The sequence below is a fragment of the Primulina eburnea genome, chromosome 6 (assembly GCF_022965805.1).
Source record: "Primulina eburnea isolate SZY01 chromosome 6, ASM2296580v1, whole genome shotgun sequence".
In the NCBI taxonomy this organism is placed as follows: Eukaryota; Viridiplantae; Streptophyta; class Magnoliopsida; order Lamiales; family Gesneriaceae; genus Primulina; species Primulina eburnea.
Window position 1 is genome coordinate 27,573,148 of NC_133106.1, and position 131,591 is coordinate 27,704,738.

The 131,591-nt window shown below is 36.7% G+C and overlaps 4 protein-coding genes across 12 annotated transcripts; 3 read left to right on the forward strand and 1 right to left on the reverse strand.

The window, feature by feature from the left end:
• Positions 1-4,443: 4,443 nt before the first annotated feature.
• On the reverse strand, positions 4,444-11,655 carry LOC140834036 (ABC transporter G family member 3-like). Of its 2 annotated transcripts, XM_073198623.1 has the most exons (12): positions 11,497-11,655; positions 10,333-10,951; positions 10,165-10,244; positions 9,231-9,511; positions 8,366-8,537; positions 7,952-8,065; positions 7,592-7,720; positions 6,740-6,931; positions 6,152-6,238; positions 5,466-5,738; positions 5,196-5,303; positions 4,444-4,847 (listed from the first exon to the last, which is right to left on the reverse strand). In XM_073198623.1, exons 2-12 carry the CDS (start codon positions 10,805-10,807, stop codon positions 4,590-4,592), a joined length of 2,169 nt encoding a protein of 722 aa, XP_073054724.1. In that variant the 5' UTR covers positions 10,808-10,951; positions 11,497-11,655; the 3' UTR covers positions 4,444-4,589. The 2 variants fall into 2 exon arrangements, with proteins under 2 accessions (XP_073054724.1, XP_073054725.1); XM_073198624.1 differs by lacking the exon at positions 4,444-4,847 and having other exon boundaries at positions 5,196-5,299.
• Positions 11,656-48,410: 36,755 nt separating this feature from the next.
• LOC140834037 (uncharacterized) lies at positions 48,411-95,818 on the forward strand. 7 transcript variants are annotated; one of them, XM_073198630.1, is made up of 21 exons: positions 48,412-49,126; positions 49,313-49,795; positions 49,862-49,946; positions 55,255-55,339; positions 69,189-69,319; positions 69,534-69,727; positions 69,836-69,966; positions 70,073-70,324; positions 70,823-70,963; positions 79,666-79,914; positions 80,952-81,092; positions 81,167-81,478; positions 81,831-82,007; positions 82,167-83,106; positions 83,253-83,473; positions 86,277-86,381; positions 87,529-88,791; positions 89,484-90,140; positions 90,217-90,442; positions 94,521-94,622; positions 94,722-95,816. In XM_073198630.1, exons 1-21 carry the CDS (start codon positions 48,625-48,627, stop codon positions 95,048-95,050), a joined length of 6,726 nt encoding a protein of 2,241 aa, XP_073054731.1. In that variant the 5' UTR covers positions 48,412-48,624; the 3' UTR covers positions 95,051-95,816. The 7 variants fall into 7 exon arrangements, with proteins under 7 accessions (XP_073054727.1, XP_073054729.1, XP_073054731.1 ...); XM_073198626.1 differs by having other exon boundaries at positions 48,411-49,126; positions 89,484-90,137; positions 94,521-95,818; XM_073198628.1 differs by having other exon boundaries at positions 48,411-49,126; positions 49,868-49,946; positions 94,521-95,817.
• A 19,980-nt stretch (positions 95,819-115,798) lies between these two features.
• On the forward strand, positions 115,799-116,439 carry LOC140834040 (ubiquitin-ribosomal protein eS31 fusion protein). The gene has a single exon (XM_073198635.1). It carries the CDS (start codon positions 115,833-115,835, stop codon positions 116,301-116,303), a length of 471 nt encoding a protein of 156 aa, XP_073054736.1. The 5' UTR covers positions 115,799-115,832; the 3' UTR covers positions 116,304-116,439.
• Positions 116,440-125,207: 8,768 nt separating this feature from the next.
• On the forward strand, positions 125,208-126,752 carry LOC140834039 (dirigent protein 10-like). 2 transcript variants are annotated; one of them, XM_073198634.1, is made up of 2 exons: positions 125,208-126,069; positions 126,168-126,752. In XM_073198634.1, exons 1-2 carry the CDS (start codon positions 125,506-125,508, stop codon positions 126,609-126,611), a joined length of 1,008 nt encoding a protein of 335 aa, XP_073054735.1. In that variant the 5' UTR covers positions 125,208-125,505; the 3' UTR covers positions 126,612-126,752. The 2 variants fall into 2 exon arrangements, with proteins under 2 accessions (XP_073054735.1, XP_073054734.1); XM_073198633.1 differs by having other exon boundaries at positions 125,216-126,069; positions 126,165-126,752.
• Positions 126,753-131,591: the final 4,839 nt, after the last annotated feature.

Sequence of the window (131,591 nt, forward strand, 5' to 3'; positions counted from 1 at the left end):
GAGGCATATACTCAGCTATGGTCTGTAATGCAAAGGCCTATCCTCCAAGGGACTGAGAAGCCATTGGTTTCCCAAATTCAGAGTTTTCGAGTACAGGACTCTACACCTGGAGCAGGGTATTCAAATACCCCTAGCACAAGTGTTAAGTCGGGATCATCTCCAGATGAGTCGGCTAAAACAAAAATTGAGACTCCTGATCTTTATCTTGAGTCCTCAAGTCAACCCTTCAACTCGGGGATTGAAGAAGGAGAGATCAACCTTAGGTCTCGTACTGACAAAGACAAAACTAAGGTTGGTACTAATGAAGTTACAATTTCTCTATTTCAGGTTTACCAACAGAATTGGGAGAAAATAAAAACAAGAGTAGCCATTAACCCAGCTACCAATAGGGTTGATGTTTCAGGAAAATATCCTAGGGTATGGATGAAACCTAATTCATATCCCAAAGAGGTCAAGGCTTGGTATGAATTTTGAGATCTTGCTTCAGTTTATACTATATCACCCAGCTTTCTGGAAATTTCAGGTTTACCAAAATGGATCCAGGAAGCTGTTCACGAGAATTGGGCGAATAATGATTATTTGTCCAGAGGAGATGTTTTGGAGCTATACTTTTTCAGTGCAACACCAGAACCAGCAGGGAAAGGCTCACACGAAGCCTTTCATTTCATCAAGTTAAGGAGGCCAGATACAAATATTCAGAAATTTATCAAGGACCCTCCGACAGAAGAAATACCCCTGGTTGCTTCAATAAATGAAGATGATATTTCAACCAGAAGAGCATGGGGTTTATGGGTCTGTCTCACTGAGATGGACAAAGTTAAGTTTCCATTTAAGTTTTATCAAAATTCTTTAAATGAATCCTTCTTGTTAAACACCATGACAGGAAAAACAACAAGTTTTGCAGAAGAAATATTCGAGAAGAAAAGAAATCTTCTGTGGAACAGCAAGATACCGGCAAGTAAAGAGACTCGCCGAAAGTTCTGCAATATGGCATATGTAGGAAGATGGTCTGAAAACATCTATCCAAAATGCCAAAGCCAGAAGGAACCTGAATTCGATAAAGGATTCAAACCAAGATCTGATCGAAAATACTTTACCGACACAAGCACAAGTGGGGATGGACCACAATCACATTTTCCTCGAGGACACAGAAAGCCAAAGATTCCTTGACAAAGTTAATTGTGGACATGTGACTAGCCCACTAACCAAAAGAAAACTCACCATGTGAGTGGTAGGACAGGACCACCAATAATCGGTGGAAAAAGGACACAAGAACCACTAATAAGGAGTGGTAAAAGACGAAAGAAAATTGGATACTTTATTTAAAAGGAATCCAATAAAGAAAACAAGAAAACTGGACCCAAACTTTACACTATAAATAAGAGTAAATGGAACCAGTTAAACACACCAAAATCAAAACTTGAAGATGTACCGTGTATATCTAAAAGTCTTGAAAAGAAGAATCAAGTATAAGAGAAGTGAGGTTGCAGCTCTTAGATCGATAATTCAAATGTACAAAGAAAAAGGAAATGAGATTATAGCTGATATCTTCCAGACTCATCTATACTGGTATCTCGGAGAAATAAAAGAATATGAGAAGTTAATTTCTAGATTAATAATCTAGAAAAAGATAGGACAAGAAGGGACCACTCAACCACTACATGGTCCATATGCAAGCTGTAAAGGCTTATCAAGATTTGAAGTCCGAGTTTCAAATCTGAAGAAGCCTTCTATAAATAAAGAGGCAGAAGGAAGATGAAGGCATCGATCAACCTCTTCATTTTTCTTCAAATCATTTGTAATATTTTCCTTTCAAGTTTATGTGTGTAGTGAGTTCAGCTACTAACAGTTTCTCTTCCTCTACAGGAGGTTATTATGTATTAATAAATATTTGTGTTTGAATAAAGAGATCTTTGCTCTTAGCCCCTCTCATGTATTATTTTCAAAATTTTATCTTTTACTGTACACTCTAAGGTAGGAAACAAATTAGAGTTGTGCCAAGTGCTACTGAAAGAATCTGTGTCGGTAACCATCGGTTGCGATCGTGTGGTTGGACTGTGAGGAACAGTTCATAAAATACGGTAGTTAAAACCCGGTGGCACTCTGGTCAAAAAGGTATAAGATTTAATTTATTTTACGGAAACATGATGGGCCATTAATTTAAAAGAAAAATCAATTAATAAAACAATGGTATAAGTGTATTATTGGAAATTTTAAAATATTAGGGAGCTAAAACAAAGAATTGAAGGGATAGGGAGTAAAGATAAAGTTGAGAAGGGATGTAGGGAGTTATTGAAAGTTTGCCCTTAAAACAAAGTGGGTCGGCCAGGATTTCATCGATCTTGACCATGCCGTACATAGGAGATATGACAATATTTCTGCAATCTTTCTCATTGGTATCTTGAGATACCTCACCGATCAAATTCAAGTGGTCGTGCTTTCTCTGCGTGGGATGACCAAGTGCTCCGTTTTAATTGCTTTCTGTTCTACTTGGACTTCTTCATTGTAGAACTTTCGAGCTACTTTCTGATCACCCTCAACTTCTCCGAATACTCTTCCCACATGAAATTTCATCTTTTGTTGAAGGCCAGAAGTTACTTATATGAAGTTGGTCATAGAGGAATAACTAACTCAATTTCTTGGGTCAAATGCACTCATAAGTACCTATCAAAAAGAAGTCTTTGAGGTCCTTTGTCACTTCCACGAGGCCTCTGAATAAGATGCATTTGCTACCAAATTTCAAGGGACTGAGACTAATTCATTTTCAGTGGAGTATACGTAGCGAACTGTCTTAGCTGAGCATTTGGATTCCCGAGCCAAAATATTTTCCAGCCTAGCCTCCCTTGGTACTCGGGGAGGCTCACTTGAGCTTCTCGACCCGAGTTGTCTGTGTTTCTTCCAAATTAATGTACTTTTCCATTTTCTATAAACTAGAAGGGAGGGATTGATAAATAATCCTCTTTATCCCATGTTTGGTACATTTTTAAAAAGCTCATGATAATATCATGGGCCCTAGATAAATAATTTTTTAGAAGGATAAATTATCTCTTCTATTAGGTGTGATAATTTTAGTCTAATGATAAAATACACTACAAATGACTTAATTACCCTCAATTTATAAATGATTTTTATAAATCTATGCTAGTAGGTATAAATTAAAATCAAATAAATATTTTATTTATTTTTATATATTATATAATATGATAATTATATAAATGAATTCGAGATAATTATATAAATAATTTTTATAAATCTCTATAAAATTATTAGTATCACTCGATTAACCTTAAAAATTGATATTTGACTTGACTCACAAAATCAAGAGCTCAATTATCATATTATATAATATATAAAATTAGGTAAAAATAAATAAATCATGCAAGCACTATCGACGCATGAACATATAAAAAATATGAACTCAAGCAACAACTTTGAAATTATAAAATTTATTATGATAAGGTTAATTTTGTCATTACAATCTAATATATAAATTTAATCACTCTTATTAAAATCATACCATACATTAAATATAATATCATACATCTTATTTATCCTTAACTTATCCTTATATTATGAGTGTGTTTGGTTGGTGTGATTAACCAATGATAAATAAATAATCACACTTTTATCTAATGTTTGGTTCAACTTTTAAGACATATTAATAATCATTTTGACTTGGTTTAAAATCTAATTTTATGATTAATTGTTTGATTATTAATCTAATAAATTAGGTGGGATAAATTATCATCACACCACAAATTACCTTTTTCTCCTTCTCTTATTTCAAAACCCTACTCACACCATAAATTAATTTTAATAAATGTAAATTATAATTATAAATATTTAATTATCTATCAAATTATTTTAAAAATATTTATAATTATTTTAAAAAAACAATAATATTATAATTATTACTAAACTTTATTTAACATTAACATTCAAAATATTATTACTATTTTAATTATTAAAGTAATTGCATATTCACATATTTATTTCTAATAAATATATTTAAATTAATTTTAATAAATGTAAATTATAATTACAAATATTTAATTAGCTATCCAATTATTTTAAGAATATATATTTAATTAGTATTTGAGACATTTTGGTCATTGCAATAAAATTTACAAAATTAATCTATCATTTTAAAAATCATACCAAACACCATATTATTTATCCCACATACTATTAATCTATATATCTCATTTTTTAATCACTCTAATTATTAATCATTCACTTATCCTACCACACCAACCAAACAAGAGGATTATTAGGAATACATAGGGATTCTCATTTATTTATCATTCCGGCCTTGGAACCAAAATGGGTAAACAGTTTCTTTTTGGTTTTTGAAATACGATTCTGATTTCAGTTTATAATCGTTTGCGAGAGGACCGTAATCGGATCAATATATATACACAGATTTGAAACAACACATACAAATGCATGAACATAGTCCATATACATAAATCTCCAGATAACTCATCGCAAAGATGCATATTCAACTCCGGAAATAACTTATCATAACCTCAATTTTATACGCTTTGCATAACTCGAAATCATACAGAAACACACTGTGATGTTGTCACTTATCTTGGATTGTTTCTCCTTTGATCACACCGGAACAAACACCGTAGAGACAGTTTCTTTACAAAAAAAAGTTTCAGCAAGACAAAGAGAACAACACGATAACCAACGGCCATTAGAAACAGTACTAACAGATTTCCCCACTTGGCGTTGCTGTTAGCAGATATATCGTATATGTTCCGAAGAGCCTGGTAGCCTGATAGAGTCCTTACCTGCCCAACAGCATACGAAGTCCCAAGATACTCATTTTCCAACATCCCCTGAAGCAAAAGTCATCATAAGCAGAGATGGAGTCAGTTCTTGTAGTATAGAAGTGTTGGTTAGAACGTGAAGGTTACAGTTCTTTATATTCAACTTACAAATGTGTATAGATGAAAATTGGTATTTGTATGGGCATTTGCAAATGTCCAAAACGTATAAAAAGGCACAAATCAATATGTTTAAAAGTGAAGAAAACTATTTTTAACTATGCCATAAAAATATAAATCTATTTCCGCTTGTAAATTATTTTAAAAAATCATTTTAGATAAATTACATTTTAAGCTAATTGTGAGCAAACTTCAGAAAAGGTAGATGCAATCAACCATTATGAGATGAAATGAACTTGCCTGGATGGAGTAAGTGTGGAAAGAAACGTAAGATACTGGATACAGCCAAATCGGTTTTGGTAAAGCACCACGAAATCTAAAATACCCGGCAGACAACATCAGTACTACCTGAAAGAAAAGAACTTTTATTGTTCGAATTGATCAAAAGTACACATTTAAGGAGCAAAAGATTTTGAGAAGGGCAATAAACAAGCCACTGATAAATGTGAAAAACCATCTTATTCAAGATTTAAGACATTGTCAGTTCACCGAGTAGGGGATGGAACTTACATGCATCGGTACCAGTATTAGAATACTCGAGAATACATTTTGACAGATGAAAGCAACAAGAAGCACAAGTCCTTCATTTACTAGAAGGCACGTGAAGAAATTCAAAATGAAGTACATCAACAAGCTGAACTCGTCTCGCAGTCCGACTAGGAAATAGAAGATAAGACTTGACGAGATGGATATGAGAAACAAAAATGGGATACTGGAGAGAAGTTGCCCAACTAAAAAGCATAATGTGCCCGAATGCTGATTTGCTTCTTCACATGCATATATCTGCAAATGAAAAAGTGTTTGACTGAGCTGTTATAAAATTACATGGAGAAGCGAGGGCGTCAGAAGTTTATAACAAAAAAATTATATCACTGGATTGACCATCGATGATAATTTGCCACGTGAACTCTTTTTTAAAACAAATATTAGCTCCTTCGTTGTATAGGGGCGCACCATAACCTTGATCATATTATTTAAAGTAAAACGAAGTACTGCATACAGTCCTCAAAAATATTGTAAAATATTTCAGGTATACAACTTCCTATCACAGGAAACACCACTCTCATCAAATTCAGCCATGATTTGGCCCTGTTTCCGTGGACACCAGTAGTAAAACACAGTCGTCTCCGACAATGAACATTGTAAAATTACCTGCAAACAAAAGTTCACAGGAGCAAAATGCACAATCACATTACCTCAATTTCTTTTATCTGTGCAGGAACACCAGCTATGCTTAGAAGTGAAGCAAAAGAGACAAATGCAAATACTGCACCAACTCTTGTCTGCAGTATAAGAGAAGCAGAGAAAAAAGGGTTTAAATGGGAAAAATATTAGGTATAAGAAAGGGAGGTAAAATTGACCTATAAAGACGAGAGCAAAATAATTAACAAAAAGTTGAATTATCGTAAGAAATTAATTTAGCATGTGTTTCAATCTATTTACTATATCTTTTTTTGTGAAGAGAAATTTGGTAATATCTGAATTTATTAAGGACTGCTTTTGAGTCTTGGGCGTCAAGGACAAGTGGTTTCAGCGAATTGTCCCTCTTGAACCATTTGTTCATAATCTCCTTGGCTAATCCGAGGCATTTGATAAAAACTTTAAACTAACACTGTTACTGCAAGCAGAGAGAAGGCTTAGAGAATTGGTCAAGTGGAAACTATTGCGGATCCTGTTCCGAATTTTGAAATAGAAGGTTCTTAAGTATTCTAGTTTAGAAAGTTTAAACACTGAGACTGTGGTTTATCTCATTATACAACACTAAAAAAACGAAAGAAACTCACCGCAATTGATGATAAAGAATGTCCCAGCCCAGAAAATAAAGTACCAATACATAGTGCCAGGAACATGCAAAGAATCAGCCGAAGCCAATAATATTTCCATTCCCTCAACATAATCAATAGAGATCGCCAAGTCAAAACTGCAATTTTTGTGACAACACCAGCCCTGCCTTTGCTTTTGAGAGTTGAGCCTTCCTGTATTGTTATTGCAACAGTAATCAAGAAAAATTTTGAAAGAATCAAATGTTGATGTTAATATCATTTTGCTCCTAAGGGACCATTAAACTAAATGGTGTTATATCATAAAAATGAAACCTTCCCAGTGTCGAGGAATATAATAAATATAAGTCATCTAAATCACAGGAAAAACATACTCGATGTATGTGATGCCATGGTGAAATTTTCAGATATTTTAATTACACACTGTCAACCTCCAAACTTTAAGGAATTTTGTTACATTAGTATGTAACACAAGGAACGTTATAGTATAAAGTGGAACCTAACTGCTAAAAAATAGAAACAGTATTTGATCTTCAGGACGTAGGATCTGGTCATACTTTTATATTTGTTCGCATTAATTCAACTATATGTGAGGTAGAAATTTAAATTACACAAATTCTATAGAAGGGCGGACATAAAACAGAAAATCGATAGCAGTGTTGCTGCTAAAAGTTACAGAGGTCCCTCCATTCAGATTTTCTGTAGATGTCAGAGAGGGAAATATCAACAAGATTATGAACACATATTAGTTTCAGTGAAGTGACAGCAACACAAGTGGAAAAAAGTACAGAAATAAGGCATAAAGCACAACACCAACTGTCAAAAGAGAAATTTAAGTATTAACAATGACTAGACCTTCTCGGTAAGCTTTGAAATCATAGTTTCAACAGCAGCAGCATCAGTGGATGATTTGTACGTTGATTCAAGAGTGCGTATTGCAATGGCAGTGTCCATATTAACTGACGAAAGTTCCCCATGGTCATCCTGCAAATAATACAATTGAGTATTAATAAACAATCAGAAACAATGGTTATATGATTTTAGGATAAATTTAGTAAACATGTAAGCATTAGAATACACTGGATGTTAATATAATGCGGAATGCAGAAAGTTAAAGAAGTTGGACATTATGTAATCTTTTGACTACCAATATTATACAGTTTCATGAGAGTTTATCGAGCTATAAGTTAAAGTTGTTCAGTTTTGGGAATGCACCTGCCAGTTTCTGCACATTGCAATAATTCTATCGAAATCTGTGTTAATTGCTCTCAGAAAATGATCAGAAGGGCTTTGCATGATCGGACAAGGAAAACCAGCATTTGAGAAATGCTGCAAAAATAAAGTAAAAACGAGTTAGTTTTAAAATGGTAAAAGGAGACGAAAAAACTTGAGAACTTCAGTAAAGCTAAATTGAAGAGATTAAAAAAATAATTAAAGAGATCTCAACTTCACTAAGATCTCTAAAAGTGATGCACAATAAATGAATCCCTTTGAGCACAATTTTCTATGCAGGTACATGAGAATTTTTTTTAACGAAAATGGCTATCAAATACTGATCTCATAGGTGCACTACAGAAATCTTTTGCTTAGATTCATGTTAAGGCGAATCACAATTCTCAAATACATCACCTGCAAACACGCCAATGTTTCCCCAAAGAACAATGTGTTTCCATTTGAAAGGAGACAAATGCGATCGAAAAGGCCAAATACTTCTGTGCTGCTCTGGTTGATGGTGAAAACTATAGTGCACCCTGTGCTTGCAAGCTTCTTCAGGTTCACCATCATCAAGAGTGCAGATACACTGCATATGATAACAAATTTTTCACAATTTGAAAAGCAAAGTGGAAAAATTTTGAGATGAAAGAAATTAATGAAATCTAGTGTGGGGAACAACTGAGGGATTTGAACCGATAAGTTATTACACTGCTGACCACTACGAATAGCTTGTTTAACTTCCGAAAGGGAAGAAAGGGAATTAATTCCGATCCGGTTAACTAATAACCCACTTTAAAGACTATTTCCTAACATGAAACCAAAATCGGAAGGATACCTAAGGCGTCAATCAAATGGATCACACCAACAAATATTAATATTAAAATATATCTCCAGAATGTTTGACAGTCAGCCACGTCTAAAATCAGTTTTAAAAACCATGGTTTTGGCATCTTTCTCACAATATACTAGAACAAAATTTGAACCTCTTGAAGAACAAAACAAATCTTCTCCACACATCCAAGTTATCATGAAAAGGCGGTGTAGCTCATCCACTTGAAACTTCATTGAGAAAAACTAAAAGAAGAAGATGATCGTGGACAATGTTCTAATTCATAATACGATAAATACAGGCATCACCAGGTAAATAATATCAGAAAAGCGTGATACTTAACAACAGGCTTTCTACTTCGCACCGGACTATGCATTTTAGCACAAGATCATATGCTTATGCAGCAAATTCATGGAACATAAAAACATTCTGAAGTTCTTAAAAAGAAACCTGTCAAGATGATAAAGAGGCTCATCAATAAATAAGATATGTGGTCTCATCAAGAGCTCCCTGGCAATGCTGATCCGTCTTCTCTCCCCACTACAAAGACCTTTTGTGTAACAGTGGCCGCCTATAAGCTTGTCTGCATAATCCCCCAATGACATGGCAAGGATCGTATCATCCACCACTCCACTCTTTTGGAACCCTGAAAGCTGTAGTAATGCCGAGTAGTAAAGGTACTCACGTACGGTCAAAGATCCAATGAGTAAGGTTTCCCTTTCGACAAAACCCTGCATAATGGAAGCATATGCTCAAATATCTGGAGTTTTAGACAAAACAAATAAACAGATTAGGTTGTATCCAGCGGCATAGAAGCTATTGCTCAAGCTAAACACCATCTGCTTCGTTATCATGATTATTTTTGACCAAGTAATTGTTGCCCATAAAACTCAAATTCAAATGGCAAATAACTTTTGGCACCAATTCATTCTAGCTTGAATTAGATACAAAAGCATGTGTTTATACCACTAGTGTGTTTGTGTACCATGTCAAATTCAAGAATCGAAGAATTACAGTGACATAATGTATCATGACATTGGATATGATAAAACCTATCCCGTGAACTATTAAATCATCTTTCCATGTCTAACTAAATTAATCGTGTCAATTCTTATCCGGTACAAGTAGTCAAGAAGTTTCCATTTAGTTTCTAATTCTAGTAATCCACTTATACGGGTGAAATTGTCTGAGAACTATATGCAGAGGATGATGCTTCATGGACGACCAATCATAATTTTGTAACAATATTTAGAAATCTTAAGATCTTTTGAAGAAACATTTGAAGTCACTTTTCAAACCAAATTCACAATTAATACTGCTGATATACAAAGAACGAGCATCATTTGTGAAGTTTAAGGAAAAGTGGAACCAAAAATGAACTTACATAAGCTCCATATGGCAATCTTGATTTTACACCATTTACAAACACCTCGCCATAAGTTCTGGCCGTGTCAGACAACCTCCCTAAAGCACAGGAAGAAAAATAAAATATTGCATTAGAGACAAAATAAATCAACACATGCATCAAAATGGCACAAAATAAAAGAAAAACCTGCAAGAGCTCTAAGAAGCGTTGATTTCCCTGACTTGGCAGGACCCATAATCACTGTCATTGTGCCTGGCAATGCATAGCCATTGGAACTCTTAACCACCTTGTCTGAGTACTTTCTCTTACCCTTTACAGTGATTGTCAAATCCTTCCACACAATTGAGGCCCCTGCAATCTTTCTTGTTATAACTGCACCTTCAGGCAATGGCGGAGAAGGCAATGAGCCACTATTGAGCTTTGAGAGAGGCGGGGATCCCGGAGTCGTGGCAGCATTTATGGAGTCAGCTCCTCCTTGCTCAACCTTAACTTCCAAATCCGTATCGTCCCAGTCAGGAGAATCCTCGAACGAAATAGGCTGCCTGACTGTACCCGGTTTTCTTAAATAGAAAAAATTGCTTGACGGCACCCTACTTGGGGGACTACTAGCGGAAGAAGATGAAGACCTATAATGATCTGATTGAGACTGTATTTCTTCCATCTTGGAAATTCAAATTCTTGGGTTTTTACCACCCAAGTCAAGTGAAAGTAAAATGCACTCAGTACCCTCTCAAGTTCCAATTCTATCTCAATAAAATGTCTCCAACCTATCATATGACCTGGAACCAAGGCCGGCCAGTTGAATCTGCAGCAAGAACTACCAGAATAAGAAAATTCATAGAAAGCAATATTTGTCTTCTAAGCAGCATATGGCATTAAGAAAATCCCAGTTTCAGAATATAACATCTAATGTATCAACCACAAACCACAATGTGACATTTTATAATTGCAATATTCATGTTACTTTGCTTGCCAAAATGTCCAATCATTTGTCCCTAAGCATTTCAAGAAACTTTAATACACAAAAACCCAGAAATCCAAAGTTATAAGAAACTTCTCTCCAAACATGTCTTACATACAATGCAACCAATAAAGCTCCACATTTTTTCTTTTCCATGTAAGTGATCCTAGTACTGAAACCACTCGAAGCCTCAGTAATTTTTAGCAATTTCAGCTTTTCCACATTCTATACACAGTTACCAAGAAACCAAATCTTGATTGTGTGTAATTCATTCAGTCAAAATAAGATAAACCCACGAATTAAGCTTTCAATACAATCGACAACCAAAAAATTTAACAAAGAGCATTAGCTAAGCAAGAAAAGTTCAAATCTTTTTATCATAAATAAACCTTGAGAAAGATAGTAAAGTCGGAGAGAAGAACTGGCAAAAATGAAGAAATGATAGGAAAAAACAAGAAAATAACAAAAGCTGGATCTGGCTCTGGGGTTTTTTGCAGAGGAGTGAGACTGTGACTCTATGAGAGGTTTAGTTAGCGAGGGGAAAAGGGAAAAAAGACAAGAAATGGAAAAGGACAACCAACTATTACACACTAATTAATCACCGTTAATTATTACTGGTGCATCATACTAGAAAATTTAGAGTATTAAATATATTATTTTTTTAGAAATGAAATACATTAGTTTTTTAAAAATGAAATTGTAGGACATAAAATAAATCCAATGTTAGAAAAATATTGTTTATATAATTGTATGGTTAGAGGATCTTTTAGAAATTATAAAAAAAATTACCAAATTTAGTCCGTAAAAGAAGTTTATTTTTAATAAATAATAGATTTTGTAATTATACAAAATTTAGGATAATACAAGTGCACCAACTTCAATTTGTTATAAACAGCAGTTATTTTTGTGTTTGTTGGATTTTAACGATCAGTTTTCATTAAAAATGTTTAAAATATAAATGGATAAAATTGTAATTTTAGTATTGTATATTGACTTATTTTGGATTTTAGTCTTAATTTTGAATTTCATCAAATGATTTAGAATTTAACGAAAAAATTTAGACTCAAAGTGAATATAAACTCGTCAAATACTTCTTATTTGGCACGGATTCTTTTCTACGTCACTCACGTAATGATAATAAAACATATATTACGCACATTAAAATTTATGTGAACAAAAATGTAAAAAAAGACTAGATGTTTCACCCCCATTTCGAGAAATTGGATGACTTTTTCTTTATTTTTTATTGTATAGATTTTAATATGCATAACATGTGTTTTATTTTTGTCAGATAGCATACAGGACAAATAAGCAATATTTGATAGGTAAATGACTTTCGGTTAAAAAAAAACCAAAACGACAAAAAAATCGAATTATTGGATGAAGATAAATGTTAACAAGTTACGTGACTAAAACACAAAATATGTCGACTTACTTCGATAGAAACAAAAAACTATGTAGCCTCTGCTGTTACACTGAACTTGTTCTCGTTTTGGCTCCTCCATCATGAAATTCCAAGACAAAAAAAACTGTCTTTTAAAGTAGTTGCTAAATTGATATAGCGATCCCTTGACTCGAATGCATCCTGGAACCGATCGCAGATTATGGAGCCATTGAAGGAGCTAAACATTCTTCTACAAGGAAAGTAGAACGCATGACAGTAGTGCATTGAATAGTGATATTTTTATACCATCTGTTGCCTGTTGGCACACTTACTTGTTTTCTTCATAGTCTAGTACTACACATACTTGATGAGTAGTTCTATACTCCAGTTTACAGAGGACTAGTGGTCGGCTTCTTTGTCAAGTCGCAACTTTCAAACTTAGCCTAGCTTTGTAATTTTCTCAATATAAATGAAACCAGTATACTTATAACTTGAAAATCTAGGGTTTTAATATTGATTTTTTTAGGAGATCTAGTATTTTTTCCCTTTACTTTCCACATAAATAAAAAATTTATCTAAATATTATTTAAAAAAAATATGTAGATATCAACGGACTTTTTTAAAAAATATATAAAATTAAAAAAATCATTATCAAAAATGTTGCAAGGTGGGAACATTTATAAAACTAGTACAATCCGGAACTTTCTGCTCTTGATCAAATTTTATTTTATTTTGAAAAAGTCACAAAAAAATATAGGGATTCAAAGATGAATCTATGACATTCACACTTTCAAACTTGAGCCCTATAAAAAAATGCAAATTTTTTCATTTGCGAATCCGCTTCCGTTCTTTCGAAGTTTTGAAGGTGTGTGTGTTGCTTCAATTTTTTTGTTATCAAGCAGCAGCAGTTTGTTTTTTAGGTATTTCATATGTAATATTATATTTTTATTATTATAGAAATAATTTTGTGTTCTAATGTTATTTTATGAAAATAATTTTTAATATTGTTATTTAGTAATATTGTTTGTTGATTTTGTCATCAATTTCATAATAACGAGTTTTAAAATATAATATTATTATTTTTGTTTATAATATTTAAATTATTTTTATATATATTTAGTGTTGTTATTATTATAAGAACTCCAAAATATATTATTTACAGAATTTTTAGTTATATGAGATAAATTAGTATTTTCTAAAAAATAAATAATTAATTATAAATCATTCTTTTTTTCTTTTCTTTTTTTGCAGTATGAGTTAGATAGTTCATAGTTACGAATTTTGTTTTTTTTTATTTGAATCACCATAATTAACATTTGTGTTGGGGATCGATAAAGAGTTTAGAGGAGGATGAATAAACTTGTTCCTGTGTTTGACGATTTTGCAAAGGTGCTAGAATCATGTTAGAGATTATAGCTTATCTTGTTCGAATATATTTCCAGCAGATCACAATAACTTGTGCGGAAACGATCTGATGGTATAAAGTGAAAACAATAAAACAGTAGGCAGTAGACAGTAGTTGTTTCTGGAACTTCGATGATAAAATCTTCTACGTCTCCCCTTCTTCTGTTTCCAGAAGGTATCACTAAAAGACTTTGATTTTTACAGTACAACTCTTGTACCTACCCACTTCAGTAGGACTTACCCTTCGCCTACTGAAACACTTAGTTTCACAACACAAAATAATGAATACAACAAGGTTCTGGAAAAGACTCTTTTCCAGATAACAAACTTTTCTCAATAAGATGTAGTAAAGTGAATATCTTGTGAAGAGATAACGAAACAGCAGCACAAGATGATCTCAGAAGATCAGATATCTGCTATAAAGAGTGTGCTGCTTTTCTGTATATTCGAACTTGAAGATAAAGAGTAGTTCTTGATTGCTCAAAACAACGTTGTATAGAGAATGTGTTTCTTGATCATGATAAATGTTGTTTTATATATTGGATTGATCATTTAATATATAGAAACCTTGAATCGAACGTCTATAAACAAAACAGCTTCTTTGACTTCTGAGTAAATCAGTTCTGTCACTGAAAAAGGGTTATGCAAAAAGCTTCAGAATAATCAATCTTAGTTTTTTACCAAAACTAGTAAGATGGTTTAAATGTCCTCGTACAACATTAAATGGTGTAATTAATACTAGTACTAGGTAAAGTAACGGTAACATTTAAGACTTGAACTATCAAATTAAAGTCGTTAAGTTCTGCTTTTTGCTTAAGCTATTTTCTGCTTCTGCTTTTCCAAGCCGTTCGTTACTCGATAATTATTGCTTTTGTTTTTACTATCACGGCCTACTGGTTTTGACTCTCATCATTACAATTAAATTAAGTCTAACAATTTCGATCTTTGTGGTGATGCCAAAATCTAGATGGTAGTGAAGATAAAGATCACCAGTTATAACGAAAAACATATAGAGGAGTTTATAACAAGATAATCAATAAGCAATTTAAATCAAATTGCTGCTATAAACATATAGAGTTTATAAAAAGATAATCAATAAGCAATTTTAATCACCAGTTATAACGAAAAACATATAGAGTTCATTCTGAGGATCTTCATTTTTTAAACACGACTCTGCATTATGTCTGCCATCTCCAGTTCTGTCTTATAAAGGTATGCCATCTCCAGTTCTATCTTCTGATTCCCTTTTTTTTGGCATCACTGGCCAGAAATCGAGTGATTAAGTCATCCACCGGCCAGTAAGAGTATGAATTCCATTATTCAGAATCTCCAGATATGGTGTTTGATTGTAAACTCGTTCATTAAGAGCATGAAGATATTGAGATTGAGACTCAATCTTGACATCAATAAGTTCGAGTTTCGAATCTATAGCTGCAACGTTGTTGGAGATTGATCGAATAGATGAATCATGATCAGATACAGTTTTAGATAACTCAGCATGACCGAGCAAGATGTTACTTTGATTTGTGAAAAGAGATTGCCTGAAGATACTGGTTTCAACATTTAGCTTGACCAAAGATTCTGCCGTGCGAGTGACTTCTTTAGAGATGCGGTCACAGAAGAATTTGGTAGAACTTACTTCACCAGCATGTTCATGAGACAACTTTTTTACTATCTCCCAGAGATTGTCAAGATTTCTTTTCAGAACATCTATCTCAAATTCAAGGTCAAAATCTTCTTGTAGGGATGGAGATCTTTCTTGAAGACGCTTCATGATATCTGCAATATGAGCAATGTGTGCAGCTGACCCAGAAAGAGGGACAATCAGTGCAGTAGAAGGGACATCTTCTGGTTGAGCAGTAGATAGAGCTGTTGTAGGTGCTGCAGAAGTGCCTTCTGGAACAGTAGATTGTGCAGGTGCTGCACTGTTTTTTGGTTTGGCTGTTTAGGTGGTTTCCATGGGCTCAACAGCTGGATTTGATTCAGATGGAACATCTAATAGAGCTTTTATTTCTGCTTGATGTTCAGCATAAAATTTATCCAAATCTAGCAGTGAAGATGTTGGAGCAGCATCTGATTTCTTCAAAGATTGTACTGCTGGTTGAGCTTCTTGGTTTCCTTCTAGAACCACATAAACAACCTGAGATGCTTCTGGTGCAGTAGCAGTATGAACAATCGATTGAATTACTTCATCAACAGATGCCTAGTCATGAACAGAAATAAGTGATGAAGATTCAGTAGGCAATATCGGAGATGCAGGAGTACCAGAGACTTTAGCTTCAGAAGGGGCTGTAGCATGTTCCTCAACTGGCTTTAACTTGAGAATGTCTGGGACAAGACCTAATCTGTACTACAGAGGCTGTGCAAAAACTTGTTCCTGAACAAGAAGTTGCTCATTCAGTACTCTCAATCGATCAATCAAAAGTTTGATTAAATCTTGATCCAGAGCAGTAGTAGGATTCGTGGAGTCAAAATTTGACTTAAGAGTCTTCAAAACAGAATCCAGCTTTTGACGCTTGAGCTGATCAAGAATGAAAGCTTCTTCTGTTTATAGCTTCCATCACATGAAATTAAATGCTACAATAACTTTATATTCAAATAGTATATGTAATTCATTAATCACTTATTCAAAAAATATATATTTTTTAATACTTTAAATTATTATTATTTTATATACAAAAAAAAATCTATAATTTTTTAAAAAACTTATGTAAATAATATAGGAATCTTTTTTCTAATAATTAAAAACATAGTCATTATCAATAAATTAAATCAAAACACCTAATATCCAAACAAATTTAAAATAATACTTAATCAATAAAATAAGTCAAAACACTTGATATTCAAACAAATTTAAAACAATACAACACTTAATCTCACAAGAAAATAAAATTTATTTCATACTTCTATTAAAATGTGACATGGGCATTATGAACATATGTAATTGCCATCATGTTAGGATCGAGAAAGAGTTTAGATAGAGGATGAATAAACTCTTTGAAAATATTTGCTTTTAAAATTTATTTTCAACCGTTTTTTGGCAATTGAAAGTTTTTGTCAAATAGTTAGAAGTGTGAACTACTTGAAAAGTGTGGGAAACAGTTCAATATTTTTAATGATAGTTTCAACCGATTGGCAGTCTAATCAACAAGATATGGTTTGAAATGTAAAAGCTTGCGAAAAGTAAAGAAACGAGATTTTTCAGGATGTTCGGAGATAAGATTCCTACGTCACCCATTCTTCCTTTGTATGAAGGATTCCATTAAAAAACTTTAGCTTTACAAAACTCTTTGGAACATCCCACTCCAATCAAGACTTATCACACTGCCTGTTTTGGAACTCTTAGTGATCACTTTACACTTTTGGATTTTAAGAATCTTCGATTCAACAGAAACCACTATTAATCAAATAACTAACAGTTACTGATGTAAGTAAAACAATCTGTTTTAGTATCATGAATAAGATTTTTGAATGATTGGATATCTTTCTGTTGAGTGTGTTCTCGATGAGCGATGAGGTATATGATATTTGATTGCACTCAGCTTCTTTAAGTATGCAGGCTTGTAGTAATCGCACTGTTGAAAGCTTGACGATTGTATGTCTCTTGCATACTTCCAGTTTGTCTTATATAAGTTGTCATTCCAATTGTCGGAAAGAGATGAGTAATATTAACCTGTAACCTTAGAATGATAAGTCAATATCAGCTGCAAATACATTAAATGTTCTTGTTTGGAAACTGAATTCGGATGTTTGACAAACTAAGCGTCTAACTGATCTAAAAAAAATGAATAAACATGTTGCCATTAACTGAAGAAAAACACGCAAACTTTCGAAAGAAACTAAACTACGCAACAACTGACTGATCAGTTACTACAAACAGTTGTGAGCTTCTCAAACAACATTCTATCAGCTGATCCCTCAATTATACACGTCATCAGTTAAGACATTCAACCGACAAAAGCTAACTGCAATAAGTATTGGGATCTCCGCATTACAGAAAAACTGCAGTGTACGACTGTCAGAAGAATGTTGACATGGCATGTAACGGATACAAATGTTCAAATTGTATTTAATATTACCGTTGGAGGGAAGCATATAAATAGCAGAGAAAAGCCGTGAAAGAAATTCTCAAGAAAAGCTAACACTCGAACTACTGAATCATTGAACATCTGAATTCTTGAGCACTCGAAATCTATTCAGTTACTCTACTGAAATTTTTGTAAACGGAAAATCTCACGCTTATTGTATACATTCATAGCTGCTAGGCTATAATTCGAGCTTTCAACATAAACTATATTACTCGATCTAGAAGAGATTGGTTGTGTTAGATTTATTCAGTTCTATTGAGTTTTGAAACAACTTTGTAACTAAGAGTTTCAGTTTGGCATTGTTAACTCCAAACTGAAGTGGGTTTGTACAAGTATCTGTATCGATCAAAGTCTTTTAATGTATATCATATGCTTGAGATAGAAGGGGTGACATAGAAGTGTTTGAAATCTCTGAACATCTATAAAATCTTGTGTCTTATTATTTCAGTTTTTATTCTATCTATCAGTCAGTTTATTTCCGCACAACTATTTGTTAACTGATTGATATTGATTTACAAGATTCCCGAATACCAGTTTATCACTAAACTGACTCATCAGTCGAAAAAGTTTTGAAAATTGTGAGTGTTTATTCAACCCACCCTTTCTAAATACTCTTTCACCCTTAACCGATCCTATCAGTTCTTCACCAAATCATTTAATGTTCTCTTTGCTAGCATAGCTTTGAATCTCATTCCTTGATGAGTTGTTGCTGAGTATTCTTTTATGACAACTGTTTTTACCATCAGAACTTGTAGGATATAAGCAACTTTATTTTTTGGGATAGTGACATAAATGCAAATCAATATCGGGACTGATGTAGGACATGGTTGACTTGTAGCGGCGCAAAACCACTCCTGAATCGGTCAGAGAATGTCTTTCATTAAGTGAGAAATAAATATCTCTTTAATGACTCGATTGAAAGTCTTAAAACAGCCGGTTGGGAAGTTCTTTAATAAGTTTGAAATTCTTCTACTTCAAACACTTGAATGGTAGGCGGTCTGAAATTCAAGCGGTTGAAGACTAGGCAGTTGTGAAATTAGGCGGTTGAACTGGTTCATGTTATACACAGAAGATTGCAGCTGTTTCCTGAAGCAATTAAGTGTTGTTTTGATTTTGTCGACTACAAAAACTCTTAAGTAATAGTAATTTTGAAAAAAATTATAATAAAATTAATCTTTTCAAATTTTATCAAGTAAAAAAATTGTACAATACGTCATTGTAGATATTTTACCTCCCACGTTGTATCTCCCTTGATGATGCTTTGTCCATCTCATTTCTTATGTGTGTCATGTGATCTCTACCAGCTTGCCTCCTTTCTTGACGAACGGTTTTGTGTTGTAATTGGAATGTAGGTTCATCACAATATTGTTCATCATGAATAGGGTAGAATCTTCCATAATATGTGTTCACATAATTGCTCAGTATAAACCATGGTTGTACAAGCTGTGTAGGATCTAATCCAAACCATTTATCTACACATATAACATGTGAACAAGGAATTCTAAATATTGTCAATTTGCCACATGTACAATCATGTGTAGAAATGTTAACAGTTTGTATGTGATGTTGAAAACTTGGTCTTGCTACTGTCACAACGGATGTTTTTTGATCCCTTTGGTCCAATTTTACTACTCGATGTTCGGGTTGAATTTTTTGATCATGTATCAAATTTTGAGTGAGCATAATCAGTCCGTGATTGATTTTTTTACATCATTTTTTTAATTCTTGTTCGACGTTGAATGAAATAGTGCAAGCATCGATGTAAGGTCAACTCCATTGTTGCAGTTATAGGGAGATTCGAGCCCCCTTCAACACACCATTAATAGACTGAGACATGTTCATCGTCATTATCCCTCGTCCACCATCATGAGCCAATGACCATTTTTTTTTTTGGATGTTTGACCAATGAATGAAACTTGTTGCATTTTTTTTATTGCTTCCATTGTGGCATTAAATTTTCCAATTTGGTATTGCGTTCCTGTTTCCCAGCATAAGTCATTTGAATGAATGTTTTTGAACTTATCATTGAAATTAGAGCAAACATGCCTCAAACAAAAACGATACACCGCGAGGATGTTTGAAGTCAGGGAGATCTTGCACTGCACTTGTTATTCCTGTATTTCTATCAGATATAAGGCGCACACCTCTACAATATCTTGTAACATGTCGTGCAACATCACTTAGGAACCAATGTCAATACTCATAATTTTATTCATCAACAAACGCAAAAGCTAGAGGCAAAACCTTGTTATTGACATCCAAAAATACTGCTATGAGTAGTTTGTGCTTATACGTGGTGTAAATATAGGTACCATCTGCACTGATTATGTTGCGGCAATGTTGAAAACCATCTATACATGGTTTGAAGGCCCAAAATACAAAGGTCAAAATTTTAAGTCGATGGTCGTACAGTCGAATGTGCTTCCATTCTATAATAGTTCATCGATTGTACTTCGAAAAAGTACCCATATATTTAGGAAAAAAAGATACAAAGCTTTCCATGTGCCATAGACGATCTCCACCGCATGCTTCAAACTCTACCATGCCTAGCATATGGTATACCATACACATATTTTGATTTAATGCTATCTTGCACATACTTGATCTCGTATGCGTGATCACAACAAACGATCCCAAAAGTGTGTTGGGTATCATGTTGACGCCAAGGTTGTGGTAATCTATATCCATTTATCTAGCTATGCATGAGTCATCATCACCATACTTTGTGATCATGAAATAGCCTAATTTTTGTTTCAATGATGCTCAAAGTCCCCACCCACAATTGCCAACTTCGGACCAGTTTTTGCATTTGACCTTCCAAATTTTCAGGGAACTTTGGACAATGATATATTTACGTCTCAAAAGTCGAACAAAAAATTCCTTAATGGAAGCTATTAAATCATTCATCTTTGTTACTCATGACATGACGAGTGCTATCCCCAAACAAATCATCTTTCTAAATCATGTGTTCTGTAATTGTGTAAGAAATATTTGCAGCCCTAGTAAGACTATCGAAATGTTTAACATTTGTGGTATTTTCTTCATGACCCCATGAATTTAAATCTAATTGTTGTGTTCTATTCGACCCTCATGCAACATCAACTTATGAGGGAACCGTGATAAGATGATCCTAATCTCTTGAAGTAAAATCCTATCATGTCATGTTCTATTTGTCCCACACGCATATTCTTCTTCATTGGGAGACGTGAAGGATACGACAAGTCAAGCCGCTTATGATAAAGTATGATGACACTGTATCCTACCAACTCCGAATGAAAAATGTTTCTAAATATGTCCTAAGTCAATCATCTTTTCAAAGGATACTAGACATAAAGACAGAAAAAGCAAAGGACATTAAATGACATTTATTGGCTTGGTGATATGAATGATTCCTGGAAAAAATGTGTTTTGTTTCTGTGTTTGATTCCACCAAATTTTTGTTTTATTTTAAAATATAAGAATCATTCAAAACAGTGTAAAGATCCTTGAGTTCTGAAAAAACACAATACCCTCTCACCAAACTAAAAACTATACTAATTATACATATTTTTATTCTCTCTCTCTGGTCAATAAAAAATATATGATTCATTTAAAATTTAATTAAATAGAAAGGAGTTTGATTTTTTTTTTTTTTAAATCGAAAAAAGAAGGTTTACTTTGTTAGGTATGTGAGATTAGCCTCATTAATTAGTTAGGCTTAACTTTTGAATTTTTTAAAAAATATTTTTTAATTGCTCTCGTTCGCACTTTCAGTTCAGTTGTTTCTCTCTTTTCATACTAGCTACTTTTTGCCCATTCTCGTTATTTTTGCGTTCCCTCAAAAGATACCAAACAAAGTATAATCAAATACCATTTGAAGATTTGTAAGAGAAGTAAGTACTATAAAATTTGTGTAGTAATAATATTGTAACAATTTTACAGCAATAAGTTTGTTTCGAGATTGTGATTCGTTTATTGTATAGAAGTGTGAGTGGGTTGAGCAATGGGTTGAGTGGGTCGAGCAGTGGGTTTAATGGGTCGAGCAGGGTTGAGTGAGTCGAGCAATGGGTTGAGTGGGTCGAGCAGTGGGTTTAATGGGTCGAGCAAGAGTAGGTCGAGCCCATGGGTTGAGTGGGTCGAGCATGTTGCATATGTTAGTATTGCCCCCTGTGATCAAGATAATACATGGAAGAAAAAACAAAACAGATTTCTTTCTATTGGAGAATTTGATAGAAGATCCGGTTGAATGATATGTAATTTGTTTGAATTTAAAGACAATCAATTTGTTGGAACTTTTCAAGTTCGCAATCTTGATTTTGATGTTAACAAAACTTGTTATTGTGTTTCTAACATATTTACTCAAGTGTGAAGTTGCAAACACAAGAAGCTAGCTGAAACTGAATTTTGCACAAACTGAATTTCTGGCGAGCTTCGGTATTTTGATGATATCTCTCAACTGGATTATCCAAATGACAATCCGCCAACTAGACTGATTAGAAAACGCAATTTGGAACAAATCGTATTTCACGTCAGTTAGGCAAAATCGGATGTTATCATGGTCTAACTGATCGCTCAATTACCGAACTGATCACACGAAAACAGCAATCAGTTGGGTTTGAGCAGCTGTGGTATTTTGGTCATATCTCTCAGCTCGGTTATCGAAATGAAGCGATTCAGTATGCGTTGGAAAGATAAGACAAAGATATACAAATCATTATGAGAAGTCAAAGTCTGAATCGAAGCTTAAGATGCTGATAAATGGCGATGAAGCTACTGGTTCTGCACCAACTGAAATCAGTTAGGCTGATTTCAGCAAACCAGTTGAAAACTCAACTGAACCAGACCTGCTGAACTGAACCAGCTGCTGACCTGCTGAACTGAACCAGCTGCTGACCTGCTGACCAGTTGAACTGAACGATCAGTTGAGTTGACCAGAGTTGACCAGTTGACCAGAGTTGACCAGTCGGGAAAATGTCCAGCAAGCTGAATTTGACCGTTGCAATCTCGGAAACAGTACAGAAACTTTCCAACGGTCATATTCTTGTGTCTAACGTATATATCATTGTTGGAGCCTATAAATACAACATCTTGAAGATCAAACAAGAGCTTTTGAAGTGGATTCAAAGCATGGGCACTTAGCATGAATATATCAGCTAGTTGAGAGCACAAGCCCTTGTGTGAGGAAACATTTGAGATGTACACTGTAACTGATAAATTCCTCACACACAATCACTCACACATATACAGAGAGTTTGAGCTGAAAAGTTTAGTTGAGTGAGTCTTTACACAAAGACGTAAAACATTGTGTTTGTAGTCTTTGCATATGAGACATTAAACAATATGCTGATTGTGAGGTGCTGCCTACAATCTTGAGTGCTAGGAGTTCAGTTTTAGGCAGTGGGTAAGTCCTAGCTGAATGGGTTTGTACAATGAGTTGTATAAATCAAAGTCTTCTAGTGGATCCTTCCCAAGGGGAAGAAGGGGTGACGTAGGAGTATTTGAAATCTCCGAACATCCATAAACAAATTCGTGTCTATTTTCTTTATTGCATTTACTTATCATTTCATAGTTTTAAAGATGCATTGTTGAAGCATTTTATGTGTTCTTCAAATACCAAAATATTGTACACCAAGTGTTTGATAAAATGCTTCAACTGAATATTTTAACTCATTCAACGTGCATATATTTTAAATGGTTTACAAAATATTTATTCGGTTTCTACGAAGGATTATTTCGAGTATTTTCCGCTTGGTTTGAACATCAAACTCGATTTAATTCATCGGTGTTCAATATTTCAAGAACCGAGCTATTTTAGCTCAACGATTACCCCCCTAATCGATCCTATCAATTGGTATCAGAGCGGGTTGTTCTTGAAAGAACATTAAAACTGATTTTGATGTTTAAAATTCAAAATTTCAGAGTTTTTACACATATATATGCAAAACTGAATTTTCGCGCAGCTTGCAGCGACCGTGGGAAAAATGGCATATCTCCTTGCTCGAGTGTCCAAATGACGAACCGCTTTTTGCGTTGCAAACTAGACTCATAGAGGTTTACAGCGGTATAAAATTTGCAGCCTAATTATGCACGAGAAAATACAGTTTATTCGTGGAAGACAGAGCATATGTGCTGCAGCAGAAAATGAGCCATGGAGAAAATTGGTTAGTTACCCCTCTTCTTTTAAATTTTTCAAAATTTCAAAAATATAGGGGGAGAACTCATTATAATTTTAATGATTAGATTATTTATTGAGGGGGAGAAAATTTGTTTAATTTTTTTTTGAAAATATGACTTTTTGATTCACACAAAAAGGGGGAGAAATATGTTAGTTGAGTTGATTGTTTATCCAAGTTTTGTGATCATCAAAAAGGGGGAGATTGTTGGAACTTTTCAAGTTCGCAATCTTGATTTTGATGTTAACAAAACTTGTTATTGTGTTTCTAACATATTTACTCAAGTGTGAAGTTGCAAACACAAGAAGCTAGCTGAAACTGAATTTTGCACAAACTGAATTTCTGGCGAGCTTCGGTATTTTGATGATATCTCTCAACTGGATTATCCAAATGACAATCCGCCAACTGGACTGATTAGAAAACGCAATTTGGAACAAATCGTACTTCACGTCAGTTAGGCAAAATCGGATGTTATCATGGTCTAACTGATCGCTCAATTACCGAACTGATCACACGAAAACAGCAATCAGTTGGGTTTGAGCAGCTGTGGTATTTTGGTCATATCTCTCAGCTCGGTTATCGAAATGAAGCGATTCAGTAAGCGTTGGAAAGATAAGACAAAGATATACAAATCATTATGAGAAGTCAAAGTCTGAATCGAAGCTTAAGATGCTGATAAAATGAACACCAAACTCGATTTAATTCATCGGTGTTCAATATTTCAAGAACCAAGCTATTTTAGCTCAACGATTACCCCCCTAATCGATCCTATCACAATTTTATTAATGTTTTTTGTGTTTTTCTTGACAGAGATTGCAATATGTTTGAAATGGAGTGGGTGGAGTTTGAGTGGAGTTTGGGTGGAAAGAATTATTGTGATGTGTTTGTGGTGGAGTTTGGGTGAAGTGAGTTATTGTAATGTGTTTGTGGTAGAGTGTGGGTGGAGTGGTTTAAGTTTGGGTGGAGTAAGTTATTGTAATGTGTTTGTGGTGGAATTGGTAGAGTTTAGGTGGAGTGAGTTTTATGTTTTTTTTGATAGAGATTGTAATGTATTTGTGTTGAGTTTTAGTGTTTAGGTCGAGTGGGTACATTTTGGGTGGAATGGGTGGTGGATTGGATAGAGTGGGTGGAATTTGGGGTTTAAGGTTTAGGGTTTGTGATGGATCGATTCGGGCACCTTTGAAGTTGCTTCAAACACAATATTCTCAATAAGCTGCAATAGCTTGTGTTCTAAAAATTTAAAAAACGATGAATTATATCGAGTTTGGTTTTAAACCAAGCGAAAAATACTCGAAATTATCCTTCGTTAAGAAAGTTAATCAGTTTAAAGCTTCTAACTTGTGTAAAATGATATAATGGGGATCAGTTCTTGTATATATCAATTCAGTTATGGTGAGAACTGAACTGATAATTGCTCGAACTGATCAAATCGGTTTTAAAATAATAGTTAACCAGTTAATAACACAAGATATGTTTATGGATGTTTGTAGACTTCAACTGCTCGTACGTCACCCCTTCTACCACCTCGGGTATGTTCCACTAGAAGACTTTGATTTATACAACACTTTGTACAAACCCACTCAGCTTAGGACTTAACCTACTGCCTAACTGAACTCCTCGCATAGACTGGAGGAAGCATCTTCCAGCCAACACTTGTTTGACGTCTATATGTTAAAGACTACATAGACAAGTTTTACGTCTTTGTGCAAAACTCACTCAGCTAGTTAATAAGCTCAACTCTCTGTATATGTGAGTGATTATGTGTGTGCGTGTGTGAGAACTAAACTATGAATACAACACGAAAGTGTTCTCACACACTGAGAATTTTGCTTCTATACTAAGCAGTTGACATGCTCTTTTTCTCTTCTATCTTCACACAGTTGTATATTGATGATCTTAGTCTGGTATTTATAGAGACAATGAGACCGTACACCAAGACTTATCAAATATGAACGTTGCAGTTTGAATCCGTTCCTCGATATTTGTCTTGTACTTTCCAACGGTCATTCTGGAACGTTTTGGCTTTAAGCACTGCTGCAATATCTATTATTGTCCTTTGACCAGACAAAAGCTTTCCCTTAGTGCGCGTAGCTGGATTCCATTGAATAATCTTATCGTGTTATACAAACTGATTGATTAATAACTGATGTTCTAAACTTTTCAGTTGAACTGATCTTGAATTGGTTCGGTGAAATCAGCTGACTTATCAGTTGAACAGATTTCGCTGCTTCAGTTGAACTGGTCAGCTGGACTCTTCATCAGTTGAGCTCTTCATCAGCTGGCCGGGCTTCTGAAGTTCTTCTATTGAACTGCCTATCAGCTGGACAATCAGTTGAACCGGTCTTTTGATATTTCAGTGGAACTGTTTCGATTTGGGCAGTCAGTTGGTGCTTTCAGTTTGCGTCTTGATAGCTTTAGTTTTGGCTCGATAACTGATCAGTTCGAATCCTGATCAATTTTAGTTTCTCTGCACTTAGGTAAAATTATTAGAAACAAAGCAACAAGTTTTGTGAACATCAAAATCAAGATTGTGAACATGAAATGTTCCAATAATTTCTCTCTTTTTGATGATCACAAAACTTGAGCAATTAAAACAATTTAAAAATTTAACTGATTCTCCCCTTTTGTGAGAATCAAAAACATTTAAACGATTAAAATGAATTTTTTCAGTTCGAGGGATAAGAAAGCTCCCCCTCAAGAACTAAATTTAAAAACGATTTTAAAACATTTTTCAGTTCGAGGGATAATTTTAAAGAAAACTCCCCCTCAAGAATTGAATTAAAAACTCCCCCATAAAAATATAATTATTTACGCGTTTAAATGAAGTTTTAGCATCTGTTAACATTTAAGCAGTTTAGGCAACACTTTAACTGAAAATATCAATTCAGTTACATTCAAACCAACTGGATAAACATAAAATTTAGTTAATCAAATAAGCTTCCCTTGTATTATATATTAAATATACCATCAAGTATAAGGGAAATGCTGCTACACTTAGCCAATACTAAACAACATCAAATATTAGTTAGTTTATACATAGTAGAACTGAAACCAATAACTGGTTGCCTTGAATGCTTTGAAATTCTGCATCGATTTTGAGTCTCTTTTTTTCCAGAAGAGCAGCTAATTTACCTTGGACTTGATCTTAGTGCTTGCTAACTGGTCGAGCTGACTTAAACTGGACTCAAGTTATGCTGAACCGCTTTGATCATCTACTTTGATCTAATATGGTAGTTAAGCGGCGGTATACTGCTGATGATTAAGCTCTACTTTAATCATCCAGCATTCTAGCTTAGTTGGGTTTCGTCTGTTGATCAGCTGAACTGGAAGGCTGGCAACTGAAATCTTGTCCACCGATCAATTTAGTTGTTCTACTGTTAGTTGAACTCAAAACCCTGGAAGTTTCTAAAACAACAAAATCCAGAGTCGAGAGAAGTTGCTACAATGTTAGTTGCAGATCCAACAATCTTCTCTCTTTCCACAGTAAGCTCATATAAAATTTTGAAAAGGATTTTGAAATCCATTTTAAATGATATTTTGAAACATATTTTAAAATATTAGCTTTCAGTGAGAACCTGAAATTCCAGCAAGTAGCAGCAGATAGCATAATATCAGCAGCAACTCATATTTCAGAAGATGGCATTTTCCAGCAGACCAGAATCCAGCAGATTAGAATCCAGCAGACAGAATCCAGCAGCAGAAGAGCGAATTCCAGCAGACAGTTACTGATTCAGCTTAAACTTGTAACTGAAGCATTTAACACGAAATAAAGATTGTTAATGTCAGATTATGGCCTTAATTGGGAGGCCAACAGTCAGAATTTCAACTATAAATAGCACCCTCAAACAGCTGAATTGGTTTACCAAAATCTTGAGTTATCACTTGAAATTAGAGCTAAGAGAGTGCATTTTCGAAGCTGTAAAATCCAGTAGCAAGGCAAGCAGATTTCCAGACCTCAACCGAAATTCTTTGAGCAAATTACGGTAAGTGGGCTTATGTATAAATATCTTGAAAACCGTTTGATGATTTCTGTTTTAAAGCAAAGTATATTCTTGAATCCTGATATCTGATTTCGGAGCACTGAAACTTAGTGAACTAATGGTAGGAATATATATTCTGAACATTACTGATTACTGATTACTGATTACTGGCCTCACCCCTTAGAGGAGAGAGCATATAAGGGACTGATATCAGTTTAGCCATGAAATTCACGAACGTGCTCAGTGCTTATTTGATAAACTTCTGCTTTCCGATTACTGAATACTGATTACTGATTTCTGAACACTGAACACTGATTTCTGTTATAAAAATAAGAATTTCTGTATATTTTCGTATTATTGTTCTGTATGGAAATGATTTCGAAAACTGGGAGTTATTCCCGCCCCCGCTTACTGAGTGCAACCATATCACTCACCCACCAAAACATCTCAGATAAGAACGAGGAAGAAAGGCTAGAAGAAGAGGAGCAGATCCAGTTCTAGGGCTGGTGAAGAAGATCGTTAATTCTCAGTTTTATTTATGTTGTTTTCCGCTGCGTCTGTAAGACATTGTGATGTCTGGTTTGTTTTACATTTCCGTTGTAAAACATTAATTATTCGAGTTTGTATCAGACATTGAAATATTCAGTATTTATGAATAAAAGACTGATTTCTGAATTTCGTACTTCTGAGGCTTGTTGTTTTCGAATATAAATTTGAGAGCAACGACGGTGTCAACCAACCCCCGTCTCGGGGCGTGACATTGAAGTGGTATCAGAGCATAACCGGGTTTCATAATCTGGGAGGAGGAACTAGAAATAATGAGTTCTTATAGACTTCTGAAAATAGGTTCTGAAAGTTACTGAAAATAAATCTCGGGAATAGACTACTGAAAATAATAAGCTACTGTAATAGACTACTGAAATGATAGACTGAATACGTACAGTTAGGAAAATCAGTTGGGAAACAAACCAGTAAACCAGTATATCTAAAACCAGAACCAGTAGATGGAAACCAGAACCAGTAGATGGAAATCAGTAAACCCAAAACCAGTAGCCCGAAACCAGAACCAGTAGACGAATCAGTATATCTGAATGCAGAAGACTGAGTCAGTAGACTCGGAATGCAGCAGACAATGCTGGAAAAGCAGCAGACTGATTGCAGTAGCATCAGAGTGGCAGTAGATAAAGAATTCCAGCAGGCTAATGCAGTAGACATTGCAAATGGCATGGAAGTTGAGGTGTTTTTCGCGCAAACTTCAAACGGCCATAACTTTTGATCCAGGAGGAATTTTTACTATTAAAAGTAGGCGTTGGAAAGCTCTCAACGAGGATAACCGAACCTAGCACTGCCGACGAACCCCAAAATCCATCGTTTAGATAGTGATATCATCATTTCCGTGAAATTTTCCAAAATTTTTAAACATTGAGGAATTTTCATTTCCAATTGGCTTAGTATTTTTGCACCAAACTTGGCACCATTCATGTTCTTGATGTCAAGGATTTTAGTAAAATTGTCGCGCAATTCTGACCCAGAAAAATTTTGAGCTACGTTTTGGCTATTGAATGTTATAGGCTTACTGATTCTATTCATTCCAGTACTTGTCTATAACTTGACCCATACTCTTGTGATCACTTCTGAACCTTTACTCTCATTGTTTTTGGATGTAGGATATGGCTGACCAGAGTAGCTACATTAAGAGCTTAGAAAGGAAGCTAGAGAAACTCAAGGAACATAACTATTGTCTAGAGCTGGACAAAGATGAATTAGAGCGGAGAATAGAACACTTGAGAAGTGATGTTCAACGTTATGCTCATTATCTGCATGAAGCAGAAGAGAGGAATAAGAAGGCTCAAGAAGAGTTTGAAACCTCCCAAGAGACTGTCGCAGAATTCATCGAGTTACGTGATACACTCGTTGAGAAGATCCAAGTGCTCAAGGATCAAAATCACCAACTCGTGCACCAGCATAATCAGTATAGTGAACAAACTGATGCACAGATTCATGAGTTGCAGAATACTGTTGAAGTTTTTAGCGACCAGAATGCAGTTCTACATGGGCATATTGAACATCTAGAAGCAGTAATAGCCAACCATGAAGATGAACCCGAGGAAGATCCCGAAGAAGAAGAGGAAGTCGAAGAGGATCATATGGATTTGGGATTAGGAGAAGTGATAGATTAGAACATCAGTATTGGTTTTCTTTGTAACACCACGTGTTCCATTTGCATTTATGTTCTCATTTCCGATGTTTCGTTGTAATTGCACTGTCTTGAGGAATCAATAAAATTTATTTCAATCCATTGGTTTCATATTTAAACTTTGAGCAATTACTCTGTCATCGTGCTTCAATTATTTAGTCTCTATTCTGCCATCAACCTTAGAACTTTATTAATTGTAGGAAATGGACGGACACCCAGTTAGAAACAATCGCAATCCTCGCTACGGCAACCGCAACAATAACCGCAACGATGAGGATGCACAACAGCAACAGCCACCACAACCACCACCAGCAATTGGCCTCAGTCGTGTAGACTTGATGGCTATAGCCACAATCGTGGCAATAACGCTACAAGGGTTGGTGAACCCTAATGTTAATCAGCCACCACCACCACCTCCAGCTCAGAATGGGACTAAGCAGCACTATGAGGCTCTCCGAAGAGCAAGAGTCCCTAACTTCGATGGAAGCACCGATCCAGAGGTCGGACATAATTGGATGAAAGAAGTGGAAAATCATCTTCGACTACTTGAGGTTCCCCAAAGAATCAGAGTAGAGGTGATTACACATTTTCTTGTCGATAAAGCTACCAAATGGTGGGAAGGAGTCTCACCAGCTATATTAGAGGCGGGACCTATCACTTGGCAAAGGTTCCGAGAGGCGTTTCTGAGGCAGTACTTTTCGACAGCAGTTCGAGTGCAGAAGCTGTCAGAATTCGAAAGCTTTGTGCAAGAACCAAATATGACAGTGGTGGAGTACTCATCCAAGTTCCACTCATTGGGAACTTACTCCCCAACCATCATGGGAGACGAAACTTTGAAGATGCATCGCTTCAAGAAGGGATTGAACAGCCGTATTCAATCTGCCCTTGTCGTTATCGAGCCCAACAGTTTTGATGAATTGATGGGAGCCGCCATCAGGGCTGAGAATGACATTAAGAGGCGTGAAGGTGAGAACAAACTCAAACGTCCTCAGTCAAGCCAGTACCAACAAGGCCAACAATTCAAAAGGCCTAGGTTTTCAAGCAACCAATTCACTAGTGATCCAGCCAAAGGAACCACTTCTTCCCCATCAAGCAAAGAGGGAGTCAAGTGCCAAAATTGTGGATTCACTCACACTGGTGAATGCCGCAAGAATTCTGGAGCTTGTTTTCGTTGTGGAAAGATGGGCCACCGCATTGCTCAATGCCCTTTTCCGGATCCAAGGAATGGACCAGCAGGAGGAACAACTCCAAATAAGCCTAAGGAGAACAAGCCAAATGCTAGAGTCTATGCTATAACTCAAGAAGAGGCTGACAACTCCAATGATGTCGTAGTCGGTACCATTCTAATCAATAATATACCTGCTTGTGTGTTATTTTGATTGTGTTGCTTGATATGTGTCGTTTTTACGTGTTTTATTGCATTAGTCTGTGTGTGTTTTGCATTGTGCATACGTTTATTTCAATCACATTCTGTGCATTTTAGAGTAAATATTTGCATTTTATCATATCTCACTCGGGCATGATGAATTTTCAGGAAAAGTGGCCGAAAAACAAAAAATGGAGCAAAGTGTACAAAAGAGAGGGCAACGAACAGAATGATCGGCGCCCGAGCGGTAATTTTCTACCGCCCGGGCGCGAAAGGTGACCAAGTCGACAGAAAGGTCGGCGCTCGAGCGGTAGTTTTCTACCACCCGAGCGCGAATGCCACTCATCCCAAGAGATTTTACAGAAGGTGTGGCGCTCGTGCGGTACTTTTCTACCGCCCGAGCGCCACCTATTTTTAGAAAGATATTGTGTGTGATGCGTCTTCACGAGATATTCTGTGAAAAGTGTGGAGGGGAACACTATGCGAAGGACTGTCAAGATGACAATCCATTCTGTGGGCAAAATGAGGCAGCAGTGAACCAAGTGGGAGTCCAAAACCGCCCAAGGCATGAACCTTATTCGAACACATACAATCCTGGGTGGAGGCAACATCCCAACTTCTCATGGGGCGGTCAAAACAATCAGAATAGACCGCAAGGAGGACAAAAATATGGGAAACAACCGATGTACAGATCCGATCCTCCTAGAGAAGAAAAGTCCAACTTGAAGCAAATGATGTCTAAGTTTATTTCATCCACTGAAACTAGACTTCAAAATCAGGATGCGTCGATAAAGGGGCTTGAAAATCAGATTGGTCAGTTAGCGAAGATGATAGCAAGTAGAGAGACGGGCACCTTGCCAAGTAATACCGAGACTAATCCAAAAGAGCAAGTGAAGGCCATCGAGTTGAAGAGTGGGAAAATTTTGGAGTCGAAGGGAAAGGAAAAAATTCAAATATCGGATGAACCGACTGAGACATCAAAAGGTAAGTCTTCTACCTCTACACTAGCACCCACTACACAACCTAAAATTGTTATTCCTCCACCTTTCCCTGCAGCATTGAAAAAATCTAAACTAGATGCACAATTCGGTAAGTTTCTTGAGGTGTTTAAAAAATTGCATATCAATATTCCCTTCGCCGATGCTTTAATGCAAATGCCTAGTTATGCTAAATTTTTGAAGGATATTTTAGCAAATAAGAGGAAATTGGAGGGTCACATGACAGTGAACTTAACCGAAAATTGCTCCGCTTTGGTGCAAAACAAAATCCCTCCGAAACTAAAAGACCCAGGGAGTTTCTCTATTCCTTGCATGATTGGTGATGTTGTTTTTCATAAGGCATTATGTGATCTTGGTGCAAGTATTAATCTTATGCCATTGTCTGTGTTTAGGAAACTTGGGTTGGGAGAACCTAAGCCGACGAGGATGTCCTTGCAACTGGCTGACAGATCTGTCAAGTAACCCCAAGAAGTGATTAAGGATGTGCTAGTGAAAGTGGACAAATTCATTTTTCCGGCGGATTTCGTGGTTCTCGACATGGAGGAGGATACAGAGATGCCTCTAATTTTGAGGAGACCGTTCCTTGCAACTGGCAAGGCACTGATTAATGTGCAAGAAGGGAAGTTGAGATTGAGAGTGGGCGAGGAAGAGATTACTTTTGATGTTTTTAATGCACTTAAGCACACACTGCATTCTGATAGTTGTTATAGAATTGATGCTTTTGATGCCTTTGTGTCTAACTATGTGCAGGATGCTTTGAGAGATCCTTTGGAGGCTGCTATCACTACTGAATTGGCAGAAGATGATTTGGACGACGAAAAAGCTGAAATAGTGGCATACTTGAATGCCAACCATCCGTAGAGAAAGCCAATGAAGATGAGGTTGGAAGATTTGGGAGATCGAAAAGACTTGATCCCACAGAAATCAATCCTGGAGGAGCCACCGACGCTCTAGCTGAAGCCACTGCCTCCACACCTAAAGTACGTATACCTAGGTGAGCATAACACCTTACCTGTCATTATTTCTGCTGCTTTGACAGATGTGATGGAGGACAAACTAATAAAAGTCTTAAAAGCGCACAAGGGTGCATTTGCGTGGAAGGTGGCGGATATCAAAGGGATCAATCCATCAGTCTGTATGCACAAAATCTTGATGGAAGACAAGTACTCACCTCTTGTGCAACCTCAGAGAAGATTAAATCCAAATATGCAAGATGTAGTGAAAGCTGAAATGATTAAGCTTCTCGATGCAGGTATTATCTATCCTATATCTGATAGTGCATGGGTAAGTCCGGTTCAGTGTGTGCCAAAGAAGGGTGGGATTACTGTGATTCCGAATGACAATAATGAACTAATACCCACCAGAACTGTTACGGGATGGCGTGTGTGCATTAATTATAGAAAATTGAATGATGCCACCCGAAAAGACCACTTTTCCCTTCCCTTTATTGACCAAATGCTTGAGAGGTTAGCGGGTCATGAGTTTTATTGTTTTCTAGATGGGTATTCGGGGTATAATCAAATCACCATTGCACCTGAGGACCAAGAGAAAACCACTTTCACTTGTCCTTATGGAACTTTCGCTTTTCGCCGCATGCCGTTTGGTCTTTGTAATGCTCCTGCCACATTTCAACGTTGCATGACCGCTATATTCCATGATATGATAGAAACTTTTCTTGAAATTTTTATGGATGACTTCTCTATCTTCGGCCCTTCTTTTGATGAATGTTTGCAGAACTTGAGGGTGGTGTTAGTGAGATGTGAGGAGACGAATTTGTTGCTGAATTGGGAAAAGTGCCACTTCATGGTACAAGAGGGAATTGTCCTAGGGCACAAGATTTCGGAGCACAGAATAGAGGTGGATAAGGCGAAAGTTGAAGTCATCAAGAACTTGCCACCTCCGGCGTCCATAAAGGGAGTTAAAAGTTTTCTAGGCCACACCGGTTTTTATCGGCGTTTTATAAAAGATTTTTCAAAAATTTCCAAACCTCTATTTTCCTTACTTATGAAAGATGTGCCATTTGATTTCAATTCTGACTGTTTACAGGCATACAAGAATCTGAAGGAGCGCTTGGTGACGACTCCTGTCTTGGTAGCACCGGATTGGGATCTACCTTTCGAGATCGTGTGCGGCGCCAGCGACACCGCGGTGGGGGCCGTACTTGGCCAGCGGCGAAACAAGGTATTTCACACAATTTACTATGCAAGTAAGACCTTAGATGAGGCTCAATTGAATTATGCAACAACTGAAAAGGAATTACTTGCAGTAGTATTCGCACTTGACAAATTTCATTCATACCTTGTTTTGTCCAAATTAATTGTATTCACTGATCATTCTGCCCTTAAATACCTACTTGCTAAAAAAGATGCAAAGCCACGCTTACTTCGGTGGATCTTACTGTTACAAGAGTTTGATTTGGAAATAAGAGATAAGAAAGGTGTTGAGAATGTGGTGGCGGATCAATTATCTAGACTAGAGCTTGTTAGTAATGACTGTGTAGATCAAGCTATTAATGATTGGTTTCCTGACGAGCAACTGTTTAAGATAAAACATTGTCCATGGTATGCAAATTTCGCTAACTTTCTTGTCACAGGCATACCTCCACCAAACCTATCGTTTCACCAACGAAAGAAATTCTTTTCTGACGTGAAATACTATTTGTGGGAGGAACCGTTTTTGTTTAAAATTTGTGCAGATTCCATGATAAGACGGTGTGTCGCGGAGGAAGAGTTTGATCAAATTCTCAACCATTGCCATGACCGTGAGGTAGGTGGTCACTTCGGACCAACAAGCACGGCATCCAAGGTACTTGAATGTGGCTTTTATTGGCCAACTCTCTTTAAAGATGCTCGTTCTTATGTGCTACATTGTGATAAATGCCAGCGGTCAGGTAACATCTCTAACCGTCATGAAATGCCTTTAAATAATATCATTGAGTGTGATGTTTTTGATGTGTGGGGGATAGACTTTATGGGACCGTTTCACAGTTCTTTCACAAAAAAATACATCTTGGTTGCGGTGGATTATGTGTCTAAGTGGGTAGAGGCGGAAGCGTACGCCACTAATGATGCTCAAGTGGTCTTAAAATTTTTGAAGAAAAACATTTTTAACCGATTTGGAACACCCCGAGCAATCATTAGTGATGGTGGCACTCATTTTTGCAACAAATTTTTTGAAAAACTTTTGAGGAAATACGGTGTCACACATAAGATATCTACCCCTTATCACCCCCAGACGAGTGGTCAAGTGGAAGTGTCTAACCGAGAGATTAAGCGGATTTTGGAAAAAGTGGTAGGTGTCAATAGGAAAGATTGGTCGGTGAGGTTAGACGATGCTCTTTGGGGATATAGGACTGCTTTTAAAACACCTATAGGCACTACACCGTATAGGCTTTTGTTTGGTAAAGCATGTCATCTACTTGTAGAGTTAGAGCATCGGGCATATTGGGCAACAAAAGCACTAAACTTTAACTTTGCTGATGCCGGTGAACGACGTTTGCTTCAACTAGATCAGTTGGAGGAGTTCCGGAATCTGGCCTATGATCTAGCACTGTCATACAAAGAAAAGACAAAGAAGGCTCATGATAGCCGGATCATCGAAAGAGAAATCAAAGAAGGTGAAAGTGTCCTACTCTACAACTCCCGGTTGCGACTATTTCCCGGAAAATTGAAGTTGCAATGGTCTGGTCCATTCGTGATCTCGAAAGTTTATCCATCGGGAACTGTAGAATTGAAAGATGGGAAGGATGAGACATTTATGGTCAATGCCCAGCGCCTGAAGCACTTCATGGGTGGCACAATTGAGCCACAACTTGGAATCACCCGGTCCCAAGACATGCCGAATTGAGACAGACCGACAGTCAAGCTCTCGACTATAAATTGAGAACTATTTTCTTCCCCTCCTTTCGCATTTGATTTAGATTTTCTTTCGTGTCAATTTAGTTATTTTCTCTTGTTTTTTGTTTTATTTTATTCTTGTTTTTTTTTTAAAAAATAATAATATTAGTTTTGAAATAGGCAGAGAGGTTCGCGCTCGAGCGGTAATTCTTTACCGCCCGAGCGCGAACGTCTACCTCGTGAAAAAATTTCCCGAGAGGTTGGCGCTCGAGCGGTATTTTTGTACCGCCCGAGCGCACGCGCGTACCTATGGAAAATAAATTCCAGTGAAGTTCGCGCTCGAGCGGTAGTTTTCTACCGCTCGAGCGCGACAGCTTTTAAAACGCGGAATCCCTTCCCCCTTTCTTCATTCTGCACGAAATCAACCCAAATATCCTCCCCAAATCCCTAACTCTCCCCCACCCCCTTTTCGATTTTCTTGTGCAGGCACCACCATCTCCACTCATTTTTCCGGCGGCAACGCACACTCTCCTTCAGGAAGCAAGAACACCCTTCTGCAATTCAAGGCATCATCTTCCACTCTTCCAACACAATGGCTCCCAAGAAGCAAAGAGGTAATCCCAGTTCCTCCTCTTCATCCTCATTTGATAGAACACGTTTCGTGAGTGCGGAAGCTCGTGCTAGATAGGACCATGCTAAAATCCACCGAAACCCCATTCCTGAAAGGGGATTTCGTCGCCAATTTGAGGATAAATATTTAGAGCCCCTTGTGGACTTGGGTCGAAGGGGATGGGACAAATTTAGTGAGCACCCTCAAGCTGCAGTGGTGTCGGTAGTTAGGGAGTTTTATGCAAATGCTTGTGAGCGAACTGATGGGAGAGCTTTTGTTAGAGGCAAGCTTGTGCCGTTTGATTCGGCGACGATTAACGCCCTCCTAGAAACAGCGGAGGTTGACGACTCCAACTACCAGGCATTGATTGCGGAGCCCAACTACACTGAGATTATCGAGACTTTGTGTCTTCCTGGGGCGACATGGAAACCACTAGGGGGACCCCTGAGTTGTTTCGACGAGAAGTATTTGCGCACCACTGCTGCCATGTGGTATTTATTTGTGGCCCGGCGGATGATGCCAGTCTCGCATAAGAGCGAGGTTCAAAATGAAAGAGCGATGCTGCTGTTTGCGTTGACCCGAGGGTACAACATCAATGTGGGCAGGCTTATAACCTCTCAGATCATGTTGAGTGCCCACAACAGCCACATTGGGCTTTTCTTTCCGACGATCATATCCGAACTGTGTGCACGGGCTGGGGTACTGTTTCGGGACGACGAGGAGTGGCTTCAACCGATGAAGCCGATTTGTCAGGAGGATGAACAAAGAAAAAGAGCGAAACGACGGGCGGACTTCCTTACTCAGGAGGGGGACGCCGGTGGATCTAGCACTGCCGTCCCACAACGTCGCCCACCACAACCCCGCAGGCGAACTCAGAATGATAAGATGGATGAAAATCTTGCCTTCCAAGCGCATCAAAGTCAGTTCAACTCTTACGTCGCGGACCATTTATCACACCTTGACTCCATGATGCGCATTTTGTTTGTGCACGGGGGCGTTGACCCGGGGACCATCCCATCGACTCCGCTACCTCCCCCCCCCCCATTCCAGTTCCATTATGATTATTTTTAGCATGGGGATGCCGCAGGAGTGCCACCGCCGGAGCATGATGAGGATGACACTTGATCAGGGGAGTTTACTGTTTCCCCTCCTTTGCACATTTATTTTTTTTTTCTTTCGTTGTTTTCTGTTTTTCCTTTCTTATCTTTGTTTCAGTCTAGCATGTGTTTAGCTTCATGTTTATTCGTCTGCATTTGTGTTTAGCTTCATGTTTATTCGTTGTGCAATGGGGACATTGCACACTTCTAGTATGAGGGGGTCGTCTTGCATATTCATATTTGTTGTCGTGCATGAGTGTCTGTAGATGGTGAAACTAGTGAATTGGTAGCCGATGATGATTGTGGGGTGAATGAACTGCATGTTACTTAGTTTTATCACACGTCATGAATACCCCAGTAAAATGAAATGTTTATTGTATATGCGTACATTGTGGGTATTATTAGTAGTGTACACGATAGTCGAGTTTAAGATTCTGTGGGAGGAACTGGAATAACATGAGATGCAAGTCGAACTTGAATTAATTTTGTTGACAGTCGCGACCGACCAGTGACATGAAATAGCGTAGATCATTTGAACCCTCCGGAATCACTTTCGTCCCAATTGTGCATAATACCTCAAGAGTTATCCCTAAGCCAACTAAACAAACAGACCATATACTCAAAAATTAGGGAGTACACTAGAGAAAATTATGCACTAAAAAAAACGAAAAAAAAGAAGTATTACAACAAGAGTGTTGTAAATGAAAAAATGGGATGTAAGGTGTGGGGGAGCCAAAAAGGGATGAAGTACTATCCCAAAGCTAAATAGATGGAGAAGTAAGGCGTTGAGAAATGTCAGATAAAAATTCTGACAAGTGCATAATGAAAATGATCGGTGTACGTCCCATCTTCTTTAGCCGTTCGAAACCTCATGATATTGACTCCCTAATTCCTGGTGTACAACCTTGAAAATTAGCCGCTTTGTGTTCACTTGTTGGTCACGACTAGAAACAGAACTCAGGATAGGGAAGCTTGCATTGAACTGTTGATTTGGTGACTCGCATGATTTGCAAATGAAACTATCTGAAGCACGAGCTAGTGAGACCCACAGCAAACACACGACAACACTTTCTAGTCAAAATCAAAATGTTATAAGGTGCTTTAAAAAGGAGTATTGGTGAATGTTGTGATTTGACTAATTGGATGTGGTTCAAACACCCGCTGAGGCAGGAGATACCGGTTTGCTACTTCACCATCAGTTTCGTTAGTTTAATTATTTCATTTTGTGTTTATTTCGTATTTTGGTTGTGGGTTGTAACCTATTTTGCTTGAGGGCAAGCAAAAGGTTAGTATGAGGGGGTTGATATTTGTCGTTTTTACGTGTTTTATTGCATTAGTCTGTGTGTGTTTTGCATTGTGCATACGTTTATTTCAATCACATTCTGTGCATTTTAGAGTAAATATTTGCATTTGATCATATCTCACTCGGGCATGATGAATTTGCAGGAAAAGTGGCCGGAAAACCAAAAATGGAGCAAATTGTACAAAAGAGAGGGCAACAGACAGAATGAGCGGAGCCCGAGCGGTAATTTTCTACCGCCCGAGCGCGAAAGGTGTCCAAGTCGACAGAAAGGTCGGCGCTCGAGCGGTAGTTTTCTACCGCCCAAGCGCGAATGCCACTCATCCCAAGAGATTTTACAGAAGGTGTGGCGCTCGAGCGGTACTTTTCTACCGCCCGAGCGCCACCTATTTTTAGAAAGATATTGTGTGCGATTCCTTACCTTATTTTGGAAGAAGAATGCTATGGAATGTGATTGGGTCGACTTTCAGACGGATGTAGACTGGATTTTGCAGCCGCCACAAGCTTTTGGAGAGAACTTTGCGCTTGGATTGAAGATTTGAAGTTTTCCGAGCATCGTTCTTCGCAGATTTCGTCTCGCCTAGTATTTCTAATCTAGTTTCTTTCATTTTAAACATTGTTGCGTTTATTTTTACTATGAATTCTAGTAGCTAACTTTATTATTTGTTGGGATTAAAGGGGATCCTACCCCGAACTTGATTTGAATTAATTTATATTTCGATTGTGCGTTATTCTTGATTTTACTACGGTTTTATCGTGTTATTAAAGCGTAGCTAACTTTAACGACGTTTTCATATCACGAGTGAGTTCGAGAGAATAACGAGTGATAGGATCGAGTAGTATAATCCGCGGATCTACAATTTACATAGATATATGAAATTGGATACGTGCCGATAGTCATAGTCCTTAGGGTCGAAAATTAGGGGATTTCATAGATCGAAATGCGATTTGCTCTTGATAAATAATTAGAGACATTTAATTACTTCATTGAGTAGAATTAGTTTGGCATAGCTCGAGAGAGAATGTTCAATAGATTAGGAAATCCTGTCGGAAGCGTAGATCACGATCAAACGAATTAATTAAGTAACGAGGGGTAGGTGAACCGAGATTCCCAACAAATCCATTTCTCGTTGAATTTTAACTCAACATTTTAGATTAAATTCTCATTCATTACTTGTTGAATCATTTTAATTGCATATTTATTTGAGCATAGTAGGAATAATCACACAACTCAATTTTCGTTGCTAAATGTTAAATAACTGAAAATAATAATTGTTAAACACAGTCTTCAGTGGAACGATACTCGTACTCTTGTACACTATATTATTACTGGACATCGTGCACTTGCGATTAATTTTGAGCATACAAAATCATATTTTTATTGAGGATATCACAGTGCAAGTTTTGCTCGATCAGTGCTACGCATTCATTCATGTCTAAGAGATTTGCCAAGAGGTTAGGAGCTAAGCCTGATGACTTAAAAGAACCATATAGAGTAGCAACCCCTGCAAATCGAATTTTAGAAACTCGCACTCTATATCGGGATATTAGTGTTCTCATAGAAGATCAGAATTTCAAGGCAAACCTGATTCAACTAAACATGGTGGAATTCGATGTAATTCTTGGAATGGATTGGTTAGCCAAGAATCATGCCTTAGTAGACTGTCATGGAAAGACGGTAACCATCCAAGCTCCACACCAAGAGAAAATTTTATTTCATGGCAAGACCAAAGAACGAAAGACTCTTCTTTCTGCTTCTCAAAATTGGAAAGCCATGAAAATTGGAGAAGAAGTTTACCTAGCCATGTTAAGCGAGGTAAAACAAGAAATTGCACCTACACTAGAAGAGATTCCGGTAGTGCAAGAATCCCCGGATGTCTTTCCTGAAGAACTCCCGGGCGAACTTCCTGATCGCGAAGTGGAATTTGAGATTAACTTAGTGCCCAATGCTACACCAATCTCAAAAGCACCATACCGAATGGCTCCAGCAGAGTTGAAAGAACTCAAAGAGCAACTTCAAGAGTTGTTGGACAAGAAGCAAATCCGACCAAGCGCATCTCCGTGGGGAGCTCATGTCCTATTTGTAAAGAAAAAGGACGGAAGTATGAGGATGTGTATCGATTACGGAGAGCTGAACAATATCACAATAAAAAACAAGTATCCGCTTCCAAGGATTAATGACTTGTTTGACCAACTTAAAGGAGCTTCAGTCTTTTCCAAGCTCGACTTGAGGTCAGGCTACCACCAATTGAAGGTCAAATCGAATGATATTCCAAAGACAGTCTTCAGAACAAGGTACGGACACTATGAGTTCACAGTGATGCCGTTCGGATTAACAAATGCTCCGGCAGTATTCATGGATCTGATGAATAGAGTGTTTAAACCATTTCTTGACAAGTTTGTGGTGGTATTCATCGACGACATTCTAGTATATTCGTCAAGTGAAGAAGACCACAAAGAACATCTTCGTCTCACCCTCCAGAAGCTGAGAGAAAAGGAACTATACGCCAAGTTCAAGAAATGCGAATTCTGGCTAGAGAGCGTCGCATTCTTGGGACATATAATATCAGCAGCAAGAGTATCTGTGGACCCTAAGAAAGTAGAGGCAATCTCGGATTGGCCTAGACCAAAGAGTGTGACAGAAATACGAAGTTTCTTGGGATTAGCAGGCTATTATCGAAAATTTGTTGAAGGATTCTCTTCAATAGCCGTACCACTCATCAAGCTCACACAGAAGAACTCTAAGTTTCAATGGAGTGAAAAATGTGAGCAAAGCTTCGAGACTTTGAAGAAGAAGCTTACATCCACACCAGTGCTAGTATTACCTATGGAAGGTAAGGACTACACCGTCTACAGTGATGCATCCAAAGAAGGGTTGTGATGTGTACTCATGCAGGAGGGAAGGATGATTGCATACGCATCAAGGCAGTTGAAGCCGTATGAACAAAATTACCCAACGCATGACCTTGAACTAGCTGCAGTGGTATTCGCACTAAAGATTTGGAGACATTATCTTTATGGAGCCAAGTGTGAGATTTTCACCGATCACCAAAGTCTCAAATATTTGTTCACTCAAAAGGAACTAAATATGAGACAAAGACGGTGGATTGAACTCATAAAGGATTACGACTTGACGATAAGCTACCATCCAGGCAAAGCCAACAAGGTAACAGATGCTTTAAGTCGAAAGAATATGAGTAAGGTAATCCCGACATCACTTTCAGCACAACCATGTCTTCGAGAGACAATCAAGATAAGCCAAGATAGAGATTCCGCTTTGGTGAAACTGAAAGAGCAAGCCAAAGAAGGGAAATCACAAGATTTCGAGATAGACAACAAAGGAATCTTGTGGATGAAAGGACGATCGTGTGTACTAGACGTTGATAACCTTCGACAAGAAGTAATGTCTGAAGCACATAAGTCAAAATTTTCAGTTCATTCTGGCAGTACCAAAATGTACAGAGACTTGAAGAAAAATTTCTGGTGGAGTGGAATGAAGAGGGACGTGGCAACGTTCGTTTCTAAATGTCACGTGCGCCAACAAGTCAAAGCAGAGCACCAGAGACCTGGTGGACTTCTTCAACCATTAGAAATCCCGGAATGGAAATGGGAACATATTTCCATGGATTTTGTAGTTGGGTTACCCAAGTCGAGACAAAGTCATGATGGAATATGGGTAATCGTAGATAGACTCACGAAATCTGTGCATTTCTTACCCGTACGTATGAACTATAATCTGGACAAGCTAGCCACCTTGTACATGAATGAGATCGTGCGATTACATGGAGTACCAGCTAGCATACTATCAGGCAGAGATCCTAGATTTACATCTCGATTTTGGAAGAGCTTTCAACAAGCTATGGGAACCAAGGTTACTCTTAGTATGGCTTATCACCCTCAAACCGACGGCCAAACTGAGAGGACCATTCAAACTCTAGAAGGTGTGCTGAGAGCATGTGCTCTAGACTTCAGTGGTAATTGGAGCGAACATCTGCCCTTAATCGAGTTCACGTACAATAATAGTTACCACAGCAGCATTGGAATGGCACCATACGAAGCTCTGTATGGACGAAAGTGTCGATCACCACTATATTGGAACGAAGTAGGGAAAAAGCCATTGTTGGACCCGAAATGATCCAAGAAACAGTGGATAAAGTTGCCGTGATCAAGGAGAGATTAAAAGCTGCACAAGATCGACAGAAAAGCTGGGCTGACCTTAAAAGAAGACCTGTGGAATTCGAAGTTGGAGAGAAGGCGTATGTGAAAGTGTCACCCATGAAAGGTGTTATCCGATTCAATAAGGCTGGGAAACTGAATCCCAGATACGTCGCACCATTTGAAACCCTCGAGAAAGTGGGAACACTAGCTTATAGATTAGCACTTCCACCCGACATGTCAAGAATTCACAATTTATTCCACGTCTCGCAACTGAGAAGATATATTCCTGATCCAAGTCATATTCTAGAAGCTGGACCACTTCTGGTTGAGAACAATCTAAATGAAGAGCTGAAATATGAAGAGATTCCGATTCGAATTGTGGATAACAAAGACCAAGTACTGAGGAGACGAACTATTCCATATGTAAAAGTACAATGGTCCAACCACACCGAAAGAAAAGCTACTTGGGAGTTAGAAGAAAATATGCGAGATTAATACCCTTATATCTTTGAGGAGCATGTTCAACCAAGTTTCGAGGACGAAACTTCTCATAAGGAGGGAGGGATGTGAGAACCTGAAATTCCAGCAGTAGCAGCAGATAGCATAATATCAGCAGCAACTCATATTTCAGAAGATGGCATTTTCCAGCAGACCAGAATCCAGCAGATTAGAATCCAGCAGACAGAATCCAGCAGCAGAAGAGCGAATTTCAGCAGACAATTACTGATTCAGCTTAAACTTGTAACTGAAGCATTTAACACGAAATAAAGATTGTTAATGTCAGATTATGGCCTTAATTGAGAGGCCAACAGTCAGAATTTCAACTATAAATAGCACCCTCAAACAGCTGAATTGGTTTACCAAAATCTTGAGTTATCACTTGAAATTAGAGCTAAGAGAGTGCATTTTCGAAGCTGTAAAATCCAGTAGCAAGGCAAGCAGATTTCCAGACCTCAACCGAAATTCTTTAAGCAAATTACGGTAAGTGGGCTTATGTATAAATATCTTGAAAAATCGTTTGATGATTTCTGTTTTAAAGCAAAGTATATTCTTGAATCCTGATATCTGATTTCGGAGCACTGAAACTTAGTGAACTAATGGTAGGAATATATATTCTGAACATGACTGATTACTGATTACTGGCCTCACCCCTTAGAGGAGATAACATATAGGGGACTGATATCAGTTTAGCCATGAAATTCACGAACGTGCTCAGTGCTTATTTGATAAACTTCTGCTTTCCGATTACTGAATACTGATTACTGATTTCTGTTATAAAAATAAGAATTTCTGTATATTTTCGTATTACTGTTCTGTATGGAAATGATTTCGAAAACTGGGAGTTATTCCCGCCCCCGCTTACTGAGTGACAACCATATCACTCATCCACCAAAACATCTCAGATAAGAACGAGGAAGAAAGGCTAGAAGAAGAGGAGCAGATCCAGTTCTGGGGCTGGTGAAGAAGATCGTTAATTCTCAGTTTTATTTATGTTGTTTTCCGCTGCGTCTGTAAGACATTGTGATGTCTGGTTTGTTTTACATTTCCGTTGTAAAATATTACTTATTCGAGTTTGTATCAGACATTGAAATATTCAGTATTTATGAATAAAAGACTGGTTTCTGAATTTCGTACTTCTGAGGCTTGTTGTTTTCGAATGTAAATTTGAGAGCAACGCCGGTGTCAACCAACCTCCGTCCCGGGGCGTGACATTTCAAATGTCCCTCTTAGAACAACTAACTCTGATATCAATTGATGGATCGATTCGGGCACATTTGAAGGTGCTTCAAACACAATATTCTCAATGAGCTGCAATAGCTCGTGTTTTAATAATGTAAACACCGATGGATTAGATCGAATTTGGTTTTAAACCAATCAGAAAATACTCGAAATAATAATTCGTTAAGAAAGCTAATCAGTTTAAAGTTTTTAACTTGTGTAAACTGATTAACTGATATAAGGGGATCGGTTCTTGCATATATCAGTTCAGCCATGGTGGGAACTGAACTGATAACAGCTCGAACTGATCAAATAAATTTTAAAACAATAGTTAAACAGTTAATAACACAAAATATGTTTATGGATGTTTGTAGACTTCAAATGCTCGTATGTCACCCCTCTCAGGTATGTTCCACTAGAAGACTTTGATTTATACAATATTTTGTACAAACTCACTCAGCTTAGGACTTACCTTACTGCCTAACTGAACTCCTCGCCTAGAGTAAATACAACACCTTCCATCCAACACTTGTTTGACGTTTATGTATTAAAGACTACATACACAAGTTTTATGTCTTTGTGCAAGATTTACTCAGCTAGTCAATAAGCTCAACTCTCTATATATGCGAGTGATTGTGTGTCCGTATGTGAGAACTGAACTATGAATACAACACGAAAGTATATTCACACACTGAGAATTTTGCTTCTGTACTAAGCAGTTGACATGCTCTTTTTCTCTTCTATCTTCACACACTTGTGCGTTTTCCACCTGTGTATTTTCCGCACACTTGTATATTGATTATTTTTGTATGGTATTTATAGATGCAATGAGACCGTACACCAAGACTCATCAAATATGAACGTTGCAGTTTGAATCCGTTCCTCGATATTTGTCTTGTAATTTCCGACAGCCATTCTGGAACGTTTTGGCTTTAAGCACTGTCGCAACGTCTATTATTGTACTTTGACTGGACAAAAGCTTTTCCTCAGTGCGCACAGCTGGATTCCATTGAACAAGCTTGTCATGTTCTGCAAACTGATTGATTAATAACTGATGTTCTAAACTTGTCAGTTGAACTGATCTTGAACTGGTTTGGTGAAATCAGCTGACTTATCAGTTGAACAGATTTAGCTGCTTCAGTTGAACTAGTCAGCTGGACTCTTCATCAGTTGAGCTCTTCATCAGCTGGCCGGGTTCTGAAGTTCTTCTGTTGAACTGCCTATCAGCAGGAAAATCAGTTGAACTGGTCTTTTGACATTTCAGTTGAACTGGTTCAGTTTGGGCAATCAGTTGTCACTTTCAGTTTGCGTCTCGATAGCTTCAATTTTGGCTCGATAACTGATCAGTTCGAATCCCGATCAGTTCCAGTTTCTGTGCACTTAGGTAAAATTATTAGAAACAAATTAACAATTTTTGTGAATATAAAATCAAGATTGCGAACTTGAAATGTTCCAACAGTTTGGTTTAGGGTTACGGTTTGGGTCAAGTTTGAGTCAAATTTAGTTCGAGTAAATAATTTGAGTCGAGGTTGAGTCTCATTGTTAAACATGTTAACACATAAATGATTTGTGTCTGTGTAAAAAGTTTTAATATGAGATAATTAAAAATTTAAAATTGATAATCAAAAGATACTGATTGAATTTAACATAAAAATTGATAATGTTGTAATATATAATTGATATATTATGATGATGACGTGAAATATAATAAGAATATATCTCAATTATATAAATAATTTATAATTATGTAAATATTTTTATATGAGATTTATATTATAATTTAAGTAAGTTGTTAAAAGATATAGATAAAAATGATAATGTTATAACATCATCAGAAATGCTACCAAATGTTAAGTCGTTTAGTCGAGCTTAATGTGAAAAATGTGTCGTTTAGTCGAGCCTAATGTCAAGAATGTAATGCAAAGCCACTCACTCGACCAATGGAGCATAATATTTAGTCGACCCTTGTTCACTCGAACTATGTTTAATATGAGTTGAATGTTTAATGTATCTCGATGAGTCGAGCCTCAATATTTAGTCATGTGAGCGTGGGTCGAGCATGGGTCGATGGGTCTCATTTTTAGCCGTGTGAGCGTGCGTTGAACATGAGTCGATGAGTCGTAAAGTTAACTTACAATCAAATAATTGATCTCTTTCAAATCGATACCTTATAGACTAATTGTTACAACATATATAGTGAAAAACCAAACAAATTTGACAAAATTTGATAAAATGATGATGACATGAATGATACAAAAAGAACAGAAACATTAGAAAGAGCGGAGAAAGATATTGATCGTCTGTATTTTAAGTTTTTAATTTAATTAAATTTTAAGTTTTATTATATATAAAATTGAAATTTAAATATATTAATAGACAAAATTAGATTGTAAATAAGTTTAAATAAAAAATGAAATACAGTCCACTACCACTCGGTTCTATTCCCTTTTAGGCTGCGTTTGGTTGGAAGGATATGATAAACTAATGATTAATATGTAAATGATAAAGAAAATGATTGTGGTAGGATTGTAATATATGGTGTAAAATAATATTATGTTTGGTAAGATTTTTAAGTGTATGATAATTTTGAATTTTTTGATGAAAAGACAAAATTGCCCTTCTCCTTCGCGACGGGGGCGGCGGCCGGAGACGGCAGGCGGGAAGCGGCGGCCAGAAACGGCCGGCCGGAAATGTCGACCGGCGCCGGAAATTGTCGGCCGGCGGCGATCGTGGCGGCGGTGGCGGGAAGTGGTGGTGAGTTTGAATATAAGAGAAGGATAACATTAGAAAAATAGGAGGTATTAAGAGTTGGATAAATAATCTTAGGGGTTGAGGATGTATTATTTTAACCTACCTAATATAACTTAATCATTTATAGGAGGTATGGACTTGGTTAAATAATCACGCGTACCAAACAGCTGACTAGGTAAGATAAAATAATCTATCCCGACTAATCATCCGAACCAAACGCGGCCTTATGAAATAAACACTCTCAACACTTCCGATTTCCTCATTTCTCCCCTCTCTCTCCCTTCTTCTTAATTATCTAGTAAGGGACTCCGATCCCCTGATTCCCGGTTTGTGTTGAGAAAGTGAAGTTTAGAAGCATCGCGTTTTGGAAGGAGATTGGCCATTTTTATGTGATTCAGTGTTCTTTTTCTTCCACCTCCTGTATGATATGCAAAAGCTATGATTTAAATATTCGTGGGTTGGTTGCAGCCAAGGAGGATGGTGAGCGGGACTCGTTCTTCTCGGAAAATTATGGAGGCGAATGACGATTCTAGGAAGAAAGAAATTAGTTATGGAAAAGGCTCTTCAAGGTATAGTTTGAGGAAAACTGATGTATCAGGTGTGATGACATTTAGGGAAACATCTTTGTCCAGAGGGATCTCTCAAAGTAAACAGAAATCCCCGAGTCTTGATAAACCGGTGTCACCTTCAAAGCCACGGATAACAAAAAAATCCGAAAGACTTGAGAAACAGACACCAAGTCCTCTGAGAAGATCTGACAGGAACAAGAACATGTCAAGTCCTTCCAATTCCAAGCAATCTGTAAAAGAATTTACTCTTTCAAATTTGAGTAGGAAAAAAGATAGCTTGATACAGGTCCTGGTGGACGCTGAGAAAACTGAATCTGCTCTGGAATCAGTAGGCGCGAGACGAAAAAATATGGATGCCCGCTCTTTCAAATCTCTATTTAAAAGACAGCAGTTTAAGGTAGTTTTTCCAGGTACATCTGTCTTTCTATATTAACTCACGTCATCTACTCGCCAGGACTATTCTAAATATGTGGAGTTTTTTTTTATTTTTTATTTTTGAGTGCTCTTGACAAGGGTGTTCTTTTTTAAGGTAGAAATACAAAGCGTGGCTCTTTACATGTATTTATGTTCATGTTGCTGCCTCTTTATTTGCTTAGATGTTGATGGGGAGCTGGAAGGACAAGATAATATATCTTACATATGCAATGGTAATAGCAGAAAAAGTTGTTGCGAGCCAATGAGGAATGGAGAAGATACTAGTGAAAAATTCAGTAAAAGGGTTGTGGTAAAATGGAGAGATGAAAGTCTTAATAGAGCTTCTGATGAAGATCTTCATAAGTCAATTTGTAGTTTAAGAGGATTTGATGCAGAAATACTGGGTAATGATGCCAGTATTGATTCTAACCATATTGATTATGTCGCGGATGAGATCCCAGAACTTTGCCATGGTGATGGTTTAAAAGACAATAGGAGTAACTCAAGCGCCAGAGAAACCTATGATTACTCTGAAAAGTTACCTACAAATTATTTGACTGCTACAGATACAATCTCTCCTGCGCCACAGAGCTCATTTTGCATGGAGAGTTCACAGTACTGTCCTATAAGTACAGAAAGTGGTGAAATATGTTTAGAAATGAAAGGTATGCTAACAGCTCTTGTAAATTTAGATTTTACCATAATGACATAGTAATGTTGTTTCATGGCAGTTTCAGAGATCGTTCCTTCCTCATCCACTAAATGGGAAACCCCCTGTCTACTGGGAACTTGTGTGCTATGCAATAAAAAGAAAAGGTAAGTTTCCCCTGTACCATGTGGAAAAGCACAAGTTAACCTAGGGCATTTCATCATTTTTTTGAATAGTTATATGCTCTGAACTTGGACTACAAGTGGTGTTTATCTTTCGCTTTAAATGTTTGTTCCTGAAATGTGCAAGAGATCAAGTCATTGTCTTGTTTTATTTTTCTCATGGATGATTTTTTACATTTGGTCTTATGTTACCTTTCAGTTAAGTTTTCTGGTTCCTCCAGAACTTTATTCAATTCATTTTAATTTACTGTCTCTGGCTTTCTTTGGTTCCTAACTTGCCAGAGTAGAAGCTTTGTTGTAGAAAATCTCAAAATTTCTCATGCAATTTGTTGAAACGAACATGGGAATAGTCCTTTTGGCCTTGAACGATAATGCTAAGACTTTTTTGGCCATTGCTGTGGTCAGTTGCTGTTTTATAATTCTTCAAATCCATAGAAGTGAGACAAATCATTTCCGAGGGATGCTGGCCCGGCTGAGGGGAACCACTGATACATGCTACATATGCTTCTGATAAGGGTTACTTTTTTTTTTGATTGTAAACGAAAATTTTTTAGAATAAGAGAACAAAGTACAAATAAGCGGATGAGAAATCCGCTAACAACCCACAAAAAAAGAAATCTGCAAAAGGTGGTTAAACTCTGCAACTTTGTCGTCCAACTCGCGACTCTGAATTTGATCTTCTCCCAAACCTCATCTGTAGACTCGGCTATGTCTGTGAAAATTATTTTGTTCCGCTCGACCAAAACAGGCAATGAACTACCAAAGACCAACAACACCTAGTTCTCCTCTCGGTAAGTATACCTGACTCCAAAAGAAACATGTCATGCGCCTTTCTTGGAAAGGTCCATTCGAAACCCAATTCCCGCAATACTTTTATCCAAATTCCGATCGTGAATGAACAATGCAAAAGTAGATGGTCTTGATCCTCTTATTTGTTCCGGCATAGGCTACACCAGGGCAGACTTAAAGCACAGATAGGTCATCGTTTTTGCAACGAATCGCAAGTCGACAATTTTCCCAAAGCGACAGTCCACGAGAAAACTTAAAACTTATATGGGATAGGTACTTTCCAGATATTAATGTAGTACGGGAAAAAAAGAAAGTTACTGATCGGGAAAAAAAGTAATACAAAGAACAAACAGAAAAAGACCCGACTGAGGTCAACTGCGGGCAGTGATTGTTGTGCTTCTTCATCATTACGGTTGTTGCGGTTGTTGTAAAGAGGGTTGCGGTTGTTTCTCACTGGTCTTCCGTCCATTTCCTACAAATATGAAAGTTCTAAGGTTTTTGGCAGAGTATGGACTAAACAAAAGAAACAAAATGGTTGAGTAATTGCTCAAGAATTAAATATGAAACCAATTGATGGAAATAAATTTTATTGATTTCTCACAAAAGTGTAATTACAACTAAATTTCGGAAATGCTAACAGAAATGCAAATGGAACAAGTTTTACTACAAATAACTACTGCTGAATGTCTAATCTATCACTTCTCCTAATCCCAAATTCATAGGATCCCCTTCAACTTCTTCTTCTTCTTGATCTTTCTCGGGTTCGTCTTCATGGTTGGCTATTACTACTTCTAGATGTTCAATATGACCATGTAGAACTGCATTCTGGTCGCTAAGAACTTCAACAGTGTTCTGCAACTCATGAATTTGAGCATCAGTATGCTCACAATACTGATTATGCTGGTGTACATGTTGGTGATTTTGATCCTTAAGCATTTGGATCTTCTCAACCAAGGTATCACGTAACCCGATTAACTCTACAACGGTATCTTGAGAGGTTTCGAACTTTTCTCGAGCTTTCTTATTCATATCTTCAGCCTCATGCAGATAGTAAGTATAACGTTGGACGTCATCTCTGAAGTGTTCTGCTCTACACTGTAATTCATCCTTGTCCCGCTCTAAGCAGTAGTTATGTCCCTTGAGTTTCTCTATCTTCGTCTCTAAGCTCTTAATGTAGCTACTTTTGTCAGTCATATTCTACATCCAAAACATGATAGTGAATGTTTAGAAATGATTTCAAGAATACAGGTCAAGTTATATACAACTACTGGAATGAATAAAATCAGTATTGCCTATACATTTTATAGAAGAAATAGTTAAAAAAATTTCAGTCTTAGAATGCCGTGAAAAATTTACTAAAAAACCTTCACATCATGAACATGAAATGTACCAAATTTGGTGCAAAAATACTGAGCCGTTTGGAAATGCAAATTCCTCAAAGTTTCGGAAAATTGGAAAATTTTACGAAAATTGTGATATCACTATCTAAATGAAGGATTTTGGGATTCGTCGGCGGTGCTAGAAAGATTGAATGGTTTTAGGTTAGGTTCTCCTCGTCGAGAGCTTTCCAACGGTATTTTTAATTGTCAAAATTCCTCCTGGATCAAAAGTTATGGCCATTTGAAGTTTGTGCGAAAAACACCTCAACTTCCATACAATTTGCAAGGTCTATTGCATGCGCTTGCTGGAACTCACTTCCTACTGGAATTCTGATGCTACTGCAGTCAAGTCTGCTGTTTTCCAGCACTGTTGAAACCAGTCTGCTACATGCCTGGTCCGCTGGTTCTGCTCTACTGATTTCCATCTGCTGGTTATGTTTTCAGACTACTGGTTTTGATGCTACTGTTTTTCGGTCTACTGGTTTTTGCCTATTGATTTTCTCAATTGTACGTAGTTAGTCTATTGTTTCAGTAGTCTGTTACATTAGTTTATTTTCAGTATTCTATTATAGTAGTTTATCAGAACTTATTTTTCAATAGTCTATCAGAACTTATTATTCATAGTTCCTCCTTCCCAGATTATGAAACCTGGTTTGCTCTGATACCACTTCAATATCAGGCCCCAGGGACGGGGTTGGTCGACACCGGCGTTGCTCTCAAATTTACATTCGAAAACAACAAGCCTCAGAAGTACAAAATTTAGAAACAAGTCTTTTTGTTCATAATACTAAATAATTCATTGTCTGATACAAACACAAATGCTAATGTTTACAGCGGAAATGTAAAACCAGACATAACAATGTCTTAACAGATACAGCGGGAACATAACTTAGAATTAAAAAACAACAGTCTTCTTCACCAGCCCAAAACTAATTCTGCTCTTCTTCTTCTAACAATTCTTCCTCGTTCTTATCTGAGATGAGTTTGGTGGGTGAGTGATATGGATGTCACTCAGTAAGCGGGGGCGGGAATAACTCCCAGTTTTCAAAATCATTTTCAACAGAAACAGTAGTACAAATAATATACAAAAACTCTTATTTTCATAACAGGAATCAGTATTCAGAACAGGAATCAGAACTTAAAATTTAACAAGCAAGCACTGAGCACGTTTGTGAATTTCATGGCTAAACTGATATCAATCTCCTATATGTTCTCTCCTCTAAGGGGTGTGGCCAGTAATCAGGAATCAGGAATGTTCAGAATATATATTCTTACCATTAGTTCACTAGGATTCAGTGCTTCAAAAATCAGAAATCAGAAACAAAATACATATACTTTGCTTCAAAACAGAAATTATTAAACTGGTTTCAAGATATTTATACATAAGCCCACTTACAGTAATTTGCTAGGAGTTTCGGTTGAAGTCTGAAATCTGCTGTTCTCGTTACTGGATTTTTCTGCTCGAAAATGCACTCTCTTAGCTCGAATTTCAAGTGATAACTCAAGATTTGTGTAACACTATTTCTGAGATTTGAGAGTGCTATTTATAGGCAAAATTCAGACTGTTAGCCTCCCAATTAATGGCCATAATCTGCCATGAGCTGCCATTGACAGTCTTTATTTCATGTTAAATACTTCAGTTACAAGTTATAAGCAGAAACAGTAGCTGTCTGCTGGAATTTCGCGCTACTGAACTCTTCTGTTGCTGGATTCTATCTGCTGAAAAATACCAGCTTCTGAAATCTTAATTGCTGCTAGAATTGTTAGCTTATCCTGAAATTTTGCATTGCTGCTGAATATTGCTAGCTGCTGCTGGAAATTCAGGTTCTCACGTATACCTCGTTTGTTTGGGCCGCTCGGCCCTGTTCTGTATTGTGGATGATGGGGTATCGAGAGCTACAGTGTCCGACGGGACCCGCGAGCTCTGATGACCTGGACATTGTAGGTCCACGTCTTGATGATGAGTGTGGGAGCCAAAATATGCTTAGGGCAGATCAGAAACTACACACTCAGACGCCTCTAGACTGAGCATGAGATTCTTGACTTGATCCTTGATATCCGAGCATATTGCATTTCGCATGCATCATATCAGTTTGTATACTCGTACATTCTCATATTGGGCGATTGTCGCTCACGTCCTTGTTTTCATCTTGGCACCCCATTCCACGAGACATGTTTTAGGTTAGACGGTTCGGACGACCAGGGCAGTGGCTAGAGCAGTTGGGTTTTCGGTGGTGATCCAGTGGAGGTTTCATGTGGTTTATCGTTTTCTTGTTCAGAATTATGTTCTCGTTATGGTTGTATTAATGTTTAAGACTGCTGTTATTGTTTTATTTTCGTTTGGATTGTAAGATGGTTAAGTATTTGGTTTTCGTTGTTTAATTGTTGTTATTAACTTTAATGTTGCATGTTTATTAGTCAGTTTAGTAGTGGCTTGGGTAAGGGCGCTACAAAAGAGAGACATGAAATACGTTGTCATCACACTTAACACCGGCTTTATCAATGTTAGATGACCCCCCTTGATAGAAACGCCTTTTTCCAGCTTGCTAGTCTTAGACATCTTGGAAACTACATGTTCCCAAAAATCAAAATTCCTAGGATTGCCACCCAACGGTGTCCCGAGATACTTAGTTGACCACTACTCTTTTTATGATTCCTGTAACTTTTACTCTAACCTAGAAATCGATTTTATGGCTTTGCATGATCTGTTATTGGCTAACTGTGGCTTGATCCATTTGTATATGCTTTTTGGATAGCATGAAGTAGATATTAACAGGTGGTCTCTTATTGTTTGTCAGACACAAGTGCATGTGGGTATCAATGCTGTTGTAGGTTGTACCGATGATGCCTTTGCCCCTGTCTATTCTGCCTGCCTGCTTTATAGCAGATGTGTTTTGTTTTAATAGTTTTTTGATCTTGTATGAGATGGGATGTTTAGATCAGCTTGATTGGTTTTAAACCTGTGTATTCGTACTTGAACATATTTTCTTTCGCCATATCCAACCTCAGGAGATGGCATTTTGTTTTTCTCCCCTGCCCTTCCCAATAAGAATAGAAAGGAATGAGAAAGGGAACATAACAGTTTTAGCTTTACTGAGATGAATGTTTTTTTGAATTTCCTGCAGGGTATGCCATAATTCACCAGAACAGGAGCTTTGCTCTTGCAGTGCTACCTTAGATGATGGCCTAAGTAACTTTAGTGCTTCTAAGGTTGGTTTATATTGTTTTATGAATCATGGAGAATATACTGTTTATAAATTATACTTCTTCTAGATGCCAATAGTAAAGAAAAAAGATTAGTTCCATTTTCATGTTGTGGTCATCCTACTTCAGTTGGCAATTGAGCATTATATAGAGACAAGTCTTCATGTGGCACTTTGGAGTATAAAGAAATGAAACAAGAGATGACAACTTTAACTCTTCTAATTTTTTATCTATGAGCTCCTTGAATTATGGGTTGATCTATGCTATGGCTTTAGAGGTTCCTTAAACGGATTTGAATGACTTAAAAGGCACCCATCCTGTCTGAAAACTTGTTGAAGATTGCTAAATAACCTTCCCCCACATAGTTAAGTGATATGGTTTAAAATCATGTCTGGCTGATCTAAAATCAACTTTACTGTATTAACCACAAAGAAGCTGCTTCATACTGTAATTGCTGAAACATTTTTTACTTGGCATATGTTGTGCACTTGAACTCTCTACAACTTTGTTAAAAGGAAAATATATTTGTTTTTTTGGTGCTCTGACATTCGTATTTGACAATATGTCCGTCCTTTCGAAGTTCTCTTGTGTGGTTGGATGATGATGATAACAATGTTTATACTGCGAATACTTTTTTTTGATAAGAAACTATTATATAGATAAATTGAAAATAAAGATTACATAAAGTGGTGGACAAGCGATCCACAAAGGAGACTAGGAATTCGAAATGAGCCTAGTCTTACTAAAAACAGTAAATCTACGCATAATAAAACACCAATTCCTAACAAGATCTGAAATTAATAAATGTTTAAACGCCGGAGTCGCTACTGTCCATCTTGCCACCCTGATCCTAACCAATTCCCAAAGATTTTCTGAGGTCTCTTCAATGCTGTTGAATATTCTGTTGTTGCGAATACTTGTTTTTTAATTCTTCAACACGCATCTGTATCCGTATGTTTTTTTTGGAAACTCACTAGTATGACAAGAACATCAGAAAGTAGAGTTTTTGGCTGAATTATCTTGGGTGGGGTGTTAAGACCTTTGTTTCACTACTCTTGGTGCTAGTGTTTTACCACGATGGAGTCCTCTGTGTGTGCCTACTCAGAGCCACTGCAATATTCTCTTTCTTTAGATTTGTGCCATTTGTGTTAAGACATGTAACGGGTTGGGCAAACATGACAAGGTTTAGTAGATTAGAAGACTCCTATGTCTGACCATTCTCGTCCTCACTGTGGGTTAAAGCGTTGCAAGAGATGCGGTTGTTGTGGGTGATGCCTAAATCAACAAAAGAATTATTCAGAATGGATTTGGGACGGACTACAGGTAAGAGAGGTAGAATATTTTGGCAAGTTGTGGTTCAGTGCATATGTTGGATGGTATGGTTGGAGAGAAACCAAAGAATTTTCGAAGAAAAAGAGTCAAATATTGACAAATGCTAGGAGAAGATAAGGATTAACGTTGCCTTGTGGATTGAAATTCACAAATAATTCAAGAATGTTTCAGTTTTTGATTTATTAAGACAATTGGATTATGTTATAGCCTCCGGTAAGATCCCCGATTAAGAAACAGAAAATGAGAATCTATATTGCAAAAGTGAAATAACAGAATCCGATTACAAGCACTCTCTCTCACACTCACCAAATTGTTAGTGACTCACTCTCTGAATAATAACTGAAATGCCTCACTACCCAACTTCCCCTCTCCTTTTATTCTTGCCTCTCACGTGTTCCCTTCCCTTTCCTAACGTATACGTTAATAATCTTGGGCCGGGTCTTCTTAGACTCTTCAGGTACTGGGCTTGATAATCCTGGACTTACTGGGCTCAGTGGGTTTGGGCCCATAACATGCCTTGCCTCATCAAGATTCGCCTTGTCCTCAAGGCGAAATTCAGGGAACTGTGTTATGAAGTTTTCCTTGTCTTCCCATGTGGCTTCCTCAATCGATCTTCCACTCCACTGTACTAGCAATTGTCGGCCTATCTTCCCTTGTACTCGCTTAGTTCTTTCGGCCAAAATCCTTTCAGGTTCGAAGGTGAGAAACAAATCAGTATCCACTTCACTAGGCAATTTAATTTCATCAGGATTTCGTCCCACGGCTTTTTTTTGACATGATACGTGAAAAACTGGATGTATCTTGGATCCTTCGGGCAGCTTCAAACGATAAGCAACTTGCCCTACTTTCTTCAGCACTTGATAAGGCCCATAATACCTTGCTGCTAGTTTCTGGAACACCCTTGTAGAAACCGAGTTTTGGCGGTGTGGTCGTAACTTTAGATACACCACATCGCCTTCTTGGAAATGAACCTCTCTACGCTTTTTGTTGGCATATTTGGTCATTCGTTGTTGAGCTCGCTCTAAGTTATATTTGAGCTGCCTCAATAGTTCATCCCTGTCTTCTAATGCCTGCGAGACTGCATATACCTTAGTTTCTCCGGGTAAAAACTTAGTTAAGGTAGGGGGTTTTCTTCCATACACTACCTCAAATGGAGTCATTCGGGTTGAAGTTTGGTATGAAGTGTTGTACCAATATTCAGCCCAGTGCAACCATTGTGACCAACTTTTGGGTTGTTCGGAGCAAAAACAACGCAGATACGTTTCCACACATTTATTCAATGCTTCACTTTGTCCATCCGTCTCCGGATGGTAGGCCGTGCTCATCTTGAGTTGAGTTCCTTGTAATCGAAATAACTCCGACCAGAATATACTCATAAACACCGCATCACGGTCACTGACAATTGTCTTTGGAATCCCATGTAACTTGACCACATTGCGTGTGAAGATTTCTGCCACAGAACTGGCGGTGTATGGCCTTTTAAGGAGCAGAAAGTGTCCGTACTTCGATAGCCTGTCAACCACCACTAATATCACTTCATAACCCTTTGATTTTGGCAGCCCCGTAATGAAATCCATGGCCAAGTCTTCCCAAATAGTTTCTGGAATTACCAAGGGCTGCAGCAACCCCGCTGGTGATGCCGCTTCATACTTCTGCTTTTGGCACACCCCACACTCCGCTACAAACTTGTAGATATCCTTCTTCATCCTTGGCCAAAAGAAATTATTGGCAATCCTTTTATACATTCGAAAAGCTCCTGAGTGTCCCCCAATAGGAGTAGCATGAAATTCAGCCAACAACTTAGGAACCCATGCTGAGGATGGGGGAACAACTAATCTGCCTTTGAAGAGCAAACATCCATTAATCAACGAATAATGTTTGCTACTGTCTGGAGTCCTTCTCACTTTTTCTATGATGTGCTCGAATTCAGGGTCATTGTTCACGGCCTCTTGTATCTCTTTTACTCCCATCCATTCTGTTTTTGTTAAAGCATTTAGCCCTCGCATGTCCTCTCGCCTTGATAGTGCATCTGCTGCCCCATTCTCTGCTCCTGCTCGGTGTTTGATTTCAAACTCATAACCCAACAACTTGGCCAACCAATATTGTTGGTCAGGCGTTGTTATACGTTGTTGCAACAGATTCTTCAATGGCTTATGATCAGTTATCACCACAAATTTACGCCCCAGCAGATAGTGACGCCAATGCTGGACTGCCAACACTAAGGCCATTAATTCTCTTTCATATGTTGATTTGGACAATGCTCGATCTGCCAATGCCCTACTGTAATAGGCAATCGGCTGGCCTTCCTGGGTCAATACTGCCCCTATTCCCACTCCCGAGGCATCACATTCTATCACGAACCCTTTTGAGAAATCAGGCATCCGCAATACAGGGGCAGTAACCATAGCTTGCTTGAGCTTCTCGAAAGCTCCTTGGGCTTTTTCTTCCCATCCAAAATTATTCTTCTTTAGCTGCTCGGTGAGTGGTCTTGCGATCTTACCGTAGTCCTTGATGAACTTTCGGTAATATCCCGTTAATCCCAGAAATCCTCTCAGCCCCTTCGTGTTCTGTGGCTGTGGCCAATGTATCACACTTTCAACTTTATTTTGGTCGACTTCTACCCCCTGTGCCGTGATGATATGCCCCAAATACTCCACTTGTTGCAACCCGAACTGACATTTTTTTTTGTTCAGTACTAGTTGGTGTTGTTGTAGTACTTGTAACACCACCTCCACATGTTGCACATGTTCCACCCAACCCTTACTGTAAATTAGCACATCATCAAAGAAAACTAATACAAATTTTCGCAAATAAGGGCGGAATACCTCATTCATGGTAGCTTGGAACGTGGCCGGTGCGTTTTTTAGCCCAAAGGGCATAACTAGAAACTCGTAGTGGCCTTCATGTGTTCTGAATGCCGTCTTGTGCACATCGGCAGATTGGACTCGAATCTGATGGTATCCAGATTTGAGGTCCAGCTTGGTAAAGTATGTCGCCCCATGTAATTCGTCGAACAACTCCTCCACAACTGGAATAGGATACTTGTCAGCAATGGTAATGTCATTTAATGCTCTGTAATCGATGCAAAACCGCCAACTCCCATCCTTTTTCTTGACCAATATAACTGGACTCGAGTAGGGGCTGTTGCTGCCTTGTATCACCCCTGAAGTGAGCATCTCCTTCACCATCTTTTCAATTTCATCTTTCTGGTGGTGAGCATACCGATAGGGTCTTACAGACACCGGGCCACATCCCTTTTTTATATTGATCACATGATCTTGGCTCCTACTAGGAGGTAATCCACAAGGTTCTTGGAATACCTCCCTGTAGTTGGCCAGAATGTTGCTCAAAGCTTCTTCACCTTCTCCTTTTTCCTTCCCACTCCCTGTTCTCCCACTCCACTTGAGTAACACTGCCCCATAGAATTCAACTTCGCTCACTTTGGCTATCCTTTTTAGGGATACCATTGATCTGCTAAGGGATGGGTCTCCCTTCAAGACAACTGTATGATCAAGCCAGCTAAATCGCATCTCCATTTTCTCCCAGTTCAACACCACATCCCCCAACGTCCGAAGCCAATCAACTCCCAAAATGAGGTCAATACCTCCTAACTCAAACAAATATCCTTCAATCTGGATTCGACATTGACCCATATCCACCTCTAATTCCCTGCACACTCCCTGACATGATACCCGACAGCCGTCCCCAAGACACACCCCAAAAAACACGTTGCTGTCAACTACTAGCCGCTTATTAACTTTTTTGAGATGAAATTGTGACTCGCGCCACTGTCCACCATGGCTACTACCTCCCTTCCGGCCACTCTCGCCCTCATCTTCAAAGTTTGTGGGTGATTTATGCCATTGACAGAGTACAACGGTAATTCAAGGGTGTTGTATTCCACGTGAGCTTCTCCCACCTCTTCTACTTCCCCCCTCACCTCCTCGTTTTTTTCCTCTAACTCGACTTGCTCCCACTCGCCATCCTCTCCTTCCTCCTCCGCTAGAATCGTCACTCTTAGACTCTTATTGGCGCATCGGTGCATCGGGTGGTAGGGCTCTCCACATTTGAAACACAGTCCCTTCTCGCGTCTGTGTAAGAATTCTTGATGAGATACCACTCTACCATCTCGACTTTTTTGATCTGGTATCTTCATCGTCCCTCCAGCCCCTCCTCCCGATTGACCACGAGGCCCAGCACCATGAGTTTGCAGCGTAAACGAGCTTCGTGCTCTCTGCTCTCCTGGGCTCAATGTTCGCCTATGGTTATTGGGCTGTGGGTAATTTTTAGTCCGGTCTCTATCATGCGCTGGGGCCGGAGTGGCCCAGCCCACATTGGTTACCGGCTTCTGTGCATAACCCAAGCCCAAACCGAATTTATTTTTTCCTCGATCCACTGCCGTCCCATACAATTCCCTCTCCAGCCCCCTTGCCAACATCATCGCACGATCCACCGTTCGGGGTGCGTGCACTATCATCCTCCGCCGTATCTCTTCCCTCAGCCCACTCATGAAATAGCCGAGGCCCTGATCTTCCTGAACCTCCCCCAGCTGCGCAATCAACATTTCGAAACGCTCAATGTAAGCATCCACCGACTGCTGCTCTTGATTCAGTGATGCCATTAATTCGAAAGGGTTTGCATCAATTCCACTGAAACGTTTGATCAGTTCTTCCGCAAACCTATCCCAACTCATGTTTGGGATCCTTACTTTCATCCATCGAAACCAATGCACAGTGGTACCATGCATACAGATGTAAGCTAATTTGAGTCTGCAATCTCGTGGTGTTTCGTGGATTTCAAAATACTGCTCGATTCTCCCCAGCCATCCCAAAGGATCTTCTCCTTCAAACGCCGGTAATTCAATTTTTTTCAGAGCCATTCTCACTTCCTCTGCGCCTTCCTCCTGTTCTCTGACTTGGCGTGCAACACTCTCGTCCTTCCCGTGCATCTCACTCCCTACCCCTGGGTGTTCTCCACCCTCATTGCTCATTGCCATTGCTCCTCCTTGTGCCTTGATCATCTGTTCCATCATTTCCCTCATACTTAATAATCCCTCCACCGCTTTGTCGATCTTATCCAGCCTACCGTGCACTTGTGACATGTTGTCTTGCACTCCCATCAATGCCTTCTCCATGCTTTCTATCTTGGCTTCTGATCGTGTGCTGGCCATCGTATTCCGTCGCTCTCTCGGATCCGGCAGGTCGGACCAATGTTATAGCCTCCGGTAAGATCCCCGATTAAGAAACAGAAAATGAGAATCTATATTGCAAAAGTGAAATAACAGAATCCGATTACAAGCACTCTCTCTCACACTCACCAAATTGTTAGTGACTCACTCTCTGAATAATAACTGAAATGCCTCACTACCCAACTTCCCCTCTCCTTTTATTCTTGCCTCTCACGTGTTCCCTTCCCTTTCCTAACGTATACGTTAATAATCTTGGGCCGGGTCTTCTTAGACTCTTCAGGTACTGGGCTTGATAATCCTGGACTTACTGGGCTCAGTGGGTTTGGGCCCATAACAGATTATGTGTATCACTAAATTTTTCCTTTTAAATTGTGCTTAATTAGGACAGTGAACTTCCACTGCTGAAACACTTATTATTATATCATTAATAAAGTATTGTTTCCTATAAAAAAAAAAGAAAAAGAAATGCAGTTTGTAAATGTGATGTGAACAGTAAGGAATGTCATTTTGAAACTTATTCACCCTTGCAGGAATTGACCTCCGACAATATTTTAGGAATTTGAATGCATTGTTATCTTTTTGATTTATGTGATGAAATAAAACTTGTTTTTCTATTCATGTGCCTTGGTGTATTACTTTTAGCTTTGGATTTCTCTTTGCATTCTAACTGCAGTTCTGCATTTGGGGATTAGTCTGTATTGATGTTTTTTTTTACGGTTTTCTATGATTGCCAACAATTTTTTCATTGAACTCAGCAGTCTGTCAGCTGAATGCTCAATAATAGGATCACAACATCATTGGGTGTTTCAATTTTATATTTTAGAGAGAGCATTTTCAAAAAATTCTCTCTAGGATGAAACCGTTACAGTGAAGGAGAGAGAATTTTTTGAAATGCTCTCCCTCTCTTTCAGCTTCTTTCCTCCCGAATTTATTTTTGATCGATCGGTTCTACAAGTTACTGCGTATTGGTGTTAATCCTTCATTTCCGTCAGCGGCGCCGGCTTACGGCCGCCGCCAGAGCTGGTTTTAGTGTCTTTTCCGGCGTCTAGCTGGGGGATCATCGTTTTCATTGGATCTTTTTGGGGTAGCGGTCAGGGCAGTTTTTCCGTTTAATAATAGAGGTATGTTTTCAGGCAGGAAGGATTCAGGTTCTCGCCATATGAGTCGCGATGAATTTATTCGCATTGAACACAAAATTTTTAAGTTACGGTTGGGCAATGGGGGTGGATCCGTGTGGTGGGAAGAACAGACAAGGAAGACAAGATATATGATGGATTTTGAACGCAACGAAGCACGATGGGTCAGTCTGAAATTTGAGGATATAGCCAATAACCCGTCCCCAGATGCGGAGTTCCATAGATTTAGGGGAAGGAATGCGGTCTACACCTTGCAGAAAGTTATCAACAAAAGAGGCAGCTTCATTGAAGTGACAAAGTTCTGTCACAATGGGAGGAAGCTTACTACGATTGTACCCAGTGGCTACGGCTTTAGGGGATGGATAAATATTTCGATCTCTTTAAGGATGATGTTGGAAGGGGGACATCAGGGGAAGAACAACCAAGTCACGGTCAATCGTGGATTCGAACCGAATAGGAACAAACAAATTCTAATCGATACAAAGGAAACGAAGAGGAGCCTCCCACATAGGGACCGGTTAGCAACGAAATCAATCGGGAATCAGAGAGTGCAGAGAAAATGGCAGGAAGCGGTAGTGATTACTAAAGGACGGGTGAACATTACTTGGGAAGTTATTCAAGATATCTTGCGTAAGTCTACCAACAAACCGGTAGAGCTTTTTCCTTTTCAAGCTGATAAGGCAATGTGGTGGCCATTAATTCCGGCTGATTTGGGCTATTACATTAAGCTGAAAAGAGGCTTTTTCGAGAAGGGAGTTACGTTGGATTTTGAGGCATGGAGACCGGAGACCAATACTCAGGATAGGATGCAAGAGTGCTGCAACAGCTGGATACGGGTTTTAGGGGTGCCTTGGAATCTTTGGTCACCACACACTTTTAAGATCATTGGGGATAAGTGTGGGGGACTTTTGGCCATTAGTAATGACACTTTGTTCTTCCATAATTTGACAGCGGCAATGATTAAGGTTAAAGGACTTGAAGGAGGGTTTATCCAAAGTGCGATGCATGTTCCAGTGGAAGGTGGAGTAATGGATATTAGTATCGAGGTAAAGTCCTTCGATCCTAAGGCTTATGATAATTACCAGAGTCAAACTTATGCTCAAGTTCTTGTGAATGGAAAGAGGATGATAGCTGGATGGGGGAATAAAAACTTATATAAAGAACAAAAAGGAGCTTCGGACAGTAAAGTTTATACCGAAGTCAATGATGCACCGAGGGTCACAAACGATCAACAAAAGCACACCATCGTTAGAGATACACAACAGGCCGAGATAGGCAAAGGAGTGGAATTGGAAAATACTCAGGTGCCATTAATTACGAACGCAAATCAATGCTTTCCAGTGGAGAATGAGGGTACAGGATCAAAATCACCACAACAGGACAATACGAGCCCCGGGTTGAAACTGGGAGTTAATAAAGGGCAATTACCGCTGATTGAAAAACAAGGCATTTCAGAGGGAACTAGGGTAACAGACTCTAATTCAAGCAATGGCAAAGTACTCAGAATTATGAATAGAGTTGCTCCGAAAGATGTTTCGCTTTTTGAACAATCTCCTATTCACTCTCTTTCGGTCAACGGTGAGGATGAGGCACGGCATTCCAGTGTGGGTTTAGGATCAGGAAGTAAGACGGTTAAAACTGGTGACATTCAGTACTGCCAGGATATTGATCAGTCAAGCGGCAGAACAGGCAAATCGGTCGAAGAGAACGAAGACACACATGTCTTTACTGGAACAATTGAGGATTATGCACGAGATGGTATTGCTGATTCAGATAATGATTCCTTTGTGGACTTCGAAGATTCGGAAGATGATTTCCTCGGCGATGATCTTGACTTTGAATACTCAGATACGGATAGTCATGTCACAATCAAGTCAGATTATTCGAACAAAGGGGAAGAAGAGGTAGATCTCAGTAATGATTTGTTCTCCTCACCGAAAGGGGATGTAGCTGATACTGAGTTACAACCGCGTCAAAACGAGACATCGGCCTTGGGACAGGTACTAACCAACTTTCACTCTTCTATTCTTAATCATTCTCTTAACCTTCATTTTCACCTCCCTGCGTCTTTCAATGTGTTGGACTTGTCTAGTGGTTTTTTAGGAGGGGGGGTTGAGAGGGTGATTGAATTGCCGGGTCAGAGGAAAGAAATTATAATAAACAAACAGGAGGCTTTGAACGAGAGGGAGGTAGCGGCAAGTTTGTTAGATTGTGTTGGTGCGGTTTGCGGGAGTCCGGCGAAGGTTCCATTATGTTCGTTAAAGAGAGAATTGAATAGGTTGAAATGTGGAATCAATTATGAGAGAGGTTCGTCCTCTAAGGGCCCACGAATTTCTTTATGAAAATTTTTTCATGGAACATAAGGGGTGGAGGTAATGCTAGGAAAAGAGAAATGGTTCGTGGGATGATACATAAGGAAAATCCGGACATTGTGGTAATTCAGGAAACTAAAAAGGAATATATTGACAGGTGGTTTGTGACTAGCATTTGGAAATCCAGGTTTGTTGAATGGGTTTTTTTACCCTCGGATGGGCGGTCGGGAGGTATCATTGTGATGTGGGACCCGAGAGTCGTGGTGGTGAATGATAATTTGATAGGGGAATTTTCGGTTTCAATTGAAATTACAATGAACGATGACAACAAGTGGTGGTTTTCGGCTATTTACGGACCTGTGAGGCCGGGAGATAGGGACAGATTTTGGGATGAATTGGCGGGGTTGTGTTCTTTATGCGGGGATAAGTGGTGTTTGGGAGGAGACTTCAATGTGGTCAGGAACACGGGTGAGAAGATGAACAGCATTTCGAATACTAATAGTATGTTATGCTTTGACTTGTTGATAGGAGAATTGGGCCTTTACGATCCTCCCCTTTTGAATGCAAAATTCACATGGTCTAATTTCCGGAATGAACCGATATGCTGCAGATTGGATAGATATTTTTTTTCGAATGGGTGGAAGGAGATGTTTCCACACTTCAGACAAAATGTACTACCTAGAATTACTTCGGATCATTACCCGTTGTTACTTGATACCAATAAGGCGAAATGGGGTCCTACGCCTTTCAGATTTGAGAATGTATGGTTGTCACATCACAATTTCGAAGAGTTGGTAAAAGAGTGGTGGAATGAGGGGGAGGAACAAGGTTGGGAAGGGTATAAGTTCATGAAAAAACTCAATAAACTGAAAGTCGATATCTCATGTTGGAACAAGGAAGTTTTCGGCCACGTGGGAGTTAAATTGGAGGAGTTAAAAGGTAGGATCAAGGTTTTGGATGGGATAGAAGCCGAGGGAGAATGGAATGACACCTTGAATTCACAAAGGAGAGAAGCGAAATGCGAGTTGGAAAGTCTGAATTTCAAAAAGTTTCAGTTGGATAGTCAAAAAGCAAAAGTGAGGTGGTTAAGAGAAGGGGACCAAAACTCAAAATTTTTCCACTCAATGTTGACCAATAGGCGGAACAGATCAGTTATTGACAAGTTGGAGTTGGAGGATGGGACTATGATTACGGACGAAAAGGAGATTGAGGACAATATTTTGAGATTTTATAAGCATCTTTACAGAAATTCAGAGGGGTGGGGGGGGGGGGGGAGGGGTTTAGATGAGTTGGAGTGGTGCCCTTTGGATATGAATGCAAGACAAGAGCTGGAAGTTCCCTTTTCTGAGGAGGAAATTAAAATAGCGGTATTTGAGTGCGAGGGTTCAAAGGCGCCGGGACCGGATGGATTCACAATAGCATTTTTCCAAAAAAATTGGGATATCATTAAGGAAGATTTATTGAAGGTATTTGCTGAATTTCATGAGGGGGGAGTGGTGAATGGCATTACTAACCATAATTACATCTGTCTCATTCCCAAGAAAAAGGATGCGGTTAGGATCAACGATTTTAGACCTATAAGCCTTACAACGAGCTTGTACAAGATAATTGCAAAAGTTTTGAGTTCCAGAATTAAAAGATGTTTGAGCTGTACTATCGCAGAAAATCAAAGTGCTTTTATTAAAGGTAGACAGATTTTGGATTGCTGTCTGGTTGCCAACGAAGTGGTTGAAGAATACCGTAGGAGGACAAAAAAAGGGTGGGTTCTTAAGGTTGATTTGGAAAAAGCCTATGACAATGTTGATTGGCGATTCCTCGATTTAGTACTCGAAAAAAAGGGCTTCGGAACGAAATGGAGAAGATGGATTCGAGGGTGTGTGTCAACTGTATCATTTTCGATTTTTATCAACGGTAAACCAAGGGGGAAATTTAGAGGAGAACGAGGACTCCGTCAAGGAGATCCTTTATCTCCTTTTCTTTTCAACTTGGTCATTGACGCTTTGGGTAGGATGGTTGATAGGGCTAAGACTTTGAATGAGGTAAGAGGGCTGGTGGTTGGAAGGGGTAAGGTGGAAGTCTCTCATATTCAATTTGCTGATGATACGTTGTTCATGGTTCAGAAGGTAGGTCATGTGAGGAAATTGGTGGATATCATCAAATCATTTGGGATACAATCGGGTTTGAAGATAAATTTTCAAAAAAGTGTGTTGCTGGGGATTTGTTGTGATGAAGAGGAAGTGGTTGGTTTGGCCCGAGAGATTGGATGCAACATAGATGGTTGGCCGATTAAGTATCTTGGATTACCCTTGGGAGGACAACCTTTGTCTCTTGAGTTTTGGGAACCCGTCCTTACAAAGATGTCTAAAAAGCTTTCAAGCTGGAAGAAATCGTTCTTTTCAAGAGGTGGCCGATTGACACTAATCAAATCGGTGTTAAGTGCGATGCCGTCCTACTACATGTCTCTGTTCCGAGTGCCAAAAAGAGTAGCAAAAAAGATGGAAAAATTGATGCGAGATTTTTTATGGGATGGACCGGATGGGGATACGAGTTGCCACGTTGTGGGTTGGGAATTGGTCTGTAGACCGAAGGTTAGAGGTGGGCTTGGTTTGGGGAATATCGGATTGAGAAACAAAGCGCTACTAGGGAAATGGTGGTGGAGAGGATTTCAAACCAATGATCAGTTGTGGAAGAATGTTGTCAAGAGCATTTATGGCCTTCAGGAGAATGGATGGGATTTGGGATTGGCAAGGAATGCGACGTTTAGAAGCCCATGGAAATTTATTTCTCGTTCTTTCCCGGCAATTCAGCCACTGTGTGGGATGGTATTGAAAGGGGGTAATTTTATTAGGTTTTGGGAGGATGTTTGGGAGGGTGGGGGACTTTGTTTCAAAGAGCTTTTTCCTTCTTTGTTTTCGATTAGCACTGTCACTAATAAACCAATTCTGAATTTCATTGAGGTTGTTGATTTGGGAGTCGGTCGTAATTTTCGTTGGGATGTGTGTTTTAGGAGAAACCTTAACGAGTTAGAACTGGGGGAGTTTAATACATTATTGGGGATCCTTCACACAAAAAGTCTAGAGTTGGGTTTGGAGGATAGGAGAGTGTGGTTGGGAGAGTCTTCCGGTTTATTTTCAGTTCGTTCATTCTACGAGTCTTTCTTTCATTTGCATCTTTTCCCTGCCTTCGAACAATTCAAAAATATTTGGAAAGTACCTGTCCCGAAAAATATTCAGATTTTCTCGTGGATTGTCGCTTTGGGTAAGCTACAGACCTCTGACTCAATCCAAAGAAGATGGCCAACATGTGCTTTAAGTCCACAGTGGTGTTGTTTATGTCGAAGACAGGAAGAGGATCAAGACCATTTACTGCTGCACTGCGATTTCTCAAGGAAAGTGTGGATCAAGGTGATGGAAGAGTTGAGATTCTCTTGGATTTTTCCGAGGAAGGCAAAAGATATGTTTATAATTGACCCAGGGTTTCTCAAGGGAGCAACTAAGACAAGTTTCTGGTTTACGGTTGTTCATTATACATTCTGGTCATTATGGCTAGAAAGGAATAACAGGATTTTCAATGACTCCGCCGTTTCTGTGGACAAAGTATGGGAACTGCTCAAATTCAAGGTGGCTCAATCGACAAGGAATTTTAAAGAATTATCTCATTTGTCAATTTCGGATGTACTTAGGGATTGGACTTTTGTAACGCTTTAAATTAACCCTTTACTTGTTTTGTTTTGTATTTCAATTGCGTAGCGGATATCTCAACCGCTACTATTTTGTAATGCTGTTTTTAATTAATAAAATTTCGTTTCCTATCAAAAAAAAAAAATGCTCAATAATAGGAGTGGCCTTCCTTATCGTGATTATTCTGTTTTCTTGCAATGCCTTTAGGATGGAGGTGATGTTGGAGCTGCTGTTCCTTTAAAATCTTTTGAACATTGTTGCAGCAGGAATCCCTACAAGGAGACAAATAGTCTAGAAGAAGCATGTGTTATTTGTGACGAAGATGGTGGCGAGCTCCTGTGAGTAATTTTGTTTTCTAGCTCTATGTACTGACATTGTCATTAAATATTACTATATGAAAATAAGGTGCTCAATCTTTCAACAGCCTTATTGTAAGTCCATTCTTCTTCTTTCTCAATCGTACAGATTCAAAACTCACTGTTTTTGAGCACTTTTTCCTTTCACAGTTTCACCTACACATTATCTTGATGTGTACTTTACCCACATTTGTAGGTGCTGTTGGGGAAGCGGTTGCAGTAGATGCTATCATCTCTCTTGTCTAGATCCTCCTCTAACTTGTGCTCTACCTGGTGTTTGGCACTGTCCCCTGTGTGTGTATAAGAAATTGGCATTAGGTGTCCACTCTGTGTCAAAGGGGGTTGAGTCTATTTGGGATGTCAGAGAAGTGAAGGCAACAAATGCTAAAGGTCTGTCATCTTCTGGAACTATAAACATGTAGGAAACCAACACTTTATTGATACTATATAACATATACTTCTTTATAATTATATCTTGATAGTTTCTCCTGGTTTTAGGAATGCATAGGCAGAAGCAATATTTTGTCAAGTACCATGGCCTTGCTCATGTGCACAACCATTGGGTGCCAGATACCCAATTGTGTCCTGAAAATCTAAGTTTCTTCTTCAAATTTATAGCGCAAGATCAGGTCTGTTATTTCTTGCGAGTACAAGTCTTAAATAAAATGTTATGGTTGCAGGTCTGCTTTTTGAGTTACTGCAAATTAGAGAAGTGCCTGTCCTTCTAACCTGCAGATTGTGAGGTGGAGCTCAGAGTGGACAGTGCCACATCGTTTGTTAAGGAAAAGACCAGTTCGTAAGTTTGAAGTATCGACTTCCACCGACATATCAGAATGCCATTATGAATGGCTTGTGAAATGGCGTGGCCTTAATTACGACCATTCTTCATGGGAGTTGGACAGTGCATGCTTTCTAAGCTCATCCCTAGGACAGAAGCTCATGAGCGACTTCAAAATTCGCCTGGAAAATGCTAAGAAATTAAACAAGGTACTTCACTTGACACGGAAAATTTCACTAGACTATTGGGTTCATATTTTTATGTTTAAATGTAATTTTCTGATCGTGCATATCATCTATGGAAAGCAAATAAATCGACTTTATTCTCCCTGGCATACTAATAAGTATTCATTTTATGACATTGGGACATAATTCGTGTTACAATTAACCACCATACCAAGGTCTTTTAGTTTAAAAAAGGGGCACCCAAAGCTTGAAGTAATTATGTCAGTCCATTATTACTATTGCAGCAAGGGAAATGCTTCATTACTTGCATCTCAAAGATCCTTGTAAATCTTTCTTCTCATGTAAAACGGTGTAACTATATAGTACGGATGGCGTGACAATGTTAAACCACACATATTGGATCCTTAGATTGTTGAGAACGAGTTCCACATTTCATTCTATAATAGGATTCTGTACCCTACTTGTTTGTATTGGTATTGCTATCATACAATTACATGCATATGCTCTTCGATGTTACTGCAGCATCAAAAGGGATCCTTTGTCGCTCTCCCAGAGCTTGCCCAAGGTGAATCACTGGTAAATGATAGAAATTTATTGAAAAATGTGAACAACCTGCGTTACTGCTGGTTCAACTGTCAGAATGCTGTTGTTTTCGACAATCAGGTGAATGTTGTTTGTTGTAGTACAAAATTTTAACTATCACTCTTTTTTCATTTATTATGCTCAAGTGCATTGGTTAATGTTAATTAGTGGAACTTAAAACTGTTCTTTTTGGACCTTTTTTGCTTTCGTAGTAGTAGCTATTATAGCTTTCGTTTTTTGGGGAAGATTAAAAAAATTTGTGAAGAATTCAAACATTAACATTTCTTTATGGTTTGTCGGCATTACCTTTGCAGTGAAGTTTTACAAAATTTATTTTTATGATCTGATTTATATTTATCATCAGCAAGATATTGATCATCAGCTAGAACTGTCTTTAATTTTTTTTGTTAAACATTTGGCTGTCATATTTTATTTCCATTTGCTCACGAAATGAATTACTGATTTCTATTGATTTCTATTGATCTCTATCTGGGAGCTAGGGCTCTCAGTGTAGTTCTGAAGAAATTCATAAGATGGAATTTTTTTTCTTACTTTTAAAGATAATTGTACAGATATTTATAGAGCTATAATACCAACAACTAGAAAAGGAAAAGATAACTATAAATCAAAAATAATAATCAACAAATTTAGTTTAGCAAGTAGATCAAATTAATCCCTAAATATCAGTGTGTAAATCTCGTACATCTTCAAGGATTTCCACTTCCCCTCGAGCTAGGTTGTAGATGTTGAGTAGTCGTAGCTTGTACGATAGTTCCTCAAGTTGTTTCCTAGGTACTGCTTTTGTCAAGATATCTTCAGTTTGATGACTTGTTGGGATGTAGTGAAATGAGATGATGCTTGCCTCAAGTTTTTCTTTTACAAAGTGCCTGTCAATCTCCACATGTTTAGTTCGATCATGACACACTGGAGTTTTTGCTATGCTGATGGTAGACTGGTTATCACTGAACAATTTTATAGACCCTGACATGTGTATGCTCAATTCATTCAGCAATCCTTTTAGCCATATTCCCTCATATCAAACTTTAACTAGATTCAGCTTCTGCACTACTCCGTGACACTACTGGTTGCTTCTTGCTACGCCAAATAACCAGATTTCTCCAAACATAGGTGCAATAGCCCGAAGTAGATCTACAGATCCAATCAAATCAACATCAGTAAATATCTCAACCTCCTTGTTTTATGTCCTTTTGAAGAATAAACCTTGTTCGAATGCTTTTTTTAAATACCGTAGGATTCTTTAAACTGCCTCCACGTGTTCTTTAGTTGGTTTATTCAATTAATGTCTTACAACACCGGCAGCGAAGCTAATGTCTGGTCTAGTATACGAAAGGTAGATGAGTTTTCAACCGATCTTTGATATCTTCCTTTGTTAACATACAAACTCTCTTCTTTAGTTCTTGGTTTTGTGTTTTAATCCATGGGAATGTCGGTTGATTTACATCCAAGCATTTTAGTCTTTTTCAATAGATCCATCACATACTTCCGTGGTGAAACTAAGATTCCCTTATTCGATCTAGCCATCTCCATGCCCAGAAAGTACTTGAGGTTTCCCAAGTCTTTAATTTCGAATTCTTTGGCTAGTAAGTTTTTGAGTTTGTTGAATTCTGTGAAATCATCTCCAGTTAGAATTATATCATCGACATAGACAATAAGGATTTCCCTTTGAATGGGGTTGACTGTTTGACAAATATGGTTTGATCAACTTGGCTTTGACTATACCCGAATTGCTTTACAACTTTTGTAAATTTGTCGAATCAAGCTGTAACGTACCGTACTTTTACTACTTCAAAATTTGCGGAAAATTAAAAATTTTCTTAAACATAAAATTTCATACGGTCGTCATCTGTCATTTAACTTAATAATATTAAAATCAACATTCCCAACTAATATTTTCCAACAAAGTACTTATTTCAAATCATCTCACATCCAACATAAAAACATAATATTTTAAAGTTTTCATAAAACATAAACATAGTGGTCCTCGGGTTTAGCCTTACGCTCAGTCCAAGCCTGCCCCTTGATCGTCACCTCCTGTTTCCTCAACACACTCACCTGCATCGATCAAGTCTAGTGAGTCTAAAGACTCAACACGTATAAACTGGAATAACGAGTACTACATAATAAAATCGCATGCAACTTAAAAATAGAACATACATAACTTGAAACTTAAACTTGCATAATAAACTTGAAACTTGCATAATAAATTTAAAACTTTCATAATAACCTTAAAACTTGAACATATATACTTTGAAACTTGAACTTGAATAATAGCTTGAACTTTGCATAATAACTTTGAACTTTGCATAATGACTTTGAACATACGTACATACATACTCTGACGTGCCATCATCATAAACTTTCATAAACATACTGCATACTTGAACATACGTAACTTCATCATTTTCGTAGAGGATGTTTCAAAGCAAGTGACCCTTAACATAATAAATATCTGATCAGACAAACCACAGTACTGGGCTGACAGGGACGTATCCACTGCCACATACATAAGATCCCCGTTCATAATTTAACGGGCTGGTTGGTCCCCGTTCATAATTTAACGCTTTCCAACCTCGATCTAACCCGTTCATAATTTAACGGGCGGATTGGTCCCCGTTCATAATTTAACGCTTTCCAATCCTAACATAATTTGGTCACAAGACATTTAGCATACCTCCAAAAACTTAAAATATTTTCTTTGCACGTCATCATACTTACTTGGCGTTGAGGGATTCGTTGGATCTCACTTGGGCCGCTACTGCACATATTAACATGAATTTAAAATACTTAACTTGCATGTCTTAGATGTAGGTACTTGAGCTCACCACCAAAGTGAATAAGTAGCTTATGACATTCTAGTTCGCTCCGGACTTGACCTCGTTTAATCATCGTACTAAACCATGACATAAAACCCCAAAATAAATCCTATGTTTTTACATAAATAAATTTTAACCATTGTACTAAACCATGATATAGAACTCCGAAGCAAATCCTAAAAAAAAAAAAAAAAAAAAAAAAAAATTTAAATTTTTTTTTTAATAGTGGTTACACGGACCCCATGTAGGGGTCCGTGTACGAGTCCGGGTAGACTCTGAAATTTCGCATTTTTGAAAGAAAAGGGACACGGACTCCGTGTCGGGGTCCGGAAAGAGGTCCGTGTAGCCTCTGGACGTGGAAATTCACTAACTTAATGATTCTTTCTTCCAACCCAAGCCTAAGAACAATGAACCAACACCTCAAGACTCATCCTAGGATGCTATTACCTTGATTCAAATTCGTACAAACACCCCAAACGTCCCCAAGCATCCACAAGCAACTTCAATACAACAATAACTCATATTTCGACATCGTTTCGCTTCCTACGACTTCTATTACATTTCAAGCCAATCCCGACCCAAACGAACCACCAAATAACACTTAAACACATCCCATAACATATCTAAATGCAGTAACACAAGCCCGGTGATGCTCAACGAAGCCTGCAACAAATAACTTCAAGAACATATCACTAACATAATTTTCAGAAAATGCATTTTGAGCAGTTCCACAAAAACGGTCATAACTCACTCAATTTTTATCCAAATGTTTCGAATTTTATATCAAATCGAAGGTATCGAAAAGTTCTACAATTTTGCCGTTGAAAGTTTTCTCAAAATCTTGACCGAAAATTCGCAGTTTTAAGAAGAACAGAAAAACGTGATTTAGATCTAAAATTTTTTCTCCAAAATCGATCTAATCAAATAACCGCTCAAACTACTACACATCATACATGGATTTTACGCATAAAAACAACGCAACACATACTATGACATGATCGATGCAGCAAGAACAGAATATACGTGCCTTTTGATATTTTAAAAATACCGTAACGACGATACCGAAGCGGAGACGGAGCGATAGACGATCCTGGACGAACGTGGCTCGATTTTCTTTGAATAAAACTTACTAAATTGCTGCTGGAATTTCCAGAGAAAAGCTACGTGATGGAGGGAAATGAGGGAGGAAGAAATGGAGAAAAGATTGATGCAAAAGAGTTCTTTCAAAGCTTCCCATCTATTTAGTCAAAAAGTTGAATAGAAAATAATGTGTTGTGTTTTTGTTTTGTGTGCATATGTGTACGTGTATATGTGTGTGTAAATATGTGAGTGTGTGTGTGTGTGTGTGTGAGTCAAAGTGTGTGTGCTTGCATGATTTGATATATATATATATATATATATAAAAGAATTTGTAACATGTGTGTATATGAGTGGAACATGATTAAAATATATTTAAAAAAAATATTTAACATACTACTTTAAAATAAAACCCATATTAACCCACTATAAATTTTAAATTTAAATAAGATGCACAAATGCTACAACTCTAAAAATTTAAAATCAATTAATCATTTAAATAATTTAATTAGGCTCTTAAATTACTAAAATTAATTAAATTATTTAAAATACTCCATCCTTTTCTTAAATAAAATAAATACCATATTTTAAAATTGCCAGAATCGTTGCCGATATTTTCCTCGATCCCGCATCGAATATTCGCCTGTAACATAAACTCAAGAAAACCTTTTTAACGTATATCCACTAGACATAAAATAATGCAAATTCTTAAATTATGAATTAAAACACAATCTAATGAAATAAACATGCATTAAAATCATTTAATAAAATACATAAGAAATTTAATAACTTGCACTCACGTGGTTCATGTGGACTTCTAATTTTCGAGACATCACACAAGCCCTTGGTGATTAAGACCATATAAAGATTTTGAGTTTTTGCAAACACTGTTGGAATTTGTGAGATTATCAAATCCATGAGGTATCTCCATGTAAACTTCCTCCTCGAGATAAGCATTCAGAAAAGAATTCTTTACATTTAGTTGATACAATGGTCAGTCAAGATTCAAGGCAAGAGAATACAACACTCTTATAGTGTTAAGTTTGGCAACTGGAGCTAATGTTTCCTAGTATATGCCATATGATTGAGTGAATCCTTTTGCAACATTGACATCAACATTCTGCCCCTGTAAAAATCCACTTGCATCCCACTGGTTGTTTTGTAGCTGGTAATTTTGATGTTTCCCAAGTACTGGCCTTTTCCAATGCTTGGATTTCCTCCCAAACAACAGGTTTTCATTCTGGTTCTTGAGAGCTTCATGAAAAAACTTTGGAATCTTTATGCTGTCAGATTACTGACAAATGCATGATATTTTGGTGATAGAGCATTGTATGAAACAAACTTTTGAATAGGATGATCGGTGCATGATCTCTTCCCTTTTCCTAAAGCAAGAGGTTCATCATCATCTAATGCATTGATAGGAGAACTAGGACGTGTTACCTGGTGAATTGATAGGCTCTGGAGTTGGATTGGATTCATGACAATGATTCAATGTCTCAAGTCCTTTTTCTTCTTGATTTCCTTTTCTTCTCGAATAGACTCGAAGCTCTGCAGTTGGTTGAGGCTGCAAAGAGTCACTAGGCGCTGGTTGATGACTTGAAATTGGTTGAGATGATTCAGGCTGGAACTGGATTTAGGAATGACACTATAGTATTTTGTATGAATGTGTCAGTGTTCCAAGATTGAATTTCATGTGAGGCTGTTTCATTAGAAATTTCAGACTTTTAGTAAGGTTAACTTTTGAGTGTTGTGAATATAACACTTGTATCTTTTTTGGTGAGATGAGTACCCAACAAATATGCACTCAACAACTTTTGGGTCAAGTTTACTCCTAAGATGTAATTGGGAAACGGTTAAGGCAGACTTGATGAGAGTGTTCGAGGAATTTTATGAAAGGGGGGTAGTTAATGGCATCACAAACGAAACATATATCTGCCTAATTCCAAAGAAACAGGACGCGATTAAGGTGAAGGATTTCAGACCAATTAGTCTCACGACGAGTTTGTACAAGATAGTGGCAAAAATGTTGACTAACAGAATTAAGAAAGTCTTGGATAGAACTGTCAAGGAGACACGATGTGCTTTTATTAAGGGGGGAGAGATTCTGGATTGTTGCCTAATTGCGAATGAGGTGGTGGAAGACTATCGAAGGAAACATAAAAAAGGATGGATTCTCAAAGTTGATTTGGAAAAAGCATATGACAATGTTGATTGGAGATTTCTGGATTATGTCTTGAATATGAAAGGGTCTGGGAAAGATGGAGGGGGTGGATTAGGGGATGTGTTTCAAGTGTGTCTTTTTCGATTTTCATTAATGGAAGGCCGAGGGGAAAATTCAAGGGGGAGCGAGGACTTCGACAGGGGGATCCATTATCCCCTTTCCTGTTTAATTTAGTAGTTGATGTTTTGGGTAGAATGGTGATAAGGCCAAGGGATTGAATGAAGTAAAAGGACTCGAAGTTGGGAGAAGGAAATTGGAGATAGCGCATAATCAGTTTGCGGACGATACTCTATTTTTGGTTCAGTCGAAGAGGTATGAGTCGCATTAGTGGATATACTTAAATACTTCGGTCTTCAATCGGGATTGAAAATAAACTTGGAAAAAATGCTGGTTTTGGGAATCAACTATCCGGATGATGAAGTTGATGCTTTGGCACAGAAAATTGGATGTAAAAAAGATATATTGCCAATAAAGTACCTAGGGGTCCCAATGGGTGGTGATCCATCGAAGATAGACTTTTGGGAATCGGTCTTATAAAAAATGGCAAGGAAACTAGCTTCATGGAAAAAACCTTCCTCTCAAGAGGGGGAAGATTGGTTTTGATACAGTCAGTGTTGAGCGCTTTGCCATCATATTACATGTCTTTATTTAAAGTGCCAAGAAAGGTTGAGAAGTTGATGAGGGATTTTTTATGGGATTGTGCAGATGGGGATAAGCATTGTCATATCGTCGGCCGGAAATAGGTTACTAAACCTAAGGACATGGGTGGATTGGGTGTGGGGAATATAGATTTAAGAAATCGAGCATTGTTGGGGAAATGGTGGTGGAGAGGGTCGTTGGAAGGAGATCGTTATGGAAAAAAGTGATAACAAGCATTTATGGTACTCAAGGAAATGGGTGGGATGCGGGTTTGGCAAGGAACACAACTTTCAGAAGCCTGTGAAAATTTATCTCTCGATCTTACCCGGCTTTTCTTCCTTTGGTTGGGGCGGTGTTAAGAGAGGGTAATATCATTCGATTTTGGGAAGATGTTCGGGAGGGAGAGGAGACATTTTCAGAGAGTTTTCCTTCACTTTATAGGATTTGCACAACTCCAAACAAACCGGTTAACAGCTTTCTGGCATCACATTCTGAGGGACCCAATCATATCCTTCATTGGGACATTCGTTTTAGAAGAGAGTTAAATGAGGTCGAAGTGGGTGAGTTCACTAACCTTTTAGGGGTTCTAGATTCGGTTAGACTAGAGAGGGTGTGGGGATTTTAGAGTCTGGTTGGGAGACCAGTCAGGAGTGTTCTCAGTTCGATCATTTTACAATTCATTCTTTTCGTTTTCATCTGTTCCTTATTTTCCTTACTTTGAAAGAATCTGGAAAGTACCGATCCCTCATAAAGTACGGGTTTTCGCGTGGATTGTGGCTCTGGGGAAACTCCCCACTTGTGATTCCGTTCAAAGAAGGTGGCCCCTATGTATGTTGTGTCCTCAGTGGTGCGTGTTATGTCAGAGACAAGAAGAAATCAAGACCACTTGCTGGTACATTGCTCTTTCGCAAGAGATATTTGGACAAAAGTCTTGATAGAGTTGGGGTTTCATTGGATACTTCCGAGGAACGCGACAGATATGATAATCATGGAGCTGGGAGGAGTTACAAACAGAAAATTTACGAGCTTCCTGCCAATTGTCGTACACTGTACGGGGTGGTTGTGACAATTGAAGCTAGTTTTACCCATTTAATTTGTGTGTTGTGACTAGATGTGAACCACTTTCCACAGATATGGGGTGGTTGGGAGTTCGATCCTCGTGAGCCCCCTTTTATTAGAGTCAAAAGCCTTTGAGGTCCCTCTCTGATTCCATGAAGAAATTCATGAGATGAAATTTTATTTCTCACTTGCAAAGAGAATTGTACAAACATTTATGCAGCTAGAATACCAACAACTAGATAAGGAAAAGATAACTACAAATCAAAAGATAATAATCAGCAAATTTAATTTTAGTAAGTAGATCAAATTAATCACTAAATGTCAGTGTGTAAATATATTATATGTTCAAGGATTTACACAAGTTCTTTTATTAGTGAGAGTTTTTTGGCACTTTCTAATAGGGTTCATCGAAGTTTTCTATTTATTGGATAACATTTAATTTTCTTTATAATTGGGCTATAATTTAAGTTCAGAAAATTAATGACAGACATCTCTTTCCGTTTTTAAACACCTTCTTTTATTTTGGTCTGATGATAATTTTCAGGTGATGTTTTTTATTCAGAAATTATTTACATGTGATGAATGCCCCATTATCTTCTCAAGGTCTACACCACTAACTATTTCACAGTTATGATGATATATTTCTGACTATAACACACTTTCAACATTGCCCTGACTGCAAATATCATCTGTTGAAGCTTTATCACGCCTTTAAGATTTCTCACTATTTATTTTTCTGTTTAAATTGCTGGACTCCGGGTAAATTTAATCCATCTTTGTTCTTGATAATGTATGTGTTGCATCTTCATACCTTTTACATATCTTAGCATTCATTTTCAGGCTACATCTCTGGAATGTGGTACGTGGATCATCTTTGTGTTTGTGTTGGTGAAGTCTTCACCGATCCTAAAATTTTAGTTCTTTGTGATGGATATAAATCTGTAATCATGCAGGATCGAGCAATCACTTTGATACTCTTTATCCAGTCTATGACAGCAACATGTCAGCCTTTCCTCATTATTGCTTCATCTGAATCATTTTCTCTATGGGAAGCCGAGTTTGCACGGTTGGCACCATCAGTTGATGTTGCTATTTATGGTGGAAACAAAGAAATCAGGAAGGGTATTAGAGCATCAGAATTTGATGAAGGAGGTTATGTGATGTTCCAAGTACTTCTTTCTTCCTCACAAGCTGTTCTTGAGGTATGAACTTGATTTCAGTTTTTCTGATCAGATGTCTAGAGTTTTCCACCTGGTTGATTGCCGAATCTATAAATGTAAATTTTCACATGATTTTTATTGTCTTCCTAATCAAATCCCAACCATTAGCAGAAACTGTGTTCTTATGTGATGGCAGTTATTTTCATGCTTGAATACTCTATCTAAAAAAATCAAGGTTGTAAATGGCGGGAGGCAGTGGCGGGGCGGTCGGTGACAGCCTACCCTCTCGGCTGCCTAGGTGGTGCCCAGGCGGTTGAATTTTTTTAAGTAATTTTTATAGATAATCATGCAATATAATCACAAATAGTCGTCATTTTTTTATGTAATATGTGCAATTAAATAATGTTTAAGTACAAAGAAGCTTCATACAATATAATATCATCTAGATAATATGCAATTAATAAAGATTCATCATCAAATTAATCTTCAACAATAAATCAGTAATAAATTAATAATAGGAAAAAAAATTGATTTTTGAAATCACAAAATTTGAAATATTATAAAAAGTATGATAAATAATAAATATTCAATGTTTAACCTAAATATTCTGAATGTTGGCGGCGGCGGGCAGCGGGCGGCAGATTATGTGTGGTGGTTGAGACTTGAGAGTAAAAACCAAAAATAAAATAAAGAAAATGAGGTGTGCTAAGGTTTTGATATTTAAAATTAGTTGATTTTGACTAGGTTTTTAAAATTGTTGACTAAGTTTTTAAAATTATTGAATTGGTTTTTAAAATTGTTGATTACAACTTAAAAATCTTGACTGTCCGCCTACTCGCCGCCCCACCCGCCTCCCCAACGTCGTATAGCTTGGGCCGCCTAAAACACCCGCCTCATGCATAGGCGGTGCGGGCCTAGGCGGCCGCCTCAACCGCCATTTAGAACACTGAAAAAATTAATGATTGTAGAAAAATATTTTGTGATTGGAAGTTGAATAAGAATGAGGGACTAAGTGACCCTATGGTTCAGTTACATGTTTCATTGATTTACGTTCTTTTGTCTTTCAAATCAACATACAGGATCTAGATATGTTAAAATGCATAAGATGGAAAGCAATTGTAATTGATGACTACCAGCACTCTGTGGTACCAAAAACTCTCGAACCAATCAAAACTCTTTCTTCCGATTTGAGGGTTTTCTTGATCATTGATAGAAAAGAGGTACTTTTCGCATCTTGGTTTGGTAATTTTGGTATAGCAGTTTCCATTTGTTTTAAAACAATCCTATTTTTAAGCCTCAGGATATGAAATCCGAGTACCTTAATCTGTTGCCATGGCTTGATTCTCATAATGATTTTGACAAAGTAAGGTGCTTGAACTTTAACAAAGACGTCGGTTCTTGTAAACTGGAGAAATTGTTGTGTTGTACTTCAATTGAGAGCACTTCCAAAGTCTCCAAATTTGTTGAATATTGGGTCCCAGTTCAAATATCAAACTACCAGCTTGAGCAGTATTGTGATGCACTTCTTAACTCTAATGCTCTGCGCTCTAGTTCAAGAAGTGACTTGGTTGGGGCCCTCCGCGACATTCTTCTTACTGTCCAAAAGGTTTACTTGGTTGTTTTCTTATCAATTACGTTCTCATATATATTATCTTGTTAATCTATTATATGCCATATTATTCTCATTTGAGCATTGCCAAGCACATCTGTATTTTGAAGTAAATGCTCATGACCACTGTATCACGAACAACGAGTTCCATTTCAATTAGTTGAACAACATTTGTTCAGCTATTGCCACTTTTAATACGTCATTGGAACTTGTGTAAAATAAATTGTGGCAGTTTTAGCACATGAGATGCATGGACAAGCAACTTCGAACTTTATGTTACACATATTCTTTATATGTATAAATTTTTTGTGATAAATCAAGTTTAAAATTTGATTATTTTCCATTACAGTGTTGTGATCATCCATATCTTGTGGACACCTCTATCCAAAAAGCTCTGTTTGCTGAGCAGCATCCTGTTGCAGAGATTTTAGAAATCGGGATAAAAGCAAGTGGGAAATTACATGTTCTCGACTCGATGCTTTCCGAGATCAAGATTCGAGGGTTACGAGTAGTGATACTTTATCAGGTATCTCTAACAAATAACATGTTCTTCGAGAATGAACAGATTCAGTTTCATTTTTCTACCTCATTTTTAGCTTGTTTTTGGGGTTTTTGTTTGGATGTGTATCATTTTCTTTATTAAAAACACTTAGTTCTTGGTTTTGATTATCATTGATGCTTTCAGATGATTGTTGGCCCAGAAGGGGCAACAATTGGAGATATATTGGATGATTTTTTACGCCAAAGATTTGGTGAAAATACTTACGAACGAGTTGATGCAAGAGTTACCCGTTCCAGAAAGCAATCTGCGATGGATCGGTTCAACAAGAGGGAAACCGGGCAATTTGTTTTTCTTTTAGAAAATCGAGCTTGTTCTTCTTCCATCAAACTCTCATCCTTGGATCTTATCATCATATATGATTGTGACTGGAATCCAGCAAATGATTTGAGAGCGCTTCAGAAGATATCAATTGATTCAAAAGTTGAGCAGATCAAAGTTTTTCGGTTATATTCATCATGTACAGTTGAAGAAAGAGCCCTTGTCCTTGCGAAGCAAAAACCAAATTTTGATACTAGTTTGCAAAATTTAAGCTTGACAGGTCGGGTCACATATGACACTTTTCTCATGTGGGGTGCCTCCTATCTGTTTAGCAAATTGGATGAGTATCATGCTGTAAGCAGCAGTATTGACTTACGAGGTTTGTCCGGACAACTGCTTTTGAATGAGGTCATGATGGAGTTTCATGCTATAGTATCTGATAATTGTGAAATTTTTTATATCAACCCTCTCATCTCAAAAGTTACTTTGCATGATGGATACTATAAATCGAACTCTCTGAATTTTGGTGAAGCAAAAATTCAGTTGATGGATGGGGTAGAACCTTACATATTTTGGAGAAACCTGTTGGATGTAAAAAATCCACAGTGGAAGCATTTGAAGGGCCCATGTCCACAGAACCGGAAGAGTGTTCAATGCTTGGTGGAGCCACCTGGGACGTTTGGTTGTGAGAATAGTGATGATAGTAATAAACGGAAACAGGCGGTGAATGATAAAGTGGATCCATCCTCTGCTCAAGGTGACCTGTCAGAGTATCCAATAACTCAAATTGCTGGTTACAAGGCAGGTAACCGTTACATCCTTCATTACCCAATGTTTCGTAATATATACATTTTGATCATCGTTCTCTCAGTTCTCTGAATTTTGTAGTCCCTTCTACATGGATATTGTTTTTCAGAATTTTCACACTGACTTTTTTGTTTGGTGATGCAGCGACTTATAATACTGTGGCCAGTAACCAAATTCAGACTTTGCCAACAGATAATTCCACTACAAATAATAATCCAAATTGCATGTTTGGACAGAGCTCTTTTCCTGCTGGGGTTGACACTTTCGAATCAGAGGAGAGATTTTTGTTGCTCCATAAGCAGAAGCGCCTCCATAGTTTTCTGCAAGGAGAAGTGACTAGAATATGCCAACTTCTTAGAATTTCGGTACTGTTCTTTTCTCCCATCTCTTTCATGGAAATATTGCAAGAGTGGAGAATGTTAATTTAGGTGCTCTTTTGTTTTAATGTCCATGTTTACTATTACAGTTGACAATCAACTGTGGAAATAGTCCGTTGCTTGTGGGTTCTAATGGGACACATAACTAGTCACATCCATTCATCACTATTTCTGCAACATACTAACCCGCACCCATCCAGACTCACTGAGCAAGAAAGCTCCTTCCCTCATAACAAAAAGTTTAAGACCGTCTCTCAGTGCCAACCGATGCATGTGTGTGTGTGTTGGGGGGAGGGTGGGGGGGTGGAAGAGATTTTCAGAAATTGGTGTATCAGTGTAGTCTTGATTAGGTACCGTCCAAATGAAAATCTATGTTTGTTGTTCTTGCTAAAACTAAAAGGCCAGTGGAACCATTACTCATCATTTCTAGACGTCTAGGCCCTGTAAACATTTAACTGTCTGTTTGTGTAAGAGAGAGAACTTTATATGTATCCTAGTACGAATTTTTTTCTTTGACGGTTTTTTTCTCTCTCTATCCTTGATGATTAATTAGTTCTAAGGAGATTTAGCTACGTTTGAGGTTCATCCTTCACACATATCAGGGATTTTTCCTTCTCAATCCCTGGCCAGGAAAAATCCCTTACATGGCCGTATGATATGTTTTAACTATCTAAACATACCAATTTACTCATTTAACCTCCAATGGATCACGTGACTTCATCATCTCTTCTTCTTTTTTCATTTTGATTTTCATTTTTATCTCTTCTGACTTCTCCGAGAGAAAACATGTTGAAAGCTTGAAGCCTTGTCTGTGAAAATCATAACCCTTGGAAGAAAATAATTGAAGAGCATAAAATCGAAACTCTTGAAGCCATGTTCGTTTTGAAGCCGTCTGCTCTGAAGAGCATAAAATCTCTGTTGTACTCCGAAGAAAAACCATTCAAGACCCTTGAATTCGTCTTCGTTTTGAAAATCCAAAGGTTAGGAAGGTAAATTCTTGAAGAGCATAAATTTTAGAAGCTTGCATCAACACTTGCAGGTTTTATCTTACTTGATAATTGTTGATTAAACAAGAAGATCCCTCGTCGTTGTAGAATGGAATATGGGGTTGGGTCTTCTCCATTCTTGCATTTTTGGGTATCTGCAATTGCAATGGTCAACTGTTTGTGATCTCAATTTTCAGTAGATGTAGTTTGGAGGATATACCTCGGAGTCTTTCGAAAAAATATGAAGAAATTAATCCTCAATCTATGTCACTACAATATCAAGCTCCCCAGCACAAGATGTACGTGCCTTCAACGAAGAATATGATGTTCTTAATATGATCTATCTTCACATGTGTATGAGACTGAGTTTGATCGAGTTGAGGGAGGAGAAAAAAAACCAAATTCGAGGAGGCTTAAATCTGGAGTGGTAAAATATATTGGATCCTTAATTTTTTTTATGAATGACTTTACTGGTGTCATCAGTACTACGAAAAGAACTTCAAGGAGCACAATTGCAATGAGAGAGCATATACAACCGAAACAACAACATATTTTTGGATGAAGACGCCCATCGTGGTGTTGTTATCAGGGTGGTGGTGATTAAGCTGCTGAGTTGAAGCATGTGTTGAGGTCGATGATGATTGTTGAGGCGTTGAGTAACCGAAACTCTGATTCATAGTTGTGCTTTTGCTGGACTTTGATTTTATGTCAATTATTTCACCATGGAATTCATCACACGGTGAAGATCACGAGGACAAATGTAACAATACTTTCACGGTCGGGTTGCACGTGGTCCATCTTGTCTTACAAACATTTTCCCCAAACCACATTGGTGCGTCCTTGAACTCCATCATGCAACCACAATAGTTTTTTTTAAAGGAGATGACATGTTGCATATCGAAAGGATTTTGGTGAAGACAACTTCAAATCTAAGTTTCAATGGGAGCTATTCTCTGGACCGTCTATAGTGTAGACTGAAGTTTGGTTGGTCAACATTCAATAGTTTTTTAAGTTGATGAGAGAAATATGCATTTATAAAGCTGGAAGTGTGATGAGCCGAGACTTGATTGGCATATCATTAGCCTCATACTGGTCATAACATGATCATTCTCATTGGGTGCAGCCTTCCTGTCATATATCTCTTCTTCCTTCCACAAGCAATATGCATCAAACATTTGAAACCAAACAAGATGTTTGGCACCATCCAATTTGATCGAATTTGTTGGAAAGGAAGTCTTGTGAACCATCACTATGGATGCTTTCTCGCTGTTAGAAATGTTCACATATGTGTTTTCAGGCATGGTGTAGGAAGTAAGAGGATGAATGATGAAGTCAGTAGCGGAATATCTTTTTCCTTGGTTTCTGGTACCAAATTCGATAAATTGGATGAATCAGTTTTCATATATCTCAATGGGGTGTTTATGCAAAGCACATACAATCTGTTACAGTCAGCTGTACAATCGATGAGGCAATCAATTAAAATGAATAAGACAACTAATATCCTGATTATGATGTTGGTACATCAAATTGTATCTAAATGAAAATCTAATAATGCATTATGTTATAAAAGCTGAACATGTTATTTGTTATTTAGACATTAAAGTTAAACATATTTTCTAGAAAAAATAGTTCCGAAGCCATGGAAAACAAATTGAAACATAACCTAATTTTCAACTTCCGGAGTTTAAAGGGATTTAATCGTCTTGATGAACTGGAATTATCAAAATGACATTATTTTCTTGTAATTTATGATATCATCTGCGTAGCCATTAGTATTTAATGGCTCCACCTTGCGTCCTATGCAGGATGATGTCAAGGGAACAGCAACAAAATTTCTGGAATATGTCATCAACAATCACGATGCCAGAAGTGACTCACCAGCAATCATGCAGGCTTTCCAATTATCTCTGGTCAGTACATTTACCATACACAGGACTGAATTAATGGTTTTACTCGATGTTGCTTTTGTTGATTTCTTGCTTTTTCTTTGGAATCTGGAATCTGCTCTTTTTAATTGAATGGAAAAGTGTACCTATGCCAATAAACACACAATTTTGGTCTGAAGATGGCAATATGCGTGTCTGGAATTACTGTAAAATATTGTGTGGTACATGGTGTGATATAGATACTGACATACCATTATGAGTTTTTGTCAAGCTAGTTATAATTAACAACTTTCTCCAACTTCTTCGCTGTAAAGGATTAAAATATCATGTATTTACAAATGGCCTCAAACAAGAGAAACAAACAAGTATAAAATTATTTATAGCTGATAGCTCATTGTAATGTTGTTTTCGTGGAAGCCTCGAAATTTTATTAATGAGGGATCTAATAAATTTTTGGTAGCGGTATGTAAATGATAAAATGTATATCTAGTTGCTATTCATGTGTGCTCTCTCGTTGGTTTTTCCATCTGTTTTAATATATCGTATTCATTTGTCTTTAAAAATCTGGGGTTTCTTCTTTTCTTCTAATATGCGTGGTGTGCCTAACACTCTCAAATAGTGATTGATTGCAGTTATTTTCTAAATCTCAATTTAAGTACCGATGATTTATATTTTGTTTTCAATGAAAGTAAATGAATTATATCTGTATGGCATCGGTAGAGAGGAAGGTATGCGTATTAAAATGACATTTACTGGTGACATATGTAACTGGCCCAGATAGCATAATACCGGAACATATTGAGATCTGGCATCTCATAAATGAAAAAAAAATTGTCATATTTGTTTACCAAATTCTATTTAAATGTCTCTTGCTCAATAGTAATTCTAGTTTGGGAACCCTTTTGTGCGACATGTGTGCCCTCTTTTAGTTTTTCCTATCATCTCTTGCACTCTTTAGTTTGACACATGACAGGTGATGATATCCCAAGAGTAGACGATGTACTGTTTTTTCTTCATTGTCCTCCAATTTTTCATCAGTGTGCATAAATATGTGGATATACCGAATATGAGCTTCTCTGATTAGATCCTCACTTAAGTAAATGCATTCTTATCTACTGTCTTACACAATAATGCACACCTTGAAAAGTTGGAGAACTCTTTTGTTTGCAAGTGTTGGGTTGCTGCCTTGATCTCCCAGCAGAAAGTGGACAGGAAGCATTCTTTCCTCCTAGCAAAACAACATTTGAATTATGAATGCACAGAAGAGCAAGTGAACTCAGTTTATTCAAAGATGCATTCTCTGATATGGATGTATTTGCAGCGTTCAGAGAACGCTAATGACTCTAGAAAAAATTGCTTGCTAGCTGATGAAGTGATCAACATAGAACCATCCAATATTAGTGAGGGGCTGCCGCTCAATTCATCATCTTGTAAACTAAAAAAGGTGAAAATAGATATTGAAGAAGAGTTATTTAATGAAGAGCATCATGCAGCCCAAATTTCCTTGGACGAGAAACTAGAACGGATGGTTAAAGCTGCTGGAAATGAAATACAACATAAAATGAAGAAAAAATGTGAGAAATTGATGAAGAAACTTAATCGAAAGCAGGAGGAGGAAGTGCGGGAGTTGAAGAGAACTTTGGATGAGCAAAGGGTAAAGTTGGAGGAAAATCACAAGTTGGAGTCGGCTGTTATACATTCTATACATGATCAAGGCTCTGTAGCAATTTTCAAGCTCAAGATTTTGGATGATAACTTCGCAAGGAAAATGGAAGAGCACGCTCTTTTAAAGGACATGCAGCTTAAAGATCTGAAGGCAAGGCATCTAGCCGCTTGGGAAGAGGAGAGTCAAAAGGAAGCTAACTGGCTAGCTGAAGCAATTGCCTGCTCCAGTGAACTCAGGATCATGAAAGGACCACAAAATCTTGGTTCCCAATCTATTGGTGATGCTGGATGCTCTCAACGGAATTATGTGTCACCATCTGATCCATCTACTAGTGCACGAGCTGTGACATTAGGCTGTAATGATCCTTCAGCAACCCTGTGTAATTTAGAATCTGTTGATTCTGACAATGAAGTGGGGATAATGTCCTTGGAAAGATTACCACCTGTTGCAGACAAGCAGCTTAACCACTTAATTCATTCCAATGATGCCACCAGGGAAACAGGTTCTGCCAACCTTCCTGTTCCTGGAGAATTAGTATCTTGTATAATTCAACTACAAGAGCAGAATAAAGAGGCGTCGAATGAGGTTCTCAGAAATGTTTCTGACAAAGTTGTTAGACATGTCGATGATGTGGTTTTGCGTAATGCGTCTACTGAAGGAGACTTAACTGGCTTGCCAGATTCTGTAGTGAACCAGATAGATAGACCAGATGACATGACTGATAGTGGCTTGTTGCTAAATCATGTATGTGCCTTTTCCCTTGTTAAAGTACACATTTTCTGCCTTTTGTATAATGTCTTGTTCCGTGAATATCTTTCAGTCCTCTTATTTGGAAAGCAAAAAAAAGAACATCGCCAAGCAATGGGAGATTTAGGCAGACTCTAACCTATTAATATTATATTGAAATACCGTATAGAGAGGGGATGATTATTATTTCTAAGATGCTAGAGTAAAAAAAAATTGATGTGAAACTTACAATCCAAAATGAAAATAGAAACTCAAGGAAATAGGAACTATGAGTTGGGAAACTTGAACAAACCACCACTTGGCCTAGAGAGGCACTCTTGACAACAGATCCTCTATAGCCAACCAAGGCAATCACTCAAATAAGAAAAAGTGTGTTTTCTGTGATAAATATTTATAAGAAATGACCAACAAGGGAGCTAACTGAACCACAAGGATGTTGGTTGGCCACATGAAAAAAAAACCAATTAAGTGAAACGGTACTTTAAAAGCAAAGCTAACCGACCTTTACCGTGGGGGCGAAGCGGTAACAAAAGATTTTTGTTATATTGTGCTTCCTGAACTAGTGTCTCATATGATATTATTTTGAAGTCGGTAACTAAATTTATCTGGAATTATCCACCTATACGTAATCCTTGACTTTGATGTTACACCTGTGGATTTTCTTGAGTATGTGTAATGTGACACTGCAGATTGATGGGTAAATATGTGATCAGGTACCAGAAGACGAAATTCACCGACATTTGGTGTCTACAGAAGTGCAAGACCGAGAACCAGCTGTTGAACTTCCAAGTACTTCACCGATTGATGTAGCAAACTTGAAACTCGTTGACACTGCTAAGGTCTTTCAGTCCAATCATGAAGAATCAACAACTGGTAACCACGAGCTGCTACATGATATAGTGGTTGATGCGTCTCTCAGCTGCGATCAGTCTCATCTGAGTGGAACGGAATATCCAATCCAGAATAAAAAAAGAAGCCCCTCTCAAAGTGCTGAGGCTGGGGAGACCGAAGAGCTATTTGATGTATTTATTTCTCAAAGTTGTGAACCTTCCCAACTACATGACGGTCACCTGGATCTAGGACCATCAAGTAGAATTAACAGTGACCAAAGTATTGAGATGTTTGCCAAATCCCCAAATAACACAGCTATTGCCGGAGCAGTGGTCAATACAGCTGAACTTCCAAATCAAGCGGTTCAGTTGAGACTAGATTCTAGTCGTCTTCATGGTCCTAGAAACCTTCTTGTCCATCCTATTCAGCAAGTAGCTTCTTGGAATTCAAATCCATCTTCTCTTGGGGAACCACTTGAAGATGAAGTAGAAAGACTACGCAAAGAAGCGGAACAGTTGGAAAAAACCCATGAGGATGTTGTCTGTGTCTCAATTTCTTTTTGATCATTTTCCTTGTGTTTTATACGTGGAAGTAATAGAACGTTCTTTCTTGCAGATGTCACAGCTTAGATCAGACTGTGAGAAGGAGATGGAGGAAATTATTGCTCAAATACGGTCTAAATATGAAGCGAAAATCAAGGATGCTGAAGCAGAATTCAGATTGAAGAAGAATGATGTTGAAAAGAACTGGAACATAGTTCTCATGAATAAAAAATTGGCCGAGGCTTTCAGATCAAAATATGTGGATCTCAAGGCTTCTAGGCATCCTGGATCGCAGCAAGGTATTTTTTTAAATTTACCAAACCCTTTCAGAAGTGCAATGATTATTTGAATTCGGAATTTTCTTTAGTTGCATTTGATTGAGGTATTTGAAATCTATTTGGTTTGTTTGGATGAATTTACATGAAGTGAATTTTTCTTTTATGGGTTAACTTGTAATTTAAGGTATAGTTTGGTACACATGATAGGATAAACATATGATATATAATATAAGGATAAGTTAAGGATAAATAAGATGTATGATATTATATTTAATGTTTGGTATGATTTTAATAAGAGTGATTAAATTCATATATTAGATTGTAATGACAAAATTAACCTTATCATAATAAATTTTATAATTTCAAAGTTGTTGCTTGAGTTCATATTTTTTATTTGTTCATGTGCTGATAGTACTTGCATGATTTATTTTTTTTTTTACCTAATTTTATATATTATATAATATGATAATTGAGCTCTTGATTTTTTGATTCAAGTCAAATATCAATTTTTAAGGTTAATCGAGTGATACTAATAATTTTATTGAGATTTATAAAAATTATTTATATAATTATCTCGAATTCATTTATATAATTATCATATTATATAATATATAAAAATAAATAAAATATTTATTTGATTTTAATTTCTACCTACTAGCATAGATTTATAAAAAAAATCATTTATAAATTGAGGGTAATTAAGTCATTTGTAGTGTATTTTATCATTAAATTAAAATTATCACACCTTCTATTAGGGATATTTTATCCTTCTAAAAAATTATTTATCAAGGACCCATGATATTATCATGAGCTTTTTAAAAAGGTACCAAACATGGGATAAGGAGGATTATTTATCAATCCCTCTCTTATCTCATGTACCAAACTATGCCTAATTGTCTATCTTAAATGACTAATGACTAAATATTAATATTTGGGCATTAATAGACATTGAATACATGAATTTCTTCTTTTTTTTTCACATTCTCTGTTCTACATTGCTTTACTGTAATCATTTTCCTCAAATTATTATGTATTACTTATTGAATTATTAATTATTGAATTATTATTTTTCTTTCTTTCTTACTTGTGTATTTCTTTATATATATGAATGTTGAATTTATTTTCCTATATGTCCTCTATATTATACATTTGTTTTGTTTTATGGGCTAGGTGTTTTATGTGTTTCTTCTTGGTTGTTTATATCATTTCATGCACTAGCTTAAATGGCTAATTAATATTTCCCCACTAATACATTGAATTTTCCGTGAGAAAATATAGTTAACCCTCCCTCAAATTTTATTTATATTATTAAAATTTATTAATATAATTGTTATGACAATTGATAATTTATTAAATTCTTCTCAAATTATTATTATTAAAATTTTCTCGTGAGAAAATTTAATTAAGTCGTTTCCTCGTGATTTAATTTTCCTTATTATGTGGGTTTTTGACTTATTTGATGTTACTTTGTTTTTCTTGATTTAATTAATTTAATTTATCCATGGCTTATGTTTTGTTTTCATTTCTGCTGATTTCACAATATTAGGAGATATATTGGTCTCCAATTATTTATTTTGATGATCATTTTGAGCTCAGCTCTTCCAAATTATATATTAATATATATTTATTTTATTTATTTTAGTCTTATTACAATAACTTGTTTGATATATTGAGTTTTTATGATCTCATTTTGTTTTAGTACCTATATATTTGCTTCTGTAGCTCGTTTTAAACAAAAACACTGGATATGCTAAAACCTAGCAGACTATTGCACAAAATGTACATTTTTGTTTTATGAAACATTTTTGCATGTAGAAAAATTTTGTGAGACGGTCTTATGAGTTTTATTTTGTTTCTTTCTTGTTGATACTTTTATTCTTTGTTTTCTATCTTTCTATGTTGTTTTATTCGTTCTTTTCTATCTATTTTCTTATTATATATTATATTTGATGGAAGTATATGTCTATATATATATTAAGAACTTTTTACCTCAATTTCAAATGACAAAACTGTTAATGTAGTTTAAATATAACTCATGTACCACATTAACTAAGTCATGGTTACTAATTAATTGTGCATTATTGTAATAACTGCAACTCAACCGAGCGTAGATGCGGTCATTGGTTGTCACTACCAGCCCCTCAAAATTTGTCTTGAGGAAATAGTGGGGAGCGTGGGTATTTTATTGATTTGCTTTCTGATGGGATGATTTAATTTATGGGAAGATATTTGATTTAGTTAAATGATTTTGAAAATGGATTTGAATTCATACCAATACCGGATTTATTTCGAATATAACTCAATTAATATTATATTAATTTAACTAAATTAATAAAATATGAATTTGAAATTCTCCTTAAATAAATTAAGTCCGGCAATTGATGGAAAATTTCAAATTTGGTTGCAAATTATTCGAGAAAAATTTATTTAGGGATTGAGATGGGGAATGAGAAGAACCGTATTTAATTATTTTTATTTAATTGACGACACGGGTTAAAAAATGCCTTTACATGATACTTTATTTTAGTTTTAATTTTTAAAAATTGTGCTTTTTAATTAGTGTGTCAATAAGTATCCAAAGCTTACATTTCTCTACAACTGTCCTTAAAAATATGTCTGTCATTTTCCTTATGGTGTTTTTCCAATGAAAATGGACGTTGAGAGCAGGGGAATTCTAGGTGCTCTTTTGTAAATTTTTCTAATGTTTTATTTGCAGTACAGTTTGATTAGTTTGATTTTTTTTCAACTTTATTCTTACAAAGAGAAATTAATGAGAAAATTAAATACATTGAAAATTAGTTTCTACTTTTTTTTTGAACCAAGATAATCTATATAATAAATATGCATTATATTGATAATTTATTAGCATTTGTTAGAGATTAAAACTTTTACATATGATATTTTTATTTGATTATTATGTATTATTTTATTTTCGTATATGTTTTATCACACATATTTATTTAAGTGATATTATTTTAGAATTTTATTTCTCATAAAATTAATAGTTATAATCAACCAAAGATCTATTCTGATACAAAATTAATCATCTATAATTTGTAATTCTAAAAACCAAGCACAGAAAGGTAAACAAAATCCACAAAGGGTTAAAAGTTAGCAAAAGCACAATTGTATTGAACTTGATAACAATTTTAATGGTTTTATTTTAACAATAATATGCTAATTTTAGTTAATTAAGAGATTTTTTATTATTATGGTTTGTCATTTTGTGTGCTCCATCTAAGTACATTGTGGTTTGGGCCTTGGTAAAATCCATTATTCTATTAATTTATTTTTTGTTTTTCTTTTATGAATGCTATTTGGATGAAATTTTTTCTTCTGATTTGAAGAGTAGTCATTATGTCGTAATCACGCTGATTGAAAAGTTTGTTATATAAACAAGTGATCATATATGTTTATGATCATGATGTTGTTTTATATATTGTGTTTTGATCTTTTTAGATTGACAAATACTTTTAAACATGATGTTTTCAAATGATTTTAAACAATATCTGAATTTCATGATTATGCCCCGTGCAACGTGTACTTTCCTAGTTTATACAAATATAATATTGATTGACATGGATTTGAAATGAACCCTAAATGATTGTTGTCTGAAATCCAAGTTTGCAATCAAAGCTCAAATCAAATTCCTTCAGATTCGCTCAATTCAGGAGTAGCAGATGCCATACTCAACTTATAACCATCCTGAAGTTCTGTTATTTTGTCTAAATAAGCTTCCAAAGTGTTCTTTATTTTTTGGGATCGATAATGATCATCTATTCTTTCTAGAGATTTAGTTATTCATTGGGAATCTCTCCATGGTTATCGTCTCAATCTGTTTGATAAGTTTTTCACTTGAACTCTCTAATTGATTGCCTGTAGCAAGTTAAAAACTCGAACTACTTTCTCGTTTTCTGCTTTCTAGTAAATCTTGTTTTTTTAATTGATTTAGCAGACCTTGGGGCGTTTTCGAAACTTTAACCAAGATAAATCATCTAGTTTGGTCATTTTTTATCTTGTACCTTGTAGTGCGTATATTAGTCATGATATCAGGCAACTCTGACATTGAGCATTTTTGTTTTTTATGTTTTCATTTCAGCTTTCCCATCTGGTTTCATGCCTCTGCCTTCAACAGCCCTTCCTTCTGCTGATTCAGCCAGCCGACCTCCCAGCCGACAGACTGCAGCTCCATTTCAACAAGGTATGCAGCTACAGAAACCAATCCCAAATTCTCTATCTTCCCCTGTTGCCAGTCAAAAGGTAACAGCTCCACCACCCTTACAAGCTGTACCACGTACAGGGCCTCAAATCTCAGGCTGTTCTTTGAGATCCTCGGACATAAGTGGCATTACTTCTGCAATTAATCTTCGTGTTGGTAGAGAAAGATATTCTCCAGCTCCACACCTTCAATCTTTCACACCTACTGTGCCACCTCTTGTCGGTGGTCAGATTCTTCCTCCAGCTTTGCACCTTCACCCTTTCAGATCTGCTGCACCACCTCATGTTGGTGGTGAGACTCATTCTCATGGTTCACACATTCAACCTTTTAGACCTGTTTCACCAACATCTACAGCTCTTCATCAACATCTCCCCAAACAAAAGTACAGACGCCTAGACGAGCTTCCCTAGTGCAGCTTCCACAATGGTTAACTTCTCTAACTTCCACAGAAGCAGAATATCTTGTTGCTGGAAGTTGCAGCTCTCAATTATTTTGGATGCAACAACTTAAGGACTATGAAGTTCAAGCCTCTGAATCACCTCACCTATATTTTGTGACAATACCAATGCTATAGCAATTACACACATTCTAGTACTTCATTCCAGAACGAAGCACATTGACATCAGAGACCATTTTATTACAGATCATGTGCAGAAGAAGGATATTCATCTGGAATGTCTCTACTGATGAACAAGCAACAGATATCTTTACAAAACATCTTTCTGAGAATAAGTTTTCTTATTTTCGTTATATTCTTGGTTTAATTTATTTATCGTAACTACTGATTACTATCTTCTGTTTTTTATGCATTAAGTAGAAACAGTAGATAACAAGAAGTTTAACCAAATGAACTGTTTCATTCATAAAATCAAATGCATTACAATTTTTGATATCAGCAGTACTGAGATTTACAGTAGAAATCCTAACTAGAACCTACTGGAATCATCTCTCTCTCTTCGCATTATTGTGGTTTGTGAAAGGGATGATTCCGCAGCTTAAATATAATAATATAGAATAATCTAACTGATTATTCAGTCTACAGATCCAGAAGTTTGTTCCAAGTCTTCATCCTATTAAGAACGATGTCTTCAAACATCTTCTCACGAGACGTCGCAAGTTGTCTTTGAAACTCCCTTGCTTTATCTGACTCCGAAGCAGACTCTGGTGAACTGCTTATGTTATCCATTTGTTAAATGTTTAAAATGATTTAGTTTGTGTCTTTGCAGGTATTTATAAATATCAGTCACTTGACTTTTCACCTCCTGCGTGTTCCTATTGGAAGAATATTAACAGTCATCTGTTATTTCATCTAATCTTTAATCTTCGCATTTAATATTTGTTTATTTGCATTGATTTAGGGGGAACATTGTTTAATTGTGATTGATATTTCCGCTTCAAGTCATAAACAGAAGGAGATTTGTCTTTTCGATAAAATAATGTGTCTACTGGGCTTTATCAAAGTGCTGGATATATTTCAGTACTTTATCACTTCCGGTAGATATTATCATAAAATGAAAAATCATCTTTTGAATTTTTAGTAACCACTTTGGATAACCCGCATTTTATTGACTTTTAAAATTTTTAAAATCATTGGCTTAACACACATCTTTTAACTTTTCAAAATCTTACCATAAACATATTGACATGTGTCCCTATGTTTTCACTAACGGCTGTATATTTTAATATTTAACCGCCTCTTCTCTCTTTAATTTCACTTTTACGATGACAAATTGTTGCATACTTGCTACTGCTTTCTCTCGAATTTCTCTCTACTACACAATCTACCTCAAATCCTTCTCACTTGCAGAAAATGGTTGGAACTTATACACTAAATGCTTATCAAGTCAACTTCGTATCAATACTCCTCACCATCAAAGATGAAAACCTTGTTAAATTGTTCAAGGCCATTGAGAAATTTGGTCTTCGAAAATTTCTGGAAGCGCATACAATCATTTACAAGACCACCCTCCTGTCTTTCTATGGAAAGACAACCGTTGAGGATGGAAAGATCATATACTCTAAGGGAGATGCATCCATAACCATCGATGCTGCACTTCTGAGATTAACATTCTTTCTTCCATTCTCAGGTAACTTTGAATGTTCTGTTATTACTAAAGAGGTGATGTATACTGCTCTTACCACATTCAGCTTCTGGAATGGAACTTTCTCCCTCTTGTTTCAAGAAGTTTCTGAAAATGGAATACCAAGTACTCGCTGATATTGCAAAGGCAATTCTGGTCAAGGTTGGCACTTTCGATATATTGACCAAAGAAAAGGTCCAAGTGATGATGGCATCACTTCTGAAGCTAAAGTTGATTGGAGCCGCTTCTTGTTCAAAATCATGAAGGACATGATTTTAAGGAAAGGTATTGGTTTTGTTGTTCAAATCAGCAAGATGTTGAAGGATGCTGGCTTTTCGTTTACGTCGGAACATGATGGATCGTATTTCACCATGATCGATGCTGACAACGTACTCGTTTTAAGGCCAAAACCAACTGTGGCAGAATTTGTTGCCCTCAAAAAAGAGATCGGTGATGCTCAAACTGAGGTTCAAGAACCTCAGAAGAAAGTCAAGAGGAAAAGAGTTGTTGCCTTGACTGATTTAGATAAAACCATATCTGAAGAATCTGCTGCCCCACCAAAGCCTCACCCCCCAACCACTCCGACCAAAAAGAAACCAAGAACCACAATCCGTATCAAGAAGACAGCAGCCATTGTTGATCTTGATATTGTTCCGTTGACACAAGTTTTTCCAACAGTCACCTCGTCCAAACCAGTCTCTATCCCCTCCTCAAAACCCGAAACTATCCCTACTGCAACTACTTCCACTTCTTTTCAGACCCTCATCTGGAGTTGTCATTAGAGAACCTCTCGCAGGGTCTTCTGCTTTTAGACCCGTGCAACCCGCCTCATCAGACAAAGGCAAAGAAAAACTCATTGAAGAATCAAAAGATATTGGTGCCAAGTCATTTGTTCAAACCGCCTTTGATCTTCACCTGAATGAAATTGAAAAATTTGCCAGTGAGGATATAATTTTCTTTAATGATTGGCTCAATGTTAGAGTTTTTCACCCCATCACATATTTAAGAACTCCGGGTTCTTATGCAAAAATTGTGAAAAATGAGAAGCAAGTCTTTGCTTCTGCTAAGACAAAAAAATGTGATTGAAGCTATCAACAAAATAAGCTTCATTCTTGATCAGCTCAAGCTTCAGAAGCTGGATTATCTTTTGAAGACTCTTAAGTCAAATTTTGATTCCATGAATCCTACTGCTGCTCAAGATCTAAATGTGATTCAACTTTTGTCTGTCCGGTTGAGATTGGTAAATGAGCAACTTCTTGCTCAAAAACAGGCTTTTGCACAGCTTCTACAGTACAGAGTAGGTCTTGTCCCAGACATTCTCAAGTTAAAGCCAGTTGAGGAAAAGACTACAGCTCCTTCTAAAGTTAAAGTCTCCAGTATTCATGCATCTCTAACATTGCCTACTAAATCTTCATCACTTATTTATGTTCATGACTTGGTGTGATGTCTCGAAAATTTTTAATCCATATGACCACGTGCGTGTAAGTTATTAAATTCTTTATGTATTTTATTAAATGATTTTAATGCATGTTTATTTCATTAAATTGTGTTTTAATTCATGATTTAAGAATTTACATTATTTTAATAGTAATGTTTAATCGATACACGTTAAAATGTTTTATTGAGTTTTATGCTTCAGGCGATTATTCGAGGCGAGATTGAGGAAAGGAGACCGGGACGATTTTTAGTAAATTTTAATGCGGTATTTTATTTTAAATTAAGGATGGGGTATTTTAAATGAATTATTTAGTTTTAGTAATTTAATGATTTAGTTCATGTATTTAGTGATGTTAGGATTTTGAAACTTTTAAAGAATTAGTATTGGAACATTTTATTTTCAAATTAGAAGATTTTATAAAAAAAAATCATAATGAGTTAGCAATTTATTAATATTCTAAATAATATTTTATATGGTATTTTAATTAATATTTTAATTAAATTGTTAATTTAGTTAACATTTTTATTAGCACCATAATGATGCAATTAAGCAATTTATTTCCTATTTATTTGATTTACATGTAATCCAGTATTTTAGTAGCAATTTAATTAGTATTTTTATTAGCATGTCAAATAATTGTTAGATATATTTTTGTAATATTAATTAGTCAATTGTCCTACTAGCTTATTCATACCCACACGTTTTTTTTATTTCTTTTTGACAAATAGGTACCACACACCTATACACTTTTATACTTTACACTTCCTAATTAACACACACCACACACATATAATACGTAACTATTTTTATACACACAAACACACATGAAGCATACACACACATCCGAACACATTTTTCTTTCAAGCTTTTTGACTAAAGGAAGAGAAAAGATTTTAAAACTCTTCTACCTCAAATGATTTTCTCCATTATTCTCTCTTTCCCTTTCCCTTCATCAAGCGTAAGTTTTCTAAAAAATTTTCCAGCATCATTTCATTGAGGTTATTTAAAGAAAATCGAGCCAAATTCATCCCGGATAGTCTCTCGCTCCGTCTCCGCTTCGGTATCGTCGTTACGGTATTTTTAAATATCAAAAGCCACGTATATTCTGTTCTTGCTGCATCGATCTTGTCATAGTAAGAATTTTGATACGTTTTGTGTGAAAACATGTGAATAATTCGTAGTAGTTTGAGCAGGAAATTCATTGATTATGTTTTAAACCATTTTTAGATTCGAAAAATCACGTTTTGCTGTCTTTTCAAAAACTGCGATTTTTCAGTCGAGAATTTGAGAAAACTTTCAACAACAAAAACGTAGATCTTTTCGATACCTTCGATTTGATATAAAATTTGTAATTTTTGGATAAGAAATGAGTGAGTTATGATTGTTTTCGTGGGACTGCTCAAACTGCGACTTTTATGAAAATGTGTTCTTGACATGTTCTTGAAGTTATTTGTTGCAGGCTCCGTTGGACATCGACGGGCTTGTGTTACTGCATTTAGATATGTTATGGGATGTGTTTAGGTGTTATTTAGTGGTTCGTTTGGGTCGGGATTGGCTTGGAATGTAATAGAAGTCGTAGGAAGCGAAACGATGTCGAATTACGGCTTAATGTTGTATTGAAATTATTTGTCGATGTTTGGGGATGGTTGGGGTGTTTGTATGGGTTTGAATCAATGTAATAATATCCTAGGATGAGTCTTGAGGTATTGGTTCATGGTCCTTAGGCTGCCGGGGTCCGTGTACCCCCTTTATAAAAAAAAAAATAAAAATAAAAAAAATATGCATTTAAACTATAGGATTTGATTTGTGGTTATGAATATTTATTTTGTGGTTATCAATATAAAATATAGGACTTGTTTTGGGGGTTCTATGTCATGGTTTAGTACGATGATTAAACGAGGTCAAGTCCGGAGCGAACTAGAATGTCATAAGCTACTTATTCACTTTGGTGGTGAGCTCAAGTACCTACGTCTAAGACATGCAAGTTAAGTATTTTAAATTCATGTTAATATGTGCAGTAGCGGCCCCAAGTGAGATCCAACGAATCCCTCAACGCCAAGTAAGTATGATGACGTGCAAAGAAAATATTTTAAGTTTTTGGAGGTATGCTAACTGTCTTGTGACCAAATTATGTTAGGATTGGAAAATGTTAAATTATGAACGGGGACCAATCCGCCCGTTAAATTATGAACGGGTTAGATCGAGGTTGGAAAGCGTTAAATTATGAACGGGGACCAACCAGCCCGTTAAATTATGAACGGGGATCTTATGTATGTGGCAGTGGATACGTCCCTGTCATCCCAGTACTGTGGTTTGTCTGATCAGGCATTTATTATGTTATGGGTCACTTGCTTTGAAACATCCTCTACGAAAATGATGAAGTTATGTATGTTCAAGTATGCAGTATGTTTAGAAAGTTTATGATGATGGCACGTCATGGTATGTATGTACGTATGTTCAAAGTCATTATGCAAAGTTCAAAGTTATTATGCAAAGTTCAAGCTATTATTCAAGTTCAAGTTTCAAAGTATGTATGTTCAAGTTTTAAGGTTATTATGAAAGTTTTAAATTTATTATGCAAGTTTCAAATTTATTATGCAAGTTCAAGTTTCAAGTTATGTATGTTCTATTTTTAAGTTGCATGCGATTTTATTATGTAGTACTCGTTATTCCAGTTTATACGTGTTGAGTCTTTAGACTCACTAGACTTGATCGATGCAGGTAAATATGTTGAGGAAGAGACAGGAGGTGGCGATCAAGGGGCAGGCTTGGACTGAGCGGAAGGCTAAACCCGATGACCACTATGTTTATGTTTTATGAAAACTTTAAAATATTATGTTTTTATGTTGGATGTGAGATGATTTGAAATAAGTACTTTGTTGGAAAATATTAGTTGGGAATGTTGATTTTAATATTATTAAGTTAAATGACAAGTGACGACCGTATGAAATTTTATGTTTAAGAAAATTTTTAATTTTTCCGCAAATTTTGAATGGTAAAAAGTACGGTACGCTACAGTTGGTATCAGAGCGGTGTTCTTGTAAAGGGTTATGCCTACGGCTAGTCGCAAGAAGCTCTCGAAGTCACACCTCAAGTCTGTAAGTTTTAAAGTTTTAAAGTCTTTTAAGTAGTAAGCATGAAATCATGATTTCGGCATGTGCATGTTTTAATTCTATCACCTGTATGTTTATATGACATACGTTTTGGAGTACGGGTTTGCATATCGTTATGAGTTGAGAATGAATCTTTAAAATTTTTATGCATGATACGATATGAAATGAAAAATTATTTAATTTTCTTGCACACTGGTGTGGTAGAATTGGACATGAGTAAGAATTTTTCTTTTGGACATCAGGAAAAGTTGTAAATGATTTGTCTATACTAATTTTTTTGTTAGTAGTACTGATGATATACTCGTGAGTCATAAGTTAAACTTGACAATTATGAAGGCTTTTGGGACTTGTAGATTTTCTAAGAAATTAATTATGATTTGTGATTGCTAGCTGAGTTGATTTTTGAGAACTTCATGTAAGGATTAATGATTCGAAGACTATGATGATCTTTAGAAGTATAAAGACATAGAATTTATTAAGGTGTATGCTTTATCTAGATAGATTTAAGTATTAAATTACATGAATTGAGAATTTTAAGGACCTGAGTGCAAAGCAATATTCTAAGGGATTATTTTCGAATTTACCAAATTTTGGGATTAAATTTTTAGTTCAAGAATTTTAAGGTTAATGGGGTTAGGTCGAAAAATTTATAGGTATGAAGATGCAAATTTCAAAGAGTTGTAGGGCCAAAAATATAAATTTTGGGAACTTTAAGGACCAAATTGCAAATTTCAAAATTTTTGAGGATTTAGTTCGAACTTTTAAAGAACACTTGAGTAAGATCAGTAGCTTTTCGAGGTTATGGAATTGATTTTGGGTTTAATAAGCTTAATATTGTTGAATTTTATGTTACGAGAAATTAATAAGAGGGAATTTGGAACGTCAACAACTTATGGGTAAATGTGGAATTTTTGAAACTAGGACAAATTGTATAATTTTCGAGGAAATTAAGAATTTATATGCTACAATTTTAAGAAATTGGGAGAACTAGTTTAGCGGTAAGTGATAACTGAATGGTTTAAATGATAGGAATTTTAGAGGATTTAAACTCAAAGGGATTATTAGAACCTTGAAGTATTTGGGTTATAATATTATAAGAAATGGTAATCAAGGGAGTTGTAAGATGAATTGATATTTGGCTAGAAAGTTAGGCGCTAGTGAATTAATGTTGCGGCAAATTAAGAATTTAGAATGATAACGATTTGAGGTAAAGTTGCTCAATTAACTAAGTTATAAGGGTAGACAATGAGTTAGCAAAATTTTTGGGAACTTAAGATTGATGTGTTATAAGTTTTTATCAATGATCTTAACAGCTAGGACTATACTTTTGTTGGAGTTTGATTTTTTGTGAAAGTTGGGTATGATCGATGGTTAGGTTACTCGATAGATGTATGAAAAGATTGAAGTAGACATATGGTCTTGAGAAATTTTTTTTTTTTAAAAGTTATTAAGAAAATTGGGAATAAGTAAATATGTGTGTGGAATTATATTATCTAAAACTATTTGGATTGCGTAAGTCGAATTTAAAATGTATGAGATATTTGTTAGTACGGAAAATTTTTGTGGGTGAAATAAATACAAAAAAGGAATTAGTGGTGTTCAACATAAGTTATCAATCAATGAATATTAAGATTTTTATTGAGTAAGAAATCTAAAAGTTTGCCATGCTGGTACTGCAAATCACGATGCATTTTATTAATTAATGAATATTGCAATACAAAGTAATGGATAAACAACAATTACAAGTAATCGTAAAAATAAAGAAAAAACACGAGGAGGATATTCTCCGATAAATACAAGAATCGTAAATATAATAACTAAAATAATTGAAAATAACTTTGCAAGAGCCATCTTCTTTTTCTTCGAAAAATTTGATGAAGAATAAGTTTTAGAGAAGAAGAAAAAGTTGGAGTGATTGAATGTATTTGTGAGATGGTATTTATAGAGAGAAAAAAAAATATAGCCGTTTGTTACCGTTTTATGACCGTTGGTATATGTATGTATTTGTATAATTTTATAGTAAAAATATGGTGTATATAATATTAGATATGTTTAAATAATTATGTATATCATATCTCATTATTATAATGAGATGTCATAATTTATTTTGTTTAAAAATCTTATAAGCTTTTATACTTGTCGTATTCCTTACTCGAAATTAAAGGTTGGCAACAATTTTATATTTGGGACTTAATTGTAAATAGCTAAGTTACATAAGCTTAGTATTGTAAGGAAAGAATCGATTCAAGAGTTGTAGGCCAATATTATTATGAGGTAAGATAAGATTTAACTTTTAAGTATATTGCCGTGGATAGAAGTTGATCAGAAAAATTTTGGTGCTAAGATTTCTTAGGCTAAACTGCATTGATGCTAATGTATTAGTTCGATAAACATTACGAGTATAGTATAAGAAAAGTAAAATACGATAAGCTTGAACCTTCATTTCTAATACTGGGAACAGCGAGAAAAGTTCATAGTAAAGTAAAAGTAAGTCTCCATAAATCGTTTTAAGTTGTGAATCGCAACCGAGGTTTTTGGTAGGAAATTTAATTAGGATTGAAGAGACGTAAGGACAACATATGATTTAAGTTTTTATCAGAGTAGCGCAGCGGTAGCGTGGATCGTTGGGAAACTAGAATTAAGAATCTAACTTTTGGATTATCGAGAATAAGCGAATTTCGGGGACGAAATTCAAATTAAGGGGGATAGATTGTGATGTCTCGAAAATTTTTAATCCATATGAGCACGTGCGTGTAAGTTATTAAATTCTTTATGTATTTTATTAAATGATATTAATGCATGTTTATTTCATTAAATTGTGTTTTAATTCATGATTTAAGAATTTGCATTATTTTAATAGTAATGTTTAATTGATACACGTTAAAATGTTTTATTGAGTTTTATGCTTCAGGCGATTATTCGAGGCGAGATCGAGGAAAGGAGACCGGGACGATTTTTAGTAAATTTTAATACGGTATTTTATTTTAAGTTAAGGATGGGGTATTTTAAATGAATTATTTAGTTTTAGTAATTTAATGATTTAGTTCATGTATTTAGTGATGTTAGGATTTTGAAACTTTTAAAGAATTAGTATTGGAACATTTTATTTTCAAATTAGAAGATTTTATAAAAAAATCATAATGAGTTAGCAATTTATTAATATTCTAAATAATATTTTATATGGTATTTTAATTAATATTTTAATTAAATTGTTAATTTAGTTAACAATTTAATTAGCACCATAATGATGCAATTAAGCAATTTATTTCCTATTTATTTGATTTACATGTAATCCAGTATTTTAGTAGCAATTTAATTAGTATTTTTATTAGCATGTCAAATAATTGTTAGATATATTTTTGTAATATTAATTAGTCAATTGTCCTACTAGCTTATTCATATCCACACGTTTCTTTTATTTCTTTTTGACAAATAGGTACCACACACCTATACACTTTTATACTTTACACTTCCTAATTAACACACACCACACACATATAATACGTAACTATTTTTATACACACAAACACACATGAAGCATACACACACATCCGAACACATTTTTCTTTCAAGCTTTTTGACTAAAGGAAGAGAAGAGATTTTAAAACTCTTCTACCTCAAATGGTTGTCTCCATTATTCTCTCTTTCCCTTTCCCTTCATCAAGCGTAAGTTTTCTAAAAAATTTTCAGCATCATTTCATTGAGGTTATTTAAAGAAAATCGAGCTAAATTCATCCCGAATAGTCTCTCGCTCCGTCAACGCTTCAGTATCGTCGTTACGGTATTTTTAAATATCAAAAGGCACGTATTTTCTGTTTTTGCTGCATCGATCTTGTCATAGTATGAATTTTGATACGTTTTGTGTGAAAACATGTGAATAATTCGTAGTAGTTTGAGCAGGAAATTCATTGATTATGTTTTAAACCATTTTTAGATTCGAAAAATCACGTTTTGCTGTCTTTTCAAAAACTGCGATTTTTCAGTCGAGAATTTGAGAAAACTTTCAACAACAAAAACGTAGATCTTTTCGATACCTTCGATTTGATATAAAATTTGTAGTTTTTGGATAAGAAATGAGTGCGTTATGATTGTTTTCGTGGGACTGCTCAAACTGCGACTTTTATGAAAATGTGTTCTTGACATGTTCTTGAAGTTATTTGTTGCAGGATCCGTTGGACATCGCCGGGCTTGTGTTACTGCATTTAGATATGTTATGGGATGTGTTTAGGTGTTATTTGGTGGTTCGTTTGGGTCGGGATTGGCTTGGAATGTAATAGAAGTCGTAGGAAGCGAAACGATGTCGAATTACGGCTTAATGTTGTATTAAAATTATTTGTCGATGTTTGGGGGTGGTTGGGGTGTTTGTATGGGTTTGAATCAATGTAATAATATCCTAGGATGAGTCTTGAGGTATTGGTTCATGGTCCTTAGGCTTAGATTGGAAGAATGAAGTAATAAGATAATGAATTTTCGTGAGTTTCCATGTCCCGAGGCTACCCGGACCCCGACACGGAGTCCGTGTCTATTTTTCCTTCAAATTTCGAAATTATCGTATGGACCCGGACCCCTACCCGGACCCCGGCACGGGGTCCGTGTACCCCCTTTATAAAAAAATAATAATAATAATAATTTTTTTTTAAAAAAAAAAATATGCATTTAAACTATAGGATTTGATTTGTGGTTATGAATATTTATTTTGTGGTTATCAATATAAAATATAGGACTTGTTTTGGGGGTTCTATGTCATGGTTTAGTACAATGATTAAACGAGGTCAAATCCGTAGCGAACTAAAATGTCATAAGCTACTTATTCACTTTGGTGGTGAGCTCAAGTACCTACGTCTAAGACATGCAAGTTAAGTATTTTAAATTCATGTTAATATGTGCAGTAGCGGCCCCAAGGGAGATCCAACGAATCCCTCAACGCCAAGTAAGTATGATGACGTGCAAAGAAAATATTTTAAGTTTTTGGAGATATGCTAAATGTCTTGTGACCAAATTATGTTAGGATTGGAAAGCGTTAAATTATGAACGGGGACCAATCCGCCCGTTAAATTATGAACGGGTTAGATCGAGGTTGGAAAGCGTTAAATTATGAACGGGGACCAACCAACCCGTTAAATTATGAACGGGGATCTTATGTATGTGGCAGTGGATACGTCTCTGTCAGCCCAGTACTGTGGTTTGTCTGATCAGGCATTTATTATGTTATGGGTCACTTGCTTTGAAACATCCTCTACGAAAATGATGAAGTTACGTATGTTCAAGTATGCAGTATGTTATGAAAGTTTATGATGATGGCACGTCATAGTATGTATGTACGTATGTTCAAAGTCATTATGCAAAGTTCAAAGTTATTATGCAAAGTTCAAGCTATTATTCAAGTTCAAGTTTCAAAGTATGTATGTTCAAGTTTTAAGGTTATTATGAAAGTTTTAAATTTATTATGCAAGTTTCAAATTTATTATGCAAGTTCAAGTTTCAAGTTATGTATGTTCTATTTTTAAGTTGCATGCGATTTTATTATGTAGTACTCGTTATTCCAGTTTATACGTGTTGAGTCTTTAGACTCACTAGACTTGATCGATGCAGGTGAATATGTTGAGGAAGAGACAGGAGGTGGCGATCAAGGGGCAGGCTTGGACTGAGCGGAAGGTTAAACCCGAGGACCACTATGTTTATGTTTTATGAAAACTTTAAAATATTATGTTTTTATGTTGGATGTGAGATGATTTGAAATAAGTACTTTGTTGGAAAATATTAGTTGGGAATGTTGATTTTAATATTATTAAGTTAAATGACAAGTGACGACCGTATGAAATTTTATGATTAAGAAAATTTTTAATTTTTTCGCAAATTTCTAATGGTAAAAAGTATGGTACGCTACACTTGGCGTCTGTTGATGAAGTAATTCAATTGATTGTTCATGCTGATAATGCACCAGAAGCATCTCAGGTTGTTGACATGGTACTTCCAGAAGGAAATCCAAAAGCTCATCAAGCAGTACAATCCATGAAAGAATCAGATGCTACTCCTTCATCTTCACTGCCAGATTTGGATAAATTTTTTGCTAAACATCAACAGAAATGAAAGCTCTGTTGAATGTTCCATCTGAATCAAATCCAGATGTTGAGCCCATGGAAACCACCGAAACAGCCAAACCAGAAGACATTGCAGCACTTGCACAATCTACTGCTCCTGAAGGCACTTCTGCAGCACCAACAACAGCTCTATCTACTGCTCAACCAGAAGAAGTCCCTTCTACTGCACTGATTGTCCTTCCTTCTGGTTCAGCTGCTCACATTGCTCATATTGCAGAAATCAAGCACCGTCTTCAAGAAAGATCTCCATCCCAGAAGAAGAGTTTGACCTTGAATTTGAGATAGATGTTCTGAAAAGAAATCTTAACAATCTCTCGGAGATAGTAAAACAGTTGTCTTATGAACATGCTAGTGAAGTAAGTGCTACCAAATTCTTCCGTGACCGCATCTCTAAAGAAGTTACTCGCACGTCAGAATCTTTGGCCAAACTGAATGTTGAAACCAGTATCTTCAGGCAATCTGTTTTCATAAGTCAAAGTAACATCTTGCTCGGTCAAGCCGAGATAAATAAAATTGTCTCTGATCATGATTCATCTATTCTCTCAGTCTCCAACAACGTTGCATCTATAGATTCGAAGCTCGAACTTATTGATACCAATATTGAGTCTCAATCTCAATCTCTTCATGCTCTTAATGAACGAGTTTCCAATCAAGCACCATATCTTGAGATGCTGAATAATGGAATTCATATTCTTACTGGCCGGGTGGATGACTTGCTCACTCGAATTCTAGCTAGTGATGCCAAAAAGGGGGAATCAGAAGACAGAACTGAAGATGGCAGACCTTCAGAAGACAGAACTAGAGATGACAGACATCATGCAGAGTCATCTTTCAGGAAGATCCTCAGAACGAGGAAACTATTTTCAGAGATATTGGCACTGACGATTAAACTCTTTTTGTTTAAATTGCTTATCGATTATCTTGTTATAAACTTTATCTGCTTTTCGTTATAATTGTTGATCTTTATCTTTAATAACATCTAGGTTTTTGCATCACCACAAAGAGAGAAATTTTTAAACTTAATTTAATTGTGGTGATTATAGTCAAAACCAGTAGGTCGTGATAGTAAAAACAGAATACAACATAAATAGCAGCAGCACTTGTATCGCTAAAACAGAAGCAGTACTTATCGAGTACTGAATGGCTTGTAAAAGAAGAAGCAGAACATAGCTTTAGCAGAAGCAGAACTTGACGTCTTTTATTTGAACGATACAAGTCTTAAATGTTACCGTTACTTTACCTAGTACTAGTATTTTAATTACACCATTTAATGATGTACGAAGTCATTTAACACGCCTTACTAGTTTTGGTATAAAACAAAGACTGATTATTCTGAAGCTTTCTGTAGGGCCTTTTTTCGGTGATAAAGCTGATTCACTCAGAGTCAAAGAAGTTGTTTTGTTTATAAACGTTGGATTAAAGGTTTCTATAAATAAAAGGATCAATCCAATATAGACAACAATGATCATCATTATCAAGGAACACATTCTCTATCCAATGTTGTTTTGAGCAATCAAGAGCTATTCTTTATGTTCAAGCTCAAATATACAAAAAAGCAGCACACTCTTTATAGCAGATATTTGATCTTCTGAGATCATCTTGTGCTGCTGTTTCATTATCTCTTCACAAGTTATTCACTTTATTACATCTCATTGAGAAAAGTTTGTAATATGGAAAAGAGTTTTCTAGAACTTGATATATTCATTGTATTGTGTTGTGATACTAAGAGTTCCAGTAGGCGAAGGGTAAGCCCTACTGAAGTGGATGTGTACAAGAGTTGTACAGTAAAAACCAAAGTTTTTTAGTGATAACTTCTGGAAACAGAAGAAGATGAGCACTTCTAGAAACAACTACTGTCTACTGCCTACTGTTTTATTGTTTTCACCTCAAACCATCAGATCGTTTCCGCACAAGTTATTGTGATATGCTGGATATATATTCGAACAAGATAAGCTAGAATCTTAGCACCTTTGCAAAAACGTCAAACAAAGGAACGAATTTATTCAACACCTCTAAACTCTAAATCGATCCCCAATCATCAATCTTATTCAAATTGAAGTTCACCATAAACCCGTCAAATGAAGAAGAGAATGACAACAAATTGATGTCTGAAATAACTCATTAGGAATCACTTATTTTACGCCCACCATTTTCTCAATAAGCTTAATCATATATCATGGTCATGGGCCAGAGCCCCATCTTGCATGTGTGTAGTTATGAGCTCCTTGAAAGCGGTGTGCATAATTGTATGAGTTTCATACATCATGCAACTCTTGCATGTGTATTAGAATGTCAGCAGCATTCACATTTCATCAAACTGTCTCTGCAGATCATTTGACATAGAAGCGATCATATAATACTTTAACTTGCACACTATGGTCCCACCATGTCAGTTCAAAAAGACTTAAATTAATGTGTATGTCATTTTCTTCGAATTTAAATCAATTTTTCCAGCCAGTCTTGAAAAATTAAATTCGGTTAGCTTGTTAATGGATTGCGTGACGAAATCGAAAATATACTGATAAGAAAACAGAATAATTGTTGATGATTATTTTAAAATAATTTTAAGATATAAAATATGGAATTTTATTTTATAAATTTCTCCCTGGCTATTTTGACATTTCTACTACCATCTGATGAAAAAGTGAAATCGCATTTCTTTAGTGGGCACGTAGAGCCCAATTCGACAATTATGATCTCGAATAATATCAGTCAATAAAAATTTCTAAAAGGTAGAATCCAATTGCATCTCTATGCAACTTCTATGTGTTTCGCCTCACGTTTAATAAGGACCCAATAATAAGTCGCCGTTTATTTTCACGTGTCAAACCGACCCATCAATATTGAATTGTAGTGGATGGTCGTCATGAGTTCTCCCAATAATATGAATCGAAGTCATGAGAGTTTCACTCAATTCACATCATATGTCCGGTGGAAGTCACAGCTTTCCGGCGTCCAGGCCTCCTCAATAATGTGAGCCAGACACTGTTCGCGGGTAGCGATCAACATGCAACCACGGTTGATGGAAGACAAGAAAAAATTAAACTCTTTTAATTTTTACTTTTACGGTTTGATATAAAATTTGAATCTTATTCAAAATGAGGGATTTTAATTTTAAAATTTTCTCATCATTTAATTTAAAATTGCGTGATTATTTAATAATATACATACATGCATGCATACTACTATGTATCGTATATATCATAATATGACATTCAACAATAAATAAGGATGATCGATCACCAACACTATTAGATCCATGTGAGTCAGACATGGATCCAGGTCCAAAACATAAGTGAATGTAGGGATGTAAATGCAACTTATTACAAGAGCTTCCAATATTTTACATGTATTCATCTTGTGTATCAGGCACACAATCTTCCAGACTTGATCTCTCACTATTTCTAATAATTACATTTAAATAGCCATATCATATAAGGGATATATTTAATGGGGTGGGAATGAGCCATAAACCAAGTCCACTTTAATAATATCAAATATTAATAAAATGAATAAAACAGTAAAATATCTTAACATATACCTAACACATTGGTCAAGGCTCTCGATCATCCTTCAGGCATTTAATATCAAATATTAACATCAAATAATTAAACAAATTTAATTAATTGATAATCATGTATCTAATAATTTCTTCATTAACCACCACAATTATTAAAAATTTAACAAATTAAATAAACACATTTTATTTAACTTCTAATTTATTCAATAATAATTGTTTTTCATGTAAAACTCATTTTTACCATAAATAATTAAAATTATATTCTAATTATTTATTTTACAAGAAAATATTAATTTTCTAAATATTAATTTTTCAGAAGATAAATTGAACGAATTTTCATAAAATATCAATTTTGTCCAAAATTTTGAAAAAACAGAAAATCGCACACTATGCTTGAATAGTTCAAGCCTTTATTCAGCACAGTGCTCGACATGTTCCTAGGCAGCCGCTCGCGCCGCCTGCCTGCTGCTCGATCGTGGCATGCTCGCCGGCCGTGCGTGGCGTCGCACTCTGCGCAGGCCGCGAGCACGGTCTGCCCGGAACAGTTCTGGGCAAATTCGAATTTTTTTTTTATTTCTGATAAAAAAAAAAATTATGGTGCATCAATTTTCTGAAAAAAAAAATTATGTTAGAAATATTATTTAACATGATTTAAACCACACAATATAGAGAACCTGGTTCTGATACCACTATTAGGATTTGAATTAACTCGTGCCGAAACGCAGCGGGAGTTTTAAAAGTTTTATTTTATTTTGACAATCAAAATATTTGGACACTTGTATAGTTTGGATTGAATAAACATATATAGGATGTTTAAAACTTTTACCTTAGTGAATTTCCACTTGGCTCCAACTACGCGCTATAAGCAAACGTAGCTCTTGTTGTAAATCCAACGTACGTTCTTCAAATCTCCTTTCTTTAATCTTTGAATCAGGTTCATAACCGGATTACTTGTTTCTCTTCTAACTCTGTGGGGACCCGGACGCTGATCTTTTTCTTAATCTTCTTTGGGATTTAATTGTCAATTAAGATAAAACAGGGTCTAAAAATTTTTCTTTTAAAATACAAGTACGGAAGATAATGGCATCTAAATAATATACATATCTGTATAAAAGTACAATAATGTATAACAGTCTTTCAATTAATCTAAGGTTCAACTACTAAAGTTCCAGTAATAAAACCTATCTATATCTAAGTCCGGAATCACCACGCTAAACTCATTTTCTCTCATCATTTTCTGACCCCGATCTTGTCCCACCTGTTGTCATGCACACATACAAAACAAGACAACAGCCGGATACTCCGGTGAGAATAAATCTCAGTATAAAACATGGTAAACATGCATATACATAAATAAATAATGAAATATTCTATCATGAATATAATCAAAAACAATAGATTTCATAATCTATGAAATTAAATCAAATAAGCATGCAACTCGAATCTGATAAACATGCAACTCAAATCAAATCATAAAAACATGCTATCGTAACTGAAAGCAATAAAAATGGGTTTCATAGTCTATGAAACCACATCCATAAACGCATGCAGTTCTAGTCAAATCATGTCTAGACTCGACTCAACTATAACTCTAGGGATCCCGGTGTGAATAAGACGTCACTGATCTATCACCTACCCTACCACTCGGGGTGACTGTACGTCTTATTCCTAGACTTCGGTCTGATCTGTATCCACATCTACAATAGGAAAATGATCTTCCCCTAAGCTGTGATATCACGGAACGTCTAGAAGTCTGACTGTTCCGTCAAGACTTTCATATCTTATATACAATGAATATCGATCTATAAACAAAGCATGCTCATATCAAAGGATATGAATATATCATCTATAAACACATCATAATCATATCATAAAATAAACAACAATAATTCTAGTATGTGATTTTGTTGGGAAACTCAAATGGGATCTCAATTGAGTTGTGTCTTCCCGGATATCACATGAATTATACCTTTGTCGTCTCTGTCTGACGAAGACGATGACCTGTATCCAAATCTGTCCATATCAAATCTGAAATGACAATATCGAATACGCTGTATCAGTGAATAATTCAATACACAATCTGTTCTGATCTATACTCAACTCAGTACATAATCTGATCAATATCTGAACAAGACACAATTCAATTCATATCATTGACATCACAATATAATCGAAATCATATCTGAATCTGATCAATCTAAATCAACTGATGTTTCGACGACATAACAATACAATCTGAATAACCTCGTCAATTTCAACATCACAGATATAATACTATAACTCATAATCAATACTGATATTACTCGTAATCTCAACGATAACACAAATCTGATATCGAATCTCCGTCAATATCTTTTAAAAATCATAACAATTACAGAAATAGTATGTTCTTTAATCTGACTTCAATTCTACAATGTCTACAATAGTAGAAACACCATATCTGCATCATATTCGGCTCTAGCAACATCATAAATTCAAAACATCTCAAAACGTAACAAAACTTACGTCTTTGTGTAGCTCGTAGCGAAAGGAGCACGATACTGCGTTCGGATTCGAATTCTGATAGACGGATCTTCCACAATCGCAATCTTAAAGGCGTAAGGATTTTCTTTCAAAGTCTTCGCCCCTTTCTCAATTTTTCTGAGGAATTACGTGCCATTCATCTGTATATATACTGCATGCACTTCATGAAACGTGGCATCATTTTTCAAGCTACACATTAAACCACGGGTGCGGTCATGTCTTGCACCGCGGGTGCGCTCATGCTTCGGCTATACATTATATTTCCCGAAAGCTTCGACCGCGGGTGCGCTACATACAAGACCGCGGGTGCGGTGTCACTACCGCGGGTGCGCTACATACAAGACCGCGGGTGCGGTGTCACTACCGCGGGTGCGGTCCCTCTTGCACCGCGGGTGCAGTATCGCTTCGAATAAATTTTGCCAACTTTTTGTCCATGCACCGCGGGTGCGGTCTTTGTTGCACCGCGGGTGCGGTGTGGCTTCGGCCTTTCTTACAAAAATCCACAATTGCATGACCGCGGGTGCACTCCTGTTCTGGGCGCGGGTGCGGTCTTGCAAAACCTATTTTCTCATGTCTTTTCTTCCCTCATTGCATGTCATGCCTTCTCATATCTTCCGACTCTCACGTTAATGAAGATTAATAATCTTGGTTTATCAATTCTATAATTCTCGGGCCTTACAAACTCGCACTAGAAAATTAGAAGATATTTTGCGTAGAGATGTGGCCGAAAACAAGGAGAGTACGAGGAGGTGATTTTCGAAACCCCTTGGCTTGGAGGCTAGGGTTTCGAAAATTGAGAGTCAAGAATTATTATTTAACCCTAAACCTAATACACATATATATAAACTTATAGCCCATTAATTATATTAAATATTTAATTGGCTTAATCAATTAATTACTCTAGTCCAACTAGTTGAATTAATTTTTTAAAGTCCAATTAAGAAATTTAATAATATGTATGTTGGTCTTGTACTCCTACAAGATCATTAGACATATACCCATTACATTTTATTTAAACTTTTATAAATTTAAAATTTGAATTTAATATTTAAATTATAAATTCAATTCTTTGAATTTATCAAATCCAAAATTTAATAGTCATAAATTCAACTCTTTAAATTTATTTCTCAATGTTTTCTATAAATTCAAAATTTATTATCTCAATATTTTATATAAATTCAACTCCTTGAATTTATTATCTCAACGGAGACAATATTTATACAATATCTCATTATTTAAAGACAATATTTTCCTTTTCATAGTCTAAATTTTATTCAATGACACGTAGTAATAATAATAATAATATAAGATTTCAATTTTATATTAGTTTAAATAGAAGTTGTCAAATTAATTCGACAAGTAATACTCGAAAAATACCAAATTAATGACTCTTTGTATTTCTTATATATATTAAAATAATATTTCTTAAGTATGTGCACAAAAATATTATGTAAATCAGGTTGAATAGTAATAGAAATTTTTTTTTAAAAAAAAAACTATCTCGTTTTTCTATTAAAAAGAGTTGATAACATTTCGTAACAAATTTAATAATAATTTTTTGAGAAATATGTTTTGTAATTGTAAAATTTTTATTGTTGGATTGGTTCTCTGTGGAATAGCCGTAAAAGGGTTAAGTTTTTGTACTTTGACCAAATGTGTTTTCAAAATTCCGATAGTATCGATACCACCATTTGTTATCACCGATACCACCAAACTTTGCTTCGCTTTTGTAATCTCAACATCGTGTTTGTCATCATGTTGCTTGCTACGGCAGACGACGCGAAATAGCTGTAAGGTATCAGGGTCAAGTTTATGTACATTGACCAAATGTGTTTTCAGAATTCTGATACTACCGATACCACCAAACTTTGCTTCGTTTTTGTAATCTCAACATCGTGTTCGTAATCATGTTGCTTGCTCGGGTAAACGATGATGTGCGAAAATTTCTACCATCTTCATTGGGAGTTCAATAACCTTTCCTTCTTGGGTTAAACTTCGTCAAAGTCGAGAATGTAATCAAAATCTTCACCAAATTTCAAATTCATTGAAGGCACATGCTGCCACGCACTTCCGTCGCCGCCACCAGCATTACGGTTTGAAGATGACTCCTTGAAATAAAATTTAGTGAATGTATAATAAATAATAACAAATAGGAGATTGATTGTAGATAAATTTAGAATTGCATGTCATGTGAAAATTTTGAAAAATATATAAATTTATACTTGAATTTGGAGGGGATGGGGAAAAATTGCGATTTTGGGGGCCAAATTACAAAAACAATTTAATATACCAATGTCTATTATTTTCCATGTCTCAGCCCATATATTTCAATGAGGCCCAACCCAGATTCGAAACCCTAATTATTTAAGATTGCAGCGACGCATCTCCGTTGCATTTGACAGATACAGCGGCGAAAATGCAGATTTTCGTGAAAACCCTAACGGGGAAAACGATTACACTAGAGGTTGAATCCTCGGACACCATCGACAATGTGAAGGCCAAGATCCAGGATAAGGAGGGAATCCCCCCGGACCAGCAGCGCCTCATCTTTGCCGGCAAGCAGCTAGAGGACGGCCGCACCCTCGCCGACTACAACATCCAGAAGGAGTCCACGCTCCACCTTGTCCTCCGCCTCCGCGGAGGCGCCAAGAAGCGCAAGAAGAAGACCTACACCAAGCCCAAGAAGATCAAGCACAAGAAGAAGAAGGTCAAGCTCGCCGTTCTCCAGTTCTACAAAGTGGATGATTCTGGAAAGGTGCAGAGACTCAGGAAGGAGTGCCCTAACGCCGAGTGTGGTGCAGGTACTTTCATGGCCAATCACTTTGATAGGCATTACTGTGGTAAATGTGGGCTCACCTATGTATACAATAAGGCTGGTGGTGATTGATAAATCACTCACGGCAAAAACTTTGTTGTCTCCGCATGTGGGTTTTGCTTTGTTTTTAGACTTTTGTGTTGAGACATGGATATTTTACTTTTAATGCTGTTGGACGATTGTTATGAAGTTTTGCCTGATTTATTTCTGCTGGCTTTCAATGGCTCTATGGTCGATATGCATTTATTTATTTAATTCTTGGCAAAATGAACTCTTGTTGAATTTGTTAATCTGTTGCTTGCCTTATTGACAACGTTAGTTATGTACCGTTTCTTCAGAAACCGTGGTGGTGTAGGTAGTGTTGAGATTCTCGTGCATAGGATACATGCATGTTACACGTTGATTGTGGATCTTTTTGTGTCAAAACATTGTCTACTTCAGTGGTCTCTTTAGCTTCAGTATAATATAAGGTTTTGGATCTTTTAATTCTCTTTCTGGTGGGGGTACCTTCTTTACATGGGTAAACAAAGACTTCATACATGTGGCAAGGTTGCATTTGAACTATGACCTCAATTCCTTTCATATTTCGTTCTCTCTTTTTTTCCTTTTCCTTACATTGGGGGACTCGATCCACCTGGGCTATCTCCGAGGTCTCGTTCTACTTTTGAATACTCAATAATCCTGCATACATGGCATGCAACATTTGTTCAGATATGACCTTTTGTCCATCGGAGATTATTTTGCAGTGCAAGTGAGTATTGGAGATTTGTCCCATTAACTGATGATCAAGGCCACGTTAGTACGCACATTCTGCCGCACTCCCTGGAAAGCAATTTCAAGCATTTAGAGGACCACTCTCCCTTTTGATATGTTGATCAATAATGTCCTCTAAACTACACATCCTATGATTTAGAACTTAGAAGTCCCCATCTGCTGAACTAACCTGTTTTGTTTTAGAATACTTAGACTTAGATTAAGTTCTTGTCTAACACGATATACTTTGAAATAAACTACCCCGAAGAATACATCTGATTTATTTGTTACCTGTCATCTTCTTAACTTCCCCGTGTCCTAGATTCCTGGTCCCTGAAACTTCCTTTCGCCGTTGTGTGATGTGTCTGACATTTGACCAAGCTTGGGATCTGTTTTGAGTGGACAAAGCTTGAAAACCTTTGCAACCTGTATCTGGACTGTTCAGGCATTTTATATCACGATTAAGGATGTTGTGAATCACTCTTGAAGCACATATACATGTATCAAATTTGTCTGCTTGAGATGGGGAGATTTTTGCTCTTGTAAAGAGGCTTTAGATGTTCACAAGTATGGCTTCGTCTTTTCTTTCACAAGCTCCAAATCTAATCAAGGAGACCAATGGCTGTAGCCTTTGATAGATAGAAATTCAATTTTCAAGATCAACTGTAATCTGCAGGTCTTAAAACCAAACCTATGATTCTGCCGCTGACTGCTCAACTAAAATGCAGAATCAAACCTTGACCTCCAACTTGACCTCGACTTTCACCTTTGATGGAAGGCACTTGATTCAAATCTGATAAATTCCCCCTTTGTATTACAAAGATCTTGAATCAATTGAGGATCCCGTAAATAATGATTCAAAGCTGCTAAATTCCAGCCACAATTGACCTTGCTAGATTAACCATGCCAAATATTGAAAAATCCTTCAACTTAATGTAGCAAGCTACACATCCAACCATATCTCTTCGTCTTCCATTAAATTAAATAATGAACACCTTATTCACCTTTTCAAATGTGAAGCTAGAGTAAATTTAGCCTTACAAACTAAGTAAAATACTCGTCAATTTGAAAAAATTAAGTGAGGTTATACTTCAGGCTATGCACAAATTTGGCCCCATTCCTGGAGTTCTATAAAGTTTGGTTTAGTCTACAGTCTTCTCCTCAAATTCACTTTTGGAAAAGGTAGTTTCTACGCCGTACGTGATGTGGTGATAACCATCGGATCCTATGTTTCATCGGGGATTCTTGTACTTGTTTTGGAAATGCAACTGGAAGATTGTCTATTGAATGTTGTTCTGTCTCTGTATTTCCAAGATTGACTTGATCTCAATGCCGTCGACAGAAGCTGGAGGTCCATTATATATTTGGCCAAAACCCTTGTGTTAGATATGATTTGGTACATTTTGCAAACTATGTTGTGGATAGGTGTTGTAACACCTATCCACAACATGCAACATAATAAATATTTAAGAATAAATATGAACAAAGAATATAAAGATTTGCAGAGACCTACTTGCAAATAACCATCAAAACCATGTTAATGGTGATTAAGTGATGGCCACCAATACATGGTAGTGGAGGAGCTGCTTTGAGTGCCCTTGATTGTGATTTAGTTGGGTGATAAATGCCTCAAAATCAAGCCTATAAAAAGAGAGTTCATTTCAACAATTCAAAAACCTGATTTCTAACAATTATCTCTAAGTTTGCTATGTCATTTCTCTGCTTCGACTATGGTTATTCGAAGTGGCAACACTCAGGTACGTTTTTACTCCGTATGTGTGAAGACCCGAAATTCAAAACAAACCAAACCAAGACAAGACCAATTTTTGTGGCACATTTTTGGAACTTAACAGGGCAAGAAACTCAAAAAAAAAAAAAAAAATTGCAGCTCACATTTCTGCCCTCATTTTCAAAAGTAAATGACCTAGTTAAAGGCACATGATGACAACTTTGTAAACTACATTTTATTCAGAATGTATATAACAACTCATTTCATCCACTTCGTTATCTTTGCTATGAAATCAAGAAAGATTACTCAAAAAAGATATTAGAGGTTTCTAACAGACATAAGCAATCACTTTGCTTTAAAAGTAAAAGACATTGTTGTTGTTTGTGAATTTCCAAAAGTATTTCCTGACGACATAAACTTGTCTACCTCCAGACAGAGAGTTAAACCATGAAGGACAGCTAATCCAAAGAGAGAGCAAACATTCAAAATTTCAATCCTCGTTGCAACAAATTCTTGAAGCATTTTAGTAGCAAGTATAGGTCATTGACCAGAAGTTATTTCCATCGATATAGATATCGGAATCTAATCTCTATCATTCAAAACGGATCACATGATATGAATATTCTATTTATATTTCAGCCCAATACAACAGTTAAAATTTCTTAAATTACCTTCACAAACAAAATGTAAAGATTTTATGATAGAAGACAATAGCTTTTATTCGTCGTCCATGCACGTATACAAATCACTTCAAACCCAATCTCTACCATTAACAATATATTAAACTTCATTATAAATATGCCGACAAAATTTCAGCTCAATCTGATGGTTCAATATGTCACAGAATCTTTTGCAATTTGACCGATTTACCGACATATGCAAATCTGAAAATTCATTTCAATCTCTTTCTTTTGTGTATTCTTTTGGCGGTTTGTTATGTATCAAACTGGTCAAAGATACACTTTTTTTTTTATTTTTCATTCGGGCTCATCCATATGAGCCAGATTCATTTAGTTTGGACATTTTGGAGTAGAAGATCTGTCCAATTTCGAGCCATTTTGAGCATCAAGTAGGAATCTTGTTCAAGCAGCTCATTGACAATAAGTAGCAAGACATTTTCAAGCATCAAGCAACCACCGAATTTTTTAAGCAATTTCTGTAATTGGGCTACTGTTTAAAAGATTATGTATTCATAAGAACTTTTTGTTCTATAATTTGGTTTTAATATTTCGATCCAGCATGCTTCCTTCATTTCATGTTATGTTCTAAAATTTTAATTCAAATACTCTTATGATTCAACTTGATATGAAAATGAAATTCCAAACTATGATAAGATATGTCATCTATATGGTGAGATTATAACCGTGGTATGGCTGTGGCATTTAGAAAATTAACAATTCGAGACTTATATCGATAATTATGGATAGTAAATGAAATTTCAGTGCTCCATTTTATTGTTATGCTTATTATATGCTCTGTTTTCTGTCAAGATATATCCTTGTTCGAAATTTTGTATGTGTTTGTTATACGTGTTCGGTCGACCTCTACTTCTTGAGTGTTTCCCAAACACTCACCCTTTACGTTACTCCTTATAAAAGAATGAAGATCAGCTAGATGATGAAGAACAAACCATCTTTTGGGATTGGTAACGAAGATTGTTTCAATTCGTGCTTTTTCAAGTTCTTCTAGTTCTTACCTTATTTTTTTTGTAATCGTTTCCGCTATATTTCTTTTGGATTTTTGATTTGTAAAGACATTAATATTTAAGAAATATACAAGCTTTGACTATTTGATGTACTACGAGACTTGTTTTTTGAATGTTAAAATTTTCAACTACGCCAATGTCGATGCATCCCGGGTTGACACAAAATAGTGCAAGGGCTAATTTTTTTTAAAAACCTCAAACAAAACTTATAATTTACACGTACAAAGAGGCCGAGAAATTACATTAAATAGCATTCACAAATGAAATAAAGGCTGACGCCCAGGCAACACTGGTGTGATGAATGAAAAGCATGCAATAAAACCAAAAACCTAAATGGGGTCAAAGAATTTAAGACACCAATTCCATCCAGTTGACGTCATCGTAAGTCTGAACTGAAAGAGGGCTCACATATGTATGTATTCCCACCCTTGACTCATCAAGCACTATTATCCTTTATGATTGCAAAATAAATTTCATTAAAATATTTTTACATGAGTAGGTTTCTTGTGAGACGATCTCACGAATCTTTATCTGTGAGTGTTGGATCTAGGTTTTCTTGGCACCCAAACGCAGCGGAAGTTTAAAATTTTATTTTAAATTTATTTTAACAATCAAAATATATATAATTGAGCGCTCGTATGATTTTCAAAATCAAACATCCATAGGGTGTTAGAATTTTATAACTTTGGTGAATATATCACTTGACTCCAACTAATCTGGTATGACGGATCTAGCACTTGATGAATCCCTTCAAACTTTCTTCAAGTACTCCTTTTTTCTAATCAGGTCCATGACTGGATGGTTTGATCCTCTTCTAATTTGCACTAGAAACATGGAAGAAGTTTTTACGTTGGAGATTGAAAAGTAGATACGGCTCAAACTTATCCTTCAAAAGAAGTGGCCGAATTTTGGAGTCTTTTGGGAGAGGGATTTCGAAAATCTCTATGTGGTGCTGGCTAGGGTTATGCCTTGCTAACACCTATTTATAATTAAATCACTTAATAATCATAATTAACACTAATAGGCTTGATTAATTAAATGAATTAGTCCAACTAGTTTTAATTAATTAATTAAAGTCTATTAAGAACTTCAGTTATTTAGTATGTTGGACTTGTACTCCTACAAGCCCATTATACACACTCCCCACCAATTTTAATTTAATATTTGATAAACTCAACTTTTGAGTTTAATAAATTAAAATCGATTATAAATTCCACATTTGAATTTAATATTTAAATTATAAATTCAACTCCTTGAATTTATTCTCTCAAAATTTAATTATCATAAATTCAACTCCTTGAATTTACTATATTATAATATAAATTCAACATCCTGAATTTATTTTATCTCTCAACGGGAACAAACGATCCAGTGCTTGTGTGACCCTCAATGATTCAGGGATACAGCTAGCCGTGGGTTCACAACTCCTTGTGATTTAGGACATAATCCTTTATTCGGGCTTACCCTTATTTGCCCTATTCTATGTATCAAAAATTGATCATGGGAATGTCAGAAATCATATTTCTGATTAAACCCATCGAACCATGGTAAGAGCGTCTAATAGCATCGCCCCATGATTCCCTAGGTATCATTGATAGTGTCTGCAAGAACCAGTCGATTATGATTGGTACAGTACGGTCCCTTCATCTCATATATCCCGATCGAATCTGCAATCATTGGTTCACCGAGGGTTGCATATTAGTTCGATAACTATGTGATAATATAAGTAGTGACATCGCATGTACCATTGGAGAACTCTTTCTCCAATGTACATCTAATACTCTGGCCAGATATTTCACGCACTATTATTTCATCAGATAACATAGGATATCCACACCCGTAGGTGAGCGATGAATCACCGACTACAATGCACAAGCTCCTATATGTGTTGCAACTGTACCCAATAGAACCTAACATATAGAACCTCAATATTTTCACATAAATTTACACGATTTGGCTAGTTTCCCTACTGTAATCTCCTATATTACAAGAAAATTCGGATACTTATGTAGAACTTATTTATGGAGTCGATACCCACATTTGAATGCACCTCAGGACATTGCCCCGAGGGTAGCGTTTAACTTGTCTTTTACTGGTTTACGTTCCAAAAATAATCAAATTAATTGGCACCAAACAATTAGGATGTATATATATATATATATATATATATATATATAATTTCACGAATAGGGTTGGTCGAATTTGTCTCAAACTCACGATCAAAAAATAAACGATAATTTACTGAATATAAATTCTGTTAAGTTATTATTTATTCTGAAAAAAAATTATTTTCGGTACTTGTAATCTAATTAATTAACTAAGTTTTGTTATGTTTCTTGTCATTGTGTATATTTTTTTCCTCTTAATGCATTTCCATTCATATTCACAAAACCTAACATAATCGTTACACTTCTTTATTTTTATAAAATTTTCAAAAATAGATTTTTGATCATATGATGGCCGTATATCAGATATTATACGATATATTTTTAAGTCGATAAAATATACTCCAAAAATACATGTACACTAATTACTAGTAATATAAACGGAATATTATATTTAATTTAATAGTATCTATCTTAAAAATAGAATAGGTGTATACAGTGTTCGGCCCTTGAACTATGGTTGAAGTGAAAAGCATTCGAAATTTGTTGAGATATCAACAAAAAGTATCAATAAAAAGTTTGAACTTTGATATTTAAAATCTAAACATAGATGTTTCAAATTACTTTCTGATACGGAATTTTCCACATGGTAGAAAGATCGAAAATATCCCAACGAAATTGAAAATTATATAAATTAGAAATATGGGTCGATGATTTATTATAGTAACATTTTCATATGCCATTTTTCACGTTATAGAAAGATCGAACGGGTTCGTGCTTGCTTTCGTACAACACAAGAGCCTAGATGGAGGACGCAAACGACGGAGTGGAGGAAGAAACAACGTCGGTTCGGTTCGGCTCGGTTCCTTTCGAGTTTGAGGAAAAAGAGGAAACCAGGAAAATTGTTTGTTAAAGTCTGACGATGGGCAGAGTAGATATTAGCAAATTTGATAGAGCGAGAGTGACAAAAAATACGACGCGAAATGAGTTTGGGAACATGCGTGAGTATGTATGTATTTATATGCATGCGTGAGTTACTGTATAAAGTATCTCGTGTCCAATTAACCCGATTTTGTGTATTTTTAATACACAGCATGTTATTTTAGCTCTATTACTTATTTTATATTGTTTACAATTTTGTTATTCTAAAATGTTTTTCTAAATTATTTGACATGCCTAACTATTTTTATTTAACATTTCAACAATTATTTTAAAATATCTCAAATTTTCGTATAATTAACTTCAGAGTAGTATCCTTTTTGCTGATCGGGTCATGACCCAATTTTGTTTTAATATTACGACCTGATTTGATTTTGGTATAACTATTTTAATATTTAGGGAAAATTTTATATTTAATAATTTAGATAGTATTTTAGAAATTTTTAAAATCATAAAATCTTTATTTATTAAAAATATGATTTTTAATTTATTAACTGTAAAATAGTTATTTTACAAATTAATTAATTAGAAATTTAATAAAAATATTATTTAATTTATTAATTTTATATTTCATTAATTATATGATTAAAGTGTAAATTGGTGATTTTACTAAATAATTGAGAAATTTATTAATTAGAAATTATAAAAAAAATTAAAAGTAATTTTCAATATATAACATGATTCTTATAAGGAAACGATTAAATAAATTATTTATTTTCGTTTAATTGCATGTGATGTAATTAGTTTAATTTATTTTTTTGTAATTATATGTGATATGATTGCATAATAAATGATTATAGACCTGTTTAGGTGAATATTTAGTTTTTATTATTTTATTAGAGTTTCGATTTTTGACAAATAGGCTTGTGAGCCTACTCTCTGTATTTTTCTAATGTATCCCACCCCAACGATATATCTATATTCTTCTATTTTCATAATTTAAATGCAAATCATTAGATTTAATACGAAATAAATATTGAAGATGGAAGCACCGAAAATCAAAACATATATTATGGAAGCTTGAATGTAATAGGATTGCATTCAAAATTTAGTGAGAGGTAATTCAAAATACAAATGTCCATGATTCTTAAAATCATGATTGAATATTTGAGTAATATTTATATATTTCATTTCATTACATTGAAATGTCTTCCAGAAACCCATTTTCTTCTTTTATTGACCCAAAAAATACATACCAGCAAGCAATAACTATCATAATTGGGCTAAAAACTTGTGTGAGATGGACTCACTGGTCGTAGTTTGTGAGATAAATCTCTTATTTTGGTCATCCATAAAAAATAATTACTTTTTATGCTAAGATTATTACTTTTTATTGTGAATATCGTTAGGGTTGACCCGTCTCACAGATAAAGATTCGTGAGACGTCTCACAAGAAACCTACTCTTTGAAAAATTGTCATTACCTCTGCAAAGCTGCTATACACCCTTGATAGGAAGCTTTATGATTGACTGAAGAAGAGCTCAAAACACTTGTAATGTGGTTGGGAACTAGAACAATAGTTTTTGCTAGAGCGATTTGAGGACTAGTTTTGAGTTTGTTTTGAACAACTGTTTATTCATTTCATATATTGATTAAAAACATCGTTTCTGTTTCTATGTTAGATATAGATAAATATAGTATTAAATTTGCTAATAAAGATATGCAGTATTTTTAAGAATTAATGTTTAATTGGATTTGATGAACTTGTGAATGACTTTCATGCATCACCAGGTGTAAGATAGGGTTCTATGAGAGCTCATGTTTGAAGGCACTGGGTTAAAAGATCATAATTTTTTGAGCTAATAATGTATGAATCAGAATCAAATAGTTTATTCAAATTTTGCAAACTCCAACCAAAACACATTGGAAAGGAATGCACCAAATCCATTTCATCAACTCCACACCATAATTGCCTTTTGATATCTGTTTTCTCCACTGATTTCGATCCATATATAAACCAATTAAGCCCAAGAATCCATCTTCCAACACGAATTCTGATAACATCAATAGCTCCAAACATACATACATCCTTTTTAAAGGATCATGGCGTTTAACCTCAAACCCATTATTTCCCTACTCATTTTGGCATTTTCAGTATATTGTGCCGCCTCCGCTCGATTCCTCGATGAAGGAGACGTTGCGGCTCCTGTTGTAGGTCTTGGTGTGTCTCCTAGCAGTTCCACCACTGGGACCTCTGTACCAGCTGTTGCCACGACTGGAAGTTCGGTACCGGCTGGAACCTCAATTCCCGGTGGCGCTGCAGTTTCAACACCAGTTGGTGCCAACTCTGGAACCTCAGTTTCCGGTGGTCCTGTAGTTTCTGGCAGCTCTGCTGCTGGCGTGGTACCAATAAACTTGGACGATCACGCGTTTACATTCTATATGCATGACATCTTGGGGGGTACTCACCCCTCAGCTTTAGCAATGACCGGCATTGTGGCGAATCCAGCCATCGGTGGGCAGGTTCCGTTCGCCAAACCGAATGGCGCAGTCCTTTCAGTTAGCAACGGCATCCCTACCAACAACAACAATGCCGGAATAGTCAGCAACAACAACGTCCCATTTCTGACGGGTCTCAGCGGATTTTCATCGAACATCATGAGCAGCGTAAGATTACATTCCGAATTCACACTCTCCAACACATTTTGACCAACATTAACAATAAAGATTCTCTTACATATCTCTTCATCACTCTCCCACAGCAGAACAACGGTAACAACATCATCGGTGGCATGCCCGGATTCCCCGTCCTCAACAGCGCTCAGTTCCCCTCAGGAACCACCCTCCAGCAACTCATGTTCGGCACCATGACAGTCTTCAACGACGAACTAACAGAAGGACACGAAATGGGATCCGGTCTGGTGGGAAAAGCGCAAGGATTCTACCTATCCAGTTCCCAAGATGGCAGCAGCTTCACGATGGCTTTCAGCGTGATGTTCGCCAGTGGAAGCTACGCCGACACTTTAAGCTTTTTCGGCGTTAATCGCGCAGCTGTGGCGGAATCACATCTGGCGATCATGGGAGGAACAGGTAAGTACGTGAATGCGAAGGGATTTGCGAAGGTTAAGACTGTTCTGCCGGCCAATACGCAGCACGAGACGGATGGGATGGAGACGGTGCTCGAGATCACCGTTTATCTTGCTTATTAGATTATCGATTGTCGATATGTTTTTCGTGTGAATTTATTGTGATTTGGGTTTGTTTCTGTTCATGGGATTTTGATCTTAAAAAGTTTGTGATTAATTAAAAAAATTTAAGTTACCAAATTTCAATTTTTTGACTCGTAAAATATGTTTTTGATTGAATGTCTAATCAGTATTAAAAAAATGTATGAAGAATATTAAATTAATAAATAGATTATATATTTAGAATTTGTTGTTGTGGCCCCAATATTATCTGAAATAGCTGATGATTGCATCCAACCACCGAGCTACTTCTCTGTTTCATCATCACCCTTATCTCCTGAATCTTGCTGCCACACCGTTCATCGTTGTCTGACGGCGGCCGCCGGCCGTCGGATTTCTTCTCGTACCCTTCTTCTCTTTCTTCTCCGAAGTTTGGTTGGTCTTCCCCGTCCAACAGAGCTTTCATTCCATAAATTTTTCCGGACAAGCTAGTCGGCTAATCTTCCTAAGATTAGCTGTGCATCTGGGTCGGAGTTCTCATTGTTTAGAAATCGTATCCAATGGGAAAATGTCTCATGCCGCTAAAACGACGGTAAGAGAGGAAATGGTTAATATCAAATTTAAGACATTCACTCTGAAGTTGGCTAATGGGGGCTCGACGATCCGGTGGTGTGAAAAAACTAGGAATGCGAGTTATCTGATGGATTTAGATCGTGAGGAAGCTACATGGATCATCTCTAAGCTCAGAAACTTCATTTTTAATCCCCAATCATGCGTGGACTTTAATCGACTAAGGGGCAGGAGTGCGACATTCATAGCACAACGCTTTGCGAACAAAAGAGGCCGGTTTTTAGAGATTTCAAGATTCAGCTCAATGGGGAAGAGACAGAATATCATCGTACCGAGTGGTTATCAGGGTTTAGGATGGCAAAGGATATCAGATATTCTTATTAAATTACTGTCTGGTAATGCTCAGCTACTGGAACATCAACCGGCTGCGTATGATAAGCTAAAATCAGAGATACAGACAATCAGAATCGAGTTCAGAAGAAAGGATGGGTCTACAATCAAGAGGTGAAGAAGCATAAGCAGGATAATACTGGAAATTTACAGAGAAAGATTGGAATGAAGCAATTATCATCACTAAAGGAAGGGTCAACGTTTCATGGAAGCAGGTTGAAAGGCTACTAGGAAAAGACGTAAAGAGAAGGATCGAAGTACATCCGTTTCAAGCTAATAAAGCGGTTTGGTGGCCTGAATGCCAAAAGGAATTCTCGGTTTTCATCAATTTGAAAAGAGGTTTTTTCGAATCTGGAGTGACACTAGACTTCGAGGTATGGAGGCCAAACATCAACTCAACGGACTCGGTAATCAAGTGCTGTAACAGTTGGATCAAAATATTGGGGTTACCTTGGAACCAATGGTCACTGGACAACTTTAGATTGATTGGGGCAAAATGTGGGGGTTTACTACAGGTTAGCGAGGATACAAGGCGTCTTCGAGACTTAGGGGCAGCCAAGATCAAGGTCAAAGGAACAAGAGATGGGTTCATCAACAACAAAATTACAATTCCCTTAAACGGGGTCAATGCGGAAATTACAATCATCGCCCAAACTTTTGACAGTAAGGCCTTCGAAACCTACGAAAAGCAGACATACGCCCAAGCACTAATCAATGGTAAGAAGACGACTGCAGGCTGGGGAATTTATAATACTGGCAAAAATTTGGATAATATTGGGATGTCTCCAAACATTCAAAAAAACATTCAAAAGGAAATTATCGAAGAGGGACTCGGTCTTCAGTACAATAACAGAGAAGATGCAGAGAAGTCGGTCTTACCGGTAGTTCAATTGATTGCAAATAAGGCGGAAAAAATCATACATAAAATTATTCCTAAACCAATCGAGGATTTCCAAACATCTCCAATCCTTTCCTTATCAAATACAGACTCCAATGGGCTGGGATCATCGGAGTATGATAATGGACAAAGTTCGGCATTCCACACCCATCGACAGTTCTATCGCGGAAAATCGAAAACTGCCACCGATAATGCTTCTGAGGCCATTGAAATCAGGGGATCAGTACATGCCAATGAGCTGATCAGGAAGGAAATTACCAATCCAGAATCTACCAAGCCGATGGAGTTTCATGATGAAGAGTTTGAAGATACTATTCTCATTGATTCAGAAGACGACTTACTTGACGACGAATTTGATGTTACTGAATCTGGCAGCCACACTTCTTCTCAGTCGGATCACATGGTCAACAATGAATCAGACAGCGTGGACATTAAAGGGTTATTCGATTTAGAGGAAGAACACAAGCAACTCTACCAGCCTTCTATTCTAGATAATCCTAATCCTTTTGTGGGCAAGGTACTTTCCAGTTTCCAATCACCAAGTCTTTCTTTTTCTTTATCATTGAATTCCTATTTCTTGCGTCTTCCTATCACCTGGGGCTGTCGTCTGGGTTCTTTGGGGGGGGGGGGGGGGGGAGGGCCCAGTCAAGTGTACTGATCAAGTATGGCTCCGAGGGAAACACTTCCATTTGCTATGAAAGGGAGTCAAAATCAAAGGCTTTGGGTGCTATTCGGGAAGGGGTCAGTAGATCAGCGGGTGCAATTGAATTAGTAAGATCACCGAGTAAGATGGGTAGAGAGCTTGCTAGGTTGAAATGTGGGATCAACTACGAGAAAGGATCATCATCGAAGGGATCCGTAAGTTGCCTATGAAGATTTGCTCTTGGAATATTAGGGGAGTGGGTCGGCGAGAAGACGGGAGTTAGTGCGCATGGTTATTCGAAAGGAGAATCCGGATATTGCGGTGGTGTTAGAAACGAAGAAAACTGGAGTGGACCGTCGACTTGTTGCAAGTCTCTGGAAATCCAGATTTGTTGATTGGGTTAGTCTACCATCGGAGGGACGATAAGGAGGAATTCTTGTTATGTGGGATCCAAGAGTGGTACAGGTCACTGACAATCTGATCGGGAACTTCTCTGTATCTATTCTATTACAGTGGAAAGAGGGTAGAAAGTGGTGGTTTTCAGCCGTTTACGGTCCTTGCAATCCGAGGAATAGAGATCTGTTCTGGGAAGTAATAGCAGGGTTGAACACAATTTGTTGGAACATTTGGTGTGTTGGAGGAGGCTTCAACGTTGTCAGGAATTTGAGCGAAAAAATGAATAGCAATACTAACACAATATGTATGCAATGCTTTGACACTTTGATCGAGGAGTTGGGTTTGCTAGATCCTCCCCTACTCAATGCGAGGTTCATTTGGACAAATTTCAGGGATAACCCAATATGTTCCAGATTGGATAGGTTCCTTTTTACAACGGGGTGGAAGGAAATTTTCCCAACTTTTCGGCAAACAGTGCTGCCGAGAATAACTTCTGATCACCATCCACTACTTTTAGACACTACGAAGTTTAAATGGGGACCTACTCCTTTCAAATTTGAAAATGTTTGGTTGACACACAGCAATTTCCAGAAGTCTCTGTCAGAATGGTGGGGCAGTGGCAATCCTCAAGGTTGGGAAGGTTACAAGTTCATGTTGAAGCTTAAAGACACAAAAACTAAGGTTTTGAATTGGAATAGAGAGGTCTTTGGAGACATTAATGAGAAAATTTCAGAGCTTCGTAATAAAGTCACCCAACTAGATGACAGAGAGGACGAGGGAAGGTGGTCTGAAACTTTAAATGAACAGCGGCGAGAGGTCAGATGTGAGCTGGAGACTATGATTATTCGGAAATTACAACTGGACTCTCAGAAGGCCAAGGTTAAATGGTTAAAAGATGGAGACCAAAACTCAAAATTCTTCCACTCACTTTTGCATAACAGGAGGAATAAAGCGACTATAGACAAACTAGAATTGGACGATGGGTCATTGCTCATGGATGAGTTACAGATTGAAAAGGAGATCATTACATTCTACAAACATTTATACAGGAAATCTGAAGGGGATGGATCGGCTTTAGATGGAGTGCAATGGATGCCAATTAACATGATGGAGGCCGAGCAGCTGGAACAGCCTTTTTCAGAGGATGAAATCAGAGGAGCGATGTTCGATTGCGACGGTACAAAAGCTCCGGGGCCGGACGGGTTTACTTTAGCATTTTATCAGAAAAGTTGGGATACGATTAAAACTGATCTTATAAGAGTGTTTGCTGATTTTTACAATGATGGGATTGTTAATGGGAAAACAAACGAGACTTACATTTGCTTGATTCCAAAGAAAAATGGTGCAACGAAAGTTAAATACTTTAGACCCATCAGTCTAATTACGAGCTTGTACAAAATTCTGGCCAAGGTATTGACAAATAGATTGAAAAAAGTCTTGTACAACACCGTGGCAGAGACTCAATGCGCTTTTATTCAAGGAAGACAAATAACAGATTGTTGTCTCATTGCAAACGAAGTCGTCGAGGAGTATAGAAGAAAGATGAAAAAGGGGTGGATTTTGAAAGTGGACTTGGAAAAGGCATATGATAATGTGGATTGGAGATTTTTAGATTACGTGCTTAGAATGAAGGGGTTTGGGAGTAAGTGGAGGCATTGGATCAAGGCCTGCGTTTCGAGTGTCTCATATTCAGTATTAATTAATGGAAGACCGAGAGGGAAGTTCAAGGGGGAAATGGGACTCAGGCAAGGTGACCCACTATCCCCATTTCTTTTTAACTTAGTTATCGATGGGTTAGGGAGGTTGGTTGATAATGCTAGATCAACAAACGCTGTGAGAGGACTTGAGGTTGGGAAAGATAAAGTAGAAGTTTCACACTTACAATTTGCGGATGATACCCTATTCCTTGTCCAAAACGAAGGTCACTTGATCAACGTCGTCGAATTACTACAGATTTTCTGCTCAAAATCAGGTCTGAAAATAAATTTTGATAAAAGCTCCTTGCTCGGACTGAACCAATCTGATGCAGAGATCGAAGTGCTGGCTGAAACAGTGGGGTGCAAGAAAGAAAACTGGCCTATCAAATACCTCGGAGCCCCGTTGGGAG

Excerpts from the sequence above, each read along its gene's own strand:
- LOC140834040 (XM_073198635.1), top strand. The coding sequence starts at position 115,833 with ATGCAGATTTTCGTGAAAACCCTAACGGGGAAAACGATTACACTAGAG.
- LOC140834037 (XM_073198625.1), top strand. The coding sequence starts at position 48,625 with ATGGTGAGCGGGACTCGTTCTTCTCGGAAAATTATGGAGGCGAATGAC. Across the intron at positions 55,340-69,188 it reads GTAACTTTAGTGCTTCTAAG|GATGGAGGTGATGTTGGAGC; the intron begins GTTGGTTTATAT and ends CAATGCCTTTAG. Across the intron at positions 83,474-86,276 it reads GCCAACTTCTTAGAATTTCG|GATGATGTCAAGGGAACAGC; the intron begins GTACTGTTCTTT and ends CGTCCTATGCAG.
- LOC140834036 (XM_073198623.1), bottom strand. The coding sequence starts at position 10,807 with ATGGAAGAAATACAGTCTCAATCAGATCATTATAGGTCTTCATCTTCT. Across the intron at positions 8,538-9,230 it reads CCTCTTTATCATCTTGACAG|TGTATCTGCACTCTTGATGA; the intron begins GTTTCTTTTTAA and ends TATCATATGCAG. Across the intron at positions 5,304-5,465 it reads TAATACTGGTACCGATGCAT|GTAGTACTGATGTTGTCTGC; the intron begins GTAAGTTCCATC and ends CTTTTCTTTCAG.
- LOC140834039 (XM_073198633.1), top strand. The coding sequence starts at position 125,506 with ATGGCGTTTAACCTCAAACCCATTATTTCCCTACTCATTTTGGCATTT. Across the intron at positions 126,070-126,164 it reads CATCGAACATCATGAGCAGC|CAGAACAACGGTAACAACAT; the intron begins GTAAGATTACAT and ends ACTCTCCCACAG.